At 36.7% G+C, this 142,834-nt stretch overlaps 11 protein-coding genes, 1 long non-coding RNA gene and 2 pseudogenes across 29 annotated transcripts; 10 read left to right on the plus strand and 4 right to left on the minus strand.

Annotated features, from left to right (window-relative positions):
* Positions 1–14,730: 14,730 nt before the first annotated feature.
* On the plus strand, positions 14,731–22,814 carry LOC116124677 (receptor-like protein 6). Of its 10 annotated transcripts, XM_031410408.1 has the most exons (5): positions 14,732–17,891; positions 18,897–18,955; positions 19,417–19,496; positions 21,732–22,080; positions 22,370–22,814. In XM_031410408.1, the coding sequence occupies exons 1-2, from the start codon at positions 14,821–14,823 to the stop codon at positions 18,898–18,900; spliced, it is 3,075 nt and encodes a 1,024-aa protein (XP_031266268.1). In that variant the 5' UTR covers positions 14,732–14,820; the 3' UTR covers positions 18,901–18,955; positions 19,417–19,496; positions 21,732–22,080; positions 22,370–22,814. The 10 variants fall into 10 exon arrangements, with proteins under 10 accessions (XP_031266271.1, XP_031266263.1, XP_031266264.1 ...); XM_031410411.1 differs by lacking the exon at positions 19,417–19,496 and having other exon boundaries at positions 14,731–17,891; XM_031410403.1 differs by lacking the exons at positions 18,897–18,955; positions 19,417–19,496 and adding an exon at positions 20,759–21,526 and having other exon boundaries at positions 14,731–17,891.
* A 4,710-nt stretch (positions 22,815–27,524) lies between these two features.
* On the plus strand, positions 27,525–28,759 carry LOC116124689. Of its 2 annotated transcripts, XM_031410430.1 has the most exons (3): positions 27,525–27,881; positions 27,986–28,403; positions 28,485–28,759. In XM_031410430.1, exons 2-3 carry the CDS (start codon positions 27,999–28,001, stop codon positions 28,575–28,577), a joined length of 498 nt encoding a protein of 165 aa, XP_031266290.1. In that variant the 5' UTR covers positions 27,525–27,881; positions 27,986–27,998; the 3' UTR covers positions 28,578–28,759. The 2 variants fall into 2 exon arrangements, with proteins under 2 accessions (XP_031266290.1, XP_031266291.1); XM_031410431.1 differs by having other exon boundaries at positions 27,525–28,403; positions 28,540–28,759.
* Positions 28,760–28,811: 52 nt separating this feature from the next.
* Positions 28,812–29,531, plus strand: LOC116124691 (serine/threonine-protein phosphatase 7 long form homolog). The gene is made up of 2 exons (XM_031410432.1): positions 28,812–29,331; positions 29,423–29,531. Exons 1-2 carry the CDS (start codon positions 29,107–29,109, stop codon positions 29,480–29,482), a joined length of 285 nt encoding a protein of 94 aa, XP_031266292.1. The 5' UTR covers positions 28,812–29,106; the 3' UTR covers positions 29,483–29,531.
* Positions 29,532–29,866: 335 nt separating this feature from the next.
* On the plus strand, positions 29,867–37,696 carry LOC116124728 (LRR receptor-like serine/threonine-protein kinase FLS2). Its single transcript, XM_031410463.1, has 5 exons — positions 29,867–30,025; positions 34,528–34,740; positions 34,872–35,369; positions 36,922–37,020; positions 37,271–37,696. The coding sequence occupies exons 1-5, from the start codon at positions 29,867–29,869 to the stop codon at positions 37,694–37,696; spliced, it is 1,395 nt and encodes a 464-aa protein (XP_031266323.1).
* A 629-nt stretch (positions 37,697–38,325) lies between these two features.
* LOC116124729 (glycerophosphodiester phosphodiesterase GDPDL7-like) lies at positions 38,326–41,640 on the minus strand. The gene is made up of 9 exons (XM_031410464.1): positions 41,514–41,640; positions 41,126–41,425; positions 40,653–40,762; positions 40,057–40,561; positions 39,905–39,943; positions 39,534–39,815; positions 39,297–39,442; positions 38,739–39,222; positions 38,326–38,648 (listed from the first exon to the last, which is right to left on the minus strand). Exons 1-9 carry the CDS (start codon positions 41,638–41,640, stop codon positions 38,326–38,328), a joined length of 2,316 nt encoding a protein of 771 aa, XP_031266324.1.
* A 2,941-nt stretch (positions 41,641–44,581) lies between these two features.
* LOC116124688 (VAMP-like protein YKT61) lies at positions 44,582–48,220 on the plus strand. The gene is made up of 6 exons (XM_031410429.1): positions 44,582–44,882; positions 45,829–45,926; positions 46,513–46,617; positions 46,717–46,782; positions 47,456–47,542; positions 47,901–48,220. Exons 1-6 carry the CDS (start codon positions 44,690–44,692, stop codon positions 47,949–47,951), a joined length of 600 nt encoding a protein of 199 aa, XP_031266289.1. The 5' UTR covers positions 44,582–44,689; the 3' UTR covers positions 47,952–48,220.
* Positions 48,221–49,763: 1,543 nt separating this feature from the next.
* Positions 49,764–53,699, minus strand: LOC116124731 (annotated as a pseudogene).
* Positions 53,700–57,733: 4,034 nt separating this feature from the next.
* On the plus strand, positions 57,734–59,586 carry LOC116124687 (receptor-like protein 7). Of its 2 annotated transcripts, none has more exons than XM_031410427.1 (2): positions 57,734–58,673; positions 58,764–59,586. In XM_031410427.1, the coding sequence occupies exons 1-2, from the start codon at positions 57,788–57,790 to the stop codon at positions 59,441–59,443; spliced, it is 1,566 nt and encodes a 521-aa protein (XP_031266287.1). In that variant the 5' UTR covers positions 57,734–57,787; the 3' UTR covers positions 59,444–59,586. The 2 variants fall into 2 exon arrangements, with proteins under 2 accessions (XP_031266287.1, XP_031266288.1); XM_031410428.1 differs by having other exon boundaries at positions 57,734–58,619.
* Positions 59,587–60,622: 1,036 nt separating this feature from the next.
* On the minus strand, positions 60,623–69,769 carry LOC116124732 (annotated as a pseudogene).
* An 11,538-nt stretch (positions 69,770–81,307) lies between these two features.
* On the plus strand, positions 81,308–82,957 carry LOC116124733 (receptor-like protein 6). The gene has a single exon (XM_031410465.1). It carries the CDS (start codon positions 81,308–81,310, stop codon positions 82,955–82,957), a length of 1,650 nt encoding a protein of 549 aa, XP_031266325.1.
* An 8,439-nt stretch (positions 82,958–91,396) lies between these two features.
* Positions 91,397–95,072, plus strand: LOC116124692. 4 transcript variants are annotated; one of them, XR_004127242.1, is made up of 6 exons: positions 91,403–91,528; positions 93,530–93,703; positions 93,881–93,953; positions 94,059–94,142; positions 94,541–94,633; positions 94,739–95,072. It is a non-coding gene; the product is annotated as an uncharacterized LOC116124692 (long non-coding RNA). The 4 variants fall into 4 exon arrangements; XR_004127244.1 differs by having other exon boundaries at positions 91,397–91,445; positions 93,881–94,142; XR_004127243.1 differs by having other exon boundaries at positions 91,403–91,579; positions 93,881–94,142.
* Positions 95,073–103,131: 8,059 nt separating this feature from the next.
* Positions 103,132–106,739, plus strand: LOC116124734 (DNA-directed RNA polymerases II, IV and V subunit 3-like). The gene is made up of 4 exons (XM_031410466.1): positions 103,132–103,153; positions 103,246–103,579; positions 104,899–105,136; positions 106,276–106,739. The coding sequence occupies exons 1-4, from the start codon at positions 103,132–103,134 to the stop codon at positions 106,546–106,548; spliced, it is 867 nt and encodes a 288-aa protein (XP_031266326.1). The 3' UTR covers positions 106,549–106,739.
* A 17,395-nt stretch (positions 106,740–124,134) lies between these two features.
* On the plus strand, positions 124,135–128,106 carry LOC116124685 (serine/threonine-protein phosphatase 7 long form homolog). Of its 4 annotated transcripts, none has more exons than XM_031410424.1 (8): positions 124,135–124,348; positions 124,883–125,334; positions 125,416–125,538; positions 125,636–126,280; positions 126,371–126,534; positions 126,613–126,700; positions 126,806–127,240; positions 127,315–128,106. In XM_031410424.1, the coding sequence occupies exons 2-8, from the start codon at positions 124,930–124,932 to the stop codon at positions 127,909–127,911; spliced, it is 2,457 nt and encodes an 818-aa protein (XP_031266284.1). In that variant the 5' UTR covers positions 124,135–124,348; positions 124,883–124,929; the 3' UTR covers positions 127,912–128,106. The 4 variants fall into 4 exon arrangements, with proteins under 4 accessions (XP_031266284.1, XP_031266283.1, XP_031266286.1 ...); XM_031410425.1 differs by lacking the exon at positions 124,135–124,348 and adding an exon at positions 124,705–124,749; XM_031410423.1 differs by having other exon boundaries at positions 124,135–125,334.
* Positions 128,107–135,844: 7,738 nt separating this feature from the next.
* LOC116124735 (receptor-like protein 1) lies at positions 135,845–138,974 on the minus strand. The gene is made up of 6 exons (XM_031410467.1): positions 138,845–138,974; positions 138,621–138,695; positions 138,348–138,503; positions 138,125–138,271; positions 137,887–138,033; positions 135,845–137,784 (listed from the first exon to the last, which is right to left on the minus strand). Exons 3-6 carry the CDS (start codon positions 138,358–138,360, stop codon positions 135,845–135,847), a joined length of 2,247 nt encoding a protein of 748 aa, XP_031266327.1. The 5' UTR covers positions 138,361–138,503; positions 138,621–138,695; positions 138,845–138,974.
* Between the last annotated feature and the right edge of the window lie 3,860 nt (positions 138,975–142,834).

The following is a 142,834-nucleotide window of genomic DNA, read 5'->3' on the forward strand; positions in this document are numbered from 1 at the left end:
CGAAATAATATCCTTCGTCATGTGCAACTTTAAATTGTAGATGATCAAAAAATGGTTATGGGAATGATCTATCAGGCGTAGTTGATTGACTTACACAATGAGTTGGCACTTCATCTTCAAAATTATCATTGTTTAAAATAAGGTAGTTTAGGGAAGATAGCATGTCATTCCGATTTGCAATGCTATTGTATAAGTGATTGTAACTTAGATCCATGTAACCAAGGAAGGGTTGAAAGGAATACATTGTTTAGTTGTTCTTGCAACATATTCCTAGACAAGTGAATTGTTTGATAAATAAATGTTGGTTTACAAGCTGAAGAATAAAAGGAAAGAACGCAAAAGTATTCTTGAGACAAGGTGTTTTTTCAGAGGATGTTTGTCTTATTGGTCCTTTTTTACTTGTAACGTGTCTACTTTATCATTTCATCAAAGATTATATACAGACATATGACATCATCATACATCACAAAGTATTCACCTGCAGAGCATAATTACATTCCTAATTATTAGAGATATTTCTAAACATTAAAGCAAAGCCATACATTTTTAACTAATGCAAAATATGTCAAATGTTACATCCCTAACAATAGCTAACCACTTAGGGTAGTGACAACTCGACACCTTCAAGATTGGCTCTGAATCATCGACCTCTTTCAGGTCGCATAATGCTTCTGATCGCATGCATTTGGTCGCATGGATTCTTCTGTGTTGCTTCCAGGTTGCATTACTTCGGTCGCTTCTTCAAATTGCATGCCCTTTAGGTCACATGCTTCCAGATCGTTACTGACCATCATCCTATAGCTCAATCTATTGTCTTGCACATTTGAGTGCAAGTTTCCGATCGGGCAGCTTGAAAGCACATCTCTGTTTCTAGCAAGATAATCACTTGTTTTAACAATAAAACTCTGACAAGTGGTAAACTCCCCAAAACTATTATTTGAAAGTCAAAACTTCAAGATTTTAAGTTGACAGAGCTGAGTTGGAATTGGACCTTCTATACATTATTAGGCATTCAGTATCTTCTATTGTGATAAACCAAACCATTGAGGATCACGAGGGATATGGTTGTCACTGAAATACAATCCTCCCGATGAAGAACAATTAGACAACATTTTAGGATCTTTCCAATGAAGTATATTACCACCCATTGTACCTCATCAAGTTTGTCAAGATAATTGATGACATAATCTTTCACAAATTCAGGAGTTATATAATATAGCTAGTATTATTCCGTTCTTAGACACACCATATTAATAATATCCACTTTATTTTATTCATGTAGATAATGATTAAAAAAATTTTGTGCAGATTAATGATTTATCAACAAGATTAATGTGAAATAAATAAATAATTTTTTTTTGAATAATGTTCCTGTAGTAATGTAACTTAACAAGATGTTCTATCAAACCATAGTTTAAGAACAATGAAAAGCATTGACAAGATTTTACCAAAGAACAAGTGTTAAATCAAGTTTAATGTGAAATAAAATAAATAATTATATGTGGAAGATATTTTAGAAAAAAAAAAAATTTACAAGCACATATGAAAGAAAAGATGTATAATCGGTGTGAAATCGAATTCTAAAAATCAATTATAGGGCTTGACCTCCTATAGAGATCTATCTAACTAAGAGTTCAATGCACACAATTGTTTATTTCTCCATTTATTTCTTTTTCTTTTTTTAAAATTATTGTTCTTCCCTTTCTTATCTCTTAGTGCTTTAGTTATCAAAGTCTCCATCACTTGTAAATGAACGTAAATAATTTAATTTTGGGATTAATTTGAATAAATTGGCCGTGTTAAAGGGGTCGAGAAATAAGGTCGTTGAAAAGATAGAAAACTAATGTGATGTGATGACACATCTTTTTAATACAACCACATAACACTGCTTGACTTTCTCATATATTTCTATTTTTTTTTTCATTTACTTCTCTTCCTTTTCTTAGCTCTTAATGCTTTAGTTATCAAAGTCTCCATCACTTGTAAAAGAATGTAAAGAATTGAATTTTGGGATAAATTTGAAAAAATTGGCCGTGTTAAAGGGGTTGAGAAATTAGGGTCTGTTTTGAAAAGATAGGAAATTGATGTGATGACACATATTTTTAATACAACCACTTAACACGGCTTGACTTTTCTCATTATTTCTATTTTTTTTTCATATTTCTTCTTTCCTTTCTAGCTTCTCAGTGCTTTAGTTATCAAGGTCTCCATCACTTGTAAATGAATGTAAAGAATTGAATTTTGGGATTAAATTTGAATAATTGGTCGTATTAAGGGGGTTGAGAAATTAGGTTATGTTTTGAAAATATAGAAAACTGATGTTGAGATTACATCTTTTTAATACAACCACATAACACCGCTTGACCTTTCTTATTGATTTTTCCATCTCAAAATTTCTATTCTTTTGGAAGTTATATTACAATTTCCACACTTGTTTTGAATGTCAAAGATTTTATATAAACAACAACCTAGAAATAGACATTTTATTAATTATTTTCCAAAAAAAAAAAAAAAAAAGAAGAAAAAAACCTCTTGTTTTGAAATACTGTTATTTAGTTTCTAGCTTGTCTTATACTTCAAATTGAATGTGGAAAAATTTTATGTTAGTTGTATTGACTTGTTGACTTGGACAACTATCAACTTCTTTTATAGTGTTGTGAACGTTACCTCATTTTCCAAGTCAATATAACTTATATAGCAGAATAGGGTTATTTACTATATAAATTATTTTTATTTCTAAAAAAGGAATCTCTTTAGGACTTAATAATAATATTTAAGTTCCAACACTACATAATTTGTAAGAGTATGTAGGGATTTCATAGGATCACAGTTATATTTTATTTCTTCAATTTAGGGTCTAAATTAGTGTATTATTTTTATGAAATGTAATTGAAAATTTTAATTTATTGCCTTGGAAATTAGTACATTTTCAGTGCACGTTTTGTCTTTGTTTCAGTTTCAGGGAACTAATTTGATGTCACATCTTTTTAATATAACCATATAATATGGCTTGACTTTACCTCCTTTAGTTATCTATCCATCTCAAAGTAACCAAAATTTCTTTTCTTTTGAAATTTATATTACAATTTTCACACTTGTTAGTAAAAATAAGGAAGAAAAGATGGATTGCTAGCACATCAATTTTATAAAATTAATTAACATGGCTTGACTTCCTTTAGTGATATATCCAACTTGATCTACAATTTGCAATCACACACTTGTTTTTGTTAGGAGACTTTGAATAAACTTTATCCAAATTCAAGAGTTATATTAATGTAACTAGCTTATTACTCTTTTCTTAGATCACATCATATCAATATATCTCCACTTTATTTGGTTCATGTAGAATAACTATTAAAAATAAAATTTTGTGTAGATAAATTATTTTTATTAAATGGTGATTATTTTATCTTAATTATCATTTTAGCAAAGCATTAAAAGATTTAAAAAAAAAAAAAAAAACCCCTTTTTCATTTAAACAAAATGAAACCTTCTACATGTCAAGCTAATAACCTTTACATTGACTAGTTGACCTAGAAGGACTATCAACTTTTTTTTACGGTGTAATGAACGTGATCTAATTTTCCAAGTCAAGCTATTTGGTTAAAACGTATGGTAGAATAGGTCATTTACAATAGAAATTATAGATTTCTTTCTTCTATTGACAATTATTGTCCTTCTTTTAACCTTGAAGAAAACTACTGACTTCTGTGAGTTAGGTTCACGTCTTCTCAATTCTCTTCAACATATTAATAAGAATATCATAGAAATTCAAGAAAGAAAATATTGTAGATAAAACTTGAAACGCAGCGTTTTATGAGTTAAAGTTATACGCTGCATTCCATTAACAAAACCACAACCAAGAACGTTGAAGAAGAACAAATCAAAAGCAGGGGCTTTAAGCTTATCAATAATTATTAAAGTTATAATATTTATCATGATGTTGAAAATTATAAATTATCTCACTTTTTGAAATTCGCCTCTTTCTTGAATTCTTGACTTCACCCACTGATTGGATGATTGTGCATATTATTGTGACACATGAGATAAATTTTCTCATGGTAACCTGATCCCACTTATTTCAGGCTTTGGTTCATGAAACTTGTTATCAAAATCAGTTATCTAGAAGTTCACTGTACCGTAACTACTAAGTCTTGGACTTGCTGATCTTATTCGTTATATCGAGTTGTCCATGAAAGGGGAAGGAGAAAGAGAAATGAAGCAGCCAGACATTTTGAGCTGTCCATGAAAGGAGCTTGCCGATCTTATTAATTACATCGATCTTAACATAAGTTTGTGTTTGCGGATGAACGTATAAGATGGGTCAAGGATTTGTGAAATCAATTGACAACTTAAATTGGTGTCTCTTGTGGAAACGTAATACAAAAGAATTGTATTTCAAGTGAGTGTCCTTAATAGTAGACTGAAGCTACAAAGATTTTGGAGCCATAGAAGTCATTATCATTATCAATACTACTTACTTGGAGCCATAGAAGCCATAAAAGCCTTTGGCCCTTCTTTTACGTTTGTCCGTTCTTAATTGTTCCTCCACTTCTGAGCAAGACCTCCCTTTCTATACGTTTGCCACTTCTGATATGTTTGTCCAGTCTTATACGTTTGCCCCTTTCTATATGTTTGATGCTAATATTTGGCCCATCTTATACTTTCCTCCAATCTTGAGCAAAAAGTCATTATCATTATCGTATAATACTTTTGACTAGAGTTGCAATAGCAAATATAGATGACGTTCATGTAGTGGGGCTGCTTTGCTTTTATGAAGTCATTTACAACAATTATGAACTGCCTATAAATTCATCTCAATTCTTGTAGCTTAAGCACCATATCTTGATTATCTATTCTACTTACATACATCATGACGCCATCCTCAAATTTCTTCTCATTTATGCACTTGCTTGTTTTGTTCTCTTTATTTAATCTTATAGTCCTGGCTCCCTTCAATTCCTCTGCGCAGACACTCTGTCATGATGATGAGCATTCTTCCTTGTTGCGGTTCAAGGAAAGTCTAGTCATTAATAAGTCTGCTTCTTCTGATCCTTTAGCTTATCCGAAAGTTGCATCCTGGAAAGCAGATGAAGACTGCTGCTCATGGGACGGTGTCACCTGCAATGAGGTTACTGGTCATTTGATCAAGCTTGACCTCAGTAGTAGCTGCCTTTTGAATAATTGGCCGTGTTAAAGGGGTCGAGAAATTAAGGTCTGTTGAAAAGATAGAAAAACTAATGTGATGTGATGACACATCTTTTAATACAACCACATACACTCTTGAACTTTCTCATATATTTCTATTTTTTTTTTCATTTACTTCTCTTCCTTTTCTTAGCTCTTAATGCTTTAGTTATCAAAGTCTCCATCACTTGTAAAAGAATGTAAAGAATTGAATTTTGGGATAAATTTGAAAAAATTGGCCGTGTTAAAGGGGTTGAGAAATTAGGGTCTGTTTTGAAAAGATAGGAAATTGATGTGATGACACATATTTTTAATACAACCACTTAACACGGCTTGACTTTTCTCATTATTTCTATTTTTTTTTCATTTATTTCTTCTTTCCTTTCTAGCTTCTCAGTGCTTTAGTTATCAAGGTCTCCATCACTTGTAAATGAATGTAAAGAATTGAATTTTGGGATTAAATTTGAATAATTGGTCGTATTAAGGGGGTTGAGAAATTAGGTTATGTTGAAAATATAGAAAACTGATGTGAGATACATCTTTTTAATACACCACATAACACCGCTTGACCTTTCTTATTGATTTTTCCATCTCAAAATTTCTATCTTTTGGAAGTTATATTACAATTTCCACACTTGTTTTGAATGTCAAAGATTTTATAAACAAAAACTAGAAATAGACATTTATTAATTATTTTCCAAAAAAAAAAAAAAAAAAAGAAGAAAAAAACTTGTTTTGAAATATGTTATTAGTTTCTAGCTTGTCTTATACTTCAAATTGAATGTGGAAAAATTTTATGTTAGTTGTATTGACTTGTTGACTTGGAAAATATCAACTTCTTTTATAGTGTTTGAACGTTACTCATTTTCCAAGTCAATATAAACTATTAGCAGTATGCAATGAACACAAGAACAAACATCTATGCTATTTATAGGAGGTATCTAGTCTTAGAGGACTATCAACTTTCTCCTGCAGTGGTGAGAACATAACCTCATTTTCCAAGTCAATGTAGTTGGTAAAACTTTTGGCAGAGTGGGACATTAGGATATAAATTATTTTCTATTGACTTCTGAGTCAATAGAAAATCCCTGATACAAGCAAGCAATTCCTTAAACTTGTGGGTTTCATGTTTTTCAATTTTAGACAGTTTTAAGAGTGATTGTTTGAAACTATGCATTAGTGGGCATTAAAATGTTTGAAATCCAAAATTTATTGATGCAACTGTTCTAGATCTATCTATGACTCTGTTACTAGATCCGTTCAAATACTTAAAGACTACGAACTTAGTGAAGCAACTTTTCTTGTTAAAAAGTTGGCAAATTCGATCGAACTCAACCAAAAGTGAAGTTACGTTGAGTGTAAAATAAAATTACACCGAAAATTATCTGTGAAGAATGTATATAAAGATATTATATCTAAATGAACATAAGATATGTCTGTAGTTTTATCAAATAGAGTAATTATTAATTGTCTTAGAGAAGACGTTTCAATTATACAACCATCGTAAGAATTGCTTAGTGAGATGTTCAAAACGAAATAATATCCTTCGTCATGTGCAACTTTAAAATTGTAGATGATCAAAAAATGGTTATGGGAATGATCTATCAGGCGTAGTTGATTTGACTTACACAAATGAGTTGGCACTTCATCTTCAAAATTATCATTGTTTAAAATAAGGTAGTTTAGGGAAGATAGCATGTCATTCCGATTTGCAATGCTATTGTATAAGTGATTGTAACTTAGATCCAATGTAACCAAGGAAGGGTTGTAAAGGAATACATTGTTTAGTTGTTCTTGCAACATATTCCTAGACAAGTGAATTGTTTGATAAATAAATGTTGGTTTACAAGCTGAAGAATACAAAGGAAAGAACGCAAAAGTATTCTTAGAGACAAGTGTTTTTTCAGAGGATGTTTGTCTTATTGGTCCTTTTTTACTTGTATTACGTGTCTACTTTATCATTAATTTCATCAAAGATTATATACAGACATATGACATCATCATATACATCACAAATGTATTCACTCTGCAGAGCATTAATTACATTCCTAATTTATAGAGATATTTCTAAACATTAAAGCAAAGCCATACATTTTTAACTAATGCAAAATATGTCAAATGTTACATCCCTAACAATAAGCTAAACCACTCGGGGTAGCTGACTAACTCTGACACCTTCAAGATTGGCTCTGAATCATCGACCTCTTTCAGGTCGCATAATGCTTCTGATCGCATGCATTTGGTCGCATGGATTCATTCTTGTGTTGCTTCCAGGTTGCATTACTTCTTGGTCGCTTCTTCCAAATTGCATGCCCTTTAGGTCACATGCTTTCCAGATCGTTATTGATCACATCATCCTACAGCTCACATCTATCTTGTCTTGCACATTTGAGTGCAAGTTTCCGATCGGGCAAGCCTTGAAAGCACATTCTCATGTTTCTAGCAAGATATATCACTTGTTTTAACAATAAAACTCTTGAACAAGATGGTAAACTCCCAAAGATACTATTATTTGAAAGGTCCAAAACTTCAAGATTTTCAAGTTGACAGAGCTGAGTTGGAATTGGACCTTCTATATCATTATTAGGCATTCTAGTATCTTCTAATTGTGATAAATTACCAAACCATATGAGGATCCTACGAGGGATATGGTTGTCACTGAAATACAATCCTCCCGATGAAGAACAATTAGACAACATTTTTAGGATCTTTCCAATGAAGTTATATTACCATCCCATTGTAACCTCATCAAGTTTGTCAAGATAATTGATGACATAATCTTTCACAAATTCAGGAGTTATATTAATATAGCTAGCTTATTATTCCGTTCTTAGACCACACCATATTAATATATCTCCACTTTATTTTATTCATGTAGAGTAATGATTAAAAACAAAATTTTGTGCAGATTAATGATTTATCAATCACAGATTAATGTGAAATAAAATAAATAATTTTTTTTTATTGAATAATGTTCCTGTAGTAATGTAACTTAACAAGATGTTCTATCAAACCATAGTTTAAGAACAATGAAAAGCATTGACAAGTATTTTACCAAAGAACACTAGTGTTAAATCAAGTTTAATGTGAAATAAAATAAATAATTATATGTTGGAAAGATATTTTAGAAAAAAAAAAAATTTACAAGCACGATATGAAAGAAAAGATGTATAATCGGTGAAAATCGAATTCTAAAAATCAATTATAGGGCTTGACCTCCTATAGAGATCTATCTAACTAAGAGTTCAATTGCACAATTGTTTATTTCTCCATTTATTTCTTTTTCTTTTTTTAAAATTTATTGCTTCTTCCCTTTTCTTATCTCTTAGTGCTTTAGTTATCAAAGTCTCCATCACTTGTAAATGAACGTAAATAATTTAATTTTGGGATTAAATTTGAATAAATTGGCCGTGTTAAAGGGGTCGAGAAATTAAGGTCTGTTTTGAAAAGATAGAAAACTAATGTGATGTGATGACACATCTTTTTAATACAACCACATAACACTGCTTGAACTTTTCTCTATTTATTTCTATTTTTTTTTCATTTACTTCTTCTTCCCTTTTCTTAGCTCTTAATGCTTTAGTTATCAAAGTCTCCATCACTTGTAAAAGAATGTAAAGAATTGAATTTTGGGAATAAATTTGAAAAAATTGGCCGTGTTAAAGGGGTTGAGAAATTAGGGTCTGTTTTGAAAAGATAGGAAATTGATGTGATGACACATATTTTTAATACAACCACTTAACACGGCTTGACATTTTCTCCATTTATTTCTATTTTTTTTTCATTTATTTCTTCTTTCCTTTTCTTAGCTTCTCAGTGCTTTAGTTATCAAGGTCTCCATCACTTGTAAATGAATGTAAAGAATTGAATTTTGGGATTAAATTTGAATAAATTGGTCGTATTAAGGGGGTTGAGAAATTAGGTTATGTTTTGAAAATATAGAAAACTGATGTGATGATACATCTTTTTAATACAACCACATAACACCGCTTGACCTTTCTTATTGATTTTTCCATCTCAAAATTTCTATTCTTTTGGAAGTTATATTACAATTTCCACACTTGTTTTGAATGTCAAAGATTTTATATAAACAACAACCTAGAAATAGACATTTTATTAATTATTTTCCAAAAAAAAAAAAAAAGAAGAAAAAAACCTCTTGTTTTGAAATACTGTTATTTAGTTTCTAGCTTGTCTTATACTTCAAATTGAATGTGGAAAAATTTTATGTTAGTTGTATTGACTTGTTGACTTGGACAACTATCAACTTCTTTTATAGTGTTGTGAACGTTACCTCATTTTCCAAGTCAATATAACTTATATAGCAGAATAGGGTTATTTACTATATAAATTATTTTTATTTCTAAAAAAGGAATCTCTTTAGGACTTAATAATAATATTTAAGTTCCAACACTACATAATTTGTAAGAGTATGTAGGGATTTCATAGGATCACAGTTATATTTTATTTCTTCAATTTAGGGTCTAAATCGGTGTATTATTTTTATGAAATGTAATTGAGCTTTTTAATTTATTGCATTGGAAGTTAGTACATTTTCAGTGCACGTTTTGTCTTTGTTTCAGTTTCAGGGAACTAATTTGATGTCACATCTTTTTAATATAACCATATAATATGGCTTGACTTTACCTCCTTTAGTGATCTATTCATCTCAAAGTAACCAAAATTTCTTTTCTTTTGAAATTTATATTACAATTTCCACACTTGTTAATAAAAATAAGGAAGAAAAAATGGATTGTTGGCACATCAATTTCATAAAATTAATTAACACGGCGTGACTTCCTTTTGTGATATATCCAACTTGATCTACAATTTGCAATCACACACTTGTTTTTGTTAGGAGACTTTGAATAAACTTTATCCAAATTCAGGAGTTATATTAATGTAACTAGCTTATTACTCTTTTCTTAGATCACATCATATCAATATATCTCCACTTTATTTGATTCATGTAGAATAACTATTAAAAATAAAATTTTGTGCAGATATTTTATCTTAATTATTATTTTAGCTAAACATTATAAGATTAAAAAAAATATATATATCTTTTTCATTTAAACAAAATGAAACCTTATACACGTCAAGCTAATAGCCTTTACATTGACTAGTTGACCTAAAAGGACTATTAACTTTTTCTTACAGTGTACTGAACGTGATATAATTTTCCAAGTCAAACTATTTGGTTAAAACTTATGGCAGAATGGATCATTTACGATAGAAATTATAGATTTCTTTCTTCTATCGACAATTATTGTCCTTCTTTTAACTTTGAAGAAAACTACTAACTTCTGAGTTAGGTTTACGTCTCCTCAATTCTCTTCAACATATTAATTAGAATATCATAGAAATTCAAGAAAGAAAAAATTGTGGATAAAACTTGAAACGCAGCGTTTTATTAGTTAAAGTTATACGCTGCGCTCCATTAACAAAACCACAACCAAGAACGTTGAAGAAGAACAAATCAAAAGCAGGGGCTTTAAGCTTAAAACCCAGAAAAGAGCAGGTTCAGTTTGTTGCATGGCTGTCAAAAGTACATATAATCATTGCCAAGTTTTACAGAAGCAGTTAGTTATCATTGTATTCGTTTTCTCTTTAATGAAAAAGTAGTACAATTTGCGCTAGATCAAGTTCTCTCTGTTATTCGTTCAATTGCTCAAGTTTACTAGAAAATTCTCATTGGGAGATAATAAAAAAAGGTTTTGTACAAAACTAAGTTAGAAATTCTTGCGGCTATGATTTGATCTATTGGGTTTTCCAATTGAACTGAACTGTGATTAACAAAATGACAATTTTCTAAATTAGACAGTGTGTGGTGCAGGAAAAAAGCTTTTCGTCCTAGAGTAGAAATTAAGCTAAATATCATTTTCATACATAACTGTTCGCTAGGGTAGAAAGTAGTAGAAATTTCAATGAAAATCATAATGGAGCATCAAAAGTCCAATGGTAAGTTTTGGTGTGCCCATCTCAGTCATTATGTTGAACTGTCAATGAAAGGGAAGGAGAAAGGACGCAGCTTGACGTTTATCTAAATATATAAGACAATATCACTATCATGCTGACTTCTGAGGGCCACAGGACATTTAACTCCTCTTGCTGAATTGTATTAGGCGACTTGACTTGTAAATATCTCAAGGACACTATCACATACCAGCAATAAGTGGTTCCAATTCATTGCTCTTGTTCTATACAAATATATATATACGACAATATCTTGAGCTTTCAATTGATTTCACAAGTCTTTACCTCCTCTTGTACGTTCATCCAATTCTGAGCAAGTAGACATCATCTTTGCTTATGCCCTTCATTGTTAGTAAACCAAAACAAAACAAAATTATCTTTGATATTGTTACTCAATTGGAATCTTACCACAAAAATCATGTCTTTGATTGCTCAGAATTGGATGAACATATATGACGGTCCAAAGTCTATGAAATATTATTACTTAAAATATAGTATTTCGAACAAATTATTGAGTAATACTTACAAAGAAATGAATATAAAATCTTATTTTATGCAATACTATTACTACAAATAATTTTTAAATGTAACCTAATATATTTCTAAGCAACCCTTTTTGGCTTTTTTTTTTAATCTTGCTTTTCATTCTATTCCAAATGGCCAGCCACTGAGAACATAGTGATTGTTATAATATATCTATAATATTAATTAATTTTTATTTTGTTAAAAATAAAGAAATTAGGTAGATTTTAAATAAGTATAGTCTATGTTATATGATGCGACTAAATCAATTCTAGCAAGTGCACTAGTCGTGTTTAAGTAATAAAGTAATGAGTTGAATATCGTTCCACAGAGTTTAAATCAATTATTTGTAATTACCTAAAACTGCTTACACGTTATTAAGAAAACGAAAATTTAAAATGTAAAAGTAACGGATTAAAAATAACTAAATTAAACAAATAAATAAATTCATCAATCCCTTACGATTAATTCGCCCTATTCGATTATGAATTAGATGGACTACAAATTCATTCTAGAATCTCTATTCAATTACTTCTAGTTTTAATTGTGCAATGTCATTCCCATAAAACAATTATGAATATGAATTAAGCAATAAACCCTAACTTCCCTATGTGAATAAAAGTAATGCTAGCCTTACTCACTCTCTTACTCATTTCTCTTACTTACCTTTGTAAATAAAGCATAGTATGGGTACCATAAGCATGGTACGAATACCATATGTCATTTTAACAAAGGTGAATAAGAGAAGTGAGTAGGGGGAGTGAGTAAGGCTAGCATTTTTCTTCAAATCATCATCAAGGTAATTGAATCAATCCAACATTCATAAAGTATTAAACCTAAACTCTTGCACAAATTCATAAATGTAAATCTGGTATTAAGAATAAAAATTGTTCAAAACATAATTAGAGTTACATCCTCCCCTAACAAAAGAGATTTACTTCATCCTAAGAACAAAAAAATAAATACAGAATAAAGAAAACATATTCAGACTTGAAAATAAACAAAAATCAAACTTTTAAATCTGATTTTCAATCTTTAAGCCTCAAGAATGCGCCTTCTCCTCTAAAAAATATGCAAAATTCGTCAATTGACAACTAATCTCAATTATACTTAAATACCTAAAAGAGTCATAAGTGAAAAAGGAAAGAAAAACTCATAAAAATACCATAATAGTTTCTGCCACAACCTTGACCGTGGCTAAATTTAAGTCACCACCGCCTAGGCCGTGGCTAAAATAAGTTAGAAATTCTTGTGGGTATGATTTGATCTATTGGGTTTTCTAATTGAACTGAACTGTGATTAACAAAATGACAACTTTCTAAATTAGCCAGTGTGCAGTGCAGGAAAAAAGCTTTTCGTCCTAGAGTATAAATTAAGCTAAATTTCAATGAAAATCATAATGGAGCACCAAAAGTCCAATGCTCCAGGCTTAGTAAGTTTTGGTGTGCCCATCTCAGTCATTATGTTGAACTGTCAATGGAAGGGAAGGAGAAAGGACACAGCTTGACGTTAACCAAATATTTAAGACAATACCACTATCATGCTGACTGTTGAGGGCCACAGGCCACTTGACTCAAAACAAATCTTTGGCCCTTTTCTATACTGAAGCTGAAGTTGCAAATTATTGAGTAATACTTTACTTGTAAAGAAATGAATATAAAACTTTATTTTATGCAATACTATTACTACAAATAATTTTTAAATGTAACATCATATATTTCTACGCAACACATTTTGGCTTTTTTTTAATCTTGCTTTTCATTCTATTCCAAATGGCCAACCATTGAGAAAATAGTGATTGTTATAATATATCTATAATAATTAATTTTTATTTTTGTTAAAAATAAAGAAATTAGGTAGATTATAAATAAGTATAGTTTATGTTATACAAATTTAATTGAACTCATTACATGTAAAACCATTATAAAGGCAATATATTTCTTTGAACTTGATAAATATGATTTTGATATAGGACAAATCTCTTATTACGGGAGAATTTCTTTCTAAATGGTTTTTAATTTGATTTACCGTTAAGAAATTGGAACTTTTTTCATACAAATTTCTATGTTAATATCATTTCTTTTATTTGATGTGATTAATAGTATTGACAATGATCGTTTTCAAACATTGAAATGTGCCGATGACCAATTGTATTGAATAAAAAACTTATCAATAATTATTAAAGTTATAATATTTATCATGATGTTGAAAATTATAAATTATCTCACTTTTTGAAATTCGCCTCTTTCTTGAATTCTTGACTTCACCCACTGATTGGATGATTGTGCATATTATTGTGACACATGAGATAAATTTTCTCATGGTAACCTGATCCCACTTATTTCAGGCTTTGGTTCATGAAACTTGTTATCAAAATCAGTTATCTAGAAGTTCACTGTACCGTAACTACTAAGTCTTGGACTTGCTGATCTTATTCGTTATATCGAGTTGTCCATGAAAGGGGAAGGAGAAAGAGAAATGAAGCAGCCAGACATTTTGAGCTGTCCATGAAAGGAGCTTGCCGATCTTATTAATTACATCGATCTTAACATAAGTTTGTGTTTGCGGATGAACGTATAAGATGGGTCAAGGATTTGTGAAATCAATTGACAACTTAAATTGGTGTCTCTTGTGGAAACGTAATACAAAAGAATTGTATTTCAAGTGAGTGTCCTTAATAGTAGACTGAAGCTACAAAGATTTTGGAGCCATAGAAGTCATTATCATTATCAATACTACTTACTTGGAGCCATAGAAGCCATAAAAGCCTTTGGCCCTTCTTTTACGTTTGTCCGTTCTTAATTGTTCCTCCACTTCTGAGCAAGACCTCCCTTTCTATACGTTTGCCACTTCTGATATGTTTGTCCAGTCTTATACGTTTGCCCCTTTCTATATGTTTGATGCTAATATTTGGCCCATCTTATACTTTCCTCCAATCTTGAGCAAAAAGTCATTATCATTATCGTATAATACTTTTGACTAGAGTTGCAATAGCAAATATAGATGACGTTCATGTAGTGGGGCTGCTTTGCTTTTATGAAGTCATTTACAACAATTATGAACTGCCTATAAATTCATCTCAATTCTTGTAGCTTAAGCACCATATCTTGATTATCTATTCTACTTACATACATCATGACGCCATCCTCAAATTTCTTCTCATTTATGCACTTGCTTGTTTTGTTCTCTTTATTTAATCTTATAGTCCTGGCTCCCTTCAATTCCTCTGCGCAGACACTCTGTCATGATGATGAGCATTCTTCCTTGTTGCGGTTCAAGGAAAGTCTAGTCATTAATAAGTCTGCTTCTTCTGATCCTTTAGCTTATCCGAAAGTTGCATCCTGGAAAGCAGATGAAGACTGCTGCTCATGGGACGGTGTCACCTGCAATGAGGTTACTGGTCATTTGATCAAGCTTGACCTCAGTAGTAGCTGCCTCTACGGTTCTATCAACTCTACCAGTACTCTCTTCCAACTTGCGCATCTGGAATGGCTCAGCCTGGCTGATAATGACTTCACTGGCTCTAAGATCCCGTCCAAAATCATGAACCTTTCTAAGTTATCATATCTGAACCTATCTATTTCTGGCTTCTCTGGTCAAATACCGTCAGAGTTCCTAGGCCTCTCAAAGTTGGAGACCCTTGACACATCAATGAATCTTAACTTGAAGCTCCAAGAGCCAGGTCTAAAGAGCCTAGTTGAGAAGTTAACTCACCTCAAAGTGCTAATACTTTCCCAAGTCAACATTTCTTCTTCAATACCTGATATCTTGGCAAGTCTATCTTCGTTGACCAAGTTATCCCTCAGGGATTGTGAATTGCAAGGAGAGTTTCCAGCAAAGATATTCCAATTACCCCACCTTCACTTTCTCAGTGTGCGGTACAATCAAGGCCTCTTTGGGTACTTGCCAGAATTTGAAAAGAGCAGTCCTCTTCAATATATGATACTAGCAGGCACAAGATTCTCTGGTGAGGTTCCATATTCAATTGGAAATCTTAATTCCTTAATTGTCTTGGATATTCAAAATTGCAATTTTTCAGGATCAATTCCGTCTTCACTTGGTAATCTTACCAAGATCACTTATCTTTACTTATCTGGAAATCAATTTTCGGGCAAGTTGTCAACTCCGGTTGGAAATCCATCTTCTTTACAAGAACTGGACCTTTCGCATAACACTTTTTCAAGCCAAGATTCTCGTTCGTTGTCGTGGATGGCTAAGTATAGTAAACTTACTTATTTAGGCCTTTCACAAGTCAACTTGTTTGGTGAAATTCCCTCTTGGCTCATGAACCTAACACATCTTACTCATTTATATATGAGCCAGAATGAATTAAAGGGTCCTATTCCATATTGGCTTATGGACCTAAGCCAATTAGAGGAGCTATCATTGTCATCTAATCGTTTGATTGGCAATATCCCTTCTCAAATTAGAAACCTAATGCAACTGCAGGTTCTTGCACTTGGTTCAAATAAATTGCAAGGCGCATTTCCTATCGCTCTCTATGACCTCGAGAATCTTCTTGTGCTTGACCTCGCTTCGAATAATCTGAATAGCACAGTAGATATGAACATGCTTTTTTATAAACTCAAAAGTTTAAAATTTTTAATTCTTTCCTCAAACAATTTATCGTTGCTCACCGATACCAAAGTTCATACAAAATTTCCAAAACTTTCAGTTCTCCAATTGCGGTCGTGCAACCTTATTGAGTTCCCAAATTTCTTGCAGAACCAAGATCAATTAGAGATTCTAGACCTTTCCTCAAACAAGATAGCTGGCCAAATACCTGGATGGTTTTTGAATTTGAGTGTGGAATTTTTGCTACGCTTGAACCTTTCCAACAATCTTTTAACCGGCTTTGACCAACATCCTCTTAGTTTTTCATGGACTCGACTAGCAACTTTATGCTTAAGTTTAAATAAATTTCAAGGACCACTCCCAGTTCCCCCACTGTCCACTATGCGTTATTTAGTTTCGTACAATAATCTGACAGGAGAAATTCCACCAGCTTTATGCAATTTGAATCAGTTGGAAACTCTCGATCTATCTCACAACAACTTAAGTGGCAAGCTTCCACAGTGTTCGGGAAATTTCAGTCATTTCCTACAACTACTAAATCTGAAAAATAACAACTTTAGTGGAGGTATTCCTGAAAACTTTGTGAATGGAGAAAACTTGTGGATGATTGATTTAAGCCAAAATCAATTACAAGGGAAAATTCCAAGATCATTGGCCAGTTGTACAAAGCTAGAATTTCTTGATCTTGGAAACAATCAAATCAATGATACTTTTCCATCTTGGTTGGAAACACTTCCAAATTTAAAGGTCCTTATCTTACAATCTAATAGATTAAGGGGCGCCATAAAAGAGCCTGAAACAGACTCTGCTTTTCTGAAACTACGAATCATCGATATCTCCCATAATAGATTTACAGGTCATCTTCCATCAAAATACTTTCAATCTTGGGATGCCATGAAAGTTGTCAATAGAAGCTCACTAACATATATGCAAGATCCGAGGTCTAGTGAACTCAATATAGGTATTGATGAGATGATTAATCTTTTACCATCGATTTACGATTACTCAATGCAATTGAGTACCAAAGGCATAGAGTTGGAGTACGGAAGGATCTCAAATCTCCTCACAGCCATTATTTTCTCGAGCAACAAATTTGAAGGACAAATTCCAGCATCCATTGCAAATTTAAAAGGGCTTCATTTTCTCGTTCTTTCGAACAATAATCTCAAAGGCTCCATCCCACCATCCATGGCAAACCTAACAGTATTGGAATCGTTGGACCTTTCCAATAACAAGCTCTCAGGACAGATTCCTCAGCAACTGGAAGATCTCACATTCCTTTCATACTTCAATGTCTCAAATAATCAGCTCACAGGACGCATACCACAAGGAAAACAATTTGATACATTTGAGACTACATCGTTTGATGGGAACCCAGGATTGTGTGGGAAGCAGATAGCAAAACAATGTGGAGATTTTCCGCCTTCAAAGAAAGAGGAAGATCCTGCAGGCTCGAAGTTTCCACTTGAATTTGGCTGGAAAATAGTTCTGACAGGGTTTGCTAGTGGGATAATAGCTGGAGTGGCTCTTGAGCATGCTTTTTCTCCAAGGATAAAGGTATTGTTCATGAAGATTTTCGAGAGGAAGCTCATGAATACATTCCGGAGAAAGAGAGCTCACAGAAGCACGATGTAAGTAGCTTTATTTATTTTTTGTTCACAGAGTTAATAAATGTAGCCTTAAGGATCATCTACTTTTTCACGTAGTCGTGTTTTCTTCTAGCAGTGTCTTTACATTTTGTTGCCATAGATTCCATGATTACTCGCTTTAATTTGTTAAATTCTTGCCCCAAAACCAGGTTTGGAAATTTAAACCTTGAAAGCTAAAGCAAAGCATCTCACTCCAAGAACTAAAAGGAAAAATTGAATTTGTTGTAGTGTAAGTACCCCGTCATTGAGCTCGTTCTTGTCAAAAGAAAGTGTCACCAAAAGGTGGAGGAAATTTGATACTCCGGTTTATATGTAGACATTATTGTTCAACCTCCCTAATAATAGCTCACTAAGTAATTTTAACATGTAACACATTATTTTTAAAACCCCATTTTTATTCTTATAGATTATGTGTATATTTTGTGGTTTTGTTTTTGGGAAAGGGCATTTCTGTCACATTTTAAAGTTTCGTAGGGGCTGAAAACGAAAGAATGGAAATGGTTGGGTTTGCATGAACAAAGGGAAGAAAACTTGACATTTTTGGAGAAAAGCCTGATGTTGCGGGGTTACAGTGAAATAAGAGAATTCAAGGGGGAATTTCAAAACTTCTGGAAAGTTAAAATTATAAAAAGGGCTGATTTTCGCCCAGATGAAGAAAGAAGAAGAAACCGCGAGAAAGAAAAGAAAGAGAGAGAGAGGAAGAAAAAGAGGGGAGAAGAGAAGGGAAAGAAAAGAAGAAAGAACGTTCGGCCGATCGAGAGGAGGAGGAAGGGAAGAGGAGAGAAAAAGGAGAAGAAGAAAGAAAATGGAAAGAAAAAGAGAAATGAGGGAGAGAAAGTGAGGTAAGTGTCGGCCAAGTAAAGATGAAGGGGGATCACGCGAATTTTTGCAGAAATTGTATCATGCATGTAGGTTTTAGAGTGATTCATCTCACTATTTCTTCAATTTGTGTAATTCTAATTCAATTTTGTCAATTTGGGTTGTCAGGTGAAGAGAGGGATGATGCTTGAGGCAGCTGGGCATTTCGGGTTGAGCTGAAATTTTTTGTGAGTGGATTAACCGAAAAGTCTTTTAAAAACTTAATTTCTGTTTGCATATCAAGTTATTTATTTCTATTATAATGTTTTGGGTGCAAAATCTGGAGTTCAGTATGTTATTTGCTAAACCTTGTCTTGCATGTTTTGGCTGAGCAAATTTTTGGGTGATAATGCATTAGCTCTGGTTCCAAAGTAATGACTTTTCATGCTGCATGTTATTTAAATATATGTATATGGCTATCTCATGAAATTTGATGTTGATGGCTGCTTGATATGGGGTGTCGTTGGCACTATAGAGAGGAATTGGCTTCGGCTTATGTTGAAGAGTGGAGAAATTTTATATTAAGCAGATTTTTAGTAATGGGAAATGTTGGTGTTGGCTTATTAAATTGTTGAATGGAATATATATTTATTTGGAATGAGACTTTATCAAATAATTAACTCTTTTCTTTATTTATATACACATATAGGTGTATAAGGTGCATTTGGTGTTTTGTTCTTCAAAAATGGGCTGTTGGCTTAATTTGGAGATAGTTTTGCTAATCAAAGAGTGAGTGGGAATTGCACAAAATTCTTTACTAAAGGATGAGTTTTTAAGCTTGCATGTTACTTTTAAGTTATTGCCTTTCAATCACTTGGAAATTATGTGTGAATTGAATAATTGAAATGTTGTTTTATTTGGTAGAAATGAGTTGTGGTTGATGTTGTGTGAAGAGTAGTTGAAGAAAATATATATATATGGGCAGCAAATGTTGAAGGTTAAGGCTTGTATGTTAAAATTCGGGTGAATAATTTTAATTAGCATGCGATACACGTTGTATGCCAAATTCTAGTATGTTTTGTTTTAAATTATTTTACTAAACTATTGAGTTAAATGTGCTGTTGGTGGAATTGACTTCAAATTGGCTGGTAGATTCAATTGGAAGTGTTGAAATGCATGAATAAGTGGAATTTTGATATCTTTGGTAAATTGGTTGAAGGAAAAACACAAATGGGTTAAAATATCAGTTTTGAAACATGTTTAAAAATTTGCAGTCTCACCCCCATAATTGACATTTTTTAGATTGCATGTTATTTAAGTGAAGTAAGTCATATGTTTCCATGATAAGGACATTATTAGATGATATTTAAGTATTGTTGTGGTTTTAAAACCCCTAGCGAAGTACCCACCCCCCAGATTACAAACTTTATGCTCTATCCATGCGATGTAAGGTTGCACTAGGTATTGAGATATTCGGTCTTCAGGCTCTACCATGTGTATTGAGATATATTAGTGCTCTGTCTGGATGTCAGTGTCTACCAGGTATTGAGATAGTTTTCTTCAGGCTCTGACTGTGCGATGATAGATCTTGTCAGGTATTGAGAGATTTTCCCAGCTCTGCCTGTATGTGGGATGCCCACCTTGTTTTGAGATATTTTCCCCGGATACTAGTTGTGGTGAGAGTTTTCAGTACCAGGTTCGAATTTAGTATCATAATCAGTTTTAGTTTAAGGAAAGAGAATTAATATTCAGCTCACAGTATTTAGAAAACAACTATTACATGGTTAAGAGTTTGAGCTCATAAGCATTGTTAAGATAATTGCTGGATATACATAAAACATTGTTTTCAGAATTTTCTTGATGTGTTTAATTGCATGTTTTAGTATTTTTGAAGAGTACATGACATTCATTGAGCATAATTTCTTTTTTTCATAAATCTGACTGTTATAAACATGCTTTTTGAAAATGTTTTGTCAAATGATTTATCCCAATCTCCCGCTTGTTGAGCATTTCAACTAACCCCATTTTGGAAATGCTTTTCCCCTCCCCAGGTTCTCAAGACGGTCATGCCGAACAGTGAGTTTTCCGCTTAGGGTTGTGCCACGCATCTCCAGATTTCTCTTGTGTGTATCTTGTTTATGTTGTGAGGACAAGTTTTATATTTTATGTAACCGACTCATGTTTTCGAACATTGTCAAAAACATTTATGTTCTTATTTCCGGATTTCAACTGTGTTCTATTTCCATGTATTTTACTCTGTGTTTCCAGACTTTTTTTTAAGTTGCTAATGACATATTGTTTTCAGATTTCCAATTACGCGTCTACTTTATTTATGTTTCTTATGGGAATAAATATTATTGATATGTGGGTTTTATTCAAAGAAAAACAGATTTTCACAGGTTTTCCACACGGCACATCTCGGTCACCCAATTCTCTGGGATAGGAAGGGTTGGGATGAGTCGTGTCACTATTGTTCAGCCTCAAGAATCTTGAGCTACTGTCATTGGGTAATTGCTCTAGACTTGTGGCTTTCCCAGAAGAAGGGTTGCCCAATTCCAGCCTGAAATCTCTTCTAATTTTTCTATTTTACCGTCTGAAGTCTCTTCCCAATTATTTGTATAAGTTTGCATCGCCCTCAAATTTGAAAGCACAATATGTAGCCGATTGTGAAAGATTTATTCCTGTCTCTAAATGGAGGCCGCATGGACTCAAGCATCTTAAAAAACAAATCATTTTCTGGGGATGCCCATGAACAGAACTTGAAGATAAGTAATGGGTTGCTTTGCCAGGGGAATACTTTCTTACAACTATAAATGGAGGTGAAATTTCAAAATTCTCACGCTTATTTGGAGAATTTTGACAGTTCACCAAATTCTCAAGCATTTTGTTTTTGAAAATATATTGATTTTGAGTTGATGAAGTTATAAATTTGACTTAGCTGAATCCTGAATGCCACTATTTCTGCAACAATATTTATACAATCAGCTAATAGAACAAATAATAAGTCTTTGTTTTTGTAACCAGCACTTTTAATATCACGTGGAGAGCAAACACAGCAACATTGCTGCCACTATAGAAACTCCAATGTTGGCAATATTGGTTTTGTCACTTGAACTTGGTGCAAGAACAGGCAGAGCACCAGTAGGGCTAGACCTGAAGTCGAACTCAGTATCATCTGGAGTGGAGCCATTGGCCACGGCAGGTAGCGGCGGGTCAACGATATCTGCTATATTCAGGGATGGGCTTGGGGCGCTTATCAGCGGCTGTACTGGTTCAGATATTATACTAAGCATATCCCCTATTGTAGCGGGTAAAATTGTATAAGGCAGATCAGCTTTAAGGTCAGAACATGGGCTTCCTGCAATTTTTTAAAGTAAGTATAGTGAATAAATATTTGTTTCTTGGTTGCGAGTAATCATGATTTTATTCAAAACTCTGTTACAATCGCGTCTACGCCCATTCCTTCTACATAAGTTGCGAGTTCTATGACTTCATGAATCTTGATTCTAACAAAAATAATCAAAACAAAAAACGTTACTTTACTTCCATGTATCGAAAACAGACTATCTTTTCTTGATTTATTTCTTTGTTCTCATCGAAAGATCTGAGTTATTATTGTCAAGATAAGAACTTGAATGAACCGTGTTATTAATTCTTACCAGAGACCACAATGAGGACGAGGTCTCCGGAGAAATTCCCAGTGGAGATTGTTCTTCAATCCAAGCCTCCTTATGATATGATCAAGAAATGAAAGTGGAGTCACAAGATGCATCTTCCATTTGAGGCAGAAAGCAGCAAGAGCTCCATTCTCTGAATGGCTTTGGCCTCGAAAACTATTTGACAACAGAGGGTTTTGCGTCACTAAGTAACACTCTTTTTTCTGAAGTGAATGAAAATATGTAATGAGGCTGGTTTGAGTTGGGGCCTTGGAGACCCGTTTCTCCATGTGGGCAGCCATTGAGCTCCTCAGGGTTTCAGTTTCAACCTGTGTTTGCTCAAAGCTGAACTTGAGCCTGCATTTATATGCTCTAATTTGGTTTTGTTTTTTTGTTTGTGTGTAAGCTTGGAAAGGGACTAAATTTCTCAAGTTCTCAGAGAACGCTTGAATTACTGAAATAAAATCCAATGTTTCAACATGAGAATGTAGTAGTTTCAACACTTGATGGCTGAAGTTAACCCTGTGGTTGTGGACATGAATACATTAATAAAAATACTTGCTAAGTGAAATGCATTCTCATATTGGCTCTCAACACAGTAAATAAGGGTCAAGTAGATAAGAAACAGCTAAAAATTGAAGTGTTTAGTTCATTCCCATGATCTAATTGTGTCTTGCATTACAAAATATGTACAAAAATATGGAATTAATAGTAATCTTGATGTCAATACGGATGTTCAGTAAGTGCTACACAAAAAAGGATCAACTGTCAATGAAATCACCACCAAGAGTCACCTTAAGTGCAAGCTGGACTAGGTTTTTGGATAGAGAACGCCTTCCGATTCTTATTGTCAAGTATAAATGTGACAATCACAAATGACAGTAAACAGATGATGAAGAAAGCAATGGCTTGACACGCTATGAAAGGTGGTTTGTAAAAAACATGAGAGAAAGAACAAGAGAAAAAGTTATAAGACTATATCGTACAATAATTCGATGTACGGTTCGTCTACATTGTCTCAAAAGGATTGGTGATACAACATTCGAACATCAATATATCAATCATTCTCTTCCATTGTTCATAATCGTTTGCTGTTATCAGTCCCTCATAATACCAATCACTGTTCATCCTAATGTGAATCACTTATCCTGTTCTTGAAACAAACAAGAAAATAAGATTAATTTCATTCATTTATGATCAAATTTGAAGAAGAAGAAACAAAATTACCTCTAACCAACATTGCAAGTAGTAATTCCAAGTTGCCTTTTCAACTTTCTTAACATCAAGCTGCTTCTTCTCAGACCATCTTTCTTCCCCTGAACCAAAGCTTCGATTAATCATTTCAATCAAACTCTAGACCTGCCAAATCTGAAGCAGCAAAGAAACAAAATTGAGCGCTAACAATAGTTGATAATACTAATTCAATTGTGTCTTCAGTAGTGCCACATAGATTAATGCCTAAAAACAAGCTAGAGTCAAACCAAATTGCAATCGATGCAATCTTCACACTTCTTTCATACAAACTAAAGATCACCCAGACAAACAAAGTTAAACAAACAGGAAACACAAGCGTCCCCATTTTCTGCACGCCAAGTTAAACAAACAGGAAACACAAGCGTCCCCATATTAAACTCATGGGTGAAAATTCTTAATTCCGAACTATTCAAAATGTAGCAAAAATAAATAAATAAACCATTTAAAATTCTTTAAAGAAACCGCTCTACTAAACATTTTTCAAAATGAACATTTCTTTGGTTTGAGAGTAAGTACCGCTTGAGCAAGTGAGCTCTTGTCAAAAGAAAGCTTCACGAAAAGGGGTGGAAGCTCTGATTGATCCATAGAATTCAAGACTGGAATCACTAATTCGTCTTTGGAACCCATGAGTGGAAACTCTAGTTGATTTTTGGAACCCATGCGAACAGCGGGGAAATAGACAAATAGTATGAACGTATGTAACTAGTAGGTGACTCAGATATTTGGAATCGACCCAAGGGTAAATTGGTAATAACACAACAGAACCAACACAAGGGTAAATTGGGAATAACAAACCAACCAAGTTCCACCAAGCATAAATACATCACACCAATTCACCGAAGTTTTTGCCTTTTGGGGTTTCCAAACGGCCGAACGACATCTTCTTTCCTCCGGAAGTTTGCCTTGACGACAATTTACTCTCGAAGGGTCATTACTTTAAGAATGAGGCTTTGCTCTCGAAGGGTCATTGTCCCTTCCCTTTGATTTGTTAGTGAAGCCAGTGATTTGCACCAGCAAGGTTACCCATCATCACCAACAGCAACATCACCATTCTCAGCTTCCCAACACAACACAAACACAACACGCTCTGATCTCTCTCTGTCTCTGTGACGAGGCTGTGATGATGACGGTGTTTTCTATGTGAAATGATCCGACGGTGGGGAATCCCTGCTTATCATGGCGAGGCGGCTTCTGGGTATTTTTGAGAAGTGCTCGTTGCTTCAGCCATGGTGGTAAAGTTTTGATCTTTGTCTGATAAAAGGCGAATCTGAGCCTCTTTTTTTCTGGGGTTTCTGGCAAAGTAATGACACTCTTCAGATTAAGGCTATAGTGAAATGGCCGATCTCTCTCTCTCTCTCTCTATGTATGTGTGATCATTTATGCATATGTACCAAAATGACCTCTTTGCTTCAAATAATTCATTATAAATATCCCAAGTCTCTCTCTCTTTCTTCAGAGGTGAATGCAATGAGGCTGTGATGAAGTTTTCTGGCTTTGTGTTGGGCTCTTTCTTGGAGACCCATTTCTTGGCGGGGCAACCCGGATACATCTCCATGTTGCAGCCATTGAACTCACTTTCAAGTTGTGTCCACTCAAAGCTGAATCTGAGCCTATATTTCTGCTCCCACTACTTTTTTTGTTTTTTTGTTTTTTTTTTTTGGTTTTTAATTATGATTTGTTTTTCTTTTTTTGTTTTGTTGGGATATTGAATTCTAACTAATGAAGTTTTCTAAATCAAAATCCAATCTTTCCAACATATGGATGAAACCTTTTCAGGACTTGGGCTGATCCCAGAAAGTTTTACTTCGGATTCTCAATTTGAGATGTAAAACTAAATGATCACAAGCTTCTGATAAAAAGCAGAGAATTTCTGGTAGATATGTAATATGAATACCTCTATGCTTTGCATAGAGATAAGGCGTCATTCAAGGATTCCATTCCTAGTACTATGACCAAAATGAATACCTCCCCGATCAGGGCAATGGGCCTAACAAAAACTAAAATAAAGTTTTCCGCCCTCAAAGAAAGAAGAAGATCCTGCAGGCTCGAAGTTTCTATATGAATTTGGTTGGAAAATAGTTCTGATAAGGCATGGAGCTCTTGAACCTGAACATGCTCTTGATCTGAAACTTTACTGATAAAGTTTATCTAAGAAAAAACATGGAAAAAGCAGAGGAACAACCAAACTGCACAAAACGTTTGAGATCAATTCTTTTGAGCTTTGTTTGCTTAATTCTCCAACAATGCATAACCATGTCAACAATGAGGAAGAGATGGTTGTCTGAGTTAAGGAATTTTGATTGGAGAGAGTTGGGCTTATCCAGCACCCGATTATGGTGTGGCAAACTCTGAAGAGTCTGAAGTGAGAGCTCGTGTCGGCCTCTTGCTCACTTTGGTTGTTTGTACTGTGAATGAACCGCACTTTGTTATGCCGTTAAACGGCGTCCTCGCTGCTGCCATTTGACGTCCGTTTGTACAATCCTCTCCCGACAAACTTTGTTAAAAAATTCAATAAAGATAAACTAACAAACCTTTTTTATTAACTTTTTTCTATAAGTACGATGTGATAGTTTGTAATTAATTTACTCGTAATTGATCAGTAGGATTCGTTATTGGGTAAACGAGATTAATTGCTAACAATCACGTTTGTGAAAGAAGGTTAATAAAAAGGATTTGTGAGCACATTATTATCTTAAAAAATTATGTTTCGCCCTTTATACGATGCAAGAAAATGAAATAAGTGGTTTGAAAGATTAGACACGTGTTTTGGGATGGAGATGTACACGTTTACATTAACCATAAGATGATAAAATAATTAAAATCTTCATGAAGTTTTAAAAATAGTAAAAATTTCTCTTTATAATTTACATGTTGAATAAACAACAAGACAACAATTTGATAATATTTACTTATAATATTATCAGTTTTAATGTCTCCTTTAGGACTTAAGAGTTTATTAATAGAGAAATGTTATATATAAAAAGACTCTTACAAAATTTTTACACAAAGTGATGTGACAGCCGTCACACCATTAGTTTGTAAAAAAAAAAAAAAAAAAAAAGATTAATGTGAAACTAGTAGTGTGACAGTTGTTACATTACTTTGTACAAAGCATTTCCCTTATCAATAAGAAAAAAAATCTTTTTAAATTTTGTTTACTTATTTTTAAATGAAGAGGCCTATTAACGGCCATTTTGCGACATTAACTAGCGGTCTTTAAGAGCATATCCAATAGACTCTTTATATAACCTAAACTCTTTATTATAAAGAGTTTATTCATAGAAATAAGAGTCCAACAAACTCTTTATTCTTTAAATATAAATTAAAGAGTGAATTTGACTCTTTACATTTAGAGAGTCAAATTTTAATCTTTATCCTAATTTTAAATAATAAATTGTAAGTTTCTATGTACATTATTTATGATTTATCTCTCATATTCTTTTTCCTAAATTTAAAGAGTCTATTAGATTTGAATAAAAAATTTATTCTTTATATTTAAAAATTAATAAAGATATTTTTTATTTATGTTAAAGATACTCTTCAAAATAAAGAGCACAATTGAAGATCCTCTTAACCGTTATTTCAAAACCGCTAAAACAGTATACGTGTGACTACAAATTTTCAATATAAACGCCACGTGTATACTCGGCTTTAACCTTTAATCAATGAATAAACTCGTGAAAATGGCCAGCGGTTCTTTCGAGGAAACAATCAAACAAAGAGAAATTGAAGTGGCAAAATTACTAACTCAAATCAAACATCAAAATATTCTAGTTTAAGTAATTTTCGCAGTGTTGAATTATACTTTCTTGTATATCCCAGTTTGTATTTCCGATAAGAAATTAAATAAGAAATTAATTTTCTTTTGGTTTGTTCATTTGCACTGTAATTGTTTGTTATTTTGCCTCAGTGAACAGAAACCATTTGGTTTTGTAGTTTAAATGGATCTACCCAGGCCTTAAGATTGCTTCTTTTGTAATTGCGCATTTATTGAACTGACGGAAGTGCTGCAACTTGAATAAAGTTGATGAAAGATAATGATCTTGATTGTGCTTGCAAGAAATGATAGATTTTCATTTAGCATAACTTTTGTAAATTGTAAGCTTTGTTGACAAAAATTTAATGGTTTGAAAGTTCATTGAAAGCACCTTATCAGTGGCTAAGAATGTTACTTCTGATATGAATGGTAGGCAGGGTTTCGGGATTCAAAATCAACTAGATTTTGTGTATCTACGATGATGGTAGATGGACCGTCTTTTGTAGGGTGAATAACTGATTGTTCTGTTTCCTTTTTCTGATAATTATATGTGCATTATTGTAGCTTTGTATAGACGTTGCTGATATTATATCATGATATGTTTGCATTAGTGAATGGTAGAAGATGGCTAGAGAAAATGTCACACTAATGTGTTACTGGAATGGGAGGATAACAAATGGAGCACAAGGCATTACTTATAAAGGTGCCGTCCCAAAGCCTACAAGGGTTAGCTACGAAACAACACATAATCAGTTGCTGGAAAAGATGTATGAGATTACTGGGTTTCACCAGCAACATATTAAAATGAAGATCATATGCAGGTATCCAGCTTGTCAGGAATTCATACTTGTGCCCATTACTGATGATGAGTCTTTAGACATTGTATTTGATGTGGCACAAAAGCCTGGAACAAATTGTTTGGAATTGTATTTGGAAAGAGAACCAGCAAGCATAGATAGCCAAGTAAATATCACAACACAAATCCATGTGGATAATCAAGTCATAATGTCGGACTACTATGACAATCAGGTAAATATACATAAATTTCTTGATGTCATAGGATTAATTTTCGTTGCTTTAAAGTAAGAGTTGTGACAATTCTTTATACAGATAGTAGTCGATTGGGACAAATGTAATGCCAACCCTAATACCTTTTTGGACCCAGGGCCAAGTGACAAGTTTGTGCTTGTGTTGCAAGACTAGCATAGATCTGAAGCCATATGGGCAGGAGAGGTTAGTATCACTTCCTTGAGTCCTTCTCTAGCCATCCGCTATAGTGATTGGTTCAATACAAAATAAGTGAAGAAAAGTGAAGTCAACGCAATACTTTGATTGCAAGACCCTAGTGTCTTAACATGTAGATAGAGATTGGGCACAATGATGCGGGAGTGGCACCATATTCATCATTTTGTTGTCGAGGCTGGGTTCTATGGGGTCTACAGAATTGGTTTTATTCAAATTGACTGGCCCTTGGTCACTGCATTGGTTGAGAGATGGAGACAAAAGACACACACCTTTCATTTTGTTGTGGGTGAGAATGTAACAGTGATGTTAGGCCTTCGTATACATGGTTATCCAGTGACTAGTAGTGCTAACCTCCAGTGGGACGATCTCTGTGAAGAGTTGTTAGGGGTGAGAACAGATCCTAGTGTTCTTCATGGTTCAACCTTGAAGCTTAGATGGTTACGAAGGCCATTTCCAGCATCTGCCATTAGATGCTGATGCTGTAACTATGCAGTGCTATGCTAAGGCATATATCTTAGACTTATTGGGGTCTCTCTTTCCAGATAAATCTGGTTTGGATGTGCAATTGATATTCTTACCTCTTCTAAGGGATTTTAAGTATGCTGGGAAATTTAGCTGGGGTAGTGTTGTACTAGCCTACCTTTATCGTGAACTCTGTCGGGCTAGTAAGAAGGGGGCCAGTGAAATTTCTTGTCATCTAATGTTGTTACAGGTATGTATACTAAAGTGTACTTTCAAGAATAGCATATAGAGCATAATAATATTTTTTTCTCTTGATATTATGTAAATTCTTATTCTTGTAGTTATGGGCATGGGAGCGTTTGCATATTGGTCACCTTAAGAGATTTGTTACCCAAGAGTAGGATCCAGTTGCTCCGATGGTGAAGCTGTAAAGAATGAGGTGCAAGTTTCATAAGTTGAGATGGTCATCGAGACATTACTGCAGATCCATTAGATGCAGGTAGTATAGCATACTACTTCATTAATATATGCTTTTCAATATCCTAGTTGTCTTACAACTGTTTTCTTCTAGAAGAGATGGAGGTCTCCTGTCATCCGTTGAGATACCCTCAGAGGGCATTGATTTTTATCGAGACCAGCTTGATCAACAGACATATGATCAGGTTTACTTTTGACTAAGTGTTCTTTATAATCTTGTACATTTGATGAGATGCACATGGTTGTGCTAGTGCCTACTTTAAAGTGGATCTTCCCCATCAATTCAAATGATGTGGCACCCATACCGTATGAGTTACTTGTGTCCCCAGCAGATGTATGTGTTAGAGACCAGCATGTATAGGACAACTGCTCCACTTATTTGCTTTGATATTGTTAGTGGCATCGTCCCAACAGAGTTCTACGCCAATTTGGTCTCCAACAGAATTCCTATGCAGTGTGATAGTGAGGTGAAAATTCATGCATTGATAGAAGGGGTAGACATTATTACAACTGGAAGCACATCATCAACAATATATCAAGTTATGGGCAGTTGGAGAGAGAGTATAGTTACCATTAAGCCTAGGACACACATGCTTATCATGATCCATACATGAAGTGGTATAGAAGCATACTCATCGTTTGATTACCCCACTCACTCAAAACCTCATAAGCGAATTCAGCCTGCTAGTGGGATGTCACATTTACTGGTATGAATTATTATAAGTTATTTGACTTGATCCTGTATTTACTTGCAATAAATATTCATTGGATTTCTATGTTGGAACAGAAGTCCATAGCTTGACAAATATTCACAAATGCACTACAACCCTTGGTACTTTTACCAGTGATAGTGCTATGCAGTCATTGATAGATATTCAGATTATGTGCACTCATGTGTTGCAAATGATTGGGGAGATTCGACACCTTGAGACATAACAGCACCTACCCAACCATGCACCGCCATCTCCTTTACAAGGTAATAATATGGAGGGCTACCTCTTCTAATATCACAAATGCCAACCAAAACTAATCTCTGTCAGTGAGAGGGTGAGGTACAGCCAAAGGTCAAGCAAAGGACTTGGCATACAACAAAAGGCAATGGAACAAGTAATAACATCACAACATTCATCCCCACAGTGGTGGTAGCATCGCCCACAGCTCCATCACAGAGTTATGATATTTATATAGAGAGCCTTTAACTCTCAATTTGAGGGGTCTGCGGCACCAGTAGGGTCATTGCATCCACTCAAAGGTGAGCAGAGAAAGTGCCACTTTATCCATACTCTGATTTTGAGGGTCACTATGTCTCACTCAAGTCGACTCCAGCCATGCAACTACACATAAGAAGAAGCCTAAGTTCCTTTGATGTTTTTGATGATGAGTCTTATGTGTTTAACTTCTTGTTCTTTGAACCTGCGGATACAAACAATCTTCATTAACTTTAGGATGGAATTTTTTCAAGATTTTTAACATTAGGTTTATTTGGTACTTCTCAATATGTTCATGAATAATGTTGCCAAAGTTCAAGATTCTATCTTTTATTTAGTTGATTCATAGCAGCATATGCAGTGAAAATTAGAAAAGTTTTAATTGTAAAATTTTTCTCTCTTTTGATTGATTCTTTCTATTATTGGAAGATAGTATCTAATGAACTTCAAACCCAACTTTGCTACCTCGTAAATGGTTTTGGACTCATCATGGAATCATTCTTAATTGAACCTCGGTTCAAATAAGTTGCAAGGACCATTACTTGTTCACTTTACTTCTGTTGTGCAGCCACTTTGTCACAATGATGATGGTTTTTCTTGTGTTGCAATTCAAGGAGACATAATTATCGATAAGTTTGCTTTTTATGGTCTGGAGCATGCTTTTCAAATAAGAAAACACGAAGAGCTATGATGATTTTTGAGGGGAAACTCATGAAAACAATTGAGAGAAACAGAGTTCACAGAAACAAATATATTATGGTTTTTTTTTTTTTTTTTACTTAAGAAAATGTTGTCTTAAAATGTTATCAATAAGTATAAAGCTGAGAGAGAGTTCTTTTTGCGAGCTCCTCTCTCAAGTCTCAACATCAATATTCAATGTATTCAAAGCATAAAATTCATCCTTGAGTATTTATTCCTCATGAAAATAGATTCATGCAAACATCTTATACAGATAGAGCATAAAATGATATGGTTCCATGGGGTCAACCCATGAGCCAAATTTGGCCTATTGTCCTTCCATTGCCACCCAGAGTGGCATGTGATCACTGCTCTGTGAAACACATGGCTCAACAAAAGAGAAATCCAGTCCATGGCATCAATGATTGAGCAGATTGTGAGCACTTTCTTGTATTGGGCCTCAAAACTCTTTGGGTCTTATTTAGGCCATAACAACTCAATTATTGTTGGGGCTATCTTTGATTGTGTGTCTATCTATTTTCTTTATTAGGGTTACATTATTCTCTGCCTCGGATGCCATCTGCATTATCTTTGGTGTTTGTTTTTTGGGTAAGTATGCAGTGCCCTGGAGATTTGTTTTGCGGGGAGAGCTTGGAAAGCGAAAACGTTTGATTTTATTATCTTCAGCCATTGCATGAGAGTACTTTATGCTGTAGTTTTTGTTGATGGTTGCATTTGTCTTTCTGGCTGGTATTTTTTAAAGGCTGCTTGGGGTTCATATGATATGTCTGTCACTTCTTGTTGTGGTAGAGCTAGCTATCATGTACATATGCCGTGTTAAGTTCAATCAGACGACAAAATAAAGACTTAAATGGGCAGTTTCTTTTTTTTTTTTTTTTTTGGTGGAATTTGGTACCGCAAGAACCGCTCTGCGGCTTTGGGTGTTTTTTTTTTTTTCTGGAAAGTTCAGAGGAAAATTCTTAAACCAGTGTGTGATGTCCCTGGGCTGGTGTCATTGAGCTGGAGGGTTTATTTAGGCTTTTGGGCTTGCAGCATTTCTTTCAATGAAAATGTTGTATATTTAGTTCTAGGGCTTATGTCGGGGCCTTTTTTTAATAGGGCTTAGCTTATAGGGATTGCTTTTCCTATGTTATGCCCTGTGTTTTTTTTCAGTTTGATCCTTGGGTTGTCCAAGGCTCTATTGAGGGAAGGGCTACCCTTTATAGATTCTATTTTTTTATTCTTTTTTATTATCGGATTTATTCAAATATATATATATATATTCCCTTATTCCAAGTCTCTTAATTCGCTTTTTATACAGATGCCTTGAGTCTAAAACTCATACCTAAGGAAAGGATATTCAGGATATCGATTGTTATAAAAAAAAATTTAAGGCTAAAAAGTTCCAAAGATATTGTTTTGATTCAATTTTGTTACCACAACTTATTGAAAAAATTTACGAAGGTCGATATGTTGGTGAGATAATTGTAGGCTATTTTCGTTTATTGCTTTTTAGGTTTTAGTTCATACTGCTTTTGGTGGGTTAAGTTCACAATACTTTCAGTTCACATTGCTTGAAACTTTTTAGGAAATCAGTTATTTGGAGTTCACTAAACCATAATTACTAAGTCTTGGGCTTGATGATCTTATTCATTACGTCGAGCTATGAAATCAATTGACAGCTTAAAATGGTATCGATGTGGAAACATATTACAAATAATAATATTTCAAGTAACTATCCTTAACAGAGACAGAAACCCACAAAGCTAAAACCCGAAAAGTGAAGACTGAAAAATTGAAGAAGGGTAGGTTCAGCGTGCTGCATGGCTGTCAGAAGCACGTCTAATCATTTTTTTCGTTTTCTCCTTAATGAAAAAGCTAGAGTAGACAGTAGTAGAAATTTCAACGAAAATCATAATGGAGCACCAAAAGTCCAATTCTCGGGTTAGTTAGTTTTGGTGTGCCCATCTCAGCCATTACTTTGAGCTGTCAATGGAAGGGAAGGAGAAGGACGCAGCTTGACGTTTAACTAAATATTTAAGACAATATCGGTGCGTTTGGTGTAGATTTTGGATAGGATTTTGAGGATAGTATTAGATTGTTGGATAGGGGAGTATTACGAGGTAATTTAAAAATTTATGAAAAAGCCCTTAGGTTTTTAATTTAATTAAAGAACCTACTATAAAATGACAAAAACACTCCCACCACCTGTAGTGTCAATTCCGGCCGCCACCGCCGAATCTGGCCGAAATTTCGTTACGGCACAGACCGATCGGATCTGTGCCGTAACGCATCATTATGGCCTTTTCCGCCAGATCTACGCCTGTTATGGCCGTCGACGCAGAAAGGCCAAAGATGTGGCCGTCGTTTTCGGTCAACGATGGCCAGATCTGGCCTTTTCCGACCAGATCCGTGGTGGATCTGGCCGAAAAAGGCCAGATCGGTGTAATTCCGACCATTATGGTCGGAATTTAGGCCGTTGTACAGATTCCGCTATCACCGACGGTGGTTTTCGGAATCTGACAAGTTGGGTTGATGGGGGGTGTTTGTTAATTTTTTTTAAAAAAATTCAGGGGGCATTTAGTGAAATAATAACCTTATGGGGTCTAAAAGTAATTAAAAAAATAGGGTATTTTCTGGAATAGTGTGCCAAACATTATTTGAAGAATAGGATTGGGAATATGGATAAAAATAGGGAGCCAAACGCACCCATCACTATCTGCTGACTTTTGAGGGCCACAGGCCACTTGACTCAAACAAGTCTTTGGCCCTTTCTATACTGAAGCTGAAGTTATTTGCAGCAGGGCTGTTTTTACGATATTATTGGTAAACCGCCTATAATTCATCTCCATTCTCCTACAATGCTTCAACACCAGATCTACATTATCTAATTTATTTACTTCCATTATGGGTTTATCCTCATGTTTCTTCTCATTTATACGCTTCTTCTTGGCTCTCATTATTTCATCTTACGCTCCTTGCTCATTTTACTTCTTCTGTGAAGCCCACTCTGTCATAATGATGAGCGTTCTTCCTTGTTACAGTTCAAGGAAAGCCTAATTATCATAAGTTCGCTTCTATAGAGCCTTCTGCTTATCCCAAGGTTTTATCCTGGAAGGCTGATAAAGACTGCTGCTCATGGGACGGTGTCACCTGCAGTGAGATACTGGTCATTTATCGAGCTTGACCTCACCAGTAGCTACCTCTACGGTTCCATCAACTCTAGTAGCATTCTTCCACCTGGTCCATCTCGATGGCTTAGCCTTGGTGATAATGACTCAATGGCTCCAAATCCCGTCCGCAATCAAGAACCTTTCCGGTTCATATCTTAGCTTGTATAATTCTAGTTTTTCTGGTCAAATACCATGGGAGGTCCTGGGCTCTCAAATTTGGAGACCCTTGACTTAACGTTTTATTTAACTTAAAGCTCCAAAAGCCTGGTCTAAGAAGCCTAGTTGAGAATTTAACCTACCGTCACGTCCTAGCTCTTGGTCATGTCAATATTTCTTCTCCCATACCTGATATCTTGGCAAATTTATCTTCGTTGACTACCTTATCTCTCAAGGGGTGCCAATTGCAAGGTAAATTCCCTACAAAGATATTCCAATTACCCAACCTACGCGTTCTCAGCATGCGGTTCAATGCAGGTCTCAATGGCTCTTTGCCAGAATTTGAAAACAACACCCCCCTCGAGGAATTGAGACTTGGGAGCACGGGATTTTCCGGTGAGATTCCATATTCAATAGGGAATCTTAATTCCTTACAGATCTTGGATTTAAGTAATTGCAGTTTTTTTGGATCGATTCCGCCTTCACTTGGAAATCTTACCAAGATCAGGCTTCTTTACTTAAATCAAAATGGATTTTCAGGTGAGTTGCCAACTGCTATTGGAAATCTTTCTTCTTTAGAAGAACTGGAACTTTCTGTAAACAATTTTTCAAGCCAAGATTCTCGTTCATATTCATGGATGGCTAAGTGTAGTAAACTTACTTCCTTAAGCCTTTCAAAAACAAATATAGTTGGAGAATTTCCCTCTTGGGTTATGAGCCTAACAAATCTTACTCTTTTATATTTGAGCTCAAACGAATTAAATGGTACAATCCCTTCTCAAATTAGGAACCTAACGAAACTCGGTTCGCTTGCACTTGACGGAAATCAATTCCAAGGCCCATTTCCTAGCGCTCTCTTTGACCTCGCGAATCTTCAAATGATTTACCTTGAAGGAAATAATCTGAGTGGCACACTGGATATGGACATGCTTTTTTATAAGCTCAGAAATTTACATTTATTTTCTCTCTCTTCAAACAATTTACAATTGCTCACCCATATCAATGGCCATACTAAAGTTCCGAAATTTGGGGTTCTCAGATTGGGGTCCTGCAACCTTATTGAGTTCCCACACTTCTTGCGGGATCAAGATCAATTGGAGAACCTAGACCTTTCCTCAAACAAGTTGGTTGGCCAAATACCTAGATGGTTTTTCAACTTAAGCGTAGATTCATTGCAAATCTTGGACCTTTCCGACAATCTTTTAACAGGTTTTGACTGACATCCTGTTTTCTTTTCTTGTTCTCCTCGAGTCTTTTTAGGCTTAAGGTCAAATAAGCTGCAAGAACTTGCAATTGTAATGTTAATTCTTAATCCTAGTTTCTAAGTTTGTATTCGTAATTTATAATTATAAATAATAAAAAGCGTTTAAATTCAATTACTATTGCAATGTCTCATTATTTTATTGTATTTAATAGTGATTAATTTTTTTTTTAATTAATACAAATACAAAATGTCACTAAATATAACATATAAAAATATTTTATAATAATCATTAATAATAAATCAAAATTACCATAATTTATAAATAATAAGAACTAAATATTAAAAAAAAAAATTCATAGGTCGGCCCACAAGGCACACAAGCCGGCCCATGTGCTAGGCTCACAAGAGACTATGTAGCAGGTCGTGCCATGGACCTTTAGATTTGGCAGGCCAACATGACACGAGAAGGCACAAATTTTTGTGGGCCTTAGCACGGCATGATAGGTTTTGAATTTTTAGGCACAGCATGGCCCACCGCTAGTTCTAAGTAAAACACACTATTTTAACACTATCACATCATAGTCCATAAACTTTTACTTTTAACAATTTACCCCTCTGAACTAATTTTAACAGAATAAACTGAAATTGAAAATCCTGCACTTCTATTCAACGTTTCCCTTCAAACTGAACTCTCTGGTGACTTGAAACACACCAGTAAATCAACATAGATGTTGACTTACTAGAGTCGGCTTGATTCATGAAAGTGAGATTTACTAATATCTTGTGAGTTTGTCAATCCATTTTACTGGTCATTAGCCAGCTGTTTCCCTATTTTATGAGAAAAATTACGAAATTATCTTTATGTTTCTTCTAATTGATACGCTTACTTCTTTGGCTTTCATTATTTCATTTTACAATTGTTTACTTTACTTCTTTTTGTGCAGGAACTACGTCATGATGATGAGCGTTCTTCCTTTTTGCAGTTCAAGCAAAGCCTAGTTATCGATAGGTCGACTTCTTTTGATCCTTCTGCTTATCCCAAGGTTTCATCCTGGAAGGCCGAAGACTGCTGCTCATGGGACAACGTCACCTACAATTAGGTTCTTGGTCATTTAATCGGGCTTAATCTCATAAGTAGCTGCCTCTATGTATCTATCAACTCCAGTAGCAGTCTCTTCCACCTTGTCCATCTGGAATGGCTTGGCCTAGCTGATAATGACTTCTATGGCTCCAAAGTCCCATCCGAAATCATGAACTTTTCCAAGTTATCATATTTGAACCTGTCGAATTCAGGCTTTTCTGGTCATATGCCATCACAGTTCTGTACTCTTCATATATCAAAATGAGAGAACTGATCTTGTACCGGTGAGTTACGGTTACTCGTTGCGAATGAGTACCAAAGGCATAGAGTTGGAATACGGAAGGATCTCAAATCTCCTCACAGCTATTATTTCCTCGAGCAGCAAATTTGAAGCAGAGATTCCAACATCCATTGCAAATTTAACAGGGCTTAGTTTTCTTGTTTTTTCGAACAATAATCTCAAAGGCCCCATCCCGCCATTCATGGAAAAACAAACAGCACTAGAATCATTGGATCTTCTTAATAACAAGCTCTCAGGACAGATATCTCAGCAACTACAAGATCTCACATTCCTTTCGCACTTCAATGTCTCAAATAACCATCTCACAAGACCCATACCAAAAGGAAAGCAAATTTGATACGTTCGTGAATGATTCATTTGATGGGAACCCTGGATTGTGTGGAAAGTAGATAGCAAAAAAAAATTCAAAATTTTAACCCCTCAAAGAAAGAAGAAGATCTTGCAGGCTCCAAGTTTCCTTTCGAATTTGGGTAGAAATTAGTTCTTATAGGGTATGCAAGAGGTATCGTTTATGAAGATTTTCGAGAGGAAACCCATGCAAAGTCAGGAGAAACAGTGTTCACAGAAACATAATATAATTTGCTTCGTTCCTTTCTCTTCAGAGTTAATTAATGTAAAATGCAGCTTTAAGCATCATGTAATTGGCTTAAGCATTTTGGTTTTGAAAATATATTGATTCTGAGTTGATTAAGTTATAAATTTGACTTATCAGAATCCTAAAGCTTCATTTTACACCAAATGGGAAAGTCTCACTTTCATATGTTTATAAAACCAAAACAGAACAAAAAATATACAGGAATAAATCTGCATGTTGATCAAATCCTCTATTGGATCAATCTGACACAATCCTTGGAGAGGCTGTGCCACAAATATTTAGATCAAACAAGCCATTCAAATCAACCTCTAAACGCCAATATTTCTGCAACAATATTTACACAATCAGCCAATTAAACAACATTTTTAATATCACATGAAGAGCAAACATAGCAACATTGCTGCCACTATAGAAATTCCAATGTTGGCAACATTGGTTTTGTCACTTGAACTTGGTGCAAGAACAGGAGGAGCACCAGTAGGACTAGACCCAAAGTCGAACTCAGTATCATCTGGAGTGGAGCCATTGGCCACGGGAGGTAGCGGTGGATCAACAATATCTGCTATACTCAGGGATGGGTTTGGGGCGCTTGCCGGCGGCTGTACTGGTTCAGGTATTATACTAAGCATATCCCCAGGTGTAATGGGTAAAATTGTATAAGGCAGATCAGCATTGAGGTCAGAACATGGGCTTCCTGCAATTTTTAAAAGTAAGTATACTGAACTAAATATTTGCTTCTTGGGTTGCAAGTAATCATCATTTTATTCAAAAGTTTTACGCTTACTCAGATATTTGGAGGCAGTAGCAGGAAACTCAGTTACAATCCCGTCTACGCCCATTCCTCCTATATAAGTTGCAAGTTCTATGACAGGATCTGCGAAGTAATCGAACGCAAGTGAAATGAACTCGTTTTTGAAAACTGAGACATATACTGAGATATTTGCACTATGCATTTCCTTTAAAACATTCGTAAATGTTACAGTAAAACCGTCTCTAACTGTAATGAGACTAGGTCTCGGGACAATAACTGCGTCAGCATACTTCTTAGTTTCCTCCACCGAATCTTTTGGAGCATCGCTTACTTCGTTCTTGAGGTGCAAGACTCTCTTATAAGCACGGACACCGGAAAACTTTGACAACACAGAACTGTCATCAGATGAGATAAACACTAGCTGAGTGGATTGCTTGTCAAATGTGGCATTACTTAAGGCTTTGGTGACAACATCTACTATGCCAAGACCCTTCTTTGATGCTAGATAAGCAGCATTCTGAGCAAGGAGGTTATGAATTAGAGAAGTGCTAATTAATAAGTGAGAATTTGTTAAGAAAAATGAATGGTTACCTCTATGTTGATCTGAACTCCAGTAACTGCCTTGGTCTTTGCCAGCTCCAGGAATTCATCAATGGTCACAAATTTTCCTTGGTTCTTAGCTTGAGGGTTTCTTTGGAAGGTATCAGTTTCAGTTGCAAAAGGGCTTTCCATTTCAGCTGAAGCAGTAAAAGTATGACAAGTGAGGATGCTAGCTGAAGATTAGCAGGTAAACAAAAAGGGGAAGTATTCAAAAAAAAAAAAAATTACGCTTCAATGATTGAATCTCGCTCCACGTTAGATCGAACGAAAAGATTCCCTTGTTTTGTTGAATTGCAGGAATACTGGTGACTCGAGACATGAAAGAGGTCATCACGGTTGTTTTTCCCATGAGGTCTGGTGAATCCAAGCAGAAGGCAACTCCATCTTTTGACATTTGAACTGAGCAGTCGATTATGTCAGTTCCGTCATCGATCGCTTGCTGATATGCCAAATCAGTACTGCCAGGATAAACACCACTTGCCCCATTGTGAGATATAATCAAAGGTTTCCCTGGAAAAGCATAGAATTTTACATTAACATTACAGTGCAACTTATTCATCTTGTGCTTCTAAAATTTGTGTATAAGATTAGTATCTTGCCTCTGACAGGTTTGGTGACATTGTTTAGTGCAAAGCATGCTGCATCAAAGAAAATAGTTGGAGTGTTAGTTCAAAGCAATTCTCAAGCACAACATATCAGATAACCGTTAAAAGACAAAATCTTGGCCAAATTTCTTGAAGAAATTGCAAACCTATGCTTTCTGATGCTGTAGGAGGAAAATCGGTGATAAATCCGTCAACAGCAAACTGCGAGTTATCAATAAATTTCAAGTACTCATTTGATGGATCATAGCTGTAATTGTAGCTTAGTTGAACATCATTTTCAAAATCAGAAGCATATACTTCTAGTCCTTCTTTATGTGCATCAGTCACAAGAGCAGTTGCAGGATCCAGATATCCTGTTTTATTATTAATAGGAAATATGTAATTTTTCGGGACAACAATGACGGAAGCAAAAGATTTGATAGCAGTAAGATTCTTCAAGATTTCACTGTATGTTTGATTGGTTGTTGGTTCAACTTCATTCGGGTTGAGGAACACGAAAACGAGCTTTGTCCTTGCCTTGTTCACCTTCCCACCAATGGCCTTCAGAAAACCAATCTCAGGAGATGATAAGTAATTTATGCCTCCAACTCTGACAGACTTCTGAAGATAGCCTTCCACACTGAGGTTGTGTTGAGAATAGAATGTGTCATACTGCAAAAGGGAGCAATTAGCAGAAGAGAAGGAAAAGAAACAAAAAATTATCTGAAACAAGAGGTTAAAGAGGAAAGAAGAGAGAAAATACCTGAACATTTAACCAAAACTGAGGGGGTTTAGTTCCCAATACATCTTCAACAGTAGATATTGGAAATTCTCCATCAAATACGGATGGTCTGGAGTACACATTCTGAGTCACTGCAAGACAAACACATAGTAAATCAAATAAAACCGATCAGAACCAAATCAATGCATCCTCGTGGCATCGGTGTTTTAAGGTCCCCCAGACCTGCCCACATGTATTGCACCATAGCTATCAGATTAGCTTTTGGTATGGCTATGTCTATGTTACATTTTTACTATAAGAATGTGTTTCTTAAACGATGGGTCTCGTTTACTACATCAATTCATTCTAAAAGTGAAAACTTCAGTAAAATTTCCTGCATCGGAAACTGTTTTGTCTTTTAGTCTAATAAACAAGAGCTGGAATTAAAAAAGCCAAAACAAAAAGCCAAACATCTGCACCTGATTTTTTTTTGAAAACTACATATATAGACTTACATGATACATTGTTGAAAAGCTGATCAGCTCTATAATCCAAAGCAAACCACCCTTTAATATCCTGTCCATTAACCTTGTAAGTTGTCCTTCCATTGGGGTAAATCATGCCAATATTTGTTGAATTATCAAACTGGATATCTGTCATGCAAATTCCAACACCATCCTTTGTCAATTGCAGATTGCACAACACAGCTACACTGGACAGACTCATCGGAGGCTTCACCAAGCTATTCGCAGCACTACTCGATTCCGGAAGAACCCCCGAGAACCCTCCTCGAGCTACCACCAGAGGCTCAGCTCCTGCAAACAGATTCAAGAACCAACTGTTTGTTAATTCAATTTGTTTTCAGAACAAAATTGTATTGATTTTAGTTCCAAAACCAAGTACCATTTAGAGTCTGCCATTTCTTTGCAGGCTCAGCAGCTTTCACTGCCTCAGGGTTTCTCTTCCTAGATTTTACATTGACAGCTTTTGTATTGATCAACAAGAAAATGAAAAACAAACACCTTATCATCATCTTCAAATCCTGTTACAAATTAGAGTAAACGAGCCGCGAGAGTTAACTCGTATTCACGAGAGCTCAATAGTGTATCAAAGAAAGAAAGAAAAAAATCTGATAAAAGTGAGTCGAACCCAGATGGACTTACATGAACCTTAACAACAGAGGTGAAGAAAAGCGACATTGAGTTGAAGTTTCAGTGAGGAATTTTCCTCGGGAAAGTGAAGGAAAGAGAAGGAAAATGACAGGAGAGAGTAATTAGTTATGAAGTTTAATTCACACTAACAGCTCTCTCTAATAACTCTACCAAATCTTTCACTAATTAATAGCATTGATTAAGAGATGGAGCGGTTTCTTGGTTGAAGATCTTGTTCCCTTGTTTGCTATTCTGGCTCCATTCCTGTGGACGCGGGAGAGTGACAGCTCTAAACTTAAACGGCTTTTAACTGATTTTTTGATAGAAACTGACACTTCAATTTATGTTCATTCAATGTGTTATCTTTTGTTTCTTTTCAAGTAAACCCTCTTAAACAAATTAATTAAATTTCATTTAATATAATTAATATCCGACAGTTTTAGAATTATTTTTGAATCATAAATAAAAAACGATATATAAATATGAAAAGAATTTTTATCTTGTTTATATTTATTATCATTTAATTCATATTTAATAATTATTACTAGATGAATAAAATCATTTTAATAAACGTTTATTAGTTAACGATTTTCACTGTCATATGCATTACGTATCATGTTACATTCTTCCAAATCAATTAATTTAATATTTATTTACATCGATTCAACCCAATTTGCACCTCGATCCACAATATGAATCATTTTGTTTTTGCTAACCAGTTTTGATTGGGATTTGTTTCACATAACATAACTCCATAAGATAGTGAAATTTTCAATAATTTTAGAGGGGGGTTTTTGATGCTTTCCAAAAAACTCAGATGTATTTGATATTTATATAATCCTGCAAGGATCTAAGAAAAATAGACCCTTTGGATGTGATAAAGCATTCTTAGATCCCACATCGAAGAGTGGTGAGCATCTTAAAGAACATATAAAAGGCTGAAGAAGTGGAAAGCATCGCCGAGCTTGGTAACGTGAGCTTGTGACCCAAGAGGGGGCTTTAAGATGGTGGAACATTGGCTCAATCACTTGAGTCGGGATCAGGCTGGCTAAGAGTTGGCTAGCCCAATCCAAGCCAGGAGATGAGCCACGGGTCTCTAGCGAAGGCCAGAGTCTCATGGTTACTAGAGTGGAGGGCACCGCGTGAGGCTGGCTTCACAGAGCAGCGAACACCTCCCGCTCTTGGCAGTGGAAGGATCACTGGCCGGTGCCACCTGGACTCACCATGGCCCAATGGGTTGACCCAACTGGACCATCATCTTTTTACATGAAATTTCATTATATTTTTGCACTGTATTTTCAATTTTTCTTCTTAAATTATCATATTTCCCCCCAAAAAAAAAAATTATATTTCTGGTATATATTAATTTTCACTTCTTCGAAAATTTATATAAACCTTTTTTTCTTTGTAACATCGTACAATAATCTTTTATCAAAATTCAAAGTCATATAAGTCATTTTACCTTGTTCGATAATCTTCTCTCAAAAATTATACACGAGATTTTCAGCTCACATAATCATTATAAGAGGATTATTTTCATGATTTTCTTTGATTTCGTCCACAATCTTTCAATACGAAAAATTGATCTATCACACAATCAATTTCTTTTAACCTTTATTCTTTGAAAATCAAAAAGATAGTTTTTAAGTTTGAATTCCTTCGTTTCCAATATGGTTCTTCTACATTATTATTATTATTATTATTATTATTATTATTGTTATAGTCAATATTTAAAAGTAAATAATTCAAAATAACGCATTAAATCAACACATTAAATTACAAGTTGTTACTTATCACTTATTGGTAATAGACGAATAATTCATGAAAACTTAATAAAACAAATAGAACAAATTCTAACCAATCGATTTAGTCGTATCAAATCAAAATATACATTTTACTATAGAACTTTTGAACCAAATCGAACCATTCTCATTGTTTACTAAAAATAGAACGGAAACAAAAATTATATAGATTTAATATGTTAAAACCTAAAAGCTATATCATTAAGATTTGTTATGCATATTTGACTAATCTTGATTTGGTTTAAGCATACTTAAATCTAGTTTAATTAATGAAAACTGAACCAAATGGGTTTTCAATTTTACTTTTAAAAATAAAAAATTAAACCAAACTAAACAGGGTCCAATTGAACTATGCACACTTTTAAACTAAAATAAAAATGAAATATTACACTTACAATCTAATTTTACAATTTTTTTCTCATAACATTAAAGTGACAATTCACAATTGATCAACTAGTAATAGGTCATATCACCTAATTACAACCTGATCAATTACAGATTATAACATTGGAGTTGTTTCAGAAAATTTTTAAGTCAGACCTCGACCCAAAATGCATAGTATTTTATTTTTTATAATTTTTTAAAGTTTTAATCTTTGAAAAATCATTAAAAATAATCCGCTCGACCGAATCACCCCATTCTCGTTGCGTTCCGTTCTTTGCATTTTTCTCCATCACCATGCAAAAAATTAGATCAAAACGACAACCTTCGATAAAATCGTCTCTTGATGTGTCGAACACCCCTGCCGTACGCAAAAGCAAGATTGTCGCTGTACAGCAAAAGCATACACCCTAACTTTATACACTATAATTCAATGAAGAATTTTAGAAATATAAAGCAACCGACTCCGACCCAAAATGCATAATCTTTATTGAAATGGAAGTATATATCTAATCAAATAAAAAACGTTATGGCCCACTATATGCCAGGTAAGTGTGCCAGCTAAGCCGATTGCAAAAAGTTTACTCTATACTCAACAACACCGAATCCTTCTCTCCAAATAAAAACGAATCTGCTTTCTCGCCTTTACTTCTCTCGAATCCAATTAATCAAATCAAAAAACAAGCACAAATTCAAAGCGAAGGCACCGTACGAAACTGTAAAATTCGCCACCGGAGAGAGAGAAATGAAGATCACGGCGTTGCTGGTGTTGAAATGCGTCCCTGAGGGAGCCGATCCGGTATTCATAGCGACCGCATCTGACGTCAGCCATTTCGGCTACTTTCAACGCTCCAGCGTCAAGGAGTTCATCCTCTTCGTCGGTCGCACCGTCGCCAAACGCACTCCGCCGTCGCAACGTCAGTCGGTTCAACACGAAGGTCCGATTTCATCTTTTTCTGTTTTAATTGATAATTGCATCGCTTTCTGTCGATTGGCGTTTCAGCTCGAATCGCGTCATTTTGAGTTTGTTTTTTATGATGTATCTATTCGGTGCATAATAAGACAAAAATTATAGTTTGTGATTTCTTGAATTACGCTTTATTGAGTTATATTTTTCTGCAATTGGACGCCATTTTAGAATAAGTAAATATGTAATTTTTGTAAGTTTAAAGCTATCTGGGATTCTTTTTTGATCTATTGTTTTGAATTACACACTTATTGAAGCAAGTATAATTTTGATCCTTTAGAATTAGGCTCTGTAATTGAACGCCATTTTAGGGAATTCTTTTATGACCTATTGTTTTGAATTACTCACTTTAAGATATACTGAAACAAGTGAATTTTTTATCCTTAAGATTATGCTGTTTTGAATTGCATTTAAGAGTAAAATTTTTTTATTTGATGGAGTTGCAAATGAGTTTAACATTTTTCTTTGTTTTTGTACAAGTAAATTTTGTAATTGTTTTGAGCCCTGGTTTAAGGTTAAAGATTTCTTAACTATCTCAAACTATTTTGTGAAACAACATATTATTGTTTCTTTGCGTAACGGTATTCTTTGTTTTTGAATAACAAATTTGTAATTTTTGTCAGCTCAAAATTTTCAGGATTTATGATTTCTCAGTTATCTTAAATTCCTTATGATATATTGAATTATGGTTTATGATGCATTGAAACAAGAAAATTTGTTCTGTTTTGTATTTGGAGACATGTTAGCATTTTCCCCTTTTTCTATTTTTATCATTTTGAGCTTCGTTTATGATTTGTCAATTATGTTGAATCTGTGTTATCTGTGCAAAGCTGATAGTCTGAGAAGAAGTAAATGAATAAATTTACTGTGTGTTTGGCTTTTTGGGTTAATTTGCTGGATGTTGATTGATTGTGTAGAGTACAAGGTGCATGCTTATAATAAAAATGGGCTATGCGCGGTAGGATTTATGGATGATCACTATCCAGTTCGGAGTGCATTTTCAGTTCTGAATCAGGTATAGTATACTGAACCTGTATCAATTTTAATATTGTTTGGGTTTTATGGTGAATGATTCTTTTGAAGTGTTTTCTCTAAAAGTGCTTTCTACAAACTTTCCTGATATATAAGATGCTCTCCATATGTTTTACTGTTTCTAAAATCATTTTAATCTTCATCTTATTATATGTGATAAAACTTGTGGTATTATAAATTTATTATATGTTATAAGACGTAAAGGAAATGAAACTATCGAAGTTTGTTGATAAGTAACAAAGGAAAAAAAATTAGTTGGAATATTTTTGTTATGAGGGTTATTTATTTATCTATTTTATTTGTTGATTTGGAGAGTTCTCACTATTGTGTTTCACGTTTAGATCTTAAATATCTTGCATGTTCAGTGAGCTAACAGCTGGTGAAACTATCTCACTTAGAGTTTGAAGTGCGAGAATGAGAAAGTTGCTTGGTGAATGTAATTTTATATGAGTTGAGATATGTTTCATGTTAGATTTTGTGATTAGTCTTTTGTGGTGATGAAACCATTTGTGGATACTTGATGTCATCTTGGTTTTCTTGGTTGTTGATAAATTGAAGGTGTCTGGCAGGTGGTAGAAGAGTATCAGAAAAATTTTGGTGATTCATGGAAGACTGTACAGGCCGACAGCTCTCAACCATGGCCCTATCTGAATGAAGCTTTGACCAAATTTCAGGTATTTCTGATTTCTTTGTCACTCTTGACCATAGTTGGAATTTATGATTTAGATCTCATCATCCTGTGCTTACATTGACTCTGATTTACCACATTTCAGGACCCTGCAGAGGCTGATAAGTTGTTGAAAATTCAAAGGGAATTGGATGAAACCAAGATTATCCTTGTGAGTGTTGTGCTATTGCTGCACTGGTTTATGTATTGCCTCTAAGTAATTTTATGTTTTACCGCTGTTTCTAGAAGTATTTCATTTGTGTATATTAAAGATCAAACTCTTTCTTTTGAATATGCCTTCGTTCCTCAATTGATTCAAATGTTGCTACACAACCTTCAATTTGCATTTTCCATTTGATAGGCTATTCCTATTCTTAATGTTTCTGTATGAGCTACATCAGAAATTGGGTCTTTAATTAACCTGTAACTTTGCTCGTCTGAAAAGTAGGCTGGGTTTATAATCATTTTTGTTGACATTTTTTATCTTTTTTAAGTGCACCTAGTTATTGATGTGCTCCAGCTGAACAAAAGTCTTGCCCTCCTGATACAGCTTCAACTCGAAGCTGTATCAGATAAGATGATGTAGATAGTTTGCTTATACTTCATACACGAGGCAAGTGATGGAGTTTCTGAATCTTAATAAAATTACATTTGGGATACTAGATATGCTATATGCTTTTAGTTTCTAGTTTCTCATGACATACATTATACATGAATTTCTTATTTTAATTTTTGTAGGGTCAGGCTTTGGGTTAATAAGTTTATGCTTTGTATCTGTTAACTCGTCTGTTTATCAGATTGGCTTCTCTTTCTTTAAGTATTAAGCAGTTTATTCTCTGTTTCAGCATAAAACTATCGATAGTGTGCTTGCACGGGGTGAGAAGCTGGACAGTTTAGTTGAAAAGAGTTCAGATCTTAGTGCAGCATCGCAGGTAATCCAACAATAACTTCATGTTGCCTTTACTCATTTATCAGTGAACTACTGAAACAGTGAACTACTGAAACAGTGAACATATATGTAGGTTCATATGTGCATAGTCTTTCATGTTAGGGCCCCGATTTGCATGGTGCTTATTCTGGTCTTCCTTGTCATTGGTTTTTGTTGTTTGGTAGCTTAGTTTCCGGTAGACCAATATAATTCAAAGGCTTTATGAATTTTTTGAGAGTTTATTTGATGACATCCATGTCAATATCTCATCAGGAGATCGTCGACACAGGGAGTAATTTACGTAATTTTGAGAAGGAATTTATCTTGTGGCTAATGCTAGAACTTTATGGTTGTTGAAACAGATGTTCTACAAGCAGGCGAAGAAAACAAATCAATGTTGTAGCATACTGTAAGGGCATCGAGGCAAGGCACGTTTATCCTGTAATGGCCATATTCACTTGTTATACTTGTTGAAGGTGATGGATGACAAAAAGGGTGATTATAATATATGTTTATATCATTTATCAATTGTTTGCTTGGAAGATTTGTGGTCTTTCATCTTCTGGGTGTTTGTGTTCTTGATGATCAGAAAAAGAAGAAAACAAAGGTTATCGCCAAAAATCTTTTATATTTTAGTACTTATACACTTCTCGTTCTCAAATGTAGCTTGTGTATGTGATTCTCTTTAATTAAAATATACAAAATGTCATTAATATCACCATATAAATATTTTTATATAATATTATAATAAATCAAAATTACATAATTTATAAATATTAATATTAAATATTAAAAAAAATTCGTAGTTCAAGCCACAAAGCACACAAGCCGCCCATGTCTAGGCCACGAGAGGCTATATGTAGGTCGTGCCGTGGACATTTAGATTGGCAGGCCACATGGCACGACAAGACATGAATTTTTGTGGGCCTTAGCACGGCAAAATAGTTGAATTTTTAGACACGGCATGCCCACCACAGTCTAAGTAAAACCACTATTTTCCACTATCACATCTAAGTCCATAAACTTTCATTTTTAACAATTTACCCCTCTAATTTTAACAGAATAAACTGAAATTGAAATCTTGCACTTCTATTCAACATTTCCCTTCAAACTGAACTCTCTTGGTGACTTGAAACACCACTAAACAACATAGATGTTGACTTATTAGAGCCAACTTGATTCATGAAAGTGAGATTTACTAATATCTTGTGAGTTTGTCAATCCATTTCCTGGTCATTGGCCAGCTGTTTCCCTTTTTATACAAAAATTACGAAATGCTATAATTCTTTATTCTTTCATCTTAAGCCATCTCATAACAAATCCATAATAATTATGGGGTTCTTTATGTTTCTTCTCATTGATACGCTTACTTCTTTGGCTTTCATTATTTCATTTTACAATTGTTTCACTTTACTTCTTTTTGTGCAGGCATGCGTCATATGATGAGCGTTCTTCCGTTTTTGCAGTTCAAGCAAAGCCTAGTTATCGATAGGTCGACTTCTTTTGATCCTTCTGCTTATCCCAAGGTTTCATCCTAGAAGGCCGAAGACTGCTGCTTAGGGGACAACGTCACCTATAGGAGGTTCCTGGTCATTTAATCGGGCTTAATCTCATAAGTAGCTGCCTCTATGTATCTATCAACTCCAGAGCAGTCTCTTCCACCTTGTCCATCTGGAATGGCTTGCCTGGCTGATAAGGACTTCTATGGCACCACAGTCCCATCCGAAATTATGAACTTTTCCAGTTATCATTTTGAACCTGTCGAGTTCAGGCTTTTCTGGTCATATCCATCAGAGTTCTGTACTCTTCATATATCAAAATGAGAGAACTGATCTTGTACCGGTGAGTTTACGGTTACTAGTTGCGAACTGATCTCAAATCTCCTCACAGCTATTATTTTCTCGAGCAGCAAATTTGAGAGATTCCAACATCCATTGCAAATTTAAGCGGGCTTAGTTTTCTTGTTTTTTCGAACAATAATCTCAAAGGCCCCATCCCGCCATTCATGGAAAAACAAACAGCACTGGATAATTGATCTTCTTATAACAAGCTCTCAACAGATACCTCAGCAACTACAAGATCTCACATTCCTTTCGCACTTCAATGTCTCATAACCATCTCACAAGACCCATACCAAAAGGAAAGAAAATTTGATACGTTCGTGAATGTTCTTTGATGGGAACCCTGGATTTTGTGGAAAGCAGATAGCAAAAAAATTCAAAATTTTAACCCCTCAAAGAAAGAGAAGATCTTGCAGGCTCCAAGTTTCCATTCGAATTTGGGTAGAATATTCTTATAGGATGCAACTGGCTAATATAGGAGTGCTCTGACAGCTTATGCAAGACAGTATCGTTTATGAAGATTTTGACAGGAAACCCTGCAAAGTCAGGAGAAACAGTGTTCACAGAAACATAATAATAATGACTTCGTTTCTTTCTCTCGAGTTAATTAATGTAAAATGCAGCTTTAAGCATCATGTAATTGGCTTAAGCATTTTGGTTTTGAATATGATTTTGAGTGTGAAGTTATAAATTTGACTTATCAGAATCCTAGCTTCATTTTACACCAAATGGGAAAGTCTCACTTTCATATGTTATAAACCAAACAGAACAAAATATACGGAATATGAATATAAATCTAAACAAACTGCATGTTATCAATCCTCTATTGGATAAATCTGACACAATCCTTGGGAGGCTGTGCCACAATATTTAGATCACAAGCCTTCAAATCACCTCTAACGCCCATATTTCTGCACAATATTTACACAATCAGCCAATTAAACAACATTTTTAATATCACATGAAGACAAACATAGCAACATTGCTGCCACTATGAAATCCAATGTTGGCAACATTGGTTTTGTCACTTGAACTTGGTGCAAGAACAGGAGGAGCACCAGTAGGACTAGACCAAAGTCGAACTCAGTATCATCTGGAGTGGGCCATTGGCCACGGAGTAGCGGTGGATCAACAATATCTGCTATACTCGGATGGGTTTGGGGCGCTTGCCGGCGGCTGTACTGGTTCAGGTATTATACTAAGCATATCCCCAGGTGTAGGGTAAAATTGTATAAGGCAGATCAGCATTGAGTCAGAACATGGGCTTCCTGCAATTTTTAAAAGTAAGTATACTGAACTAAATATTTTCTTCTTGGGTTGCAAGTATCATCATTTTATTCAAAAGTTTTACGCTTACTCGATATTTGGAGGCAGTAGCAGGAAACTCAGTTACAACCCGTCTACGCCCATTCCTCCTATATAGTTGCAAGTTCTATGACAGGATCTGCGAAGTAATCGAACGCAAGTGAAATGAACTCTTTTTTGAACTGAGACTATCTGATATTTGCACTATGCTTTCCTTTAAAACATTCGTAAATGTTACAGTAAACCGTCTCTAACTGATGAGACTATTCGGACAATAACTGCGTCAGCATACTTCTTGGTTTCCTCCACCGAATCTTTTGGACATCGCTTACTTCGTTCTTGAGGTGCAAGACTCTCTTATAAGCACGGACACCGGAAAACTTTGACCACAACTGTCATCAGATGAGATAACACCTAGCTGAGTGGATTGCTTGTCAAATGTGGCATTACTAAGGCTTTGGTGACAACATCTACTATGCCAAGACCCTTCTTTGATGCTAGAAAGCAGCATTCTGAGCAAGGAGGTTATGAATTAGAGAAGTGCTAATTAATAAGTGAGAATTTGTTAAGAAAAATGATGGTTACCTCTATGTTGATCTGAACTCCAGTAACTGCCTTGTCTTTGCAGCTCCAGGAATTCATCAATGGTCACAAATTTTCCTGGTTCTAGCTTGAGGGTTTCTTTGGAAGGTATCAGTTTCAGTTGCAAAAGGGCTTTCCATTTCAGCTGAGCAGTAAAAGTTTGACAAGTGAGGATGCTAGCTGAAGATTAGCAGGTAACAAAAAAAAAAAAAAAAAAAATTACGCTTCAATGATTGATCTCGCTCCACTTAGATCGAACGAAAAGATTCCCTTGTTTTGTTGAATTGCAGGAATACTGGGACTCGAGACATGAAAGAGGTCATCACGGTTGTTTTTCCCATGAGGTTCTGGTGAATCCAAGCAGAAGGCAACTCATCTTTTGACATTTGAACTGAGCAGTCGATTATGTCAGTTCCGTCATCGATCGCTTGTGATATGCCAAATCAGTACTGCCAGGATAAACACACTTGCCCCATTGTGAGATATATCAAAGGTTTCCCTGGAAAAGTAGAATTTTACATTAACATTACAGTGCAACTTATTCATCTTGTGCTTCTAAAATTTGTGTATAAGATTGTATCTTCCTCTACAGGTTTGGTGACATTGTTTAGTGCAAGCATGCTGCTCAAAGAAAATAGTTGGGATGTTAGTTCAGCGCATTCTCTAGCACAACTTATCAGATAACTGTTAAAAGACAAAATCTTGGCCAAATTTCTTAAGAAATTGCAAACTATGCTTCTGATGCTGTGAGGAGGAAATCGGTGATAAATCCGTCAACGCAAACTGCGAGTTATCAACAAATTTCAAGTACTCATTGATGATCATGCTGTAATTGTAGCTTAGTTGAACATCTTTTTCAAAATCAGAAGCATATACTTCTAGTCCTTCTTATGTCATCAGTCACAAGAGCAGTTGCAGGATCCAGATATCCTGTTTTATATTAATAGGAATATGTAATTTTTCGGGACAAACATGGCGGAAGCAAAAGATTTGATAGCAGTAAGATTCTTCAAGATTTCACTGTATTTTGATTGTTTGGTTGTTCAACTTCATTCGGGTTGAGGAACACGAAACGAGCTTTGTCCTTGCCTTGTTCACCTTCCCACAATGGCCTCAAAAACCATCTCAGGAGATGTAAGTAATTTATGCCTCCAACTCTGACAGACTTCTGAATAGCCTTCCACACTGAGGTTGTGTTGAGAATAGAATGTGTCATACTGCAAAAGGGACAATTAGCAGAGAGAAGGAAAAGAAACAAAAAATTATCTGAAACAAGAGGTTAAAGAGGAAGAAAGAGAAATACCTGAACATTTAACCAAAACTGAGGGGTTTAGTTCCCAATACATCTTCAACAGTAGTATTGGAAATTCTCCATCAAATACGGATGGTCTGGAGTAACATCTGAGTCACTGCAAGACAAACACTAGTAAATCAAATAAAACCGATCAGAACCAAATCAATGCATCCTCGTGGCATCGGTGTTTTAAGGTCCCCAGACCTGCCCATGTATTGCACCATAGCTATCAGATTAGCTTTTGGTATGGCTATGTCTATGTTACATTTTTATAAGAATGTGTTTCTTAACGATGGGTCTCGTTTACTACATCAATTCATTCTAAAAGGAAAACTTCAGTAAAATTTCCTGCATCGGAAACTGTTTTGTCTTTTAGTCTAATAAACAGAGCTGGAATTAAAAAAGCCAAAACAAAAAGCCAAACATCTGCACCTGATTTTTTTTGAAAACTACATATATAGACTTACATGATACATTGTTAAAAAGCTGATCACTCTATAATCCAAAGCAAACCACCCTTTAATATCCTGTCCATTAACCTTGTAAGTTGTCCTTCCATTGGGGTAAATCATGCCAATATTTGTTGAATTATCAACTGGATATCTGTCATGCAAATTCCAACACCATCCTTTGTCAATTGCAGATTGCACAACACACGCTACCTGGACAGACTCATCGGAGGCTTCACCAACTATCGCAGCACTACTCGATTCCGGAAGAACCCCCGAGAACCCTCCTCGACTACCACCAGAGGCTCAGCTCCTGCAAACAATTCAAGAACCAACTGTTTGTTAACAATTTGTTTTCAGAAACAAATTGTATTGATTTTAGTTCCAAACCAAGTACCATTTAGAGTCTGCCATTTCTTTGCAGGCTCAGCAGCTTTCACTGCCTCAGGGTTTCTCTTCCTAGATTTTCATTGACAGCTTTTGTATTGATCAACAAGAAAATGAAAAACAAACACCTTATCATCATCTTCAAATCCTGTTACAAATTAGAGTAAACGAGCCGCGAGAGTTAACTCGTATTCACAGGCTCAATAGTGTATCAAAGAAAGAAAGAAAAAAATCTGATAAAAGTGAGTCGAACCCAGATGGACTTACATGAACCTTAACAACAGAGGTGAAGAAAAGCGACATTGAGTTGAAGTTTCAGTGAGGAATTTTCCTCGGAAAGTGAAGGAAGAGAAGGAAAATGACAGGAGAAGTAATTAGTTATGAAGTTTAATTCACACTAACAGCTCTCTCTAATAACTCTACCAAATCTTTCACTATTAATAGCATGATTAAGAGATGGAGCGGTTTCTTGGTTGAGATCTTGTTCCCTTGTTTGCTATTCTGGCTCCTTCCTGTGGCGCGGGAGAGTGACAGCTCTAAACTTAAACGGCTTTTAACTGATTTTTTGATAGAAACTGACACTTCAATTTATTCATTCAATGTGTTATCTTTTGTTTCTTTTAAGTAAACCCTCTTAAACAATTAATTAAATTTCATTTATATAATTAATATCCGACAGTTTTAGAATTATTTTGAATCATAGATAAAAAACAATATAAAATAGAAAGAATTTTTATCTTGTTTATATTTATTATCATTTAATTCATATTTATAATTATTACTAGATGAATAAAACATTAATAAACGTTTATTAGTTACGATTTTCACTGTCATATGCATTACGTATCAGTTTACATTCTTCCAATCAATTAATTTAATATTTATTTACATCGATTCAACCCAATTTGCACCTCGATCCACAATATGAATCATTTTGTTTTTGCTAACCAGTTTTGATTGGGATTTGTTTCACATAACATAACTCCATAAGATAGTGAAATTTTCAATAATTTTAGAGGGGGGTTTTTGATGCTTTCCAAAAACTCAGATTTTTTATATTTAATAATCCTGCAAGGATCTAAGAAAAATAGACCCTTTGGATGTGATAAAGCATTCTGTGATCCCACATCGAAGAGGGTGAGCATCTTAAAAATATATAAAAGGCTGAAGAATTGGACAGCATCGCCGAGCTTGGAAACGTGACTTGTGACCCAAGGGGGCTTTGAGATGGGAACTGGCTCAATCACTTGAGTCGGGACCAGCTGGCTAAGAGTTGGCTACCCAATCCAAGCCAGGAGTGAGCCACGGGTCTCTGCGAAGGCCAGAGTCCATGGTTACTAGAGTGGAGGGCACCGCGTGAGGCTGGCTTCACAGAGCAGCGAACACCTCCCGCTTTTGCAGTGGAAGGATCACTGGCCGGTGCCACCTGGACTCACCATGGCCCATGGGTTGACCCAACTGGACCATCATCTTTTTACATGAAATTTCATTATATTTTTGCACTGTATTTTCAATTTTTCTCTTAAATTATCATATTTCCCCCCAAAAAAAAAAATTATATTTCTGGTATATATTAATTTTCACTTCTTCGAAAATTTATATAACCTTTTTTCTTTGTAACATCGTACAATAATCTTTTATCAAAATTCAAAGTCAATAAGTATTTTACCTGGTTCGATAATCTTCTCTCAAAAATTATACACGAGATTTCACTACAAATCATTATAAAGGTTATTTTCATGATTTTCTTTGATTTCGTCCACAATCTTTCAATAGAAAAATTGATCTATCACCAATCAATTTCTTTTAACCTTTATTCTTTGAAAATCAAAAAGATAGTTTTTAAGTTTGAATTCCTTCTTTCCAATTGGTTCTTCTACATTATTATTATATATTATATATATTTATAGTCATATTTAAGTAATAATTCAAAATAACGCATTAAATCAACACATTAAAGTACAAGTTGTTACTTATCACTTATTGGTAAAGACGAATAATTCATAAAACTTAATAAAACAAATAGAACAAATTCTAACCAATCGTTTAGATTGGTTTTAAGAGGATGTATCAAATCAAAATATACATTTTACTATAGAACTTTTGAACCAAATCGAACCATTCTCATTGTTTCTAAAAATAAATGAAAAAAAAAATATATAGATTTAAATTTAAAACCTAAAGGCTATATCATTAAATTTATTATGCATATTTGATAATCTTGATTTGGTTTAAGTATACTTAAATCTAGTTTAATTAATGAAAACCGAACCAAATGGGTTTTCAATTTTACATTTAAAAATAAAAAATAAAAAATAAATCGGATTAAACTATCATACGTCAAACTAAATGGAAAATGACATATTACACTTACAATCCAATTTTATAAAATTTTTTCTCACAAACTCAACGTAATTTTATTATCAACTAATATAAGTCATTTCTGTCCAATTACGACTTACCAATATGAATTATGACTAAGTTCTCTTAGAAATTTTAAGCAATATTTTTTTTAATGGAATATATCTAATCAAATAAAAAACGTAGGCCCACTATAGCCAGTAAGTGTGCCAGCTAAGCCGATTGCAAAAAGTTTCTCTATACTCAACAACACCGAATCCTTCTCTCCAGATAAAACGAATCTTCTCTCGACTTCTCGTCATTACTTTCTCTCGAATCCAATTATCAAATCAAAAAACAAGCGCAAATTCAAAGCGAAGGCACCTCGAAACTGTAAAATTCGCCACCGAGAGAGAGATGAGATCACGGCGTTGCTGGTGTTGAAATGCTCCCTGAGGAGCCGATCCGGTTTTCATAGCGACCGCATCTGACGTCAGCCATTTGGCTACTTTCAACGTCCCAGCGTCAAGGAGTTCATCCTCTTCGTCGGTCGCACCGTCGCCAAACGCACTCCGCCGTCGCAACGTCAGTCGGTTCAACACGAAGGTCCGATTTCATTTTTTTCTGTTTTAATGATAATTGCATCGCTTTCTGTCGATTGGCGTTTCAGCTCGAATCGCGTCTTTGATTTGTTTTTTATGATGTATCTATTCGTGCATAATAGACAAAATTATAGTTTTGATTTCTTGAATTACGCTTTTGAGTTATATTTTTCTGCAATTGAACGCCATTTTAGAATAAGTAAATATTTAATTTTTGTAAGTTTAAAGCTATCTGAATTCTTTTTTGATCTATTGTTTGAATTACACACTTATTGAAGCAAGTATATTTTGATCCTTTAGAATTAGGCTCTGTAATTGAACGCCATTTTAGGGAATTCTTTTATGACCTATTTTTTTGAATTACCACTTTAAGATATACTGAAACAAGTGATTTTTATCCTTAGATTATGCGTTTTGAATTGCATTTAAGAGTAAATTTTTTATTTGATGGAGTTGCAAATGAGTTTAACATTTTTCTTTGTTTTTGTACAAGTAAATTTTGTAATTGTTGAGCCCTGTTTAGGTTAAAGATTTCTTAACTTCTCAAACTTTTGTGAAACAACATATATTGTTTCTTTGCGTAAGGGTATTCTTTGTTTTTGAATAACAAATTTGTAATTTTTGGAGCTCAAAATTTTCAGGATTTATGATTTCTCAGTTATCTTAAATTCCTAATGATATATTGAATTATGGTTTATGATGCATTGAAACAAGAAATTTGTTCTGTTTTGTATTTGGAGACATGTTAGCATTTCCCCTTTTTCTATTTTTATCATTTTGAGCTTCGTTTATGATTTGTCAATTAGTTGAATCTGTGTTATCTCAAGTCTTGGGCTTGATGATCTTATTCATTACGTCGAGCTATGAAATCAATTGACAACTTAAAATGGTATCTATGTAGAAACATATTACAAAATAATAGTATTTCAAGTAACTGTCCTTAACAGTAGACAGAAACCCACAAAGCTTAAAACCCAGAAAATTGAAGACTGAAAAATTGAAGAAGGGAGCAGGTTCAGCGTATTGCATGGCTATCAAAAGCACGTCTAATCATTTTTTCGTTTTCTCCTTAATGAAAAAGCTAGAGTAGACAGTAGTAGAAATTTCAACGAAAATCATAATGGAGCACCAAAAGTACAATTCTCCGGGTTTAGTAAGTTTTGGTGTGCCCATCCCAGTCATTACGTTGAGCTGTCAATGGAAGGGAAGGAGAAAGGACGCAGCTTGATGTTTAACCAAATATAAGACAATATCACTATCATGCTGACTTTTGAGGGCCACAGGCCACTTGACTCAAACAAGTCTTTGGCCCTTTCTATACTGAAGCTGAAGTTATTTGCAGCAGGGCTGTTTTTACGATATTATTGGTAAACCGCCTATAAATTCATCTCCATTCTCCTACAATGCTTCAACACCAGATCTACATTATCTAATTTATTTACTTCCATTATGGGTTTATCCTCATGTTTCTTCTCATTTATACGCTTACTTCTTTGGCTCTCATTATTTCATCTTACACTCCTCGCTCATTTTACTTCTTCTATGAAGCCACTCTGCCATGATGATGAGCGTTCTTCCTTGTTACAGTTCAATGCAAGCCTAATTATCAATGAGTTTGCTTCTGGAAACCCTTCTGCTTATCCCAAGGTTGTATACTGGAAGGCTGATAAAGACTGCTGCTCATGGGATGGTGTCACCTGTAGTGAGGTTACTGGTCATTTGATCGAGCTTAACCTCACCAGTAGCTACCTCTACGGTTCCATCAACTCTAGCAGCAGTCTCTTCCACCTTGTCTATCTCGAACGGCTTATCCTTCGTGATAATGACTTCAATGGCTCCAAAATCCCGTCCGCAATCAAGAACCTTTCCAGGTTGTCATATCTTGACCTATCTGGTTCTAGTTTTTCTGGTCAAATGACATGGGAGGTCCTAGAGCTCTCAAATTTGGAGACCCTCGACTTAACGTCTAATTTTAACTTGAAGCTCCAAAAGCCAGGTCTAAGAAGCCTAGTTGAGAAGTTAACCCACCTCAAATTCCTAGCTCTTGATTATGTCAATATTTCTTCTCCGATACCTGATATCTTGGCAAATTTATCTTCATTGACTGACTTATCTCTCGAAATGTGCCAATTGCAAGGTAAATTCCCCACAAAGATATTCCAATTACCCAACCTTCGCAGTATCAGCGTGCGGTTCAATCCAGATCTCTCTGGCTCCTTGCCAAATTTTGAAAAGAACAGCCCCCTTGAAGATCTGAGAGTTGAGGGAACGAGATTTTTCGGTAAGATTCCATATTCAATAGGGAATCTTAAATCCTTACAGTTCCTGTATTTAGGTATTTGTAATTTTTCTGGATCGATTCCGCCTTCACTTGGAAATCTTACCAAGATCAAGCTTCTTCACTTACATCTAAATGAATTTTCAGGTGAGCTGCCACCTGCTATTGGAAATCTTTCTTCTTTAGAAGAACTAGACATTTCTTCAAACCGTTTTTCAAGCCAAGATTCTCGTTCATATTCATGGATGGCTAAGTATAGTAAACTTACTTTCTTAAGCCTTTCAAACACAAGTTTAGTTGGAGAATTTCCTTCTTGGCTTATGAGCCTAACAAATCTTACTAATTTATATATGGCCCAAAACGAATTATATGGTACAATCCCTTCTCAAATTAGTAACCTAACGAAACTCACTTTGCTTGCACTTCACGGAAATCAATTCCAAGGTCCATTTCCTAGCGCTCTCTTTGACCTCGAGAATCTTGAGTGGATTTACCTTGACTCAAATAATCTGAATGGCACACTGGATATGGACATGCTTTTTAATAAGCTCAGAAATTTACAACATTTAACTCTCTCTTCAAACAATTTTTCATTGATCACCGATGTCAATGGCCATACTAAAGTTCCGAAATTTAGGAATCTTGGATTGGGGTCCTGCAACCTTATTGAGTTCCCAAACTTCTTGCAGGATCAAGATCGATTGGAGTACCTAGACCTTTCCTCAAACAAGTTGGTTGGCCAAATACCTAGATGGTTTTTCAACTTAAGCGTTGATTCATTGCAAAACTTGGACCTTTCTGACAATCTTTTAACAGGTTTTGACTGACATTCTGTTTTCTTTTCTTGTTCTCCTCGAGTCTTTTTAGGCTTAAGGTCAAATAAGCTGCAAGAATATGCCATTGTTAATGTTAATTCTTAATCTTAGTTTCCAAGTTTGTATTTGTAACTTATAATTATAAATAATAAAAAGTGTTGAAATTCAATTAATATTTCAATGTCTCATTATTTTATTATATTTTATAGTGATTATATATATTTTTTAATTAATATAAATACAAAATGTCATTAAATATAACATATAAAAATATTTTTATAATAATTATTAATAATAAATCAAAATTATCATAATTTATAAATATTAAATATTAAATATTAAAAAAAAAATTCGTAGGTCAGACCACAAAGCACACAAGCCAGCCCATGTGCTAGGCCACGAGAGGCTATATAGTAGGTCGTGCCGTGGACATTTAGATTTGGCAGGCCAACATGGCACGACAAGACATGAATTTTTGTGGGCCTTAGCACGGCACAACAAGCCTTGAATTTTTAGACACGGCATGACCCACCACCAGCTCTAAGTAAAACGCACTATTTTGACACTATCACATTCTAATCCATAAACTTTCATTTTTAACAATTTACCCCTCTTAACTAATTTTAACAGAATAAACTGAAATTGAAAATCTTGCACTTCTATTCAACATTTCCCTTCAAACTGAACTCTCTTGTGACTTGAAACACACCAGTAAATCAACATAGATGTTGACTTATTAGAGCCAACTTGATTCATGAAAGTGAGATTTACTAATATCTTGTGAGTTTGTCAATCCATTTCCCTGGTCATTGGCCAGCTGTTTCCCTGTTTTATGACAAAAATTACGAAATGCCTATAAATTCATTTCAATTCTCTTCCAATGCTTAAGCACCAGATCTTCATTAACAAATCCAGTTACATAATTATGGGGTTATCTTTATGTTTCTTCTCATTGATACGCTTACTTCTTTGGCTTTCATTATTTCATTTTACAATTGTTCACTTTACTTCTTTTTGTGCAGGCATTGCGTCATGATGATGAGCGTTCTTCCGTTTTTGCAGTTCAAGCAAAGCCTAGTTATCGATAGGTCGACTTCTTTTGATCCTTCTGCTTATCCCAAGGTTTCATCCTAGAAGGCCGAAGACTGCTGCTTAGGGGACAACGTCACCTATAGTGAGGTTCCTGGTCATTTAATCGGGCTTAATCTCATAAGTAGCTGCTTCTATGTATCTATCAACTCCAGTAGCAGTCTCTTCCACCTTGTCCATCTGGAATGGCTTAGCCTGGCTGATAATGACTTCTATGGCACCACAGTCCCATCCGAAATTATGAACTTTTCCAAGTTATCGTTTTTGAACCTGTCGAGTTCAGGCTTTCTGGTCATATACCGTCAGAGTTCTGTACTCTTCATATATCAAAATGAGAGAACTGATCTTGTACCCGTGAGTTACGGTTACTCGTTGCGAACTGATCTCAAATCTCCTCACAGCTATTATTTTCTCGAGCAGCAAATTGAAGCAGAGATTCAACATCCATTGCAAATTTAAGCGGGCTTAGTTTTCTTGTTTTTTCGAACAATAATCTCAAGGCCCCATCCCGCCATTCATGGAAAAACAAACAGCACTGGAATCATTGGATCTTCTTAATAACAAGTTCTCAGGATAGATACCTCAGCAACTACAAGATCTCACATTCCTTTCGCACTTCAATGTCTCAAATAACCATCTCACAAGACCCATACCAAAGGAAAGCAAATTTGATACGTTCGTGAATGATTCATTTGATGGGAACCCTGGATTTTGTGGAAAGCAGATAGCAAAAAAAATTCAAAATTTTAACCCCTCAAAGAAAGGAGAAGATCTTGCAGGCTCCAAGTTTCCATTCGAATTTGGGTAGAAATTAGTTCTTATAGGGCATGCAAGTGGGCTAAATAATTACGGAGTGGCTTTGAGCATGCTTATTCTGTAAGAACAAAGGTATCGTTTATGAAGATTTTCGAGAGGAAACCCATCAAAGTCAGGAGAAACAGTGTTCACAGAAACATAATATAATTAGCTTCGTTTCTTTCTCTTCAGAGTTAATTAGTAAAATGCAGCTTTAAGCATCATGTAATTGGCTTAGCATTTTGGTTTTGAAAATATATTGATTTTGAGTTGATGAAGTTATAAATTTGACTTATCAGAATCCTGAAGCTTTATTTACACCAAATGGGAAAGTCTCACTTTCATATGTTATAAAACCAAACAGAACAAAAATATTAGGAATAATGAATGGTAAAATTCTAAACCAAATTGCATGTTGATCAAATCCTCTATTGGATCAATCTGACACAATCCTTGGAGAGGCGTGCACAAATATTTAGATCAAACAAGCCATTTAAATCAACCTCTAAATGCCAAAATTTCTGCAACAATATTTATACAATCAACTAATTGAACTACTTAAGTCTGTGTTTTAGTAACCAAAATTTTAATACACATGGAGAGCAAACACAGCAATATTGCTGCCACTATAGAAACTCCAATTGGCAACATTGGTTTTTTCACTTGAACTTGGTGCAAGAACAGGAGGAGCACCAGTAGGACTAGACCCGAATCGAACTCAGTATCATCTGGAGTGGAGCCATTGGCCACGGGAGGTAGCGGTGGATCAACGATATCTGCTATATTCAGGGATGGGCTTGGGCCTTGTTGGCGGCTGTACTGGTTCAGGTATTATACTAAGCATATCCCCAGTGCAATTGGAAAATTGTATAGGCAGATCAGCATTGAGGTCAGAACATGGGCTTCCTGCAATTCTTAAAAGTGTAGTGAACTAAATATTTTTTTCTTGGGTTGCATGTAATCATCATTTTATTCAAAAGTTTTACACTTACTCAGATATTTGGAGGCAGGTAGCAGGAAACTCTGTTACAATCCCTCTACACCCATTCCTCCTATATAAGTTGCGAGTTCTATGACAGGATCTGCGAAGTAATCGAACGCAAGTGAAATGAACTCGTTTTTGAAAACTGAGACATATACTGAGATATTTGCACCATGCATTTCCTTTCAAACATTCGTAAAAGTTACAATAAAACCGTCTCTGACTGTAATGAGACTAGGTCTCAGGACAATAACTACATCAGCATACTTCTTGGTTTCCTCCACCGAATCTTTGGAGCATCGCTTACTTCGTTCTGAGGTGCAAGACTCTCTTATAGCACGGACACCAGAAAACTTGGACAACACGGACTGTCATCAGATGAGATCAATACTAGCTGAGTGGATTGCTTGTCAAATGTAGCATTACTTAAGGCTTTGGTGACAACATCTACTATGCCAAGACCCTTCTTGAAGCTAGATAAGCAGCATTCTGAGCAAGGAGGTTATATTAGAGAAGTGCTAATTAATAAGTGAGAATTTGTTAAGAAAAGTGAATGGTTACCTCTATGTTGATCTGAACTCCAGTAACTGCCTTGGTCTTTGCCAGCTCCAGGAATTCATCAATGGTCACAAATTTTCCTTGGTTCTTAGCTTGAGGGTTTCTTTGGAAGGTATCAGTTTCAGTTGCAAAAGGGCTTTCCATTTCAGCTGAAGCAGTAAAAGTTTGACAAGTGAGGATGCTAGCTGAAGATTAGCAGGCAAACAAAAAGGGGAAATATTCAAAAAAAAAAAAAAATTAGCTTCAATGATTGAATCTCGCTCCACGTTAGATCGAACGAAAGATTCCCTTGTTTTGTTGAATTGCAGGAATACTGGTGACTCGAGACATGAAAGAGGTCATCACGGTTGTTTTTCCCATGAGGTCTGGTGAATCCAAGCAGAAGGCAACTCCATCTTTTGACATTTGAACTGAGCAGTCGATTATGTCAGTTCCGTCATCGATCGCTTGCTGATATGCCAAATCGTACTGCCAGGATAAACCCCACTTGCCCCATTGTGAGATATGATCAAAGGTTTCCCTGGAAAGCATAGAATTTTACATTAACATTACAGTGCACTTATTCATCTTGTGCATCTAAAATTTGTGTATAAGATTAGGATCTTACCTCTGACAGGTTTGGTAACATTGTTTAGTGCAAAGCATGCTGCATCAAAGAAAATAGTTGGAGTGTAATTCAGAGAAATTCTCAAGCACAACATGTCAGATAACTGTTAGACAAAATCTCTGGCCAAATTTCTTGAAGAATTGCAAACCTATGCTTTCTGATGCTGTAGGAGGAAAATCTGTGATAAATCCGTCACAGCAAACTGCGAGTTATCAATAATTTCAAGTACTCATTTGATGGATCATAGCTGTAATTGTAGCTTAGTTGAACATCATTTTCAAAACCAGAAGCATATACTTCTAGTCCTTCTTTATGAGTATCAGTCACAAGAGTAGTTGCAGGATCCAGATATCCTGTTTTATTATTAATGGGAAATATGTAATTTTTCGGGACACAATGCCGGAAGCAAAAGATTTGATTGCGGTAAGATTCTTCAAGATTTCACTGTATGTTTGATTGGTTGTTGGTTCAACTTCATTCGGGTTGAGGAACACGAAAACGTGCTTGTCCTTGCCTTGTTCACCTTCCCACCAATGGCCTTCAGAAAACCAATCTCAGGAGATGATAAGTAATTTATGCCTCCAACTCTGACAGACTTCTGAAGATAGCCTTCCACATGAGGTTGTGTTGAGAATAGAATGTGTCATATGTTAGGGCCAAAAATCGTCTTGGGCTTACGGGGCCAATAACGAAATAACATGTCACGGCCCAAGGCCTCAACCCAATCCCGATTGAGCCCACGCTTAAAATCACCTTGCGACCTACCCACTCTATGAGTTGGGCTATCCTATAAGTTAAGCTAAACTGGGTTTCAGCCCATTGCCTGCAACAGTATAAATAGGAAATCAGAATCTCATTCTATTTCCTCTTCTACTAAGATTTCAAATCTACTCAAACTATTACTTGATCTGATAAGGTCAAAAAATCATATCTTTTTAATAGGGATTATCTCCCAAAATAGGACTTAGTGTCTACTAAGATTCTAACTCTTATTTAAACTATTAAACTTGATCTGATAATGTCAAGAAATCATATCTCTTTCATGATAGGGATTATCTCCCAATAGGACTTAGTGTCCTACTAAGTTCCAACTCTTATTTAAACTATTAACTTGATCTGATAGGTCAAGAAATCATATCTCTTTCATGATAGGGATTATCTCCCAAAATAGGGCTTGTGTCCTACTAAGATTCCAACTCTTATTTAAACTATTAAACTTAATCTGATAAGGTTAAGAAATCATATCTCTTTTATGATAGGGATTATCTCCCAAAAGAGGATTCAATGTCCTACTAGGATTCCAACCCTTAGGTTCACATAAAAATAGAGGCTTGCCCTCTCATTAGGCATGCAATCTCTCACAATCAATCTACACCACTCAAAACCATCTATTTGCTCCTAAGTTCTTACTCCCAAGAATCCGACGCCTCCACCTAGTCCTAGCCTCCGACAAGACTCCTGGTAATTCTTCTTCTCCTTAATTCTTATTAAATCTCTTTCAGCCTTGCTGACTTGAGCGTCGGAGTGCCTACGGCAAACACCACCTCGGTGTTTTCCGGAAGCTTCACGCTTGCCCTTTCATGTGTGCAGGTCTAACGGATTGTCAGTGACCTCAACCTCATGGGATCACACCCTATTTTCATGATGGTAGATTTTTTGCATCTACATCATACTACAAAAGGGAGCAATTAGCAGAAGAGAAGGAAAAAAAAAAAAAATTACTTATCTGAAACAAGAGGTTAAAGAGGAAAGAAGAGAGAAAATACCTGAACATTTAACCAAAACTGAGGAGGTTTAGTTCCCACTACATCTTCAACAGTAGATATTGGAAATTCTCCATCAAATACACATTCTGAGTCACTGCAAGATAAACACATAGTAAATCAAAGAATACCGATCAGAACCAAATCAATACATCAACGTGGCATCGGTCCCAGACCTGCCCACATGTATTGCACCATAGCTATCAGATTTGCTTTTGGTACGGCTATGTCTATGTTACATTTTTACTACAAGAATGTGTTTCTTATACGATGGGTCTCGTATACTACATCAATTAATTCTAAAAAACAAAACTTCAGTAAAATTTCTTATATCGGAAACTGTTTTGTCTTTTAGTCTAATAAACAAGAGCTGGAATTAAAAAAGCCAAAACAAAAAGCCAGACATCTGCAACTGAATTTTTTTTTGAAAACTACATATATAGACTTACATGATACATTGTTGAAAAGCTGATCAGCTCTATAATCCAAAGCAAACCACCCTTTAATATCCTGTCCATTAACCTTGTAAGTTGTCTTTCCATTGGCGTAAATCATGCCAATATTTGTTGAATTATCAAGCTGGATATCTGCCATGCAAATTCCAACACCATCCTTTGTCAATTGCAGATTGCACAACATAGCTACGCTAGACAGACTCATCGGAGGCTTCACCAAGCTATTCGCAGCACTACTCGATTCCGGAAGAACCCCCGAGAACCCTCCTCGAGCTACCACCAGAGGCTCAGCTCCTGCGAACAGATTCAGGAACCAAAATTTTGTTAATTCAATTTGTTTTCAAAACAAAATTGTATTGATTTTAGTTCCAAAACCAAGTACCATTTAGAGTCTGCCATTCTTTGCAGGCTCAGCAGCTTTCTGCCTCAGGGTTTCTCTTCCTAAATTTTACATTGACAGCTTTTGTATTGATCAACAAGAAAATGAAAGACAAACACCTTATCATCATCTTCAAATCCTGTTACAAATTAGAGTAAACGAGCCGCGAGAGTTAACTCGTATTCACGAGAGTTCAATAGTGTAGCAAACAAAGAAAGAAAGAAAACAGTTATGTTCTTATTTCTGGATTTCTCTTGTGTGTATTTTGTTTATGTTGTGAGGACAAGTTTTATATTTTATATAACCGACTCATGTTTTGGACATTGTCAAAACCAGTTATGTTCTTATTTCTGGATTTCAAGTGTGTTCTATTTCCATGTATTTTACTCTGTGTTTCCGGACTTTTTTTTAAGTTGCTAATGACATATTGTTTTCAGATTTCCAATTACGTGTCTACTTTATATATTTTTCTTATGGGAATAAATATTATTGATATGTGGGTTTTATTCAAAGAAAAACAGAAAACCGTTGGGCTTCAAGAAAACAGAAAGTGCTTGCACTGAGTTCCACTGAAGCTGAGAATCGAGCCTTGTCTCAAGCATCAATTGAATTAGTGTGGATAAGAAATTTGTTTCTGGAGTTAAAGATATTCAGCAAATTTGTTCCCGTCTTGTGGTGTGCAATCTCATTGCTGCTTCTTTGGCATCTAATCCAGTATTTAATGTCAGAACCAAGAAAATTGAGATTGATGTACAGTATGTCAGAGAGCTAGTAACCAGCAAGAAACTAGCAGTTCAGTATGTAGGTACTGTATATCAAACTGTTGATATTTTAACCAAACCTCTTGCTGCAGCCAGGTTTTGTACACGTCGTAGCAAGTTAAATCTTATCTCAGCGTCTAATTTGAGGGGCGATGTTGTTGCAAGCTGAAACTTACTGCGTTAGTTCAGCTTGTGGGGAGATGTTGCAAAGATTACAAAAAAAGAATTAAAAGGTAGAATAAGCTGCTGCTGGTGTGTATGAAAAACAAAGGAGCAGATGGAATTCTGATCTTTGAAATTCAGTTTATAGGTTGTTAAACGGTTTCCGTCACCGTTAGTTGAGATTAGTCTTACGAGTTACGAGTGTTAACGGATGCTGGATGGTGTTGAAAAACTTAACTGAAACACAGCGTTTTGCGAGTTCAAGTAAATACGCTGCGTTCCATTAAAAAAACCACAACCAAGAACGTTGAAGAACAGCAAATCAAAAGCAGGGGTTTTAAGCTTAAAAACCAGAAAAGTGCAGACTGAAAAATTGAAGAAGGGAGCAGGTTCTGTGTGTTGCATGGCGGTCAAAAGCACGTCTAATAATTACAAAGTTTTAAGGAAGTATTTAGTTAAACTTTTGCGACACAAATTCTTAATCTTTAGTTCCATACAATTTAAGGGATTGACACTAAAAATAATTCTATCTAATGTACATTGAATAATTAAACAAAGTAATTTCTGTTGAATATTTACATTAAAAAATATTTTTATCCATCCTAAACTAAACTCTTCTAAAATAAAGATATTTAGATACAAGATTAAACTGAGAACTACTGCAATAAAATTAACAAATGATAAAGCAAGTTGTTTGTCTAATGAGACATACTTTTCAGCAGTCGATTGTATTGTATTGCAATCATACTAAGGTGGTTTACTATCAGTACTGCAATATTTCACTCGTATTAACGTGATATAATATCATTAATCGATTATATTAAAAAATATTATATACAAAGATTATCTAAAACTGATTGTATTGAAACAGGATGCAAAAAAGATTTTTTCGCTAAACTCATAAAGAAACAAGAACGAAGGGTCCGATGACACTATAAATAAATACCTTCAAAACCATTCACCAGGTTTTGTAACCTCCAAACTCAGTTGTTTGAGAATAAGCTTTGTTCTCAAAGGGTCACTCTCCCTTCCCTTTGATTTCAGTGAAGTTTTTTTGTATTGTTGCCAAATTGAATTCTTAGCAGACTAAGCTTGGAAAGAGTTTCAATTTCTGTGGTATTCTAAATTAAAATCCAATCTATTTAAACATATGGATGAAATATTTCAAGACTTGAAGATCAGTCAGGAGGGTTCTTTTTGGATTCTCAATTTGAGCCAAATTTGCATTTGTTTTGTAGCACTAGCAGTGTGATATGGGATTAGATCCAAAAGTATAAGTCAATTGTATTGAGTAGTTTGGACAAAATTTAAATTGAGATGGCAACGTTCAAGAAAATGTTATACTTAAAAATGTTATCAATGAGTATATAAACCTGAGAGAGACTTCAAATTTGCAGAGTCCCTCTCAACATCAGTATTCAATGTATTCAAAGCAAAAAAATTCATCCTTGAGTATTTATTCCCCATGAAAATGGATTCATGCAAACATCTTATACAAGATAGAGCATAAAAGTGATTATGGTTCTGGTGGGGTCAACCCAATGAGCCAAATTTGGGACCAGCTGCTACTGGCCTAGGCCTATGCCACCAAGAGTGGGATGTGATCACTGCTCTGTAAAACACATGGCTCAACTAAATAAGAGAAATCCAGTCCATGGCATCAATGGTTGAGCAGATTGTGAGCAGTTTCTTGTGTTGGGCCTGAAACTCTTGGGGTCTTTTTCTTTTTGACCTTTTTGGGAGAGGAGCTCAGCTCCTCAGTCCTTATTTAGGCCATAACAACTCAGGTATTGTTGGGGCTATCTTTGATTGTGTGTCTATCTATTTTCTTTATTGGGGTTACACTGTTCTCTACCTCGGATGCCATCTGCGTTATCTTTGGTGTATTGCTTTTTTGGGTAATGTTGATGCTTGATTTTGGCACCAACGAATTGTCACGTGCGTAACGCTGATTAGACAATAAACACACATGATAGTAAATGTAGAGAACGAAATAAATGCAAAGAAAGCTTTTAAAGTGGTTCGGATGCTAAGGTAGCAAGTCCTACGTCCACTGATTTGTATTGATATTGGTGTGGGTCAGGTTGCAACAGCGGACTGACTTACAGAAAAGTTATGAAAAGTAAATGTGTTTACAGGAGAGAGAGAGAGAGAGTTTCTCAATGTAAAAATGGCCGAATCCCCTTAATGAAGGGGTCTTCTTCATTTTATATCAAACTGAAGCGTGTAATCATCATTAAATCCATGGGTTGGTGTGATTGTCAGGATATAATCCGACTTTATGTCCCATCACCCTCTTCCCAAGCTGACTTCGCACGGTTTATTGCAGGGAAATGGATGCGTGGGAGCTCCATATCGCTTGGCAGGCCTGACGTGTGCTTGTTTCTCTGACGGGAGCAGGTCACTCTTCATCACGTGACTTTCCCACGTTAGCCCTTAATTACCCGGGCATAACAAAAGCCCCCTAGTTTGGAAGGTTTGAGGGTCGAACCTTGGAAACTAAGTCATGCCGCGATTGGAGGTTTTGGTTGTTTCGACCTGAATGGAAGGAGCTCGGAACACGACCTTCGGCGAACACGACCTCTCATAATTTTCACCCAAACGACCTGACAATCGTCATTTTAACGACCTGGATTCGTCGGGTGCTCTTTTACGTGCCTTAGAGAGATTCAATGAACCTGCATCCACGCTGTCAGGAGCTCTGCACGCACCGCAGTGTCTGCCAGAGGCATTAAATGCGCTGTGCTGACCCGGCGTCGTTTTGACAGCTTTAACTGCACGACGCATTTGAAACGACGACCCCTATCACGTCATTTAATGCGACGTGGGGCGCATTAAATGCGGGGAGAGAGAGAGAAGCCCGTCGTTTCGGTTCCGAGAGGTAGTGACCGTCGATTCGCGGTCCATATAAAAACTCACATTTTTCATATGAGGTCACGAAAACCCCTTTTGCTTCGAGTGGCAAGCTTTTGCAAACCAGAAATTATTCTTTTCCGATCGGCGCTTATCAGGCAACTGGAACGAGTTTCGGCCTCAGTTACGCATCCCAGAAAGTAAGATTCTCTTCTTTCTCTTTGCATCCCAGAAAGTAAGATTCTCTTCTCTCTCTCTCTTTTTTTTTTTGCATTCGTTTGGTTGGTGGGCGACGGTGTTGGGTCTCCTGGTGTTCCGCCAGAGACGCGCCACTGTTGTCGGCCTCAAGCCGTGGTTGGCGGCTCGAGTTACTATTAGGGTTTTAGGAATTTGTCCCCTGCCGCCGCACGGGAGAAAATATGAGGGCCTAAATGATCGTGTCTGTCGGTGTTGCAGACTCCGGAATGGAACCGTCAACATTCAGACTCGAGGAAGGAGCCAGCTCGTCCTCGCGGGAAGTTCCCGAGGACCCATCCCTTGACGTCTTCTCGGTTCTCACCCGAGAAGAGTTCAATAGGATTAAGAAACAGTTTAATGTCCAAGCAGAGGTGTTCGTCGACCACTCCCGGTCGTCACGGCATCCCGCTGACGGCCTTGCTGCGATCTTCGAGGAGATCTTCAAGGGTGGAGGGATGATTCCCTTCCATCCTTTCATCAGGTCTGTCCTGGATCACTTCGAGATCGTACCGATGCAGCTCACACCAAACGCGTATGTCATCGCCGTTGCGATGTACATCACGTGCTGCGAAAGCGGTTTGGGCGAGCCAACGGCGGTGGAGCTTGGCGTCGCCTATTACCTTAAAAAGAGTAGGGACAAGGATTCATATTACTTGTCCCGGCGACCTACCATCGCCGAGGGGATACATAGCTATCCCATCAACGCGGGGGCTTACGAGACGAAATTCTTCTTTTTCTACTATGACGGCCACTGCCGCTTCCAGTCACCAAGTAAGTTCTTCCTCGTTAAGTGTATAACCTGTTCGCATGCTTTATGATAACGATCTGTACTCTTTTGCAGTTAACAGGACGACCAGCCAAGACTTACTTGACGACCCAGACAGGCTCGTATCTTTTGGAGTACTAGACGAGGAAAGCCGGGACGCGAGGAAGCTCGTGACAACCGCGAACTTGCAGAAGTACGGTTTTATCAATAGCAAAGCGTCTTTAGAGCCCCCAGAAGGTAAGTTACATTGATTTCCTTTCTGGTCGCGGAGTAGCTTCGCGTACTAACGCACTTTGCATGCAGAAACTATGCCCGCAAAGGAGTCCGAGCAGCCTCGCCGAACACCGTTCGTCTTCCCTCGATCGAGGAGGGAGAGAGCGGTCGAAGCTGCTCGTCCCATCCCTGCGCAACCGGTGCGAACTGCCGCACCTTCACAGCCCCCTGTGCATGAAGCGACCAGGGCAGAACAGATCGCCCAGGCACCACCGGCGAGCACAAGGCGTAAGGCTCCGGCCCAAAGGTCGAAGAAGAGGAAACAAGTTCAGGCCGAAGAGTCTGAGACCGAATCCGAGGAGGAGCCCTTGAGGTCGCGAAGGGACTCAAGGAGGTTGGGCAAGGAACCTGCTAGTGAGACGACCACCACCGACAAGGTGGCGGACATACCAGTACTGGACTCGCTGGGGGGCCTGCCCGAGTACCTGCAGCCGATAGTCTATTCTCTGCTTGAGTGTGGACTATCGGAGTCTTACGATGAGTTTGCTGATACGGGCGACGACCTGCTGACCACGTCGTTCCAGCATCAAAGCAAGGTAAACAAGCTGCTTTTAAAATTTTGTTCTTGGTTCATTTCTAACCATCTCTTGCTCGCAGGCTCTACTTGCAATGAGGATGTCTATGGAGAGGACTCCGTTGGGAGCCGCGAAGGGGTCCAGCGACCTGAAGGAGGAGGTCGCGAAGCTGAAGCAGAGCTTGGAGTCCGTCGAAGCGGAAAGAACACAGGCGTTCGAAGCGGCGAACAGGTATCTAAACCAAAAGGACGCTACTTTACAAACAATGGACTTCCAAAAGACGGAGCTCGATCGACGTGCAGAGGAAGTTAAAGAACTTCAAAGGACAACCGCCAAGCTCTCTAAGGAGGTCGGAGAAAAGGACCAGGAGATCCGGGCGACCTTCGCACGGGCTCAGCGAGCTGAACAAGAGAGGGAGGCCTCCGAACAGGAAAGGCAAGCTCTTGAGGCCGAACTCCAGGAGAGTCGGGAGAGAATCGCCTCTCTGACTGAAGAGATGCGGATCCAGTCAGAAGAAGTGGAGGATAAGGCCGCAGACTGGGCAATCGGGTCTATTTACTCCCTGCGAGCAAAGAACCCAGATCTGGACATGTCCGACCTCCCGGTGGGTTGGCAAGAGGCCCTGCGGATTCTGGCGGAAGAAGACGATCAAGCAGCAGCTGCCTCCCGACGATCCGACCAGGCAGGGAGTTCTGGTCCTGCTTCGAAGGATACCCCCGACCAGCCATAATGTAACGAGTCTGGACCCCATTGAGATTGGGTCTTAACTTCTGTTTGTACATAAATAAAACTACATTTTGCTTTTAATTGCTGTTCGCCTTTTCATATATATGTCCAATTTACAATTGTGATTTACATAGGCAATTACATGCGAATCCTTGCATGCGAACAGAACAAATGCGAATTGTTTCGAGCGAACAAAGTAATACTTGACATTAAAGAAATTAACAAAAACTGAGAGCTGAGTTCGGGATTACTGATAGTGTGGCCGGAGGTGCTCGGCATTCCAAGCTCGGGGTATTTTGGAGCCGTTCAATCTTTTGAGATGGTAAGTCCCCGGTCTGATCACCTTGTCGACCCGGTACGGACCTTCCCAGTTAGGTCTTAGTACCCCCGCACTTGGCTCTCTGGTCCCGAGGAGAACTTCCTTTAGTACAAGGTCTCCGACCTGGAAGTCTCTTCGCTTGACCTTTAAGTCGAAGCACCTCTTTGCACGTTGCTGGTAGGCTGCTATCCTTAGCGAAGCCTTGTTGCGGTGCTCTTCGACCATATCCAAACTTGCTCATAAGCGCTTCGTTTCGACCTCATTGTACAAGTCCCTCCGAAAAGAACCAGTTCCGACCTCTATAGGGATCATCGCTTCGCAGCCATAGGTTAGCGAAAAAGAGGTTTCCGAGGTGGAGGTTTTTGGAGTTGTCCTATACGCCCACGACTTCGGGGAGATCGTCAGCCCAATTTCCTTTGGCTGCCCCGAGCTTGGCCTTTAGAGTGTGCTTGATGGTCTTGTTGACTGCTTCAACTTGGTCATTCGCTTGCGGTCTAGCGGCTGAGGCAAATTTTTTATGGATGCCCAACTCGTCGCAGAACTGCTTGAACTCCTCATTATCGAATTGCTTTCCATTATCCGAGATGAGGGTGTGAGGAATTCCGTAGCGGCACACTATGTTCTTGAAAACGAAGTCTTTCAGCTTTCTGGTTGTGATCGCGGCTAGCGGTTTGGCTTCAATCCATTTTGTGAAATAGTCTATCGCGACTACGGCATACTTGACCCCTTCCTTTCCAACTGGCATGGGGCCGATAAGGTCGATCCCCCACATGAAAAATGGCCAGGGGCTAGACATAGTAATCAGCTCATGAGATAGGGCTCGCGGAATGTTCGCGAACCGCTGGTACTTGTCACATTTTTTGACAATTGTGCGCATCTTCTTGGATCCGGGGCTAATAGTATCCCTGACGAACAACCTTGTTTGCAAGAGATCGAGCAGCTGCGTGGTTACCACAGATCCCTTCATGAATTTCCCTCATGTAGTTTGCTTCTTCACTGGTTACACATCGGAGGAGAGGAGCACTGAATCCTCTCCTGTATAGCTGATCCCCGATGAGTGTGAAACGAGCAGACCTTACTATCAGGACCCTTGCCTCGACCTTGTCGCTTAGCAAGGTCCCATCCTTGAGGTACTGGACAATGGGAGTCATCCAGGAATCCAGTTGAGCCACATTCACGGCCTGTTCGGTCGAGCTGATAGTTGGAGCATCGACGAAACGAACAGGAATATTATTAGGAGCCTCAGAATCCAACGATGAGGCTATCTTTGCCAAGGCGTCCGCTATAGAATTGCTCTCTCTGGGGATCTGAGCGATTTCAAAGTGCTTAAACGACCCCAGAGAGGTCTTAGCCTCTTTAAGGTAGCGGACCATGTTCTCTTCCTTGGCTTGGTATTCCCCTAGGATTTGGTTGACGACCAGCATAGAGTCGCTGTAAATGCTGATCGCGGTTGCACCCATTTCTTTGGCAAGTCGCAACCCGGCGAGCAAGGCTTCGTACTCGGCCTCATTGTTGGTCTCTTTAAACTCAAACCGGAGAATACCATGAATTCGAGCCCCCTCAGGGCTTACAAGGAGAAGACCAGCACCGGCTCTTTTCCTGTTTGATGACCCGTCGACGTAGAGGTTCCAGGTCGACAGGTTCTGAATACTTTCTTGCCCGACTTCGCTAGGCTGTTGCTCGCTTGGGAGATAGGAAAATTCCGAGATGAAGTCTACAACAGCCTGCCCTTTGATGGTCGACCTAGGCTTATACTTTAGGTCGAACTGGCTTAATTCCATGGCCCATTTGAGCAGTTTACCCGAGGCCTCTGGTTTCTGGAGGACCTGTCTGAGGGGGTAATTTTTCATTAAATTGATCGTATGGGCATGGAAGTAAGGTCGCAGCTTTCTGGACGCGACCAGCAGAGCAAAAGCTAGTCGCTCCATTTCTGGATACCGCATCTCGGCACTGACCACTGAGCCTTTTCCTCTTCCCGTATTAAAGCTGCACTGACTGCGAACTGAGACACGGACATGTAGATGAGCAGGATTTCCTGTGGAAGAGGCTTAGAGAGGAGAGGTGGCTTCCCAAGATGTTCTTTTATACTCTGGAATGCCTGCTCGCATTCGGGAGTCCACTCGAATTTCTTATTGGCCTTTAGGACGTTAAAGAATGGTAAACAGCGGTCTGTTAGCCTTGATATGAAGCGACTAAGTGCCGCTATCCGCCCGTTCACTCATGACCTGCTTTTTGCTGGTCGGGCTCTCCATATCGAGCAGAGCTTGAATCTTTTCGGGGTTTATTTCTATGCCTCGCTGATTGACCATATATCCCAGGAACTTTCCTGACGATACCTCGAATGAACATTTGAGAGGGTTCAGCTTCATTCTGTAGAGTCGGAGTATGTCAAACATCTCAGCGAGATGCACAATATGTTCTGAGGCGACCTGGGATTTGACCAGCATGTCGTCCACATAGACCTCCATTGTCCCCCCGATCTGGTCGGAGAACATTCGGTTGACCAACCTCTGATAGGTCGCACCCGCATTTTTGAGGCTGAAGGGCATGACTTTGTAACAGTACAGCCCTCGGTTTGTAATGAAGGTCGTATGCTCCTCATCTGGCCTATACATCGGGATTTGATTGTATCCCGAGTATGCATCCATGAAGCTTAACAGCTCGTTCCCCGAGGTGGTATCAACGAGCTGATCGATTCTTGGCAGGGGGAAGCTGTCTTTCGGGCAAGCTTTGTTGAGGTCGCTGAAGTCTACGCAAGTCCGCCACTTGCCATTTGGCTTCTTTACCAGGACCGGGTTGGCAACCCAGGTCGGGTAGAGAGCCTATTTCGGAGAAGGTTCACTTCTGATTTTAGTGCGGCGTACCGCTCCGGATCCATCGCCCTTCTTTTTTGGCTAACTGGCTTGGCTTCACTGCTGACGTTCAATGAATGGCAAATAATGTCCGGGCTGATCCCGACCATGTCTGCATGCGACCAGGCGAACACGTCAATGTTCTCCTTCAAGAAGCTTACCAGCTCGGAAGCGAGCTGAGGGTTGAGACAGCTCCCGATCTTTAGCACTCGGCTCGGCTCTTTTGGATCAATCGAAACTTCGGACAGATCTTCAACCGGGCCGCTCGGGGGGATTTCCTGAATTCGTGGATCTATGTTATCATCCGTCGGACCAGGTTGTGGCTCGATCCGGCTGATAGCCATAGCCTGGCGGGGCACACATCGCGAAATGCCCTTTCCCTTGTCGGCCATTTGGACCGCTTTTACATAACATTCGCGAGATGCGCTTTGCGATCTGCTTACCTCCCCTATCCCCGATGGAGTGGGGAACTTCATCTTGAGATGATAAATGGAAGTGACTGCCCTGAAGGTTCTCAGCAAAGGTCGCCCTAAGATTCCATTGAAGGCCGATGGGCAGTCCACGACCAAAAATTCGGTAACCTTAGTCACCTCGTCGTAGTCGCCGAGCGTGATTGGTAGCTGGATCGTTCCTTTGGGGATCAGGTGATCCCCTGTAAAACCGTACAAAGGCATCAAGACTGGCTTCAGGTCGGCCTCGACTAGGTTCATTCTATCGAAAGCGGACTTGAACAAGATGTTCACAGCGCTTCCGTTGTCTACAAGCATTCTGCAGACATTATGACACCCTATCAGGGGCGTGATCACTAAAGCATCCTCATGAGGATGGTGCAAGCGAGATGCCTCTTTCTCGCAGAAGGTGATTGGTTCCTCCTTTCTGGCTTTTTGAGGTCGCTGTGAAGTGTTCATTATCCTGATCGGGTCATGGTGCGCTTCTCGGGCATACCTTTCCTGCGCTCCTCGCGTGTTTCCTGCGAGGTGCGGACCTCCGAAAATTATATTTACACTGCTATACCCGCTGCGATCACGACGCTTTTTCTTTCGCTCCCCTTGGTTTTCTTTTGGGGAGTCATCAATGTACTCCTTGAAGTGCCCCTTCTTGATAAGCTCTTCGATAGCCTGCTTTAGAGCTCGGCACTCATCAGTGAGATGCCCATTATCCCGATGGTAACGGCAGTATTTTTTGCTGTTTCTGGCCGTAGTAGGGGTTTTCATGGGTTCGGGCTCACCGAGCAGGCTGGCCTCCTCGAATTTATCGAGGATTACAGATATGGACACATTCAGCGGAGTGTATTGAGTCCCGTTGCGGACGCGACGAGGAACAAGAGCATAGGATTTTTTCTGCTCGTAGCGGGGTTTCTTCCCTTTTTGCTGATCGTCAATGTCTCCTTTGCGATCAGCTCGCCTGTTATCTTCCCAACCAGGCATACTGCTGGAGGTGCCGTGATCGCGATGGCGGAGTGCCGCCAATGAATTCTCTATTCGGAGATACTTTTCTGCCAGGTTGTAGAATCTGGTGAGGGAAATACCGTCCTCAGCCTACAGTTCTTTCCACAGGTCGGTTTGCGGGTGAACTCCAGCTATTATAAGAGTTCGGATGGAATCTTTTGGAGCATGAGCCACCTTGTTGAGTTCCCTGTGGAAGCGATCAATGTAAGACTGCAGGGATTCATCTCTTTCTTGCCTTATGTTGCTGAGGTAGCTCAAAGGCATTGAAAATTTTCGATTGGCTTGGAAATGCCGCAGGAACGTTGTGCTCATCTGAGGCCACGAACTGATCGATCCTGCTGGGAGCGACCTTAACCACCGCTTGGCGTGAGAAGTCAGCGTCACGGCCAAACAACGGCATTTTGCAAGGTCCGAAACCTGGTGGAGCTCCATCAGGTCGTTGAACTCATATAAATGATCCTGCGGATCGTAGTTCCCATCAAACGGCCGCATATCTGGCATTCTGAACCCTGGTGGAAGTGGAGCAGCTAGCACTTCAGGAGAAAAAGGGGATGCAGAGGCGACCTGCACCTGTTCATTTTGCTGCTCCCTTAACCTGTCCAGAGCTCGCTGCAGCTCCTCAATTTGTGGTAACGGAGCCAATTGGGGGTTGGTTTCACCCGTGCGAGCCCGGCCTTCTCGGTTGCGGTTCAGGAAAGTCTGGAGGTCGGATTCCTCCTCGCCCTGGCTAACATTTTCGGCCGTACTTGACACACGTTGACTAAAGGCGTGTGAAGGCGATGGGTTGTGCGGGGCATTTTCACTACCCTCGCGGTGGTACGAACCGCCCCGCGAGGTGTGGGAGCCACCCGCATAACGATCGGGATCGTTCTGCTAGTGGTGATAAGAATCATTGCGCCCAGCATTTTCGCTTGAGTTTGCATGCGACGTGGCATGGGACAGCTCGGGATTCACTTTTTCACCTAGTCAGCTTTACCGACACCCTGCTCGGGGTGCCTTTTGTATTCGCTGGTCCTTGGGAGCCCGTAGGCTTACTTTTTGCCACTTGCTTACCTTTGCGCCTACGCGCTGCAGTGCTCGCGGCACGGGCTATCGCCCTTTGCCGCGCTTTCGCACGACCTGCAGACGTCTTTGGCGGTTGTACCGCCCCGGCTGTCGTAGAAGACATGCCTTGGTCCAAACGGTCCAGCCTCTGGTTGACCGTTTGGAGAGTATTGTCGAACCTCTCCAGGTAGCTTCTGATGGCAGGGTCAAGTTGCGGAGCTGCCGGGATATCCCCAGCAGCATTTTGCGAAACTGGAGGTATGTTGGAAGGGGTGTCCCTCTGGGCTAGGGGGACTCCTTCAGCACGTTGGTTGACCTGCTCCGATTGAGATTGACGGGCCATTTGTAGCTGTAGGACCAGTGGGTCGAAGATTCTCTTGATGAAGGTTTGACACTAAATCGGCCTTCCTTCTAGCGCCAAACTGTTGATGCTTGATTTTGGCACTAACGAATTGTCACGTGCGTAACGCTGATTAGACAATAAACACACGTGATAGTAAATGTAGAGAACGAAATAAATGCAAAGAAAGCTTTTAAAGTGGTTCGGCTGCTAAGGTAGCAAGTCCTACGTCCACTGATTTGTATTAATATTGGTGTGGGTCAGGTCGCAACAGCGGACTGACTTACAGAAAAGTTATGAAAAGTAAATGTGTTTACAGGAGAGAGAGAGAGAGAGTTTTCTCAATGTAAAAATGGCCGAATCCCCTTAATGAAGGGGTCTTCTTCATTTTATATCAAACTGAAGCGTGTAATCATCATTAAATCCATTGGTTGGTGTGATTGTCAGGATATAATCTGGCTTTATGTCCCATCACCCTCTTCCCAAGCTGATTTCGCACGGTTTATTGCAGGGAAATGGACGCATGGGAGCTCCATATCGCTTGGCAGGCCTGACGTGTGCTTGTTTCTCTGACGGGAACAGGTCACTCTTCATCACGTGACTTTCCCACGTCAGCCCTTAATTACCCGAGCATAACAGGTAAGAATATGCAGTGCCCTGGAGATTTGGTTTTGCGGGGAGAGCTTGTGAAGCAGAAAAAGTTTGATCTTATTATCATCAGCCATTGCATGAGAGATACTTTATGCTGTAGTTCTTATTGGTGGTTGCATTTGTCCTTTTCTGGCTGGTATTTTTTAAAAGGCTGCTTGGGGTTCATATTATGATGTCTTGCACTTCTTGTTGTGGTAGGGCTATCATGTATGTTTGCCGTGTTAAGTTCAAAGAAGAAAGACTTAAATAGGCAGTTCTTTTTTTTTTTTTTTTTGGTGGAATTTGGTACCATAAGAAGGCCGCTTCTGCTGGTTTTGTGGTGCTTTTTTGGCTGGAAAGTTCAGAGGAAAATTCTTTAACCAGTGTGTGAAGTCCCTGGGTTTATGTCATTTGAGCTGGAGAGTTTATTTAGCATTTCGTCATATGAATATGTAGTATAGTTAGTTGTAGGGCTTTTGTCTGGGCCTTCTTTTTCATAAGGCTTAGCTTGTACAGAATTGTTTTTCCTATGCTATGGCCTTTGTTTTTTTAGTTTGATTCTTGGGTTTGTCCAAGGCTCATTAGAGGAAAGGGCCTCCCTTCCTTCCCGGGTTGTATTTTTTCTTTTCTAATTATCGGGTTTAACCAAAACAAATACTCTCTTTATTCCAAATCTCTTAACTACATTTTTTATCTCTTCTCTTCTCTTGTTTCGTCTCATTTGCAAACAATCATTCTTCAAATGTTAGAGATGCCTTTGAGTCTAAAAGACTAAAACTCATACCTAAGAAGAATATATTCAAGACACCAATTGCTATAAAAAATTCTAAGACCGTAAAGAGTTTCAAGGATAATTGTTTTGATATCGATTTTATTATTAAAACTTATTGAAAAATTTTGGTCAGATATGATGATTGACCAATGGGAATTAGAAGAATAGGGAGTTGGGTATGAAACTGGATTGAACAAAAGACAAAAAAGGTGATATTTCTCTTGGGGGGGCTTTTGGTAGTTAGATATAAGTGTTATATAATCCTATTGAAACTTAAAGATAAAAGTGAGGCTTTTTTACTTTGTAAAATAAGTGCTCTAGCATTGAAAATTCTGTCTAATAAAAAACAAAACCAAATAATCACTTTAAATAAGTTTTGGTCTTTTATGTTGAGCTGGTCAATTAAAGGGGAAGGAGAAAATTCAAAGGACTTTAACTTTTCTTTTTTTTTAATTATTATTAATTAAAGGGGAAGGAGAAAGGACTTTTTTTAATTGCTTGTAGGGGTTAAGTACGCAATGCTTTGCTTTTACTTTTAGTTCACATCTCTTTTTTATTCTATTAGATTTTAATACATGTTTAAATTAAATCATGCATATTTTCTTATAGAGTGTGCTATTGACCTTTCACTTATTATCAAATATAACCCCATTTCTAAATAAACTCCATTTTTTAATTTAAATAATAATTTAAGTTGTAAATATCCTTGATACTTTCAGCTAAAGGTTTACCAATGTAAAATTGATGGTTAATATGTATAACCACCATTTGAAATTAATATTTTTATAAATCTTTCACAAATACAACATACGATGAACAAACAAACAAGAAAAAAGTATTTGAAACAAAATTAATTCTTTGATCTAGGCTTTTTTTCATATTTGATGTATTTATTTTTTAAAACGGAATTTGAAAATTGAAATGAAAAAAGTTGTCTCAAGTAATTAATAAATAATTATTTCATCATCAACATTATTATGTAATGCATGGTCCATAGATTATATTTCCAAGTTAACTACTCATGCTGACTTGGGCGAGGCCACATGATTCACGAAACTTTCAAGAGTCTTAGGCCCTACTTTCACTTTAACCTTTATCTTCTTCTCTTTTTCATTTAACCTTCAATATATAGATTTTATATATTGTAAACAAAATAATGCTACGTGTCAATATCATTTCTTTTGTGGAACAAATGTAAACGTTCACACGTGGTGAAAAATATAAACAATATCACCAATGATCCCCGTTTATAAGTTTTGGTGTGCCAATCTCAGTCGTTAAGCAGTCAATGAAAGGAGAAGGAGAAAGGACTTTGCTTGACGTTTCACTGAATATTTAAGACAATGTCACTATCATGCTGACTTTGAGGGCCACCACAGTCCACTTGACTCAAGTTTCACAAGTCTCTGGCCCTTTCTATACTCAATACGTATTCGCAGCGGGGCTGTTTGTACAACAGTATTTGCAACCCGCTTATAAATTCAACTCCATTCTCCTACAATGGTTAAGCACCATATCTACATTATCTGATTTATTTACTTACATACATTATGGGTTTATCCTTGTGTTTCTTCTCATTTATATGCTTACTTCTTTGGCTCTCATTATTTCATCTTACACTCCTTCCTCATTTTACTTCTTCTGTGAAGCCACACTGCCATGATGATGAGCGTTCTTCATTGTTACAGTTCAAGGAAAGCCTAATTATCAATAAGTTCGCTTCTTCCGATCCTTCTGCTTATCCCAAGCTTGCATCCTGGAAGGCTAATGATGATTGCTGCTCATGGGACGGCGTCACTTGCAATAAGGTTACTGGTCATTTGATTGGGCTTGACCTCACCAATAGTTGCCTTTACGGTTCTATCAACTCTAGCAGTAGTCTCTTTCACCTTGTCCATCTCGAATGGCTTATCCTTGGTGATAATGACTTCAATGGCTCAAAAATCCCGTCTGAAATCAAGAACCTTTCCAGGTTGTCATGTCTTGACCTATATAATTCTAGTTTTTCTGGTCAAATACCATGGGAGGTCCTAGAGCTCTCAAATTTGGAGACTCTTGACTTAACATTTAATTTTAACTTGAAGATCCAAAAGCCAAGTCTAAGAAGCCTAGTTGAGAAGTTAACTCACCTCAAAGTCCTATATCTTGGTCATGTCAATATTTCTTCTCCGATACCTGATATCTTGACAAATTTATCTTCATTGACTGCCTTATCTCTCAAAGGGTGCCAATTGCAAGGTAAATTCCCTACAAAGATATTTCAATTACCCAACCTTCGCATTCTCAGCATGCGGTTCAATCCAAATCTCTCGGGCTCCTTGCCAGAATTTGAAAAGAATAGCCCCCTTGAAGAATTGAGAGTTGAGCAAACGAGATTTTCAGGTGAGATTCCATATTCAATAGGAAATCTTAATTCCTTACAAATCCTGGATATGAGTAATTGCAGTTTTTGGGGATCAATTCCGCCTTCACTTGGTAATCTTACCAAGATCACTCTTCTTTACTTAAATCGGAATGAATTTTCAGGTAAGTTACCAGCTACCATTGGAAATCTTGCTTCTCTAGAAGAACTGAACCTTTCTTATAACAATTTTTCAAGCCAAGATTTTCGTTCATTGTCATGGATGGCCAAGTGTAGTAAACTTACTTTTTTAGAGCTTTCACAAATCAACCTTTACGGTGAAATTCCCTATTGGCTCATGAGCCTAACACAGGTTACCTATTTATCTGTGAGCCACAACGAATTAAATGGTACAATCCCTTCTCAAATTAGAAACCTAACGAAACTTAAACATCTTGCACTTGACTCAAATCAATTACAAGGCCCATTTCCTAGCGCTCTTTATGACCTCGAGACCCTTCAAGAGCTTAACCTTGGTTCAAATAATCTAAGTGGTATAGTGGATATGAACATGCTTTTTTATCAACTCCAAAATTTAGAATCTTTATCTCTCTCTTCAAGCCATTTACAATTGCTCACTGAAATCGACAGTCATACTAAAGTTCCAAAATTTAGGATTCTTGAATTGGGGTCATGCAACCTTACTGAGTTCTCAAACTTCTTGCAGAACCAAGATCAATTGACGGAGTTACACCTTTCCTCAAATAAGATAGCTGGCCGTATACCTGGATGGTTTTTGAAATTGAGCTCATTGCAAACCTTGGACGTTTCCAACAACCTTTTGACGGGCTTTGATTGAAATCCTGTTTTCTTTTCTTGTTCTTCCCGAGTCTATTTAGGCTTAAAGGGCAAATAAGCTACAAGAACATGCAATTCCCAATTCTATTAGTTGTATTTGTCACATCGCCAAGATGGTAGGCTATTATGATGTGTATATATGTAATTGAGTTATTTCCTCCCTTGAGTTAGCTTTTGAGAGTAAGTTATTACCCAAGCTCACTTTATCGTAGTATTATTGGAAAAACTGGAATTTATTGATCTTGGAAAAACTGGAATTTATTGATCCTAGAAATAACCTAATCAGTGATGCTTTATTGTATTGGTTGGAAACTCTTCCAAAATAAAAACTTCTTATCTTACAGTCAAAGTCAAAATATTAAATTTTTACGATGCAAATTCTTAATCTTTAATTCCATACAATTTAATGGATTGACACTAATAAAAAAATTATATCCAATGTCTATTTAGTACATTTAATAATTAAACAAAGTAATTTGCGTTAAAAATTTACGTTAAAAAATAGTTTTATCTATCCTAAATTAAACTCTCCTAAAATAAAGAGATTTAGATACAAGATAAAGCAAGTTGTTTGTTTAATGAGACATATTTGCAGTGATCGGTTGTATTCAATGTATTGTAACAAGTTCTACTCATACTAGTGTGATTTATTCTCAGTATTGCACTATTTCACTCACGTAATATACTCTCATTAGTTAATTATATTAAAACAATATAATACAAAGATTATCTAAAACCGATTGTATTGAAACAGGATGCCGCTAAACTCATATTGAAACAAGAACGAAGGTCCGATGACACTATAAATAAATACCTCCAAAACCATACACTATAAATAAGAATAAGGCTTCGCTCTCAAAAGGGTCACTCTCCCTTCCCTTTGATTATCAGTGAAGCCAGTGATAAAATTTGAAGGAGAGATTCCAGCATCCACTTCAAAATGAGACGGCTTCGTTTACTTTCTTTTTCTTTTTTTCTTTTCTTTCTTCTTTTTAAAGGACTTATTTGTTTACCTTTGATATTCCATCTATAAAATTTGTCAAAACTTGTGATTTTATGCATATGTAGTATCAGCTTAGCTTAAAAACAAAAGGTTTGGTGGTCCGCTCTTGTGTTGGCTTCATCGAGACTAGCTCGGTTGTTCTTAGGGATTGCAAATTTCATTAACTGGATGAAGAACTGCATTGAATACAGGCGGGATGGCTAGTTATTAACAACACACTGTTTTTTGATACTATTACATGAACTTTTATTTTTAACAATAATCCCTCTGAACTAATTTTAAAAGAATAAACTGAAATTGAAAATCCTGGACTTCTGTTCAACATTTCCCTTCAAACTGAACTCTCTGGTAACTTGAAACACACCAGTAAATCAACATAGATGCTGACTTGTTATAGCCGGCTGTTTCCCTGTTTTATGACAAGAATTACCGAACGCCTATAAATTCATTTCAATTCTCCTCCAATGCTTAAGCACCAGATCTTCATTAATGAATCTAGTTACATAATTATGGGGTTATCCTTATGTTTCTTCTCATTGGTACGTTTACTTCTTTGACTCTCATTATTTCATTTTACAGTAGTTGTTCACTTTACTTCTCTTGTGCAGGCAATCTATCATGATGATGAGTGTTTTTCCTTGTTACAGTTCAAGGAAAGCCTAGTTATCGATAGGACGGCTTCTTCTGATCCTTCTGCTTATCCCAAGATTTCATCCTGGAAGGCAGAGGACTGCTGCTTATGGGACGGTGTCACCTGCAATGAGGTTACTGGTCATTTGATCACACTTAATCTCACTAATAGCTGCCTTTATGGTTCTATAAACTCTAGCAGCAGTCTCTTCCACGTTGTCAATCTGGAATGGCTTAGCCTGGCTGATAATTACTTCAATGGCTCCAAAATCCCATCCAAAATCATGAACCTTTCCAAGTTATTATCATATTTGAACCTATCGAATTCAGGCTTTTTTGATCAAATACCATTAGAGTTCTTAGAGCTCTCAAATTAGAAACCTAACACAATTGGATCTTCTTGCACTTGGGTCAAATCAATTGCAAGGACCATTTCCTAGCGCTTTCTATGACCTCGAGAATCTTCATGTGCTTGACCTTGCTTCAAATAATCTGAATAGCACAGTGGATATGGACATGCTTCTTTCTAAACTCAAAAATTTAAGAACTTTAGTCCTCTCCTCAAACAATTTAACATTGCTCACCAAAACCATATTTCATACAAAACTTTCGAAATTTTCTATTCTCGGATTGCAGTCCTGCAATCTTATTGGGTTCCCAATTTTTTTGTAGAACCAAGATCAATTGGAAGTGCTAGGCCTTTCTTCAATCAAGATAGCTGGCCAAATATCTGGACGGTTTTTGAACTTAAGCGTGGACTTATTGTTTACCTTGAATCTTTCCAACAATCTTTTAACAGAGTTTCACAAACATCCTGCTGGTTTTTTTATGGACTCGGCTATCCGATTCACACCTAGCGTCAAATAGGTTATAAGGACCACTCCCAATTCCCCCACTGTCCACCAAAATTTATCTGGTTTCATACAATAATCTAATAGGAGAAATTCCACCATCTGTATGCAATTTGAATAAGGTACTAGTGCCTGATCTGTCGTACAACAATTTGAGTTGCCAGCTTCCACAATGTTTGGGCAATTTCAGACATCGCCTTGCAATGCTAAAGTTGCAAAACAACAAATTTCATGGAAGCATTCTACAACACTTTGCAAATAGAACAAATTTGAGGATGATTGATTTAAGCCATAATCAATTACAAGGGTGAATGCCGAGATCATTAACCAATTGTAAGAAGCTAGAATTTCTTGATCTTGGAAAAAAAACCAAATCAATGATGCTTTTCCATCTTACAATCAAATAGATTGAGGGGTGCAATAAAAGAACCTTAAACAGACTACGCCTATTCCAAAACCATGCATCATTGGTCTCTCCCATAATCCATCAACATACTTCCAATCTTGGCATGCCATGAAAACTGTCAATGCAAGTACATTAAAGTATATGCAAGAGGTGAAATTATCTGTACTCTCCACAGATCAAATTGAAAGAACTGATCTTGCACCAATGAGTTACGGTTGATTGTTGCAAATGAGTACCAAAAGCATAGTGTTGGAATATGGAAGGATCTCAAATTTCCTCGCAGCCATTATTTTCTCGGGTAACAAATTTGAAGGAGAGATTCCGGCATCCATTGCAGATTTAAGAAGGCTTCATTTTCTCATTATTTCGAACAATAATCTCAAAGGCCTCATCCTACCATGTATCAGAAACCTAACAGCATTGGAATTATTGACCTTTCTAATAACAAGCTCTCAGTACAGATACCTCAGCAACTACAAGATCTAACGTTCCTTTCACACTTCAATGTCTCAAAAATAACAATCGCACAGGACCCATACCACAAGGAAAGCAATTTGATACATTTGAGAATAATTCATTTGAATGGAACCCTGGATTGTGTGGAAAGCAGATAGCCAAAAAAAGGTCAAAATTTTAATCCCTCAAAGAAAGAAGAAGATCCAAGCTCCAAGTTTCCATTTGAATTTGGGTGGAAGATAATTCTGATAGGGTATGGAAGTGGGCTAATTATTGGAGTGGCTCATGAGCATGCTTATTCTGCAAGAAAAACAGGAATAGTTTATGAAGATTTCCAAGAGAAAAGTCATGAAAACAATCCGGAGAAACAGAGCTCACAGAAACAGAACGTAATTTGCTTTATTCCCTTTTCTTTGCAAGAGCTAATTGACGTAGCCTTAAGCGTCGTGTACTTATTTTTTTACCATGGTGAAAGTGAGGTATGATTGAGTGTGCTCAAGTATATTACAATATTCTGAAGCTGCAATATTAAAGAGCCACGTGGACACTTAAAATAACATGGCCAATTTAGTCAAGTATATTACTTTACCCGTCTGTCTGTCTCTGTGATGACTGATGAGGCTGTGAAGATGATTTTGTCGAAGTCAAATGATCAGACGGTGGGGGACCTTTGCTCATAATGGCGAGGTGGCTTCGGGGTATTTTCTTTTTCATAACTAAAGGAAGCAGATTGAGGTTTCATTATTAAGACTTGGTCTTGCCCATCTCTTTCACAATGTTGAACTTTCAATAAAAGGGCAAGGAGAAAGGAGGCAGATTGAGGTTTTAATTAATCATGCTCACGCTGACTTGTTAGAGCCGGCTTGACTCATGAAAGCTAGATTTACTAATATCTTAATTACGACACCATCTTAAGTTAATCAGTTCATTTCACAAGTTATTGCCGGTCTTATACATTCGTTCAGGTCTAAGCGTGACATATATATTTGTATATTAAGACCTGCCTATAAATTCATCGCAATTCTCCTACTTAAGTATAAGCTCTTCATTATCTAATCTAGTTACCTAAATTATGGGGTCATCTTTATGTTTCTTCTCATTTATATGCTTTCCTTTGTGGCTCTTATTCCTTTATTTTACAATACTTGTTCACTTCACTTCCTTTGTGCAGCCACTCTATCATGATGATGAGCGTTATTCCTTGTTACAGTTCAAAGAAAGTCTACTCATAGATAAGTTTGCTTCTATTGATCCTCTTGCTCATCCCAAGGTTGCATCTTGGAAGAAAGAAGAATGTTGCTCATGGGACGGCGTCATCTACAATGAGGTTACTGGTCATTTGATAGGGCTTGACCTCACTAGTAGTTGCCTCTATGGTTCTATCCACTCTACCAACACTCTCTTCCAACTCGCCCATCTGGAATGGCTTAGCCTGGCTGATAATGACTTCAATGGCTCTAAAATCCCTTCCCATATCATGAACCTTTCTAGGTTAACATTTTTGAACGTATCTAATTCTGCCTTTTCAAGTCAAATACCATCAGAGTTCTTAAAGCTCTCAAATTTGGAGACCTTTGACGCATCAGTAAATCCTAACTTGGAGTTGCAAAAGCCAAGTCTAAAGAGCCTAGTTGAGAAGTTAACTCACCTCAAAGTGCTAAATCTTGCCCAAGTCAACATTTCTTCTTCAATACCTGATATCTTGGCAAATCTATCTTCGTTGACTAAGTTATCCCTTAGGGATTGTAAATTGCAAGGAGAGTTTCCTGCAAAGATATTCCAATTACCCCACCTTCACTTTCTCAGTATGCGGTACAATCAAGGCCTCTCTAGGTACTTGCCAGAATTTGAAAAGGGCACCAATTCAGTCCTGGAGGGATTTTAAAATAGCAATAATTACTAGATTTTGACCATCTTTCCAAGGAACAGCTTATGAAGCACTAGCAACCTTGAAGCAAACAGCAACGGTGACGGAATATCGAGAGGAGTTTGAAGTTTACTCTGCACCTTTGAAAGATTTGGGGGAAGAGATGTTAATGGGTCTTTTCATGAATGGGCTGAAAGAAGATGTTAAGGCTGAGTTGCATTTAATGAGGCCCACAAATATAAGTGAAGTAATTGAGCAAGCCCATAAGGTGAAAGAAAGAAACTGGATCTCGAAAAAGGGAAAGCCCAAAATGGAAGGGAAAATTATAATCGGGTTTCTTCTAGCCCAGAAATTGAGCGACCCGGTTGGTGGACAACGCACACAAAAACTCTAAATTCAAGTTACTCTTCAAATATCAGACCACCCAAAAGTAGAGATAAGACACCGAGGACAGTAGCAACGAGCTTCAGGGGAGATAATTTTTGTCGGCTTTCGGAGACCGAAATCCAATACAAGAGAGAACGGGGCTTGTGCTTCAGATGCGATGAAAAGTATAACCCAAATCATAGATGTAAGAGTAAATCGTTGCAAATCCTACTTGCATGGGATGATGACGAAGTGAAAAAGGAAACACCTGACCAGATCATCGAAGAGGAGCCCATTACAGAAGGTAACCCCCTAGCCCTTTCAATGAATTCCATTATTGGTATTACTATAAATAAGACTCTGAAGATTAGAGGAAGAATCGATAAGGAAGAGGTTATCGTGTTGGTCGATAGTGGGGCGTGCCACAACTTCATCTCACAGGAGTTGGTGAACAGATTAGATATATCGGTTGAGAAGGGTAAGACTTTTGGAGTGATGATAGGGAACAGAGTGACAGTAAGGGGTGAGGGAATATGTACAAGGGTTAAACTGGATATACAGGGAGTCATGGTGCAACATGACTATTTTCCCTTTGATTTAGGAGGAGCAGATGTGGTACTAGGAGTATCTTGGTTGAGTTCCTTGGGGGACGTGTGTGCAAATTGGAAGAATTTGACCATGGCTTTTGAGGTGGAAGGGAGACATGTGCTGTTACAAGGAGACCCTTCACTAGTAAAAACGGTTGTATCTCTTAAAGCCATGTTAAGAACAATTCAGACAGCAGGGACGGGGTATCGGGTGGAATTTTGTTCAATCGAGTATAAACCAGAAGTCAAGGAGGAACCTTAAGAACCTAGGGTGGTAAGAGTCCTAGAGGAGTTTCAACACTTGTTTGACCAACCATCTGGATTAACCCCCCATAGAAAACATGATCATGCCATAGTGCTTAAGGAAGGAGCATAACCTGCGATTATCAGACCTTATAGATACCCGTATTTTCAAAAAAAAAATGAGATTCAGAGGTTGGTTGGTAAGATGTTGGTGGCTGGAATCATCCAACATAGCACCAACCCTTTTGCAAGTCCAGTTTTATTGGTTAAGAAGAAAGATAGTTGTTAGAGGTTTTGTGTTGACTAGAGGACCCTTAATAGTATTACCATACCCGATAAATTCCCATCCCTACCATCGATGAGCTATAAGATGAGTTAGTCGGAGCAACAATTTTTTCCAAATTGGATTTAAAATCAGGGTACCATCAGATTAGAGTTAAGGAAGAAGATGTACCAAAAACGGCCTTTAGGACTCATAAGGGTCACTATGAATTTTTAGTGATACCCTTTGGTTTAACTAATGCCCCATCTACCTTCCAAGTCCTTATGAACACAATATTTAAACCTGTCCTGCGAAAATTTGCCTTAGTTTTCTTTGATGACATTCTTATTTGCAGCCCAGACTTAGAAACCCACATACAACACTTTTCCCAAGCATTTAAAATTCTGTAGGCTCATGAATTGGTAGTTAACCGTAAGAAATGCTCATTTAGACAGAAGAAGATTGAATATTTGGGTCAGTTGGTGTCCGAAAAAGGAGTGGAGGTAGACCAGCAAAAACTGGAAGCTATGAAATCATGGCCAATTCTAACTAACGTAAAAAGTTTGAGGGGATTTTTGGGGCTCACTGGCTATTACAGGCTGTTTGTACATGGGTATGGAATCATAGCACTACCCTTAACTCAATTACACAGGAAAGATGCTTTTACTTGGACTGAAGAGGCCCAACAAGCTTTTGAACAGCTGAAAACAGCCATGACTACTGTTCCAGTATTAGCAGCCCTCAATTTCAGCATCCCTTTTGAAGTTCACACAGATGCCTTGGGGCAGGGGCTTGGGGCAGTGCTGGTTCAGCAATCTCGGCCAATTGCGTTTCTAAGCAAAGTTTTTTCTCCACATTCCAAGCAAAAGTCAGTATATGAGAGGGAGCTCATGACCGTCTTCTTCGCTGTCCATAAATAGAGTCACTACCTATTGGGCAATAAGTTTATCATCAAAACAGACCAAAAGAGCCTTCAGTTCTTACTTGACTGGCGCATGAAGACTCTAGAGCAGCAAAAGTGGATGCTTTGTCTCGCAGAGAAAAGGGAGTTGATTACAATGCCATCACCCTGGTCCAATTTACTGACTTTGATGCTCTAGCGGAAGAAGCCCTAATATTCTCTAAAAACATGACACGTGTGCCTTTCAAACTAACTAATTCCTGCTGACTTTATCGCTCCATGTGGACCTTCTCCCTCGCTTGGTGTACCGTTTTGTGATGGGTGGTCTATCATTATTCAAGTTAAATTGATTTTCCTGTTTCTAATTCTGTGATTTAGTTGTATTCTACTATTCTTATAACAGATTGAAGGGAATCGAATTTGAAGATTGGATTGGTTACGGCAGGTTATTCTTTTTTGGGTGTTCTACCATATTTGGAAACCTTAAATTTCAAGAATGTTGAAGAGAGCATTTGAATGTTTTTGCAGGTGCAGCACAGCTTTGTGGGTGCAGCACAGTAGATCTAATTGAAGCATGATTTTTGTTTTTATTGTTTAATCATAGTGTTATTGTACATTAGTGGAGTGTTATTTACTTCGAGATTTTTTTTGGTGCAGGTTCGCTTCTTCTACTTTTTGTTGTATGTGGGTATTCCTCATTGTGAGGGGGCTGCTAGTACAAAATCTCCATGGAATGCTACTGGTAAGCCTAAGTACCTTTTTCTTTTTCCATCTTTTCTTTGGTTGCCCAATACCTTGCAGATCCATTCTGAAGCTTAATTATATCCATTTATCTAAATCTGATGCTATCAATGGAATGCAGTTATGAGCCCTTACCAGATCATAGTGGACGTGGTTGGCATGGATCAAGAAAGCAGGTGATGAAAGAATTTGGGGGGCAAAAGAGGTCCTATTGCATGGACCCACAACCTTTTGGCAGTTTAGAGTGGCATTTATACGAGTATGAGCTCAACAGCTATGATGGTTACTTTTATTTTTCGATTTGCAAAGGGTCAGATTTATGTTAAAGATTTTTTTTTTTTTTTTTTTTTAATTTCTATTGTCCCGAATGACCAACCATATGTGATTGAAAATTTTAGTGTGTTATTGCTTCCTACGTAGCCACATTGACTTGAAATTCATGTTGTTTCAGTTTTTTATGTGATACATTTTAGAAATTTGAGCATCTCAATATGACTTAATAAGATTTGGGAGTACATTCTCAAAAATCTATCAATAATGCTACGGACACCGGGATTTTTGCACTGAAATATTGTACCGGCCTATGTGTAACACACTTCTGATTTTTTTAACAATTTTTTTCGAGTGAACGGCCGTCCGTCAAATTTGGACGGCCGTTCACTCACATGGACGCCCGTCCATATTATATGGACGGGGGTCCATATACCAGGGACAGGCATCCCCATTTAATGGACGCCCGTCCATAAGTAAAATGAAATAATTTTTTTTATAAAAATTAGGGACGGCCGTTCATCCGTTATGGACGGCCGTCCCTTAATTTTGGACGGGCGTCCGCAAATAAGGGACGCCCGTCCTTAACCAAAATATGAAAATAATAAAAAAAAATTTGGGGACGATTGTCCATAAATTTTGGACGGCCATCCCTTACGTTTGGACGGTCGTCCATTAGGAATAGACGCTCGTCCATACTTTTTAAAAAAAAAAAAAAAACACTTTCTTCGCTCTTCTTCTTCTTCACTCCACTCCATCCCTGTAACACCTCAAATCCATTTTGTAGCAATCCTAATCCTCCCACTGAATTACAACATAAACAAAACAAAAATACAGATGAAACAGACTACAAGAGACAGACTGAATTTCACTGTAAGTTTAAAACATTTTCAACTAAGAAGAACAACTTTAAAGTCTTTGTCTTCCCATTTGCCCATAACTGCCAAAAGACAAGAAGAAGAAAGATACAGAGAGATTAAGAGAAAGTTGTGAACTTTATATTTATATATTTTTTATTATTTTGATGACGTTTATTCTTATGAGATTTTGTTCTTTCTGATCTTTATTTCGTAGAATTTGATTCTTATTCAGCTTTCATTTCAGAGAAAAAGTGTTTATTTGCAGATCTATTTGGAGCTCTTCGCTTATGGGTTTTTCTTCTATTGGGGTAAGTTTTTCTGATTCTAATTATGGGTTCCTCCCATTGAATTACAGCATAAACAAAACAAAAATAACCTTTAGTGGATTTGAGGTGTTACAGGGATGGAGTGGAGCGAAGAAGAAGAAGAAGAAGAAGATTTGTAATCGTTTTTTTTAAGATTTGTAAAAGATTAATTTTGGACGGCCCAAAGAATTTTTTTTTTTTTTTTTTTTTATTTGAGTGAAGGACGAGCATCCATTATTTGTGGACGCCCGTCCAAAATTAATGGACGGCCGTCCCTACAAATTTTTTTATTTTATTTTAATAGGGACGGGCGTCCATATTATATGGACGGCCGTCCCTCGCATATGGACACCCGTCCATATAACATGGACGCCCGTCCAAAATTAATGGACGGCCGTCCATAATGGATGGACACCCATCCCTAAGCTTTTACAAATTATTTTATTTTATTTTAATAAGGACGGGCGTCCATATTATACGGACGGCCGTATCTCGCATATGGACGCCCGTCCATATAACATGGACGGGCGTCCATGTGAGTGAACGACCGTCCAAATTTGATGGACGGCCGTTCACTAGAAAAAAATTATAAAAAAATGGACCGATGTGTTACACATAGACCGGTACAGAAATTCGGTGCTAATATTTCGGTGTCCGTAGTGTTATCGAAAATCTATACAGCATATGTAAAAAGTACACACCATATCAGCTTTTATAGAGAGATTGTGAATCGTAATTGTTTTTGATACCTTGCATAGTAATTATGATAATACAATATTGAATTGTATTTTCTGATCTCAATTTGGAAAAACTTGCTGGTTGTAGGAGAAAATGAAGCCGCTGAAAAGAATCTAGAAATTATAGAAACTGATGCTCAGAACTGGATGTCAGAGATCGATAAAATCACTGCAGAAGCTGAAAATTCTTTGGAGGACGAAGTCAAAGCAAACAAGAGGTGTCTCAGTGAATCCCAGACAACGTAACTAACTCAGTAAACAGGTAAAGAATAAAATTTACATGTGCTGATTATATGTTAAAATTGTGTAGTTTTTGTGTTTTTATACTTTCTGGGTTTGTTTAAGGCATTTCTTGAAGAATGGTTTCTTCATGCAACATGTTCGATGAAATGCTTGTGAGGAATGGTTTCTTACATGTGGTGTGTTTGTTGACAAATAGTTCAAAGAAGCATAAAACAAGTACTACTTGGACCTGATTGGTTTGCTTGCAAACAAATGACAATTACAACCTGGTACTTATATGTACTTAATTGGATTGATAAGTCTAATTAAATTATCTTTCAGGAATTGCAATGACTGAGCAAGACCCCATTTAATTGGATTTGTTTTTTCAATAGGCAGTATCTTTGTTCCATTTGTTTTCTGATGCATTCTGGTATAAGATACCTTTGACTCTAGTGAGCCCCTTCAAATTTACAGAGGTAATTTAATTTAATTTTTTTTTCATTTTCTTGAAGATCTTTATATGGCAAACAGGTGTGTGACTGGGACTTTTTACGAATCTTAAGAGACTCCCTGTCTCTATCTTTTTTGCGGCGGAGATTTCAGCGGCTGGGATGAAGATGACGTGTCAGAGGATGACGAACCTGAGGGGTACGAAGACACAAAGGGCGATAAAAGACTCAAACTTAACCAAATAATACCCATAATATTTAAAATTACTTTCATCAAACATATGTCTTCTTCCTATATATAGTAATTTCATATCTCATTAATATTATAGTAATGTTTGTGTATGAACTTTTTATTCTTATTCTCTTTTTATGATAAACCCATTTTTCAGTTAAGAAATATATCATTTTGTAGTTTCTGGATAAAGCAAGTATGCCACCGAGACTTGAAATTGGAAAACACTTTGTTGGACAGAAGACCAGCTCCTCGGTTAAAGATATGTGATTTTGGGTACTCTAAGGTGCTGCTTGTCTTTCTCTTTCTTATTTCTCTGACGTCATTTCTATTCTTACTTGTTATTCTTTGATATATATGATAAAAAGTCCTTGCTTAACTTTTCATGCAGTTTTCTTCAGCCTTGGTTAACTTGCCATATGTTGTTGTTTTCCTGGACTACTAGGCAGATTGGGATAAAAGAGCTTTTGATTTTGCTCCAGGAGTATTGCTGATCAAGAGTATGATGGCAAGATATACTTTTACAGCTTTATTTAAACTATTTTATAACCAAATATATCCCTTTGCAACCATAGCCTTTTCATTAAAGCTTGAAGGAAAAATATGTTTGAATATATTTCATTTGTTGGACAAGATATTTAATGTGTAGTTGCCTGGTGCACCGCTTTTTAGTTATGCATATTAATGTGATGATATCATATTGATCCATTTGTTCTCTTTGTGACATTGTAATGAGGCTTAGGTTACATTCTCTTTTCTTTTTAACCTATTTGGCACCAGAGTTCTATTATATCATTTCGTAGTTTGATTTTGGCTTACAAAGTGCATGTCTTAGTATTATGACTGAAATAATGCTTTCGTTGTGTTGAAAATGACCAATAGTTGTCGTGTTTTAGATTAATTATTGACAATGTCAATTTTCGTATAATCCCCTCCATAGTAAGCAATTACCAAGCCCTGCATTCTCTTTAACAATTATATGCTACCATAAAAGAGATTGATTAAATATATGGCTCTTAAAGTCACTCTTATAAATATTTCGCCATGCCTTCCATTGTAGATAAAGAATATTGTTATGAGCCCACAACCGAATTCTTGCCAGATATTTGTTGGGGTAGTTTCCTTTTGTCTTTGTTGTGTTGTCCATTTTTGGTTAGCTCTTGCTTGCCTAATCCCTCTCACCCTGGCACTTTTTGAACTTAAAACTTTTATACACAGTCTTAACGGGTGGAATTCAATTTAATTGCCTCTCTTGAATGTTCAACAAATAATTAATCATTTCAGTCCAAGTTTGGTATTCAGCTGGAACAACACTTTCTCATGCATAACTTTTCCCATAATTCTTCAGCTATTTCTCTGCTTATGTGAATCGTAGAAGTTTTCAGGAAGTCAGGGACTCAGGGTCTTAGCTTGGTTAGGATATTGAGAGAGATCAGCTCATTGAGGGTAAGCTTGGTTAGGGAAGTCTGTAATCTTATAACTTTTTCTTAACTGGAGTCTGTTTACTTGCATATTCTAAATTTGCTGATTTATACTGAGTGCAGTATTGCAAATAATTTAGTATAGAATAAATAGCTGGGTGATTTTGAATTAACATCCGAGGGCTTACATTGAGTATTGCAAATACCAAGTTGTAAAGTAAGAATATAAGCATCAGTAATTGGGATTATTAGCTGAGAGCTGTAGATTTTTAAGTGTTTTTAATGCTTGGGCAACAGACTCTATGGAAGACTCCTTACTAAAACTTTTTATATGTCTTTGTTCAGTATGCTTGCAGGAAGGCTCTTGCAGACAGTCAACCAAGAATTCGTGGACAGTTTGCAAAGACGGAAGAACCGGGCATGTCCAGGAGGCAATAACTCTTAACTAATTCGGTAAGAAGAATAGGAATGAAATAGCTAGGTCTGATGAAGCGTAATGCAAAGAATGAGTAGTAGTGAAGCCTGGCAAAGAGAATTAGTGGAAAGCCTAAAGAGGTAATGCTAAATAAACAAGACCCCCCTCCCATCTCCTGCAGAAGTAGTCGATCTCTTATTGTCAGAGAATCCGTTTGGCGAAGGTAGCGGACCTCCTCAGCAATTTAAATACTTTATGTTTGGTACTTGGTGTAGATTTCAAGGACACCATTTGTAAAATTCACCTCAGGATGGATGAATCCAATGCAACAAAAGATGTAACTCACTCTAGGATTGAGTAATTGGCAACGAGAACGCAGAAGGTTTGTATCTGTGTAAAACTGTTTTAAGCAATAAGCTAAAATTAGCTTATAAGAATTTGAAATTTTAAGTAATTATGTGTTTAGTTAAAATACTTATAAATGACTGATAAGTAGTTAACGTGTTTGGTAAAATGTGACTCATAAGTATATTTTATTATAAAATAACTAAAAAAAGTACTACATTAAATAAGAGTATATTATAGAATTTTAAAATTAAACAAGGATAATGTGGTAATATATTTGGTTAAACTAACTTATAAGCATAGTGCTTAAGTAAAAAAAAAAAAAAAAATTTTTGCTTATAAGCTCAAAAAAGTTATAAGCTAGTTTGACCAGTTTATAAGCTTAGACAAATACCCCTTTATTCTCTCTTATGGAAAATAGAAGAGTTACCGTCCAAAGTTTTTTTTTCTCATATATATAAAGTTGAATACCCCCCTTGGTTGTTTGACACGTAGCACATTTTGAACTCATTTTGGAGCTGTAGAATTGTTTCATCTTAGCACGTAGGATTTGTAGTTGTCATGTGTTTGAATTTTATTGATGATAATGTAAACAAATATTAATTATTGCATTAATATTTCAAATTCAAAGGTAAAAGTATGTTTGTTTGAATGACACATAGGATTTTTTTTTTTTTTTTTTTTTTTTTTTTTTTTTTTTTTTTTTTTTTTTTGAGATCTATAATTGTTTTATTTTGGAGCTTTAGAATTGTTCCCTCTTGCCACATTGGATGTATGGTTTAATGAGATATTAATGCATTGCATTGATATTTCAAATGTTCATATCAACCCAAATATTTCTTGATTAGATTTAATGAGATATTAATGCACTGCATTGGTATTCCAAAGGTTCATATCATCTTGATTAGATTACGTAGCACATTTTGGAACTCATTTTGAGGTTGTAGAATTATTCCATCTTGACACACTGGATTGACAAGTAAGATTTGTAATTTAATGAGTCCAATCAAATTGCTCTATCTTGACACATTGAGTTTATATTTATTGCTCCATCTACAATTAATAATTAATAAAAATTATTGGATCTGTATTAATAATAATAATATAGGTACATTGCATTGACATTTCAAAGCTGTAACCATTTTGATGTGTTGGATGTGCATTAATAACAAGTATATATGTGCATTGGATTGCCATTAATAATTGTGGTTTAATGACATCTGTCTAGGATTGCTATTAATAATTATATAGGTGCATTGTATTGACATTACAAACCTTTATTCGTATTCAATTCGTATATAATTGTGTTGACATTCCGAAGTCTAAATAAATAGACATAAAGATTGGATTACATAGGTGCATTGCATTGGTTATACTAATAATTAATAATAATACTAATTATATCGGTGCATTGCATGGACGTTTTAAGGATCTAATTATAATGACACATTAGATTTGTGATTGCCATGTGATTAAATTTTATTGGTGATGATGTAGATAATATTACTTGTTGCATTAATATTCTAAAGTCTAAATAAATAGACATAAAAATTGGATTCCATCTATAAAATATGTCAAAACTTGCCGCATATATTATGCATATTTAGTATTAGCTTAAGAACAAAGGTTTAGTTGAGTTCTAGAACTAAAATCGGTTTGGAATTTTAGACCTTAAAAGCTAAGCCTAGCCTAGCCTGTATCTCTAGAACTAAAAGGAAAAATGGAATTAGTTTCAGTGTAAGTACGTACCATGACGTCGGGCTTGTTCTTGTGAAAAGGAGATGAAGCCTTGTTTGATCTTTGGAATTGAAAACTGGAACAACTAATTCATATTTCCAATCCATGAGAGGAGCCTCTCATTCATCTCTGGAATCCATGCCCGGAAGAAAGTGGCAGCTCTGTTGGCGGTCAGCAGCCACGGTGGCTAGTTTTTGTTTAGTTTACAGGATTTTTGTATGTGTTTGATAGACCCTCGAGTTGAATTACTTGCGAGCTACTTGAACTTGACTCGATGTTGGCTCGAAATTAGTCAAGTCAAGTTCAAATTCGAATAGTTTGAGTAATTAATCAAGTCGAGTTCGATCACAGTAGAACTTGACTCGATATATTCGCTAGTATTTTCAAGTTCGATGGTTAAGTTGATAGTTTTTAAAGTAATAGGGGTCATATGTAATTTTAAAATTTGCAAATTTACCCTGTTAGATGAGCTCCAAATCAAGTTCGAATCGAACTCGATCAAAACTCAAATAAAACTTGACTAACACTCGATTAAAACTCGATTATATGAACTTGAATTCGAACTCGATTTCCAATTTCCAATTTCAAATGTCCAGTTCAAGTTCGAACTTGATTTCTTGGGCCTGATCAAGCTCGAACTTGAACTCGAACTCGGTATTGTAGCGATTGAGTCAAGTTCAATTTATCAGATACTTGACCCGACTCGATTGGACTACAGTCCTAGTTGCCGTTTAAACCCCTTTTTTTATTATGGTAAAAGTGGGGTGCCATTAAGTGTGCATTAGTTTATAATATTCTGAAGCTTCCAAAATTAAACAGCCACCTGTACTTTTAAAATAACAAGGTTGGTTTTGTTAAAGAGTTAATGACATTTTCATCCTTAAGGTTTAAACTTTAAAGTATTTTCTTGGTCAGTAAAATCTAAGAAAAACCATTTAGTCCCTCTCAGACTTATGTGGTTGGAAAAAATTAAACACTACAAGGGTATTTTTGTCATATTACACTTTTTAAGAATAATAAAATGAAATCTAAAAACTAAACCATCTAATTTAATAAATTATAAAATAAAATAAAGGACAATATATTATAAAACAAAATTTTATATGAGATTTTTTTTTTAATTTTGTTTTCGAAAGTAGGAATTTATTTTTTAAATGTTTAATTTTAGTTATGAAAATGATTTTAATTTTTTATTATAAATTCTATTCATTTTTTCTTTCATTGTAATAATATTATATTAATTAATCTCCCAAGTGCTAATTGTTTTTTTTATATTTATTTTTCATAATAAGACAAATGAGGGTATAATAGACATTTCAGCTTCTGGTTTATTATATTAAATAACAGGCGATGGTCCACTGTTCCGTGATTACTATTCCTGGCCTTGCCTAATTTAATAAATTAACAAATGAATTGTTTTTTTTTATATAAATTTATCTATTAATAGGGTTTATAAGTATACTTTGCAAACAGAAACACCTCCATGTGTTGCAGCCATTGAACTCCTCTAGGTTTTGCTCAAAGTTTAATTTGAGCCAAATGTATAAAGAGGCTTATAAAGGCGGTCAGTCTGCCACAGGACAAACCCTAAGATAGGATCAAAAACAAAAATTTAACCAAGATAAAAGAGCTATACAAAATATTATCTCCCAATACATATCCTATCACAGGACAATCCCTAGATTAAAACAAAAACAAAAGCTTATACAAGACCATCTTCAAAACATTAACAGGACAACCATCACCAAAACAAAATCAACCAACAAAAAATCACCCTTTAAAAGTGGACATTGGTAACCCCAATCCCAAGCAAGACTCCTATTACTTATGAGCCTTTATTTCTGCTTGCACTATAGCTTTCTTTTTTTTTTTTTGGCTTGTTCACCTTATTGGTTTATTATATTGAATTTGGTTGTGAAATGGAAATCCAATATTTTTTTTTTTAATGACCGGGGTGTCCATGCTAGTTTATGCACACCTCAACTAATCTTTCAAGCCTATTGAACACCCTACAAGCTCAATGTTCGAAAGTGAGCCACAAATGTGATAGGTGGCCACAAGCTAGTTCAAATGAAATCAATGAAGAGAACAAACCTTCTTGATCATTAGGCCAACCCCTTGGGGTTCAAACAATCTTTGAAACTTATGAATAAAATATTTTTCATAGTTAATCTTAATCGTAATTTCACGGTAACTTGATCCCCAATTATTTCAGGCTTTGATTCCTGAAACTTTAATTTCTATGAAAATCAGTTTATCATGGAATGGTCACTAGTAAATGCAGTCTGAATCCCATTGGTAGTTCATAAATGTATTCTAATCGAGAATTCATGATCCTATGAACTTGTATCTGAACTTTCATTAATTCATAATGCAGTAGTCTATCCTTGCTTTGTGTTATCAAACGCCGCAATACACATCCTAATTATTGACCAGCTTTTTATTGTCTATGTAAATCCAGGTGCATAGTAGTTGGATTTCACCCACTGGTTATTTGTGAAGAGAATAATGAGGAAATCAAAGCAAAGAAAATTTGAGTCTCTACCCCATATCTTCACGAAACTTGGAGTGGTAAGAAGTGAAGCTTCTTTCTGTTCAAAATCCTCGGTGAGATTTGAAGATCTCTTAGAATTTTTAAAAAATCTTGTTGAGGCCATACTAAAACCTTTGTGAACTAGTGATAAAACTTCATCAAATGGGAGTTATATTTCTTCCATTTCTTTGCATACAACTCCTAGCTGTTCTTTTTGCTTGTCAGAATGCGTATCTAAGCAAGCATGGTTGCACTGAGTTTGCTCGCAGGATAGTGTAGCTTATATAGAGAATCCGGATCTCATTGAATCTGTGAATGGGAGGCCAGTTTTCTGTAAAATGGATACTTCATTCTATGATACTCGTTTTCACTCATAATTTGTTTGTTGGTTCCTCAGAGAAATGGTTGATGGATTTCTTCTCCACAGAGTCAGCTCCCTCGAGATTGTGCGTATTCAGTTTCAAAATTTTCAAATTTTTGTGCAATCGATTAGGTTTCGATGTCTATTAAAACACTGGTTGATGCATGTTTCTATGGCAAGTGACCTGTTTTGTTACCTCGGCTGGGGAAGTCGTGTACAGAACGGTAATCCAACAGAGGGGTAGGGAGGCCATGTAAATTTTTGTAGGAAAGAATAAAAAAACCACAGATCTTCAAAGCCTTGTTGCAGTTGCTTCCAAGATCTTTTTATTTATTGATTCGTTATATTTTGCCTCTGCCTCTTTCATGATATAATAGGGGTGTTCAAAAGAACCGATTAGAACCGGAACCAGTGGGTACCTGGGGTTTGGTTCCGGTTTCTACCCAGAACCAGCCATCAACGGGTAGGTTACGGTTCCAAATTTTTAGAACCGGCATTATCCGGTTTTGGTTTCGGTTCCTACAGTTAGGAACTGGAGCCGGAACCGGAACCGAGACTAATATAAAATAAAATTAAATAGTAGGGGGTTAATAAAAAGTTTTGTAGAAAAAAGTAATGTGAATACATTTATATTTATATTTGATAACATTTAAAGTAAGTTGGTTTGACTTTTGAGAATCTACCTTTACAAAGTAATGGAGTCTGTAATTTTGAATTTGTACTTTTATTTTTGTTAACAAATGCCAGGTTTTTTTGCCATTTTAAAAACATTTGGGGGATAATGAATTTTACAGGGTACCCAGAATCGAAACCAGAATCATTGTTACAGGTTCCGGTTTTGGGTACCCAGGAACCGAAACCGTCGGTTCTGGTTTCGGTTCCAAATTTCAAGGACCCGTCGATTCCGGTTCCGGTTCCTTAAAAAAAAGTAGAGTACTCGGAACCAAATACCCCTATGATATAGGCAAATATTTATTCTACATTCATAAGCTTTCTTTGTTGATAGTCATAGTTTGGTTATCACCAGTCTGTTTTAATGTTATAGACATTGCAAATTCTATTGCAGGGGGAAGAAACTTCCGTACATCCGTTGCAGCATGCCGAATCAACACATGTGGCATGCATGCACATTACAATTGGTCGGTTGAACATGCAACCAATGTACAACTACAATATTCTCCTGTGCGGAATGCTATAGACATTGTTGTTTTGCAGCTTCAAGCATAGGATGTTAGTAGGGTTTGTATGAGATGAAGCTTGCTTAGAGTTAGAGCAATCATTTTAAAGCCTCATGTAATCATGATTTACACAAGGATAAAGAGCAAGAGCAAGAGGAATATGGTTACACAAAAATTTTCAATTGCAACTCAAAATTATGATTTGCATTTCTGTATATCACTTTACAATGACCAAAACACCCTGAAGGGAAATGACCATAATGCCCTCGCTCCACATACATTCAGTTCATTCTCACGATCTAAATTGTTCCGCATTGCAAAATATGTACAAACATGGTAGGAAAACATAGTTTCACTGGAAATTGACAATGATCTTGATGTTCATAAGTGTCTTCATAAACTACTTACATAGAAAGACCACCAACAGGAACCAACCTAGGAGGAAGCCAAAGTATATCTTTGGATAGTGTAAAGTGACTATCCCTAAAGATAAAGGCATTAGAACATTGTAGATGTCATTGTGATATAAGAATGTCATACTCACAAATGGGACTAAATAGATGATGACAATTTCATATTGAACAGTAATAAATCGATCATTCTTGCAGTATTTCCAATTGTTTGTTGTTGTTTACTATTATTAGTGCATCGTAATACTCATTTGCTATTATGGGATATATCAAGTACTCTTGAATACTTGTTTGCCTCTGGTGGTCACCCCTATTAGTAATTAAGGTGGATTAAACTTAAGACCTCTTGCATCTAAGAGTCCTAATTGATTGCTGGGCCGCTCAATGGTTGTTGCCACTAATGCATGTTAGTACTAGTTACGCTTGACCTCAAATATTTGTTTAGAAGTTAGAACAAAGAAAGGGATAAAGTCTTTAAACCCCCTAAGGTTTTCCCAGACTTTAAACAACCTCAGGTGTGTGCTCTAAACTTTTACCCCGTGGAAATCGAAGTCAACTCTTCCGTCCTCAACGACGAGTTCATTGCCCACCGTCTGGGTCTTATCCCTCTCACCAGCAAGAAAGCCATGAGCATGCGCTTCTCACGTGATTGCGATGCGTGTGACGGTGATGGCCAGTGCGAGTATTGCTCAGTAGAGTTCCATTTGAGAGCGAAGTGCATGGGCGACCAGACTTTGGATGTCACCAGTAAGGACTTGATCAGTTCTGACCATAACGTTGTTCCTGTCGATTTCGCCGATTCTTCTGCCTACGATTCAAGTGATCAGCAAAGGTGAGCTATTTTAACGTCCATGTTTATAGTAAGATTTTTAATGTAATTTTATTGTGTTAGTGGTAATGTTGTTAAATGTAGTGCCTTTATGTTCTTTAAGAATTACTACTATAATTTTAATTTCTGGGATGTTAAATAAAAAACCAAAAGGCGGAATAGTTTTATGATATAACGTGGTTACCAATGTGTCTTAGATTCTTTAAATATGCTATTATAATGGGGACTACATTTGAGTTTGAGAAGCAGGATGTGTTCGGTTCAATTTTCATTCATTTGTCACTTCTAGGAGCCATTTGTGGAACAGTTCATGATTTTCACGGGCCTTGAACTTACGTGGTTCGAATGGATTACAAGGGTTCATTGGGGAGGGTTGCCTGATTTTTGTTTATGGATTTATAGATTTTCTTTTCATGACTTGCTAACTTTGTTTTGCATTCTTTGGGGCTTTCATGGTTAGCTTGCTTACCTTTATGTAAATCTCCTTGAATTTAATTTAAATGTTTTAATTGGCCTGAGGTTTTTTCATCTAAGAAAAGGGGTGGATCAGAGTTTCATATCATTTAAATTCCTTTTTCCAATAATGTTCTCCGATACTTGACTGTTGATTGAATAATAGTTTTAGTGTAATGGTAGAAAAGTTGTTATTAATGTGTCGTTGAGTTGGGGATTATAGAAGTATACTAACTTTTTTTTTTTTTTTCTGAATACAAGCATCTCTGGTATTGTCTATGTTTTTCTGTTATCCTGATTTATGGGGATAATGTAATGCTATAGAATTATTTGCTGTTGTGTCATGTGTTGTAGTCATTTTGGGTTTTTGCAGCTTTCACTTCCCTCTTGGTCCTTCTCCTTGTAAGGTGTACATTTTGTTTAAAATATTCCTTTAAATTTGACTCTACTGCATTTGGTCATTCTATGGCAACAACACTAATTCAACCAAGTCTTGTTTAATCATCAACTATTCCTTGGCAATAAATTGCTCAGAATATATTGGCTGATCCAAATAAGTTCTTGCTTATTTTTCTCTGTGAGAACTCAATTTCACCCGGCCTAAAGTTGATTATTGGGGCAGCCTCAAGGTTTTACATGTCTATAACTCATGTTTTAATTCAGGGAACTGCCCTAAATTTTCATATTCATTATGTTTTTCCTATCTAAAAATTCCATAGAATAGATCTAAATTCCTTTCTCTTTTTTCTCCCTTGATTTTCCCTTTTCCTCTTGAAACTTCAATATGATGTTTTGGCCTGTTGTGAAGATTTATGCAGTTGGCTACATAATTCACATGTTGAATTTGAGTTGGTTTATTTTGCATCTAGGGGCATTATCATTGTGAAGTTGCGTCGTGGGCAAGAACTGAGGCTTAGAGCAATAGCCAGAAAAGGGATTGGCAAAGACCATGCAAAATGGTCACCTTCTGCAACTGTCACTTTCATGTACGAACCAGAGATCCACATCAATGAAGATTTAATGGAAACTCTGACGCTTGCAGAGAGACAAGCCTGGGTTGAAAGTAGTCCAACCAAAGTGTTTGACCTTGATGAAGCTACTGGACAGGTTGAAATCCCTTTATAAAAATTACTCTAAATAGTCTTAGGCAGCTTCATATGTTCTCCTTGTATGTTACAGTTAAAAGATGCCTGTTGTTGCAAGAGGTAATTCCAGTGTGAAATTGTCATTTTGCTCCTAGAAGACATAAAAAACTAACTTCACTCTTATCTGAAATGTCTGATATGAATAACAGTTAGAGATATTCCCAAGATAGAGGAAAAGGTAGACCTAGATGCGGAATGTTTATTCTTTTTATTTTATTTTTGAGCGGTTTACATTGGTGAATATGAATATTACATTGCAGAAACCTTTGTGGGCTCTTTTCTGTAATATCATAGCATCATTCTATTAGGTTCCATTTTTTTCCTTGATATTTTAGTGTGGTAAATTAAGAAATTTAAATAAGCTATTGCCCTGTGAGAGCTGCAACTTGTTTGTAGACCGCTTTAATCTCTTTTTTAGAGTTTGGGATATTTGAATGTGTTAATTGTATTATTTTCTTCCATATATTTTTCTATTCTTTTTTCTAGATCATTATATGATACAGTTAATATGAACGACAGCAACAAGGGGACAAGATGTTAAAGTAGGGAATTTATTGGAGTGGTAAACAGCTCTGCTTGTGTGGTGGTGTGTCGCTGAGTGAGATGGAGTGCTGCAGTAGAAAGAAAATGCATATTTTCAATTGGGTATAGTGACTGGAGAAGAAGAAAGTTTATTTCTATCTATGATGGCCTACATCTGAGGCATTTTATTTCAAGGGGATATGAAGGCATTATTGGGAATGGTAGGATTTTTAGCTTGTGGATGCCGTTATTTTGGGTTTTTCCACTGAACTTGCATGCAATATGTAGTGAAACATACTCAATATTAGTAATCACGGGAGCACACCTGTTTAGGATAGAAACAATAATGTGGCAGTTATAAGCATGATGCATGATGTTGTGGATAAGTCAATGTGATTTTCGCTTGGAAGGTTAATACTTAGTATTTTCGGGGCCTGGTTTACTTGTATTTATCTTATTATCTGCCAAAATTCCTATGTATCATTATTCTAATTTGCTTAAGATGTAATCTATTCCTTCAACAATTTTCCTCTGTAAAATTATGATCTAACCTTTTGAAGTGATTCTAAAAATTTATAGGTTGTAGTGGTTGATAATGAGGCATACACTTATGATGAAGAAGTGATTAAGAAGGCAGAAGCCATGGGGAAGCCGGGACTTGTAGAGATCTATGGCAAAGAAGACAGCTTTATATTCACTGTGGAATCTACCGGTGCAATTAAAGCTTCTCAGATGGTACTGAATGCCATAGAAGTTCTGAAACAAAAGCTGGATGCAGTTCGTCTGTCTGAAGATACCATAGAAGCTGATGATCAGTTTGGTGAACTTGGAGCACATATGCGAGGAGGATGATTGTATTAACTTCAACTCGTTTTGGTTGAAATTGACTTGACAGATACGAAATCACTGATTTGCCAAAGCCTGTAAGCCAAACATTAAAATAGATCTTATGCCGGTGCTACGATTTAACCATGTTGAAACTGTTTACATGTTTTACTGTATATTTTCCTTCTTAGAACTATTCTATGGCTATTCTGGTCTCATTTTGACCCTTCTGAGATGTTATGTTTTTGGTGTATTCTGTTTCACGGGTTTTTGTTCCGCATTGGACAAAATTCTGTGCCAACATTCTCATTGTCAAGTATGATTCATCGCATGTATAAAATTATTCTTTTTGTTAGGGAAAATGAAGCAGCATCAGCCACAAGAGTGCTTTTTGACTTCTTTTCAAAACTTTAATGGTGGTCCATCACAATTCTTTGAAAACCCAAGGGTGGTTTATAAAATTAGTCCTTTTACAATAAGTTGTTTGAGATGAGATAAATATTTTGGAATTGTTTGGGGGTGGCAGAGTGATAAGTTGGTTTAAAAATTGTTGGCATTACATGAGATGCTCATTGGCTAGCATCAACACATTAACTATTTAACAGAAGTTGCACCAAAAATAACTACAATTACATAAGAAGTTGCATCTTTTTCACATACATACCAAGGTTCTAGTTGCCAATTAACATTCATTCTGACTTGGGTAGGGAGGCCCCATTTGGGTCATCACTCACCATTTCCCACCACCACCTCTATTCGCACGGCTGACTCTTCAAGCCGGATTTCTAGTTGATTTTGTTGCCAGAAATTCCCCTTACACTACCATCACACTCCCCACAACCCACTCTACAAAACCAGCACCCCTATCACTATCCCTTGCTCGTCGATCACCAACCGTACACCGCACGACCTTTCAACTTCTAAGCTGATTTCCTATCGTTTTCAATGTCGGAAATCGTCCTTGCCACCACCAATCGATTCCCTGGATCTCCTCTCCAAAAGCCCCAACAGTCCCAATCCCATTTCCTCACCAATCGTCGGCAATTGAAACTTCCCCACCCTAGGGCTTTTTGAGTTTTGATAGATTGACTGGGTCTGATTCATTTGGTTTTTGCGTTTGTTGGGTTAAAAGACAATTGAGGAATGTTTATTTGCAGTATTTGTAATTTGTCATCAGCACTCCCCAACACCGGCAGTAATTGTCAGCAATGGAAGAGGATAAGAAGAGAAGAAAAAAAGGGAGGTTTTTTTTTTTTTTTTTCGTAAATTACTATATTTCCCACCTAACCTAGAGGAAAACATAATATTTTGGTAGTGAAAGAGTATTTTAAAAGTGGACAGGTATAAATTTGTCAATGAACCATTTTTTGGGTGGGAACATGTCGGTAAGTCTCTCTTGGAACCCAAGGCCATAAACTCCACTGGCCGACAACATTTTCTTCTCTTGTCCCTTCTTGTAAATGCCATTGTAATCCATCTCTACATGTCTCTTCTTGCATAGGCATTATTGGAACTGAAGAGATGGATGACAATTTATGACTGGCACCAGAAAAACAAAGCGATAGAGAGAGAAAGATTTTTAACTAGGACGACTGCCAAGTGCCAATAATGTCCCCGAACACCCTATTTAGAGATGGCATTGGCAAAAGCATCTGTTGCACTTGGGCCCTACTCTTCTTAAAGATGGGGTTGTTCAAAAGCGGTTAACGGAAGAAGTTAACTGTTTTTTTGAACCAAACCGGTTTTTCGGTTCAGAAAAATTCCCAAACCGAAATCGAACCAGGTAACGGCTTTAAAAAAAAGTGTTAACTGGTTTTGAACCGGTTTTCCCTTTTTTTTATAAAACTTATTTTTTTTTCTAAATTAAATTGTAAATATAAATAATACATATCCAAATAAAAATTAAACATTCATACAAAAGTTTGGTTAACCTCTTTTTACTTTTTCTCGAACCGGTAACCAAATCGAAAATTTGGTTTTTTGAATTTTTCGAACTGTAACCGAACTGTTTTTTCAGTTAACTGGTTTTTTGGTTCGATTTACGATTCGGTTACCGATTCGATTCCGTTTTTGAATTTTTTTGAACACCCTACTGAAAGACCCTATTTTAATGAATTTGATTTGGGCTCTTGGAGACCCGTTTTTCCACGTCGGCAGTCATTGAGCTCCTCAGGGTTTCAGTTTCAAGCTGTGTCTGCTCAAAGCTGAACTTGAGCCTGCATTTATATGCTCCCACTAGCTAATTTACTTAATTCATTTTATCAATGTTTTGTGTTTATAATTTGGTTTTGTTTTTTGTTTGTGTGTAAGCTTGGAAAGGGATTAAATTTCTCAAGTTCTCAGAGGACGCTTGAATTGCTGAAATAAAATCCAATGTTTCAACATGAGAATGCAGTAGTTTCAACACTTGATGGCTGAAGTTAACGTGGTTGTGGACATGAATACATTAATAAAAGTACTTACTAAGTGAAAGGCATTCTTATATTGGCTCTCAACACAGTAAATAAGGGTTAAGTAGATAAGAAATAGGTAAAAATTGAAGTATTCAGTTCATTCTCATGATCTAATTGTGTTCTAAATTATAAAATATGTATAAAAATATGGAATTGACAATAATCTTGATATCAGTACGGATGTTCGGTAAGTGCTACACAAAGAAGGATCAACTGTTAATGAAATCACCAAGAGTCACTTTTAAGTGCAAGTTAGACTAGGTTTTTGGATAGAGAACGACAACCGATTCTTATTGTCAAGTATGAATATGGCAATCACAAATGGCACTAAATAGATGATGAAGAAAGCAATGGCTTGCAACGCTATGAAATGCAATTTGTAAAAAACCTGAAAGAAAGAACAAGAGAAAAAGTTATAAGACTACATCATACAATAATTTGATGTAGGGTTCGCCTACAATGTCTCAAAAGTATTGGTGATATAACATTCGAATAGTAATACATCCGTCATTCTCTTCCATTGTTCATAACCGTTTGTTGTTATCAGTCCATCATAATAACAATCACTATTCACCCTGCAAACTATTTCATCTTAATGTGAATCACTCTTCACCATTGCAAATGATCATTATGATACTATCATCTTAATACTGATCACCTTTCACTATTACAATCAACACTATCATCTTAATACCAATCACCTTCACTACTACAAATGACAGTTTCATTGAGATTTACTACTTCATTGTGAAAAGTTACTACTTATATAATTTTCATTAGTCCAAGATTGATCAATTTGCAATTACAAGTCTATCCTGAAAAGTTATAGGTCCATTGTTATAGAGAAGTTATAATGATAAGAATAGTGAAAGAGGTACAGTTTAACCACTCCACACTTTAATCTATTCATGTTCTATTGAAGTGGTACTTGCCATTTAAGAACAAGAAGACGTTGCTTCAGATTCTGATCCTGTTGATTGAGACCAAGTTGCTTCAGATCCACTCCTTCATCTTGCTCTTGAAACAAACCAGAAAAAATAAGACAATTTCATTCATTTATGATCAAATTTGAAGAAGAAGAAACAAAATTACCTCTAACCAACATTGCAAGTAGTAATTCCAAGTTGCCTTCTCATTCTCATCTTACTTAACATCAAGCTGCTTCTTCAAATCATCCTTCTTCCACTGAACCAAAACAAGCCAGAGTCGAAAACCAAATTGCAGACCATGCCATCTTCACACTTCTTTTATGCTAAACAAACAAGAACCGCGAGTGTCCCCATTTTCTGCACGCCAAGAGATGGTAGAAATACTAAACACATGGCTGAAAATTCTCAATTCCGAACTATTTGAAAACCTGCAATGTACCAATAATCTGAACATCAAAATGAAGTATAAATAAATTACTGAAAATTCTTTGAAGAAACCCGCTCCACCATTTGAGTGAGCTCTCTCTTGTGGAAAGAAAGCTTCACAAAAAGGGGTGTAAGCTCTGTGACCCATGGAATTCAAGACTGAATTCATCTTTGGAATCCATGAGTGGAACCCCTGGTTGATCTTTGGAACCGTGCAAACAGTAGGAAAATAGTAAGAATGTATATCACTATAGCAATGTTACAATTACCGAAAAAATACATCGAATTTACGCACTAACATACGTGGCATCATTTGCTTTTCTTAAAAAAAATTTCATAATTAATGGACGATCAAGATGGTGCCATGTCTGTCGATGCGTGAATTCGGTGTATTTTTTTCGGTAACTGTATCATTTTTCACTAGTAGGTGACTAGATACTTGGAATCGACCCAAGGGTAAATTGGTAATAACACAATAGAAACAACACAAGGGTAAATTGGGAATAACAAACCAGAACCAAGTTCCACCAAGCATAAATACATCAGACCAACTCAGAGGCTTTTGCCTTTTGGGGTTTCCAGAAGGCCGAACCACATCTTCTTCCCACCCGAAGTTTGCCTTGACGACAATTTACTACCCACAAACTCATTAGTTTAAGAATAAGGCTTTGCTCTCGAAGGGTCATTGTCCCTTCCCTTTGATTTGTCAGTGAAGCCAGTGATTTGCACAGGCAAGGTTACCCACCATCACCAACAGCAACATTACCATTCTTAGCTTCCCAACAGAACAACACAAGCACAACACGCTCTGATCTCTTTCTCTCTCTCTCTGTCTCTGTCTCTGTGACGAGGCTGTGATGATGACGCTTGTTTTCTATGTGAAATGATCCGACGGTGGGGAATCCTTGCTCATCATGGCCAGGCGGCTTCTGGGTATTTTTGAAAAGTGCTTGTTGCTGCGGCCATGGTGGTAAAGTTTCGATCTTTGTCTGATAAAAGGCGAATCTGAGCCACTTTTTCTCTTGGGTTTCTGGCAAAGTAATGACACTCTTCAGATTGAGGTTATTGTGAAATGGCCGAGAGTCTCTGTCTTTCGTTCTCTCTCTCTCTCTCTCTCTCTCTCTCTATATATATATATATATATATGTTATTGATATACATATATGCACCAAAATGACCTTTTTGCTTCAAATAATTCATCCCAAGTCTCTCTCTCTCTCTCTCTCTTTCTTCAGAGGTGAATGCAATGAGGCTGTGAAGAAGTTTTCTGGCTTTGAGTTGGGCTCTTTCTTGGAGACCCGTTTCTTGGCGGGGCAACCCGGATACATCTCCATGACAGTTGCAGCCATTGAACTCCTCAAGGGTTTCACTTTCAAGTTGTGTCCAGTCAAAGCTGAATGTGAGTCTCGATTTCTGCTCCCCGTAGCTATTTTTGAATTCTAAGGCGACTAAGCTTGGAAAGGAAACAAACTTACAAAATTTTCTAAATCAAAATCCAATCTTTCCTAGATATGGGTGGGAAAATGTCGTTTACTCTTAATCCATCATAAACATCCCAAGTCTTTCTCTCTCTTTCTTTAAGGGTGAATGCAATGAGGCTGTGATGAAGTTTTCCGGCTTTGAGTTGGGCTCTTTCTTGGAGACCCATTTCTTGGCGGGGCAACCCGGATACATCTCCATGTTGCAGCCATTGAACTCACTTTCAAGCTGTGTCCACTCAAAGCTGAATCTGAGCCTCGATCTCTGCTCCCACTATCTTTTTTTTTTTTTTTTTTTTAATTATTATTATGATTTGTTGGGAAATTGGATTCTAAGTGAATGAACTTATCAAGTTTTCAAATCCAATCTTTCCAGCATATGGGTGGGAACATGTTGTTTACTCTTAATCCATCATAAATATCCCAAGTCTCTCTCTCTCTCTCTTTCTTCAAAGGTGAATGCAATGAGGCTGTGATGAAGTTTTCTGGCTTTGAGTTGGGCTCTTTCTTGGACACCCGTTTCTTGGCGGGGCAACCCGGATACATCTCCATGTTGCAGCCATTGAACTCATCAAGGGTTTTACTTTCAAGTTGTGTCCACTCAAAGCTGAATCTGAGCCTCGATTTCTGCTCCCACAACTTTTTTTTTGTTGGTTTTTAATCATGATTTGTTTTTCTTTTTTTTGTTTTGTTGGGATATTGAATTCTAACTTCTGAAGTTTTCTAAATCAAAATCCAATCTTTCCAACATATGGACGAAACCTTTTCAGGACTTGGGCTGATCCCAGAAAGTTTTACTTTGGATTCTCAATTTGAGCCGAAATGGCATTGTGGTTGTGGACATGAATACATTTTTACAGGCGCTTGCAATGTGATATTGGTTTGCCACAACTCCAAACATTGTCACATTTTACAGCCAAAATGTTGGACGAAATTGAAATGTAGATCAGATACTGCAGATGTTTTTGGAGCTTAATCTTGAAAAAAAGTTGGTCAATAAATGTACTAAGTTAAAGAGTGGTTTTGAATTTCCAAAGCCTCACGGCCAACGCTTCAAATGCAAAACTAAATGATCACAAGCTTCTGACAAAAGGCAGAGAAGTTCTGGTAGATTTGTAATATGAATACCTCTGTGCTTTGCATAGAGATAAGGCGTCATTCCAGGATTCCATTTCCTAGTACTATGACCAAAATGAATACCTCCCCGATGAGGGCAATGGGCATAACAAAAACTATATAAAGTTTTCAGCCCTCAAAGAAAGAAGAAGATCCTGCAGGCTCAAAGTTTCTATATGAATTTGATTGGAAAATAGTTCTCATAAGGTATGGAAGTGGGTTAATCATTGGGTCAGATTGTTGGTTTAGGCCTAGTGAGGCTGAGGGCTGGGTCAGGCCTATTGAGGTTTGATCATTTTGGGGTGGATTATCTGTGGGCTTATTCTGGACTTTTGATTGTGGGCCGGTTAGGCCTTGTTCTTGTTCTGGAGTGGTTGAAAGCTGGTTTGTGGCCATCTCTGACAATGTTTGGTTATTCTAATGGAGTGTTTTGTGTTTGTAGGAAAGCAGTGTTTGTGTTTACAGGAAAGGAGAAAAGTGGCGGAAGCTGGTTTAGAAAAGAGGCAGATACCGTGTCAGAGTTGAGCCAGCAAGAGAGGCAGAGAGGAGCAGAGAGAGAGAGAGAGAGAGTATATCGAGACTGCCAGAGTATGCTGAAGAGAAATTCTGAATATTGGGTGTATTGCATTCTGCACAACGTGTAATTTATACATGAAAAGAATAAGCAATAAAGGAAATACAATATCTCATCATATTATCATAATGTTGTAATAGTAGTAAATCAATGGAGAAATTCTGAATATTTGATTGGAATATTTCATATTAGCATTTCATATTCCATCAGGTACACCTTCACACCCTATGGTGGGAACAATAATTCGGATATTACAATGACAATCCCATTATGGTTGAGGATAATTTCAAGCACAATCAGTTAAGACTTGGTCATATTCATCTCATTTGAACTTTCAACAAAAGGGCAAAAGAAAGGACGAAGATTGAGATTATGTTGATGCCGACTTATTAGAGCCGGCTTGATTCATTTTAACACCATCTTGAGTTTGTCAATTCATTAATATTCTTTGGCCGGCTGTTTCCTTGTTTTATGACAACAATTACCTCCTGCCTATAAATTCATCGCAATCTATAATGCTTAAGTGCAATATCTTCATTATCTGATATAGTTACCTAAATTATGGGGTTATCCTTAAGTTTCTTCTCACTTGTGCGCTTAATTCTTTGGCTCTCATTATTTCATTTTGTAGGACTTGTTCACTTTACTTCTTTTGTGCAGGCACTCTGTCATGATGATGAGCGTTCTTCCTTGTTGCAGTTCAATGATAGCCTGATTATCAATAACTCTACTTCTTATGATCATTTTGCTTATCCGAAGGTTGCATCCTGGAAGGTAGATGAAGATTGTTGCTCATGGGATGGCGTCACTTGCAATGAGGTTACTAGTCATGTGATCACACTTAACCTCACTAGTAGCTGCCTCTATGGTTCTATAAACTCTAGTAGCAGTCTCTTCCAACTTGTCCATCTCGAATGGCTTAGCCTGGCTGATAACTTCTTTAATGGCTCCAAAATCCCTTTTCAAATCATGAATCTTTCCAGTTTATCATATCTGGACCTTTATGGTTCTAGCTTTTCTGGTAAAATACCATCGGAGATCCTAGAGCTCTCAAAGTTGGAGACCCTTGACGCTTCGTTTAATGATAACTTGGAGCTCCAAAAGCCAGGTTTGAAAAGTCTAGTTGAGAAGTTAAGTCACCTCAAAGTGCTATTTCTTGATAAGGTCAACATTTCTTCATCAGTACCTGATATCTTGGCAAATTTATCTTCGTTGACTGCCTTATCCCTCAGGGAGTGTGAATTGCAAGGTGAATTCCCAGCAAAGATATTCCAATTACCCAACCTTCACATTCTTAGTGTGAGATACAATCCAAGTCTCTCTGGATACTTGCTAGAATTTGAAATGAACAGCCCCCTTGAAGATTTGAGACTTGTCGGCACGAGATTCTCTGGTGAGATTCCATATTTAATAGGAAATCTTAGTTCCTTGCTTCTCCTGGATATTAGTAATTGCAGTTTTTTAGGATCAATTCCATCTTCACTTGGTAATCTCACCGAGAACACTTATCTCTACTTAAATGGAAATGAATTTTCTGGTGAGTTGCCAATTGTCATTGGAAATCTTTCTTCTCTAAAAGAATTGCACCTTTCTTATAACAATTTTTCAAGCCAAGATTCTGGTTCACTGTCATGGATGGCCAAGTATAGTAAACTTACTTTTTTAGGCCTTTCACGAATCAACTTACTTGGTAAAATTCCCTCTTGGCTCATGAGCTTAACACATCTTACTTATTTATATATGAGCCACAATCAATTAAATGGTCCTATCCCATACTGGCTCATGAACCTAAACCAATTAGAGGTTCTATCATTGGCATCCAATAAATTGACTGGCCATATCCCTCATCAAATTAGAAACCTAACACAACTTGAACTTCTTGCACTTGGGTCAAATAAGTTGCAAGGTCCATTTTCTACCGCTCTCTATGACCTTGAGAATCTTGAAGTGCTTGACCTTGGTTCAAATAATCTGAGTGGCACAGTGGATATGGACATGATTCTTAAGAAACTCAAAAGTTTAGGCGCTTTACTTCTCACTTCAAACAATTTATCATTACTCACCAAAACAAATGTTCATACAAAATTTCCGAAATTTTCAATTCTCGGATTACGGTCCTGCAACCTTATTGAGTTCCCAAATTTCCTACAAAACCAAGATTAATTGCAGGTTCTAGACCTTTCCTCAAACATGATAGCTGGCCCAATACCTGGATGGTTTTTGAAATTGAGCATAGATTTTATGCGTACCTTGAACCTTTCCAACAATCTTATAACTGGCTTTGCCCAACACCCTGTTTTTTTTCAATGGAATCAACTATCCGGTAAGGTCAAATAAGTTGCAAGGACCACTCCCTATTCCCGCATTGTCCACCACTACCTATCTAGTTTCACACAATAATCTTATGAGAGAAATTCTACCATCTCTATGCAATTTGAATCAGTTGGGAGTTCTTGATTTGTCTCACAATTTAGGTGGCAGGCTTCCACATTGTTTGGGTAATTTAAGTCATCACCTATCGATACTAAATTTGCAAAATAACAAATTTCATGGAAGGATTCCTCAAAACTTAGTGAACGGGTCCAATTTGAGGATGGTTGATTTAAGCGATAATCAATTACAAGGGAGGATCCCAAGAACATTTGCCAGTTGTACAGAGCTAGAATTTCTTGATCTTGGAAATAACCAAATTAGCGATACTTTTCCGTCTTGGCTAGAATCTCTTCCAAAGCTAAAGGTTCTTATCTTGCAATCCAATAGATTGGAAGGTGCAATAAAAGAGTCTGAAACAGATTATGCCTTTCCAGAACTGCAGATTATTGATCTCTCCCATAGTAGATTTACAGGTAATCTTCCATCGAAATACTTCCAATCTTGGCATGCCATGAAAATTGTTAGTGCAAGTCCATTAGCATATTTGCAAACGGTGGGATTGGGACAAGTTTCATTAATCACTTATCACGATGAGAGAATTGATCTTTTACCAATGAGTTACAGTTACTCATTGCAGATGAGTACCAAAGGCGTAGAGCTGGAATACGGAAAGATCTCAAATCTCTTGACTGCCATTATTTTCTCCAGCAACAAATTTGAAGGAGAGATTCCAACATCCATTGCAAAGTTGAAAGGGCTTCATTTTCTCGTTCTTTCGAACAATAATCTCAAAGGCCCCATCCCACCATCCATAGCAAACCTAACAGCACTGGAATCATTGGACCTTTTTGATAGCAACCTCTCAGGATTGATCCCTTAGCAACTACAAGACCTCACATTCCTTTCACACTTCAATGTCCCAAATAACCATCTCAGAGGACTCATACCACAAGGCAAGCAATTTGATACGTTTGAGAATAATTCATTTGAAGGGAACCCAGGATTGTGTGGAAAGCAGATAGGAAAAAAATGTGAAAAGTTTCAGCCCTCAAAGAAAGAAGACGACCCTACTGGCTCCAAGTTTCCATTTGAATTTGGGTGGAAAGTAGTTCTGATGGGGTATGCAAGTGGACTTGTTGTTGGAGTGGCTCTTGACCATGCTTTCTCTCCTAGAAAAGAGGAACAGTTTATGAAGATTTTCAGGAAGAAACCCATGAACGCAATCGGGAGAAACAGAGCTCACAGAAACAGAATGTAGTCAGCTTTATTTCTTTTTCTTCACAGAGTTAATAAAGGGATAATTAGTTTAAACCCCAGAGGTTTGTCCTAATAGAGTAAATGTTGCTGTGTTTTCTTCTTGTAGTGGCGAGATTTAGTCATCATAAATTCTATGATAGTTTGCTTGAAGCTAAACTGTGTAATCTATGAAGAATCTTAATGGACAGAGAAAACATTACAATATCATTAATTAAATTTAACTGGCTATTTCATTGTTTCGTGATTACTTAAGTCTCGGTCTTGTTGACCTTATTCATTACGTCGAGTTGTCCATGAAAGGGGAAGAAGAAAGCTCGCAGCTTCACATTTTGACCTATATATGAATGAAGACAATTTCACTCCTCATCCTCTATGAAGAACTTGAGATTTACTATCACAAACTCTTCGGTCCGTATGTCTTCTACATTTTGGATAACCAGACAAAGATGTTTTAATATCATAGAGAACTCCATTGATGAGAATGCTGATCTTTTATCATTGATTTACGGTTACTCAATGCAAATGAGAACCAAAGGCATAGACTTGGAATATCGAAAGATCTCAAACTTCGTTCGGCAACAAATTTGAAGGAGAGATTCCAACATCCATCGCAAATTTTAAAAGGGCTTCATTTTCTCGTTCTTTCTAACAATGACCTCAAAGGCCCCATCCCACCATCCATGGGAAACCTGATAGCCCTGGAATCCTTGGACCTTTCTAATAACAAGCTCTTAGGATAGATTCCTCAACAACTAGTGGACCTCAAATTCCTTTCATACTTCAATGTCCCAAATCATCTTCTAACATGACTCATACCTTAGGGGATACAATTTGATACATTTGAGAATAATTCTTTTGGTGGGAATCCAGGATTGTGCAGAAAGCAGACCTCAAGGAAAGAAGAAGATCCAGGCTCAATATTTGTCAGCTTTTGTGGTGGGGCTATTTTGCTAGTTTATGATGTCATTAAAAGTAATTAAACGTACAACTGAAGAGCACAAAAAACTGACCATGTCAACAATGAGGAAGAGATGGTTGTCTGATTGGAGAGAGTTGGGCTTGTCCTGCACGTCGGAGCACTGGATTACGGTGTGGCCTCGCTTGGCAAACTCTGAAGTGAGAGCTTGTCCTGGCCTCTTACTCACTCTGGTTGTTCGTACTGTGCATGAACTGTACTTTGTTATGCCGTTAAACATCGTCATCGCTGCTGCCATATGATGTTTGTTTGTACAATCCTCTCCTGACTAAACTTTGTTGAAATATTGGACACGTGTCTTGAGATAGAGATGTACACGTTTACGTTAAACTTAGGATGATAAAATAATAAAAATCTTAATGAAAATTTAAAAATAATAATTAAAAAAAAAAAAAAAAAAAGGCTTTATAAGTTTTGAATAAATGGTACAAGAACAATTTGATAATATTTACTCACACATAATATAATAGGTTTTAATGTCTCATTAAGAGTTCATTAACAACAAAAGCTTTGAAAGAAATTTTGGTTAATATAGAACCCTTCGTAGAATACAAATATTTTCTTTTTAAAGTAAGGTGTTTAGGACAGTTTGCGTGCATCTTGACTAGTCTCGGTAAGTCATTGTTACAACATCTCACCATCATAATCACCCGTTTTAATTTTAATGTTTATTATAATTGTTAAGCTTAAGGTTGTGAATGGAAGATCAAACTTATAAAATCTTAGGCTACGTTTGTTTTGATATTTTGAAAATGTCCTATTTCTATCCTTAAAAAAATGCATATTTGTTTTCCCATTCTCAAAATCTTATCCTATAATATTAAGCTATTTTAAACCCTCATAGGTTTGTTAATTTAATTAAATACCCCCAACAATTTTTTTTTTATAAATTGACAAAAACACCCCTACCCACCCATATTTGTCAAATTCCGACAACCACCATCAAAAGGTGGCTGCAATCTAACGTAATGACGCACTATCGGTTGGATCTAGCCGGTAGTGCACCAATTGAGTCTTTTCCGACCAAATCTTTGGCCATATCTGGCCGTTAACGATGGCTAATATATGGCCGTTGTTGATGGCCAGATGTGGCTGGATTTGGCTGTAAGTTTGACATTTTTCACAGATGTGGTCGGAAAAGGACATAGCGGAGTACAACCAGCTAGATTTGACCGGTTGTGTGCAATGACACCAGATTCCGGCAAGGGTGGCCAAAATCTGGCAACTGTGGGTGGGTAGGTAGGAGTGTTTTTATCATTTTATAAACTTTTTATTATTGGGGTATTTAGCTAAATTAACAAACCTATGAGTTTTTTTGTTAATTTTCAAATCATACCTTATAATAATAACTCAATTCAACTTAATATTTCAAAAATACTACTCAAGATGTTTTAAAATCTTATTTATTTATTTTTAAATAAAAGGTCTTTTAACAGCCATTTTGTAACTTTAACTGCCTCTAAAGACCGGTATTTCAAAACCCGCTAAAACATTTTAATTGTGACCACAGATTTTCAATATAAACGCCACGTGTATACTCGGCTTTAACCTTTAATTAATGAATAAACTCGTGCAAACAGCTCGCGGTTCTTTTGAGGAAACAATTAAACAGAGCCACCTCAAATCAAAAATCAAAAAATTCAAGTTTAGGTAATTTTCGCAGTGTTAAATGATATTTATTGAATATCCCAGTTGGTATTTCTTACAAGATGTTAATTTTCTTTTGGTTTATTCATTTGCACTCACTATTTGTTATTTTGCCCTAGCGAACAGAAACCATTTAGTTTTATCATTTAAATGGGTCTACTTGGCCTCAAGATTGAACTGACAGAAGTACTGTAACTTGAATGAAGTTGATGAAAGATAATGATCTTGATCGTGCTTGTAAATTGTAAGCTTTTTTGACAGAAATTTAATGGTTTGACAGAAAATTATAAAAAGGCGAGGCTGTAGCCATGGTGGTAAAGTTTCGATCTTTGTCTGATAAAAGGTGAATCTGAGCCTCTTTTTCTGTGGGGTTTCTGGCAAAGTAATGACACTCTTCAGATTGAGGTTATTGTGAAATGGCCGAGAGTCTGTGTCTTTCGCTCTCTCTGTCTCTCTTCGTCTCTCTTTGTATGTATGTGTGATCATGTATGTATATGTACCAAAATGACCTCTTTGCTTCAAATAATTCATTATAAATATCCCAAGTCTCTCTCTCTCTTTCTTCAGAGGTGAATGCAGCCAATGAGGCTGTGATGAAGTTTTATGGCTTTGAGTTGGGCTCTTTCTTGGAGAACCGTTTCTTGGCGGGCAACCTGGATACATCTCCATGACAGTTGCAGCCATTGAACTCCTCAAGGGTTTTCACTTTCAAGTTGTGTCCACTCAAAGTTGAATCCCAGCCTCTATTTCTGCTCCCACTACCTATTTTTGAATTCTAAGTTAGATTAAGCTTGGAAAGGGAATAAACTTATCAAGTTTTCTAAATCAAAATCCATTCTTTCCAACACATGGGTGGGAAAAAGTCATTTACTCTTAATTCATAATGGTGAGACGGCTTCCTGAGCAATCAAGAGGAAAGAAACTCAAGACTTCTTGACTTGAGTGATACATTCAAATGTCTTTATTACCCCACATGACCACCCAAAGGTGGTTAATCATAGTTTAGAAAGGTTAACTTATACACATAAAATGGTAAAACCAACCCTTTGGACTTGTTTTTCATTTATTTATAAAAATAGAAAGCAATGTTGTGTTTTTTAAGACACTTTTTAGCAAATTTTTAAATATAATAAACTCAAGAAGTCGGCCTAAGTGTCAAAGAAGGTTTTGACACCATAAAGTCAGCCACCATATTTGTGACTTATTTAAAATATTAGACTTGTAGGGTGCTTAATGGGTCTAGTCATTAAAAAAAGGAATTTTTTTTTTTTTTAACATATAATTGTAATTTGATCTTTACTAATAATGTGTTACACTAATTTATATCAAGCATATATTTTAGAGCAATGCTAGTTTTACAAAGACACATACAAAGACAATTCTCACCCTTGGTTTTCTGACTTCTCTCTCTCTCTCTCTCTCTCTCTCTCTCTTTTTCTGTTTTTTCTTTGTTTTTTTTTTCTTGCTGATGTCATTTTGTAGTCCTCTTTGTATAGGTCTTTGTAAGGATATCATTTTTCTATATTTTATTATCTTCCAAAAAAATTAAAAAACTCAAATTTATTTTCATTTTCATTTGTTATCCATAGTATTGTTAAATATATAATGGCACTAAACAGATGATGAAGAAAGCAATGCTTGCCACTTTCACTGATGAACAAAGTAATGCTTGCCACGCTATGAAAGGCGGTTTGTAAAAAATATGAAAGAAAGAACAAGAGAAGAAGTTATAAGACTGTATTATAGAGTAATTTGATGTAGGGTTCGAGTACAATGTCTCGAAAGGATTGGTGATACAACATTTGAACAGTAATACATCAATCATTCTTTTCTATTGCTCACAATCGTTTGTTGTTATCAATCCATCATAATACCAATCACCGTTCATCTTAATGTGAATTGCTCATCCCGTTCTTGAAACAAACCAGAAAATATAAGACAAAATAAAATTAATTTCATTCATGTATGATCAAATTTGAAGAAGAAGAAACAAAATTACCTCTAACCAACATTGCAAGTAGTAATCCCGAGTTGCCTTCTCATTCTCATCTTTCTCAACACAAAGCTGCTCCTTCAGATCATCCTTCTTCCCCTGAACCAAAGCTTCAATTAATCATTTCAATCCAACTCCAGACTTGCCAAATCTGAAGCAGCAAAGAAAGAAAACTGAGCACTAACAATAGTTGATAATACTTCTTACATTGTGTCTTCACCAATGCCACACAGATTAATGCTTAAAAACAAGCCAGAGTCGAACCAAATTGCAGTCGATGCCATCTTCACACTTCTTTCATGCAAACCAAATATCGCCCAGACATACGAAGCTAAGAAAACAAGAACCCTAGGCGTCTGCATTTTCTGCACACCAAGAGATGGTACAAGTATTTAAAAACTTGCAATGTACCTATAATCTGGCCATCAAAATGTAGTATAAATACATAAATAAATCACAAAAAATTCTTTAAAGAAACTGCTCCACCAAACATTTTTCAAAGTGAAAATTTCTTTGGTTCGAAAGTAGATACCACTTGAGTGAGCTCTCTCTTGATGAAGGAAAGCTTCACGAAAATGGTGGATGCTCTTATTGATCCATGAAATTCAAGATTGGAATCACTGATACATATTTGGAGTCCATGAGTGGAACCTCTGGTTGATCTTTGGAACCCATGCGAACGGTTGGGAAATAGTATGAATGTATGCAACTAGTAGGTGATTCGGATATTTAGAATCAACCCAAGGGTAAATTAGTAATAACACAATATAACCAACGCAAGGGTAAATTGGGAATACCAAAACAGAACCAAGTTCCAGTAGGAATAAATACATCAGATCAATTCACAAAAGTTTTTGGGAATCTGGAATTTATGATATGAGGGGTGGGACTGGAACTTGCCATTTCCGAAAACCTTGGGTGGGAACATGCCGTTTACTCTTCCAAACTCATTACTTTTAAGAATGAGGCTTTGCTCTCGAAGGGTCATTGTCCCTTCCTTTGACTAGTCAGTGAAGCCAGTGATTTACACCAGCAAGGATACCCACCATCCCCAACAGCAAGGATACCATTCTCAGCTTCCCAACACAACAACAGAACACGCTCTGACCTCTCTCTCTCTCTCTCTGTGATGAGGCTGTGATGATGACGCTGTTTTCTATGTGAAATGATCCGACGGTGGGGAATCTTTGCTCGTCATGGCGTGGCGGCTTCTGGGTATTTTTGAGAAGTGCTCGTTGCTGCAGCCATGTTGGTAATGTTTCGATCTTTGTCTGATAAAAGGCGAATCTGAGCCTCTCTTTTTCTCTGTGGTCTCTGGCAAAGTAATGACACTCTTTAGATTGAGGCTATTGTGAAATGGCCGCGAGTCTCTGCTTCTTCTAATTCATCATAAATCTCCCAAGTCTCTCTCTCTTTTTTCAAAGGTGAATGCGATGAGGCTGTGATGAAGTTTTCTGGCTTTGAGTTGGGCTCTTTCTTGGCGACCCGTTTCTTGGCGTGGCAACTCGGATATATCTCCATGTTGCAGCCATTGAACTCCTCAACCTCAAGGGTTTCACTTTCAACTTGTGTCCACTCAAAGCTGAATCTCAGCCTCGATTCTGGTCCCACTACCTATTTTTTGTTTTTGTTTTTTCGTTTTGTTGAGCCAAAATGGCATTGTGGTTGTGAACATGGATACATTTTTACAGGCACTTGCAATGTGAAATTGATTTGCCACAACTCGAAGCATTGTCACATTAGACCCAAAAATTTAGTCTAATGTTGGAGCAAATTGGAATGGAGATCACATACTGCAGATGTTTTTGGAGCTTAATCTTGAAAAAATGTTGGTCAATAAATGTATTAAGTTAAAGAGGCATATTACCTTTATGGTTTGCATAGATATAAGGCATCATTCCAGGATTCCATTTCCTAGTACTATGACAAAAATGAATACCTCCCTGAAGAGGGCAATGGGCATAACAAAAACTAAAATAAAGTTTTCAGTCCTCAAAGAAAGAAGAAGATCTTGCAGGCTCCAAATTTCTATATGAATTTGGTTGGAAAATGGTTCTGATCAGGTGCTTTCTGCCAGAAAAATAGAAGGAATGGTTTATGCGAGGAAACTCATTAAAACAATCACAGAATATAATTAGCTTTATTTCTTTTTCTTCACAGAGTTAATCGGCGTCGTCACTGCTGCTATAAGATGTCTGTCTATACAATCCTCTTCCAACTAAACTTGGTCGGAAAATTATGTTTCGCGCTTTATACGGTGCAAGCCCGTGAAATAGATTGGACACATGTCTTGGGATGGAGCTGTACATGTCTATGTTAAGTTAACCTTAAGATGATAAAATAATAAAAATCTGAAGTCTTATCATTAACGACAAAATCTTATTAACGGCCATTTGCGACTTCATCTAGCGGCCTTTAAGGACTGCTATTTCAAAACCGCTAAAACATTATACGTGTGATTACAGATTCTCAGTATAAACGCCATGTATATACTCGGCTTTAACCTTTAGTCAATTAATAAACTCGTGAAAACAGCTCGCAATTCTTCCGAGGAAACAATTAAACAGAGCTAGCTCAAATCAGACATCAAAAAATTCAAGTTTAGGTAATTTTCGCAGTGTTAAATTATATTTCTTATATATCCCAGTTGGTATTTCATGTAAGAAGTTAAATTTCTTTTGGTTTGTTTATTTGCACTCTAACTGTTTGTTATTTTGCCTCAGTGAACAGAACCATTTAGTTTTATCATTTAAATGGGTCTACCCAGGCATTAAGATTGTTCCTTTTGTAATCGCGCAATTTATTGAACTGACAGAAGTGCTGTAACTTGAATAAAGTTGATGAAAGATAATGATTGTGATTGCGCTTGTGCTCGCAAGAAATGATAGATTGTTCATTTAGCATAACTTTTGTAAATTGAAAGCTTTGTTGACAGAAATTTAATGGTTTGAAAGTTCATCGACAGCACTTTATCAATGGCCTAGACGGTTAGTTCTGATATGAACGGTAGGCGGGTTTTCAAGATTCTAAATCAACTAGTTTTTGTGTATCTAGGATGATGGCAAATGGACCATCTTTTTTGGGATGATAACTGATTGTTCTGTTTCCTTTTCTGATAATTATATGTGCATTGTTGTAGCTTTGTATAGATGCTGCTGATATTATTGCATTAGTGAATGGTAGAAGATGGCTAGAGAAAATGTCACACTAATGTGTTACTGGAATGGGAGGATAACAAATGGAGCACAAGGCATTACTTATGAAGGTGCTGTCCCAAAGCCTACCAGGGTTAGCTACAAAACAACACATAATCAGTTGCTGGAAAAGATGTATGAGATTACTGGGTTTGACAGGCAACTGATTAAAATGAAGATCATATGCAGGTATCTAGCTTGTCGGGAATTCATACCTGTGCCCATTGCTGATGATGAGTCTTTAGATATTGTATTTGATATGGCACGAAAGCCTGGAACAAATTGTTTGGAATTGTATTTGGAAAGAGAACCAGCAAGCAGAGATAGCCAAGTAAATATCACAACACAAACCCATGTGGATAATTACGTCACAACGTCAGTCTTCAATGATAATCAGGTAAATATACATAAATGTCTTGATGTCATAGGATTAATTTTCTTTTCTTTAAAGTAAGAGTTGTGACAATTCTTTATACAGATAGTAGTAGATGGGGACAAATGTAATGCCAACTCTGATACCTTTTTAGACCCAGGGCCAAGTGACAAGTCTGTGCTTGTGTTGCAAGACCAGCATAGATCTGAAGCCATATGGGTAGGGGAGGTTAGTATCACTTCATTCTCTAGCCATCTGTAGTAGTGAATGGTTCAATACAAAATAAGTGAAGAAAAGTGAAGTCAATGCAGTACTTTGATTGCAGGACCCTGGTGTCTTAACATGTAGACAGAGATTGGGTACAATGATGCGGGAGTGGCGATTGGATCACCGTATTCGTCATTTTGTTGTTGAGGCTGGGTTCTATGGGGTATACAGAATTGGTTTTATTCAACTTGACTGGCCCTTGGTCACTGCATTGGTTGAGAGATGGAGACAAGAGACACACACCTTTCATTTTGCTGTGGGTGAGAGTACTATCACGCTACAAGATGTAGCAGTGTTGTTAGGCCTTCGTATACATGGTTATCCAGTGACTGGTAGTGCTGACCTCCAGTGGGACGACCTCTGTGAAGAGTTGTTAGGAGTGAGACCAGATCCTAGTGTTCTTCATGGTTCAACCCTGAAGCTTAGATGGTTACGAGGCCATTTCCAGTGTCTGCCATTAGATGCTGATGTTGTAACTACGCAGTGCTATGCTAGGGCATATATCTTAGGCTTATTGGGGTCTCTCTTTGCAGATAAATCTGGTTCTGATGTGCAATTGATATTTTTACCTCTTCTAAGGGATTTTAAGTATGTAGGGAAATTTAGCTGGGGTAGTGCTATACTAGCCTACCTCTATCGTGAACTCTGCCGTGCTAGTAAGAAGGGGGCTAGTGAAGTTTCTGGTCCTCTAATGTTGTTACAAGTATGCATACTAAAATATACTTTCAAGTCTAACATATAAAGCATAATAATATTTTTTCTCTTGATATTATGTAAATTCCTATTCCTATAGTTATGGGCGTGGGAGCGTTTGCATATTGGTCGCCCTGAGAGATTTGTTGCCCAAGAGCAGGATCCAGTTGTTCCAGATGGTGAAGCTGTAAAGAATAAGGTGCAAGTTTCAGAAGTTGAGATGGTCAATCAGAAGACATTACCTGCAGATCCATTAGGATACAGGTAGTACAGCTTACTATTTCATTAATATGTGCTTTTCAATATACTTAGTTGTCTTAGAACTGTTTTCTTCTGGAACAGGTGGAGGTCTCCTGTCATCCGCAGAGATAACCCTCAGAGGGCATTGATATTTTATCGAGACCAGCTTGATCAACAAAAATATGATCAGGTTTACTTTTGACTTTGTGTTCTTTTATGATCTTGTTCATTTGATGAGATGCACATGGTTGTGCTAGTACCTATTTTTAAGTGGAACTTCCCCTTCAAAATTCAGATGATATGGCAGCCATACACGTCTGAGTTACTTGTGTCCCCAATAGACGTATGTGTTACAGACCAGCATGTGTGGAGGACAATTGCTCCACTTATCTGCTTTGACATTGTTGAGTGGCATTGTCCTGATAGAGTTTTACGCCAGTTTGGTCTCAAACAAGGAATTCCTATGCAGTGTGATACTGAGGTGAGAATCCATGCAATTGATAGACGGGGTAGACATCATTGCAATTGGAAGGCATATCATCAACAATATATTAAGTTATGGGCATCTCGGGAGAAGAGTATAGTTACCGCTGAGCCTGAGGAGAGCACTATGGATTATCATGATCCGTACATGAAGTGGTACCGAAACATAACTCGTCGTTTGATTACCCCACTCACTCAAAGACCTCATAAGCGAATTCAGCCTGCTAGTGGGATGTCACATTTACTGGTAAGTTATTTAACTATTGATCTTGTATTACTTATCGGTCAATATTGATTGGATTTCTATGTTTGGAATGGAAGGTCCATAGCTTGACAAATATTCATAATCAATGCACTGCAACCCTTAGTACTTTTACCAGTGAAAGTGCTATGCAGTCATTGACAGATATCCGGATTACGTGCACTCGTGTGTTGCAAATGATTGGGGAGATTCGACACCTTGAGACGGTACCAGCACCTACCATAACCATGTCACCACTATCTCCTTCACAAGCTAATGATATGGAGGGGCTACCACTTCTAATAGCACAAATGCCAAACAAAACTAAATCTCTATCAATGAGAGGGCGAGGCGGAGCCAAAGGTCGAGGTAGAGCACTTGGCACACAACAAAAGGCAATGGAACCAGTAATAACATTGCAACATTCATCCCCACAAGTGGTGGTAGCATCGCTCATAACTCCATCACAAAGTAATGATATTCATATAGAGGAGCCTTCAACTCTCAATTTGGAGGGGTCTGTGACACCAGCAGAGTCAATGCATCCACTCGAAGGTGAGACAACAACAGAGAAAGTGCCACTTTATACACACTATGATTATGAGGAGTCACCATGTCTCACTCAAGTCGAGTCTAGCTATGTAGCTAGACATAAGAAGAAGCCTAAGTTCCTTTGATGTTGCTGATGATCAAAGTACTCTATGTTGATACTTCTTGTTTCTTGAACCTCGTGAATATGAAAGAATCTTCATTAACTTTTAGGATTGAAGTTTTTCAAGATTTTTAACATCAGGGTTTATTTGCTACTTCTCAAATATTTTTATAAATAGTGTTGTAAAAGTTCAAGATTCTACCTTATATTTCATTGATTCTCTCGCAGAGTATGATGCGTTGAAAAATTAGAATAGAAAAGTCTTATAACTCTATATTTTTTCTCTCTTTTGATTGATTCCATCTTTTATTGGGAGTATAGTCTTTAATGAATTTGAAATTCGACTTTGCTGCCTCATAAATGGTTTTTGGACTCAAGCATGGAATCATTCGTAATTTTGAACCTAGGTTCAAATAAGTTGCAACTTGCAAGGACCACTACTTGTTCACTTTACTTCTATTGTGCAGCCACTGTGTCATGATGATGAGGGTTCTTCCTTGCTGCAATTCAAGGAGAACCTAATTATCAATAAGTTTGCTTGTTATCGTTTTCGGCATTCTTTTCCTATAAGAAAATAGGAAGGGCTTATGATGATTTTCGAGGGGAAGCTCATGAAAACAATAAAGAGAAACAGAGTTCACAGAAACAGAATGTATTATGATATTTTTTTTTTTTTTTTTTTTTTTTTTTTTTAAAACAAAAATTAGGAATCCTTGTCATTAAGCTCGTTATTATCAAAAGAAAGTTTCATGAAAAGTGAAGGAAGCTCTGTTCAATCTTTGGAATTGGAGACTGAAACCAGTGTTCATCTTTTGAGTCCATGAGTGGAATCTGGTTCATCTTGGAATATATCCGTGGAGAATGAGGTGGCTTTGTGGAGAGTAGGCGGCGGCAGCAGCTGGGCGGAGACTTGTTTGTGTNTTCATTTTTCTTCTGTTGTGCAGCCACTCAGTCATGATGATGAGGGTTCTTTCTTGTTGCAATTCAAGGAGAGCCTAATTATCAATAAGTCTGTTTTTTATGGTCTTGAGCATGCTTTTCCTGTAAGGAAAAAAAAAAAAAAAAGGGCTTATGATGGTTTTCGAAGGGAAACTCATGAAAACAATCGAGAGAAACAGAATATAATTAGCTTTATTTCTTTATTCAATCTTTGGAATTGGAGACTGAAGCCAATGTTCATCTTTCGAGTCCAAGAGTGGAACCCTTGATTCATCTTGGACTACATCCGTGGAGAACGTGGCGGCTTTGTGGACAGTCGGCAGGGGCAGCAGCTGCGGCGGATACTTGTTTGTGTTTAGTTTAGTCCTGTATTTTTTTTTTTTTTTTAATTTTTATTATGGTAAAAGTGAGGGGCAATTCAGTGTGCAGAAGTTTATTATAATGTTCTAAAGCTTCCCATCTCTGTCTCAGCGTGATGAGGTGTGATGATGGTGTTAACTAAGTCAATTGATCAGATGGTGAGAAATCTATGCAGATCATGGCAAGGTGGCTTCTGGGTATTTCTGATAAAAGGCGAATTTGAGCCTCTCTGCTTGTACCGATTTTGGGAAAGTAACACTGTTTAGACTGAGGCTATTGAAAAATGGCCAAAAGTCTCTCTTTCCGTCTATGTATGTGTGTTCATATATGTATATGTACCCCAATGACCCTTTTGCTTCTTCTAATTCTTCATAAATGCCCAAAGTTTCTGTCTCTCTTTCTTCGATGCTGAACGCAATGAGGCTGTGATGAAGTTTTCAGGCGTTGAGTTGGGCTCTTTCTTGGATACCCCTTTTTTGGTGGGCCAACCTGGATACATATCCATGTTGCAGCCATTGAAGTCCTCAAGTTGTGTCTACTCAAAGCGGAATCTGTGTCTTGATATCTGCTCCCACTACCGCTTTTTTATGTTTTGTTTTTGTTTTTGTTTTTTGTTCGTGATTTGTTGCCAAATTGTATTCTTAGTAGACTAAGCTTGGAAAGGGATTAAATTTCGCAAGTTTTCTAAACCAAAATCCAATCTTTCCAACAAATGGATGAAATATTTTCATGACTTGAAGCTGAGCCAAGAGGGTTGTCTTTGGACTCTCAACTGGAGCCAAAACGCATGGCACTTGCGGTGGGATTGCGGAGATTGGCTGGAGAGTTGAACCCAAAAGCCATACAAAGGTGCCACAAGTCAAGATTGAAATGGAAATTGGATATTTTGCAGATGTTTTGAAAATTAATCTTCAGAAGAGATTACACTTAAAAGTTCTATCAATTATTGTATGAAGTTAAAGGTTGAATTATTAGAATTTTCAAAGCCCCTTTGGGCAATGTTGCTATATATATTGAAAGTACTCAAAGCATAAACAAAATCAATTTCAAGCTTTGGTTTAACCAGTCAAACAGTCCATTGCCATCATGGTTCTTGAAATTTCTATGAAATTTATTTAGTCTTTTTCCTGTGACTTTTGAAGACAATTTCACTGCTCATGCCGACTTCTTTAGACAGCACTTCACTCATCAAACTTCCTCAAGTCTTTGGCCCTTCTTTCACGTTTGTCCAGTTCACTGCTCTTGTTTTACATTATTGTCTAGGGAAATAATACAGTCACCGAAAGTAGTGCATTGAATTACGTAACGTAATTCTGATCGTTTATTAATTATAATTTAATATTAATCGATGGTCAGGATTTCGTCATATCATTCGATGTACAAATTCAGTATACTACTTTCGGTGACTATAACATTTCTCTATTGTCTAAGGCACCATCCTGACCTTTTAATTGATTTCATAAGTTTTGGGCCCATCTTATATGTTCCTCCAATCTTGAGCCAAAAGTGTATTTTTTTTTTTTTTTTTTAATGTTATAAATCAATAAAATTTTATTCCAATATTAAAATACCTTTATCTTCTTCTTCTCTTTTTCATTTAACCTTCAACATATAAATTTTATATATTAGTGGATATTGTAAATAAAATAATGCCCCATATTATATTCAAATAAAAATTATCAATGGATGGAGAAATCATTGTCATTTAACTAAGCTCTGTATCAGTATCATTTCTTTTGGGCAACAAATGTAAACGATCACACATTGCTTGTGAGTTCTTATAAATAAATAAATAAAAAGTTGTAGTCTGTCGTTGAAGAATATTGAATAAGATTGGAGATTGAATGGTTTAAATTGATTGCTTTATATGTTTTAGAAATTCTAGCCTATAGAAAACTCGAAAGAAACAAACAAAATAGTTTTATATGAAGGCTAACTTGGTTAAAATTAAAAAGAATGAAAGAAGATAATACTAATTTTTCAGCAGGATTGGTGAGACAGTTAAAACGAAAAGCTATATTAAAGTTCGACCAGTCGAAAGATTGAAATGGAGAATTGGAGATAAGATATTTTTGAGATGTGCGATTGGAAATTAATCTTCTCAAGAGATTACACTTAAAACTCTGAGTTCATCTTAATTGTGATTTTATGGAGCACTTTGGGTCATGAAATTTCAATGAAAATCATAATCGAGCACCAAAAGTTCAATGCTCCGTGATTACTAAGTTTTGGTGTGCTGTCATTAGGTTGAGTGTACTCATGTTTATATCTTAGTCATTAGGTTGAGTGTACTCATGTTTATATCTCAGTCATTAGGTTCAGCTGTCAGTGAAAGGGGAAGGAGAAAGGATGCAGCTTTAAGTTTCACTGAATGTCACTATCCATGCTGACTTTTTAGGGCCACAGGCCACTTGACTCAACTTTCACAAGTCTTTGACCCTTTCTATTCTGAAGCTGAAGTTGCAATACGTATATACAGCTGGGTTGTTTTCACAACAATACTGGCAACCCGACTATATATTCATCTCCAATCTCCTACAATGCTTCAGCACCAGATCTACATTATCTAATCTATTTACTTGCTTACATTATGGGTTTATCCTCATGTTTCTTCTCATTTATACGTTTACTTCTTTGGCTCTCATTACTTCATCTTACACTCCTTGCTCATTTTACATCTTCTGTGGAACCACTCTGCCATGATGATGAGAGGTCTTCCTTGTTACAGTTCAAGGAAAGCCTAATTATCAATGAGTCTACTTGTTATGGTCCTTCTGCTTATCCCAAGGTTGCATTGTGGAAGGCTGATAAAGACTGCTGCTCATGGGACGGCATCACCTGCAATGAGATTACTGGTCATTTGATCGGGCTTAACCTTACTAGTAGCTGCCTCTATGGTTCCATCACCTCTAGCAGCAGTCTGTTCCACCTTGTCCATCTCGAATGGCTTAGCCTTGCTGATAATGACTTCAATGGCTCCAAAATCCCATCTGAAATCAAGAACCTTTCCAAGTTGAGATATCTTGACCTATTTAATTCTAACTTTTCTGGACAAATACCATGGGTGGGAGGTCCTAGAGCTCTCAAATTTGGAGACCCTTGACTTGACGTCTAATTTTAACTTGGAGCTCCAAAAGCCAGGTCTAATAAGCCTATTTGAGAAGTTAACCCACCTCAAAGTCCTATATCTTAATTATGTCAATATTTCTTCTCCGATACCTCGTATCTTGGCAAATTTATCTTTGTTGACTGTGTTGTCTCTCAAGGGGTGCCACTGCAAGGTAAATTCCCTACAAAGATATTCCAGTTACCCAACTTTCGCATTCTCAGTGTGCGGTTGAATCCACATCTCCTTGGATCCTTGCCAGAATTTGAAAAGAATAGCCCTCTTGAAGAATTAAGAGTTTCGAGCACCAGATTTTCCGGTGAGATTCCATATTCAATAGGGAATCTTAATTCCTTACAGATCCTGGATATGAGTAATTGCAGATTTTCTGGATTAATTCCGTCTTCACTTGGTAATCTTACCAAGATCACTTTTCTACACTTAAATGGAAATAAATTTTCAGGTGAGTTGCCAGCTCTTCTTGAACAGAGCTAGAATTTCTTAATCTTGGAAATAATCAAATTCAATATTTTTCATCTTGCTTCTTCTAATTCTTCATAAGTGCCCAAATTCTCTCTCTTTCTTCAATGCTGAATGCAATGAGGCTGTGATGAAGTCCTCAAGTTGCGTCTACTCAAAGCGGAATCTGTGTCTTGATTTCTGCTCCCGCTACCTCTTTTTTATGATTTGTTTTGTTTTTGTTTTTTCATTTGTGATTTGTTGCCAAATTGAATTCTTAGTGGACTAAGCTTGGAAAGGGATTAAATTTCGCAAATTCTCTAAACCAAAATCCAATCTTTCCAACAAATGAATGGAATACTTTCATGACAAGAAGCTGAGCCAAGAGGGTTGTCTTGGGATTCTTTACTTGAGCCAGAATGGCATTGTAGTTGTCGACATGAATATACTTATACAGGCACTTAAAATGTGAAACGGGTTTGTCCCAACTCAAAACATTGTCACATTGGACCAAAAAAATATGTCAAATGTAATAGGTAGTTGGACAAAATTGAGATGAGTGGCCTGGACAAGATTGAAATGGAGGTGAGATATTTGCAATTGTTTTAGGAGATTAATCTTTACAATAGATTATTCTTAAAAAATGTAATCAATAAATGTATTAAGTTAAAGAGGGATATAGAATTTGCAAAGCCCCACTGCCGGTGCCATATATAGAAATGGAATGTATTCAAAGCATGAACAAAAACAATTGGGCATCAAGCTTAATCTATACAATTAGATTACTTTTTCTATGCAAGCACTCTGTCATGATGATGAGCGGTTTTCCTTGTTGCAGTTCAAGGAAAGTCTTTATGGTTCTATCAACTCCAACAGCACTCTCTTCCACCTTGTGCATCTCGATTGGCTTAACCTGGCTGATAATGACTTCACTGGGTCCAAAATCCCTTCTGAAATCATGAATCTTTCCAAATTATCATATATGGACCCATCTAATTCTAACTTTTCCGGTCAAATACCATTAGATACTCTAGAGCTCTCAAAGTTGGAGACTCTTGACGAATCGTTCAATTATAACTTGGAGCTTCAAAATCCAAGTCTAAAAATCCTCGTTTCACCATAAACAATTCATCGATACCTACCTATTAATATTTTTCACCATTGATTTCCTTTGAGTTGTTTTTTTGTTGATCCATCTTGATGATGCGGCAAGTTAGCGTAATAAATAAGGATAGCACTCGACTATAACTTTAGGGTTGATAAACAAGTCTCGATCTAGAAACTTAAGTCTCAAAGTCTGAGATAAAATTTGAATAATTCATTGAATAACATCCAAGACTAAAAATAAGTTTATATAGGGTGACAACCAACCCTAATAAGACTCCTAATAACAAAAGAAAACAAAATCTAAGTTAATTGAAACAGGAAAAACCAGAAATAGAATAAGAAAAATGCGCTGAAAACTAAAATAGTCCCAAAACACACCAAAACGGTGGATTTTGACCTCGAAAATGACCACTAACCGGCTAAAGCAATTGCTATGTCATCGGGCTCGAAAAGAGTTTTCTGTCGTTATCTTACGAGCCCTGTAACTCCTCTCAGATCAAAAGTTATGACTGCTTTAATGAGGCATGCTCAATTAAAACCTTTGGGCTCCGCTAGATGTTCTACTTCACTTGACATGGACAATTCCTTGAATTGGCCACTGATTTTTGCATGTATGTGTGAGCTTTTTCTAGAAAATTAATTTGAACAAGAAACAATAAATATATCAACTTGTGAATTAATGTCATTTACGATAGGAATTAACTTCTATTAACAACTACTGTCCTATATATCTATACACACATTGATTCGTCAAATGTTTTCTATTTAGCATATATAATATCCTACAAAAACATATTTTTACTTGATAAAATGGTTGTTTATTCCATATAATCTCATTACATATCTAATAGACTTTAGTTTCACTTGATCTCAGCACACTATTATATATATATACAGCCATTTTTATAAAAATAAGACAAAAATTTACCAAACTCATTTTTTACGTCAAGACATTAATTCAAGCTATATATTTTGTTTACACATGAGAGAATGAGTTAATTTTACGAAATTTTACAAATTTGTCAACTTTAAATTTCTAAACAAAAAGCAACAGTATGTCAATGACTCTGTTTTTGGATCCTATTCAAACACTTGTATGAACTCAAATAAAGCAATTTCTCCCAGAAACTTGGAGAATCCAAACTCAACCAAGAGTGAAATTACACCAAAGTCTATTTGTGAAGAATATATACAGAGATATTATATCTAAGTGAAAGCAAGGGCGATAGTTTCATCAAACAGAGCATGCATTGTATTGGAGAATACTTTTGAATTATGTAGTCATCTTTAAAATTTCTTAGTGAGATGTTCAAAACACAATTATATCCTTCTTTATGGTTTAACTTTAAAACAGTAGGTCATTTTAAAGTACACTATTATATGGCTCTGTATATGTGAAGTTCCAATCAATAAACCATATGATTGCAGCTACATCAGGTGACATTGGAAAAGAAAAATACATAAGAACTGTTCATATATGGTGATATGAAGCCACATACTTTAATGACAAGACTGCTTAGCGAGATGATCTACAACATGATAAAACCACACCCATCGCCAGTAAATTTTCTTAAGGTTTGAAAATGTCTTTGGGATGGACGCTGTCAGTTTGTTGTGGGATAAATTTAGTGTAACAATCCTGGTAAGGTTACCAATTTGAGGAGGAATTTTACCCGACAGTTTGTTGTTGGAAATATGCTTACTGAATGATTCGAATTAAAATAGAAAATTAAGGGTACATATAATGCAAGGACATATTTTGATCACAAATTGTCAAAGGAAATAGTCTACAATGAAATAGTAGGAGGAAGTAATCCACTTTTCGACAAGATAAAACCATACTTGCCGCCAACGAGGATTTACATACAGAACAACAAAAACCCCCAAGAGCATAATTATGTAAGACACTGTAAAACTAATGTAAAACATGCCCCAGTCAATGAAGTTACTATCTTCATGCTCATTAACTACTGAAGTTGGAGGTGATTCAATTTCCTTGCATATTTTTGACAAAGGAAGTCCGCAAAGCAGGGTTTCCCCGTAGGCAAATGTCCTCAAATGTTGCAAATTGGTTAACGCTTTCAGGGGTCTTACCTGATAAGTTGTTGTGTGCTACTGCGAAAACCGCCAAATTAGAAAGCTCAACAAACTTAGGAGGGATTTTACCATTCAAGTTATTGTAGGAAAGATCCAAACTCTCAATTCCCTTGAGGTTTGAAATTTCTGAAGGAATTGGACCTGTCAAGTTGTTATGCGAGAAGTTTAAACTATGGAGCATAGTAAGGTTTCCTATCTGATGAGGAATTTCACCTATTAGTTTATTGCTAGAAAGATCGATTCCAGACATATACATGAGAATTCTCCACAGGTAAGAGTATGTCGTATTCTTTGTTGTGAAATCTATTGTTTCTTCCTCAATACTTGGAGGCCCAATTTGAGAATAAGCAAATGCAGGCAAAGGGCTGTAAGCAGGAACTTGATCCAGAAAACCAGAAGTTAGAGTTGCAGCATCATAACCTTTGTTATAGCGTTCACTCATATTTAAGCAAGGAAGAATGAAACCTGTAAAATTGTTATGAGAAAGATCCATAAGACGTAATTGGTCTAACTCGCACAATTGCAAAGGCAGTTCACCTTCCAAGTTATTATTACCCAAGATGAGGTAACGTAATAGAGAAAGCCTGTCAATCCAGTTTGGAAGGTTACCGGTGAAGAAATTATGGTGAAGATCTAATGTCTCCAAAGAAAGGCTATAATAGAATGTATCATTGAGTTGTCCTTGTAACCTATTTCTTGACAAGTGAACTTGTTTGATTTTGGAAGGTTGTAAACAAGATGGTAAATACCCAGAGATATTATTCTCCGAAAGGTCCAAAATTTCAAGAAAATTAAGTTTACAGAACTCCATTGGAATTGGACCTTCAAGTTCGTTATTGGGCATCATAAAATCTACCAAATCTGACATGTTTCCCAACCACCCTGCGACTTTACCACTAAAATGGTTATAGCCAAGATACAATTCTTTCAAAGAGCAATTAGACAAACTTTCTGGGATATATCCAGTCAAGTTATTGTTGTCCAATTGTAACCACATCAACTTTGTCAGATTAAAATTTCTAGAGAATAAGTGACCTTCCAAATGGTTGTTTGATAACGCTAGCAACCGCAATGAGAAGCAACCCATGGCCAAATGTTCAGGTATTTCACCTAAAAATTCATTATTGGAAAAGTCTAGACTTTCCAATGAGTTCATGTCACCAATAGAAGATGGAATGCTACCGTTAAACGCATTTATAGAAATGTTTAAACATATTAACCTTGGTAGAATTGCCCCAATCTCAATTGGAATGTGACCGTGGAAGAAATTGACTGAGATATCTAAATTTGTCAAATGTTGGTGAGGATGAATTGACAATTGGAAAGGTCCAGAAAGGGAGTTATTGACTAGAAGAAGTGTTTCTAGTTTTGTGTTGTTCTCTAACAACCAATTTGGAAATTCTCCCTTTAAATTTAAGTGAGAGAGATCAACTTCATCCAAGTCATATTGATGATAAAGAAATTTGGGAAATGTGCCACCATCTCCATAACCACCCAATACGAAGGAATTTAATTGGAATCGTGGGGCCAAAGAATGCGACTCAATTTCTTTATATATTTGGTTATTTTCACCATAGAACTTCTTAAGTTTCGAATGGTTGAAAAAAGGTTCAAGTGAAATTGGGATTTTGAAGTGATTGTGTGACACGAAAAGATATTGGATGGATATTAGATGTTTGAGGGGTGATGAGGAGATGCTTTCATTAATTTCATTGAAAGAGATATTCAATACTTGAAGAGAAGTCAAATTCGCCAAGCACCAAGGCAAGGTACCCCTTAGCTCATTATTGTTCATATACAGCTCTTTTAGTTGCTTCAGCTTGCACAGACCTAAAAATACAGTAAAACCTTTATTAACTAATGAATATAAAACAAAGACATATACGAAAATATTAATTTATGTTAATGATAAAATGATTAATAATTAATTACCTTGGTTAGGCAGTGTGCCTGTGAGTCCACAACTAGCCAATGATAAAATCTCAAGAGAAGCCATGGGCTTTATTATTTGGAAAAAGCTAATGTTGAGGGCAGTGCCATCCATGAATAAAGATTTCAAATTCTTGAAATTAGGAACACCTATAAACATTAAACAGAGATGCCGCTAAATAAGATATTCAACTTAACATTAGAAATAAAATAATCTCCAAAAAGTTCATTGTAAATTTACCTTGATTGTGCAAGATGCCACTAAGTTTACAGTTCTTCATCGACAAACGTTTAAGCGAAGTGAAAGCTCCAAAGCTTCGAAGAATGGTTATGTGAAGAGAGGAATAATCCAAGATCAAGTCTTCCACATTGGTCAAATTCTTCAACTCTATTGAAAAGGAGAGACTAGTATATTAGATGAAGCTATATAAAAAGCTATTTAATTGGCAGCGACTGTAACTTACCTTGAGTAGTCATTGTTCCACGTCTGAAATTACTATAGCTCAAGTCAAGTTTCTTTAAGGATGAGAATGACCCCAATGACTGTAACAAAGTGCTTCCATCAATATTTTTTAGATTCTCTAGATAAAGGGCATTCAACTTTCTCAAACCTTTGAAATCTGTGAGTCATGGTAACAAATAATCAGAGCTAAATATTCTGTATTGTTATTCTTTAGTAGTTTATTGCCAAGCACAACTTTAAGAGTTAAATCTTCATTAGTAATTTTCATTATTACCTTTAGGAAAAACAAATTTGCCAATCTGGTTTCCACTCAAATCCAGCTCCCCTAAGTTCCTCAACGATTCAACTCCTGGGAAGAGTTTAACCAGAATTAACTTGACAAAAAAATTAAAAAAGCATTTTCTTTTTGTCTAAATTAATTGAGTAAATTAAACATGTTATTGGGATACTGGAAAACAACAAACACAAACTCTAAAAAATGTTCTTCAATATGCTTACCTTGAACAATTACAGTTCCATTCAATCTATTATGAAATAGATGTAGTGTTTTTAATGAAGTGAGACCAGCTAGAGATGATAATATACTGTTATCGAGAAAGTTGCCACTTAAATCAAGAACCTCCAATCTTGATAATTTNGCCAAGGTTTACCACAATAGGACCATCATTAGATAAAACAGTGATTCATTGTCCATCTTTCAAAGCCTGTATGCCACATTCCACATTTCCACATCGTCTAGTGAATAAGTTTAGGATTCAGTTTATAAGGTTTGACTCCACCAAACCAAGTAGACTTATTTTGGGCGAAGGATGCTTCCATGAAGCCTAAAAATAAGCCCGTGTTAGCCTAATCCCAAATTGGACAAATCCTGCTCTACTTGGTTTGACCCAGGATCTAAGGTTGTAAGCAAGAGAGTGATCCCACTCAAGCAAGTATCCTCACTTCATATGTTCCTTCTTGGTGTAAGCCCTGGAGATTTAGTCTCAACTTCAAGTGGAATAAGTCTCTAATGGTTCCCTGTAATAAACAAATCTTCCTAAGTCTCTAATGGTTCTCTATGATAAAGAAAATTTTCCAAATTTAATTAATACGGACTAAGACAAGAATTTCAAAGAGGTAATAGAGACGTGAAGTGTGCAATTGTACATTCATGCTTGAGAACACCCAAAAATGTACAGAGACGTAAAGTCTGTAGTTATTCATTCATTCTTCTGTTGGTTTACAAGTTGGAGAATACAAAGGAAAGAACGCAAGGATATTCTCAGAGACAAGTTTTTCAGAGAATGTTTGCCAAGTGTTTTTTTGTTTCAATTGTCTTGTCTTATCTTACTTGTCTGCTTTTCATTAATCATAAACAAAGCTTATAAATAAGCTGATTACATCATCATATACATCAAGGACATGCTAACTCTACTAAACATTAAATGCTAACCTAAATTTGCGGAGATATTTACAAGATATTATCACAAAGTCATACATTCTTACTTAACACAAAAATCTGTCAGACTTAACATTCCTAAAGTCAACTAAACCACTCTCGATAGTTGACGAACTCTAACACCTTCTAGATCGACTCTAAATCGTAAACCTTTTTTATGTTGCATAATGTTTCTGATCGCATGCACATTTGGTCGTATAGATTCTTACTTCCATTGCTTCTAGGTCGCATTACCTCCTAGTCACTACTTCCAAATCGCATGCCCTTTAGGTCACATGCTCTTTAGATCGTTATCGATCACATCATCCTACAACTCCCATCCATCTTATCTTGCACATTTAATCGCAAGCTTCAGATCGGGCAAGCCTTCAGATCGCATTCTCATGTTTCCAGCAAGATATCACTTGCTTTAACACTCCTCCTTGATATCTTTGCTGGAAACACCAAGTTTGAATCTGAACTCTTCAAACTTGGCTTTGCATAAAGTCTTAGTAAAAATATCTACTACTTGTTCTTCAGATTGACAATGAACGATCTCCACTTCTTTGTTTTGCTCAGCTTCTCGAACAACATGATACTTGATCTTTATATGTTTTGATCGGCCATGAAACATCAAGTTCTTGGCCATTGCAATAGTAGATTGGTTGTCATAGAAGATCGTTGTTGGCTCACATCATTCTAGCTTCACATCCCTAAGGATCTTTCTTAGCCAGATTGCCTGATTCACTGGAGCTGCTGTAGCGATGTATTCTGCTTTCGCAGTTGATTGAGCCACTGTCTCTTGCGTCTTAGACATCTAACTGAACACTCATTTGTTTAAGAAAAACACATACCCCAATGTGCTTTTCATATCTTCAACTGATCCTGCCCTGGTTGCTATTAGTATAACTTACCAAGTTGAAGTCTTCAAACGCTCTGTAACATATCCCGAGGTCTACACTTCCTTAGACATATCTGAGCACCCTTTTGGTTGCTTTCAAGTGATGTAAGCAACCTATCAAGCTCTATATTTGCTTTCATTGACCTTGCAACCTCCATCTTCTTTACATAACTTTTCATTTTGTACCAGTAGAGTGCTCACTGGATTAAAACTCTCAATGTTAAACTTCTTCAAGATCTCATTTGCATATTTTCTTTGGCAGACAAATATGGCATTTGGAGATTGGTGTATCTCCATCCCAAGGAAATAGGTCATTTCTCCCAAATTTGTCATTTTGAACTCCTTATGCATTGCTCTCTTGAATTGGTCCACTCTATCAAGATTGTTTCTATTGTTTCTAGTTACTAGCAAGTCATTGACATATAAGGAGACTATAATGAGATCGATTGCTATCTAATTTCTTCACATAGAGAGTGTGTTCGTTGAGGCTTCTTGTATAACCGAGCTTGCATAAATATTCATTAATTCGGCTATACCAAGGTCAAGGAGCATGCTTTAAACCATACAAAACCTTCTTCAGAAGATAGACTTTATCTTCGCCCCCTTTATCTATAGAGCCTTTTGGTCACTCCACATAAATTTCTTTGTCCAAGTAGCCATTTAAGAAGGTTGACTTGACATCTAACTGGTATATCTTCCGTTTGAATTGAGCTATTAACGCGATGAAGAGTCTGATCGTGTCATGTCTCACGACTGGAGCAAACACATCCGAAAAGTCTACTCCATATTACTGAGTGTAGCCCTTGGCTACTAATCAAGCTTTGTATTTGTTGATTGATCCATTAGGATTTAGTTTTGTCTTGAAGATCCATTTAACTTGGATGATCATTTTTCTCGATCATATTCAGCTCCTCATTCATCGTAACTCTCCATTCTTTTGACTTCGCAACTTTAATGCAGCTCGTAGGCTCCAATATGGCTATATTGCACCTCTCATATACTTCAACTAGAGGCTTGGTCCTTTTAACTGATAACTCTTTATCAACATCTAAATCTTCTTCAGCTTCATTCAGGTCATTAGCGACCTCGCTCTGCTGAGGCCTTCTTTCTTCTTCAACCCTTTTGCTTTCCAATTCCAAACTGACATCTCATCAACTTTGACATCTCTTTAGATCAGAATCTTGTTCGTGTTTGGATTGAAGACTCTATAGGCCTTTGATTGGCTACTAGAGAATACAAAGGAAAGAACGCAAGGATATTCTCATAGACAAGTTTTTCAAAGAATGTTTGCTAAGTGTTTTTCGTTTCAATTGTCTTGTCTTACTTGTCTGCTTTTCATTAATCATAAAAAAACTTATATTTAAGTTGATTACATCATCATGTAAATCACAGACATGCTAACTCTGCTAAGCATTAAATGCTAACCTAATCTATAGAGATATTTACAAGATATTATCACAAAGCCATACATTCTTACTTAACATAAAATATGTTAGACTTAACATCCCTAAAAGTCAACTAAACCACTCTAGGTAGTTGACCAACTCTGACACCTTCTAGATAGGCTCTGAATCATCGACCTTTTTCAGATCGCATAACGCTTTTGATCGCATGCACATTTGGTCACATGGATTCTTGCTTGCACTGCTTCCCGGTCACATTACCTCTTGGTTGCTACTTCTAAATCCCATGCCCTTTAGGTCACATGCTCTTCAGACTGTTATCGATCATATCATCCTACAACTCGCATCCATCTTATCTTGCACATTTGATCACAAGCTTCAGATTGGGCAAGCCTTCAAATCGCATTCTCATGTTTCCAACAAGATATACTTGCTTTAACAAGAACACCCAAAAATTTATAGAGCCTTAAAGTCTGCAATTGTGCATTCATGCTTAAGAACATCAATTAATTTCAACTATACCCTAGGGTTGGTCTTCATTTGTTTATTCATTGAGATTCATGTTATCAGTAACAAGTTCAGGCTCTTGAAGATTTATCCAAGTAAATAATATGACTTATCAAGTTGGATGTTTGTTGGAACAATTATTTTCTAAGTGTTTGAAACTTTGAATGTATTAAAAGCAATTGTTCCTATTCCTATCTGACTTGGAATGATCAAATAGTATCATGCATTGATGTCAACATTACATTGGAGCTTTGCACATC

Source organism: Pistacia vera, unplaced genomic scaffold (genome assembly GCF_008641045.1).
Source record: "Pistacia vera cultivar Batoury unplaced genomic scaffold, PisVer_v2 Contig155, whole genome shotgun sequence".
Lineage (NCBI taxonomy): Eukaryota > Viridiplantae > Streptophyta > Magnoliopsida > Sapindales > Anacardiaceae > Pistacia > Pistacia vera.

Excerpts from the sequence above, each read along its gene's own strand:
- LOC116124685 (XM_031410423.1), top strand. The coding sequence starts at position 124,930 with ATGGCTAGAGAAAATGTCACACTAATGTGTTACTGGAATGGGAGGATA. Across the intron at positions 126,281-126,370 it reads GTCCTCTAATGTTGTTACAA|TTATGGGCGTGGGAGCGTTT; the intron begins GTATGCATACTA and ends CTATTCCTATAG. Across the intron at positions 127,241-127,314 it reads GTGGGATGTCACATTTACTG|GTCCATAGCTTGACAAATAT; the intron begins GTAAGTTATTTA and ends TTGGAATGGAAG.
- LOC116124677 (XM_031410402.1), top strand. The coding sequence starts at position 14,821 with ATGACGCCATCCTCAAATTTCTTCTCATTTATGCACTTGCTTGTTTTG. Across the intron at positions 17,892-20,758 it reads AGAGCTCACAGAAGCACGAT|GTTCTCAAGACGGTCATGCC; the intron begins GTAAGTAGCTTT and ends TCCCCTCCCCAG.
- LOC116124688 (XM_031410429.1), top strand. The coding sequence starts at position 44,690 with ATGAAGATCACGGCGTTGCTGGTGTTGAAATGCGTCCCTGAGGGAGCC. Across the intron at positions 45,927-46,512 it reads CATTTTCAGTTCTGAATCAG|GTGGTAGAAGAGTATCAGAA; the intron begins GTATAGTATACT and ends GGTGTCTGGCAG. Across the intron at positions 46,783-47,455 it reads ATGAAACCAAGATTATCCTT|CATAAAACTATCGATAGTGT; the intron begins GTGAGTGTTGTG and ends TCTCTGTTTCAG.
- LOC116124733 (XM_031410465.1), top strand. The coding sequence starts at position 81,308 with ATGGGTTTATCCTTGTGTTTCTTCTCATTTATATGCTTACTTCTTTGG.
- LOC116124689 (XM_031410430.1), top strand. The coding sequence starts at position 27,999 with ATGGCTAGAGAAAATGTCACACTAATGTGTTACTGGAATGGGAGGATA. Across the intron at positions 28,404-28,484 it reads CGGACTACTATGACAATCAG|ATAGTAGTCGATTGGGACAA; the intron begins GTAAATATACAT and ends TTCTTTATACAG.
- LOC116124735 (XM_031410467.1), bottom strand. Across the intron at positions 138,034-138,124 it reads TGGCATCTTGCACAATCAAG|GTGTTCCTAATTTCAAGAAT; the intron begins GTAAATTTACAA and ends TAATGTTTATAG. Across the intron at positions 137,785-137,886 it reads AGGCACACTGCCTAACCAAG|GTCTGTGCAAGCTGAAGCAA; the intron begins GTAATTAATTAT and ends CTGTATTTTTAG.
- LOC116124734 (XM_031410466.1), top strand. The coding sequence starts at position 103,132 with ATGGTTGTTGCCACTAATGCAT. Across the intron at positions 103,580-104,898 it reads GATTCAAGTGATCAGCAAAG|GGGCATTATCATTGTGAAGT; the intron begins GTGAGCTATTTT and ends TTTTGCATCTAG. Across the intron at positions 105,137-106,275 it reads TTGATGAAGCTACTGGACAG|GTTGTAGTGGTTGATAATGA; the intron begins GTTGAAATCCCT and ends AAAAATTTATAG.
- LOC116124687 (XM_031410427.1), top strand. The coding sequence starts at position 57,788 with ATGGGTTTATCCTCATGTTTCTTCTCATTTATACGCTTACTTCTTTGG. Across the intron at positions 58,674-58,763 it reads CTTACAGTTCCTGTATTTAG|GTGAGCTGCCACCTGCTATT; the intron begins GTATTTGTAATT and ends ATGAATTTTCAG.
- LOC116124729 (XM_031410464.1), bottom strand. The coding sequence starts at position 41,640 with ATGATAAGGTGTTTGTTTTTCATTTTCTTGTTGATCAATACAAAAGCT. Across the intron at positions 40,562-40,652 it reads AGTTTTGGTTAAATGTTCAG|TATGACACATTCTATTCTCA; the intron begins GTATTTTCTCTC and ends TCCCTTTTGCAG. Across the intron at positions 38,649-38,738 it reads TACTGCCTCCAAATATCTGA|GAAGCCCATGTTCTGACCTC; the intron begins GTAAGCGTAAAA and ends TAAAAATTGCAG.
- LOC116124728 (XM_031410463.1), top strand. The coding sequence starts at position 29,867 with ATGAGTTACTTGTGTCCCCAGCAGATGTATGTGTTAGAGACCAGCATG. Across the intron at positions 34,741-34,871 it reads ACTCAATGGCTCCAAATCCC|CTCCAAAAGCCTGGTCTAAG; the intron begins GTCCGCAATCAA and ends TTTAACTTAAAG. Across the intron at positions 37,021-37,270 it reads ATCCTTCTGCTTATCCCAAG|GCTTTTCTGGTCATATGCCA; the intron begins GTTTCATCCTGG and ends TGTCGAATTCAG.
- LOC116124691 (XM_031410432.1), top strand. The coding sequence starts at position 29,107 with ATGCAGTGCTATGCTAAGGCATATATCTTAGACTTATTGGGGTCTCTC. Across the intron at positions 29,332-29,422 it reads GTCATCTAATGTTGTTACAG|TTATGGGCATGGGAGCGTTT; the intron begins GTATGTATACTA and ends TTATTCTTGTAG.